Raw genomic sequence first — 143,864 nt, 5'->3', positions numbered from 1 at the left:
TCCAGGAGTAGGCCTGGACGTGACGGGCAGATCCAAGCCAGACACCCGCAGTGGCCCATCACCAAGCATCCCTGAGGACCGCTCACCACACAGAAAAGTCTGTGCGCTTTGTCTATCAATATCACGGAGATGGCCCATGGCTGGTAAGGAAAGTTGAGGAGTAGCTTTAAGATCAGGCAGACTTCGACAGCCACTCATCACCTCTGTGATTGTGGAGGACGTAACCTCTCTGAGCCTCCATTTCCTCTCCTGTAAAATGGAGAGAATTCAGTAGATGGACCCGTGAAGACCCAGTGGTACCCAACTCTACGGGCAGCCAGTGATCAGAAGTAGCTGCCAGTATAAAAGACGTTGAGCTATTTCTATGGCAAAGCAGTTTGCACCCAATATGGAAGGAAGGTTAGCGTCCTTAGCAGGTGTCCCGGGAGGCTGAGTTTGCACCTAGTTCTCCACTGTACAGCTTCCGGCTCCAGGCCAGGTCACTGCCCACTTTGGACCCCATCACTGCCTGCGACTCCTGGACTCCGCAGATTTACCAACCAAGAGGGCACTGCTCCCCAGGGCGCCAGCAAAGAGGAAAGCGGGCAGAAGTCCCACCTCTACTGGGCCGGGGTACGTGTCACATTTCCCCTAAAAGATGAGGACGCTGGGTGCAGGTGGCTCACGCCTGTAATCCTAGCTACTCCAGAGGCTGAGACCTGAGGATCAAAGTGCAAAGCCAGCCTGCGTCGGAAAGTCCATCTGACACTTAATCTCTAATTAAACACCAAAAAGCCAGACGGGGACCTGAGGCCTTCGAGGTGGAGCTCAAGCCTTGAGCACAATAAGCCCACAGACGAGCCCAGGCCCTGAGTTCAAGCCCCAAAATCAGCACCTTTAAAGTGAGGTCAGGAGAGCATTTACAGCATTGGCACCGTCAGCGCGCGCGCAGCCGCGTGTGGCACAGCGCGGGTCGCACAGCCGCGTGTGGCGCAGCCGCGTGTGGCACAGCGCGTGTGGCACAGCCGCGGGTGGCGCAGCCGCGTGTGGCGCAGCCGCGTGTGGCACAGCGCGGGTCGCACAGCCGCGTGTGGCGCAGCCGCGTGTGGCACAGCGCGTGTGGCACAGCCGCGTGTGGCGCAGCCACGGGTCGCACAGCCGCGGGTGGCGCAGCCGCGTGTGGCACAGCCGCGTGTGTCACAGCCGCGGGTCGCACAGCCGCGGGTGGCGCAGCCGCGTGTCACAGCCGCGGGTGGCACAGCGCGTGTGGCACAGCCGCGGGTGGCGCAGCCGCGTGTGGCACAGCGCGTGTGGCACAGCCGCGGGTGGCGCAGCCGCGTGTCGCAGCCGCGTGTCGCAGCCGCGTGTCACAGCCGCGTGTGGCGCAGCCGCGTGTCACAGCCGCGGGTGGCGCAGCCGCGTGTGGCACAGCGCGTGTGGCACAGCCGCGGGTGGCGCAGCCGCGGGTGGCGCAGCCGCGGGTGGCGCAGCCGCGTGTGTCATAGCCGCGTGTGGCACAGCGCGGGTCGCACAGCCGCGTGTGGCGCAGCCGCGTGTGGCACAGCCGCGTGTGGCACAGCCGCGTGTGGCGCAGCCGCGTGTGGCACAGCCGCGTGTGGCGCAGCCGCGTGTGGCACAGCCGCGGGTGGCGCAGCCGCGTGTCGCAGCCGCGGGTGGCGCAGCCGCGTGTGGCGCAGCCGCGTGTCACAGCCGCGGGTGGCGCAGCCGCGGGTGGCGCAGCCGCGGGTGGCACAGCGCGTGTGGCGCAGCCGCGGGTGGCGCAGCCGCGGGTGGCGCAGCCGCGTGTGTCATAGCCGCGTGTGGCACAGCGCGGGTCGCACAGCCGCGTGTGGCGCAGCCGCGGGTGGCGCAGCCGCGTGTCACAGCCGCGTGGCGCAGCCGTGGGACGCACACGCGTTGCTACAGGAGTGGAAGGCCCCACGGCCGTCCGCGAGCTGTGTGCCGCCGGAAGGGCAGCCCCCTGCTGTGCGGGAGCCACGGAGATTCTGGGGTGCGGTGGCACACAGTGGAGCGTTCATGACCACACGTGCGCACATGCGGCCTCGGACGCAGACGCTCCACCAGCCCTTCACACCAGGCCCAATTTTCTCCAAAATTGAGCTCCTTCTTCCCAGCGGAACATCTTACTAAGTCTGAATTATTCATCTTAAATAACCTTCCGAAGACAGACGCGAAACTCGAGCGAAATCCTAAGCCATGGCTTTGGCCCTTCAAGCTCCCCACGAGAGTCTGACAGGTCAAGGGAAGTATGGGCGTCCTGGCACCAAATTCTTTCCATTTTCCCTCACTGGAGGGATGGGGGAGTCCCTCTATTCTCCCAACATTCTCACAAACCTGCACACGTGTATGCACACACATGTGCATGCGCACACACGTGGGTTTCTACGGCTGTGACACATACCTGAGACAGACAACTTTAAGGGATTTATTTGGGCTCGTGGTACCAGAGGCTTCAGACCATGGCAGGCTGGCTCCATGGACACCATAGCTAGCAAGAGGGACAAGGGCTGGTGATGGGAGGGAGGGAGGGAGGGAGGGAGGGAGGGAGGGAGGAAGGGAGGGTGGAAACCTCTTCCTGCAGGCTCTTTGGACAGGCCCTCACAGACATGCCCAGGGATGAGCTTTCCTACCCAGATTCTCTCTCAATTCAATCAAGTCAAAAATGTAACTTAACCACCACACCCCAAAAGGATGGACCTTCTCAGCCCAGGGACACAAGTCATCCTGGTGACGAGACAGGACATAGGTAAAACTCGGTGTGAGGGAGGTCTACCATGGCAACAGGAAGCGGCTTCTCACCAGCGGACACCAGACGGTGGGTCTGTGTAGCCAGATCTTGCGATTGCCTAAAAGAGGACCTCAGGGTAGGTCCTTATGTAAAAGCTCCTATGTTTGATCATTTGGGAACTACTTCAAAATAAAAACAAACATTTGGGGTTGGGGGTGTAGCATACACAGAGCTCTGGGCTCTAGTCCCTAGCACTGCAAAAATAAGAAATAAAAACAAAAACAAACATTCCACCTGCCAAACAGAACGGGGCTTTCTGCAAACTGCCTCTGCAGTCAGGCTGGCCTGGCGCATCGCCTCTCTCCAAACCATGGGCTCATCCGTTTCCTCTGGTCACCTCACACAGTGAAGCAAAGACCACATGACTATGCACAGACACATCCCCTGAACCCCCAGTCCTCCTACCCCCCAAAGGGCCAGATGGAAATAAGAAATGTGTGTGTCTGAGTGTGTGCGCACATGCATGTCTCTCAGCCATACCGTAGTCATATGCAGAACTCTACCCAATTCTCTCTCTGTGTGTATCTGTCTCTCCCTTTTCCTTCTGTGTCTGTCTGTCTGTGCATCTATGTCTCCCTGTCTCCTCTCCTTACCCTCTCTCTCTCTTTCTCTATCTCGCTCTCGCTCTCTCCCTCCCCCCACACACACACAGACAAGAACCATCAGTAATGATGGCCACACACTGATTTGCCTCTCACTCATCCAGATACTCGGTGAGCAGCAGCCTACAAATGTGAAATAATGGTCAGAAATTAGAACCATTTTTGGTGCCTGTGTTACAATTTTTCTGAGAACAAGGCAAGCCAGCTTTTAGCAGGATCAAATAGAATTTGAAAATCACCCTGCTTTCTGTGGCCAGGGCTTTAGGAATATCAAAGATTTCTTACCATTCACAAGCAAATGGGTCGGAAGATTCTCTGTGCTTATGTCTTCCAAAAGGGGCCGTTTTGAACCAGAGGAAAGGGGGCTACCAAGAAAAAGTAATAATAATTTAAGGGAATGGGAAAGTCGGACCCTGAGATACTGAGGGATGGAGGCAGAGTAAGTTTCGTCTACCGCGTGCGCGAGCTCCGAGCCCAAGAGAAGTGTATTTCAAGCAGAAAGCTCTTTTCAAAGCACAAATACTGGAAAAATAGACCAAGACATCAGCACATTCTAAACACAGCTGTGTTTGCCCACAGCTCCTGCCTGCCAGGCTGTGTTTGATTTAACCTGGCAGCTCTGGGGGAGTGAAAGGCTCTCGCACCCAATTATCCGATCTCTGTGGTTTCTCTTCTCCCGCCATGGTGACTGTGAGTGCCAGATCCAGCATCCACACTGCAGCCAGCACACAGCGTCAGAGATCTGTGGAGTTCTACACTAGATGTGGTTTTTGAAGGCCCTAATTAGTATTCATTCCAGCACACTCCACCGGTGGGTGTGTAGCGGGCTGCATCATAGCAAGGCCAAGGCTGGGGAGTGACCTCCCCTTCACACACACACACACACACACACACACACATCTCCAGGATCATGTATTTACTAGTACTGAGCTAAGAGAAACCGACCGTAGCACTTGCCAGGTATGTGGAGTCGCAGAGTTCTACAAGTCACAGAGTCCCGCAGATTCTTTTTGAGCGCTCAGAGTCACCTAAGAGGAGGGGACACGGAAGTGGCTGGGGAAGTGTCAGACCCCCCGCTGGTCATGGGGATAATGAGCAGGTGTCCTGGCTGGGCCGGTGGCCTTCCCCTGCGTCCCCCAGGCTGGCGGGGCTGGCTAGGGCCGGAGGGGACGACGGATTGAGCAGCAGCCGCCAACAGATAACAACAAAAGCCATTATCTCTCTCCGGCTGGGCTGCCAAGTGCCCGGGCTAGGATTGCCTGGTGTTTGCAGTTTCCATAGCAGCGCTGTTTTGTTCTAGCTGGCAAAGTACACAGAGAGGAGAGGATCCTCGTTACAGCAAACGATGGGGCAGCCCGACTCCAGGGCCTGGGGCCTCGCAGCTGGCACTGCCCTTTGTGGGTTCGGGGTGAAGGTGCTCTTCCGGAGATGCCTGCAAGCCACAAGGCCTAGCTCTAGGCATGACCCTTGTGCCAGGGCTCTGGGCACCTCGACCCACTTCTCAGAGCATGGGCAGGATGCAGGACACTCAGGGTGGCACTCCATGCTGTGAGACCCCCCCCCATCCCCACCTCCAACAGGAGGAGTGAGGGAAGGGAGCTGGGCACTGAAGCTCTCCTGCCTGCCAGCAATCCACGCCGCATGCCCACGGGGTGGCCTCTGAACTCTGTCCTCCATGCACTCAACACACCTGTGCCAGGGCCTGAGGACTCAGAGGAGACCACCGGAGGGGCCAGAGATCTCAGATCACTATCGGCTGGATGTGTTCCAACCACCCACTGGGTGAGGGAAAGGAGCCTCAATCCACCACGGGTACTAACCACGGCTCTGCTTACGCCCTCCTCGCCACTGGAAGAAGCCGAATGAGCTGTCTCGTGGGAGGCAGAACTAAGGCCCATGGCTCGATAGTACCATAGCCAACACCTCAGCCGTATGTTCAGAGGTTGACGTCCTTTCCTTTCAAAATTATTGATGATGTAGGCCCTCCCTGTCATCGTCATCATCATCATCATCATCATCATCATCTCAAGCTGACAAGCAGGGCACATTAGAAGGGCCACTAGTCTCTGTGTCTGCTAAGTTCATAGATATTGGGCTAAGGGTGAGAAGTCAAGCCAGGCACTGGTGGTTCACATCTATAATCCTAGCTACTCAGGAGACTGAGATCTGGAAATCACAGTTCAAAGCCAGTCTGGCCAGGAAAGTCCATAAGACTCTTATGTCCAGTTAACCAACAAAACACTGGAAGTAAAAATAAGGCTCAAGTGGTAGAGCGCCAGGCACCTGCTTTGAGAAAAAAGAAAAAAAAAACAGCCAAGAGAAAGGATGAGGCCCTGAGTTCAAGCCCCAGCACCAACACTAAAGACCTGCTAGTTTGGTGACATTGTTCTCCCACCCTGAGTACAAATGGACTTAATGGAAATAACTTGGCACTCCTTCTCTCCCTGTTCTAGTATGCAGCCACTGAAATGTGCCTTCTCTGATATGTGGATCAAGCTAAACACATCCTGCCACCTAGTGCCTGTCTGGAGATATGTACGTGTCTACCTGCCACCTTAAATGTTTTCCATGCAGAATATATTGCAGATCCATCTAGATCTCAGTGTTGATGTTGAAAGGAATCAGAGGACAGATCTGAGACGGAAGGAGTTGTAGGAAACCCACACGTGGAAACCCGCACAGCAACTGCAGGTCAGCTGCGACAAGAACTGGGCTCAGCTTTGACCGAAAGTCAGCCTCTGTTAGTCTTTGTTTCTCTACAAGCATGGCCACCTCCAGGCACTTAGCAGGTATGCACTGTTTTGTATTAAATTAACAACGTTCCCTGGGCCCCAGCATCAGAATGAAAAGAAGAAGCTGGAACACAGCTAAAGTCCCTGAGGCCCAGCTGCTCTGCTTCCCTCCACTGAGGCCTGGTGGGGGGTCCTGCCACTGAGCGCTCCCTCCGCCCTCCTGCTCCCCCCCCCACCCCGATTTTACAGGTCACTGTCTGTTGCAACCCCAGGATGCTAGAAGCACAGCAGGTCAGGCCCTGAGAGTAAAGGCTGCAGCTCTGCCCTGGGATCCAAGACAGCGTGAAGACCTGTGTCCCTAATTGTTTCTGGAGAACAGAAGGCTTCTGTCCCCGCTCCCTGGGAGGTGACATGCCACTTCCCGTGTTATCTCGTGCTCCGCACAGCCCTCAGAGCTTGCACAACACCCTCTTCAAGGTTGCTTTGGTGGACGAAAATAAAACATGATAAAAAAGATCCCCAACATCAGGGCTCTTCGAGTTCCACATTAACCATCAGGGAGCAAGGATTTGCAGCACAGCACCATGCTCGGCATGTAATTAGCACCTCATTCTCTTTGTGCAGGTACTGGGGCTTGAACTCAGGGCCTCATGCTCTTGTTTGGTTTTTTTGCTCAAGGAGAGCACTCTACCACTTGAGCCACAGCTCCACTTCCAGGTTTTTGTATTGCTTTTTTTTTGGTGGTTCATTGAAAATAAGAGTGTCAGGCTTTCCTTCAGGCTGGCTTTGACCACAGTCCTCAGATCTCAGCTTCCTGAGTAGCTGGGATTGCAGGCGTGAGCCACCCAGCCCTGCAACTATCATCTCCTTTATTCTTCGCTCTTACAAATGGACAGAGCTCAGAGGAGATGCGGCTAGCCCTGGATTCCAGAGCTAGAATTCACAGCTAGAAAGTGAATGGAGCTTTTCCAGGCTCCAAGTCCCCGGCGGGCCCCTCCTGTTACAGTTAAGTTACCCCTCCAGCCCCAGGCAAGAGACAAGCTTGCTGCAGAAATGACAAATGAGACTACAGAAGGCTCTGGCTGTCACTTTCTGACAGGCAGGGGAAGGAAGCATTTGAAAGACTCAGAAGGTTTGGTGTGTGGGGGTTTTTTCCAAATCTTTTTTGAATCAGTAAAACATTTACAGGTTTTAAAACTCAAAACCATCTAAAAGGCTCAGAATGAAATATCTCATTCCAGCTTTCCCTTGATCGGCTGGCTAAGAAGCTAACCACTCTTTTGGATTTTAAAGTCTCTTCCAGCATTTCTTTATGCAAATAGGGCACACATGGGTGCATGTTTATCCTAGTTTTCACAAAAACAATGCACTGTACATAGTGTCTGTGTAGGGGGAGGGGGGTTTCAGTTGACACTTTATTTTATCAAGCACTGTCAGAATTTCCATACAGAGACTTTCTTTAAAGTCCGCTGTCTGGTCTGAGATCAGGAGGATTGCAGCTTTAGGCCAGGCCAGGCAAAGAGCAAGACTGTATCTCAAAACTATCCAGAGCTGGCCGAGTGTGAGCGGCTCACACCTGTAATCCTAGATACGCAGGAGGCTGAAATCTGAGGATTGCAGTTTGAAGCCAGCCCAGGTAGGAAAGTCTGTGAAACTCTTTAAGGAACCACAAAAGGTCAGAAGTGGAGCTAAAAAGGACTAGAGCTATCACTCAAACAATAAAACACCTGCCTAGAAAATGTGAAGCCCTGACTTAACGCCAATACCATGAGAGACAGAGACACAGACAGACAGACAGACAGACAGGAACAGAGATAGAGGAGAGAGGGACATTCTTTCGGCTGCAGTATAGTCTGGCCAGGCCTGCGCCCAGTGACTCATCAGCACAGACCAGCAGCATTAGGGCGGGGCCAGGCCCTCAGCAGCTCCTCCCACAAAACAGGAATCGGTACCATCTTGAGTGCAAGCGCTGGGCAAAATGACTGTGCGTTGTGTGTGTGTAAGTGAACAGTCACCATTTGCCAGCACAACCCAGGAGGCAGGCGGATAAACCACTTATCTCCATGTTGAAAGATCACCACCTATGGACTTCAGCGCACTAAGTAAGGAGCGTGCCAGCATGTGAGTTATCGGCCCCACGCCAGGACAACTGGGGCCGTGAGCTGGCTGACCACACCGGACCCTGGGGCGTGACACCCGTGTCCTGTGACGGAGGACACCTAACTCCATCAGACCACATGAGCATGTGCACAGACTGACAGGTGACAGACTCCTGACTCCCCTCCGCACCCCTGGCTGGCAGATCCGACTGAAGTCCCTCTCCTTCCTTCCGGCCCAGGCACGGGCCCAGCCTGCCCTGAGCCTCACAGCACTGGGACTGGGTTCCTTATTAGAGATCAGCTCTTCTGCAGGGGTTGGTACCAGCTCTCTGGCCTCGTCCTCAGCGAGGCCTCTTTCAACCCTGCCTTAGCCGTCTGTAGCCCTTCTGCCATTGTTAAGTGTACTATGAGATCGGACAGCATCCATCATTAAGACTAGAATAAACCAGGCTCCCGGGGCTCCTGCCTGTCACCCTGGCTCCTTGGGAGGCTGAAATTGGGAGAATCATAGTTGGAGGCCAGCCTGGGCAGAAAAGTCAGACAAACCCATCCTCAGTGGAAAGCTGGACGGAGTGGTGCACACAGGTATCTGCGCTGCTTTGAGGAGCCTAACATAGGTGGACCATGTCCAGACACTGAAACTCTATTTCAAAAATAAGTAGCAAAGTAAGTAAACAAATCAACAACAATGACAAATAACTACCCATACCAAAGTCCCTGCGGTCTCTACAGCCACTAGGAGGCACCCTGTGCCGATAATCGGGGTGGGACTGAGAGGTGGATTCATCCTCAGTTGAGTCTCAGAGGGAGCCAAGTCCTGGCCCGCACAGTGGCTACGACCCAGCCATGCCATGCCACGTTCTGTGGGTCAGGAGACCCACAGAAACCGAGACACGTAGTGTACGGGTTTCTAGGCCAGGGGGTTGCAAGAATGCCACCCCTCAGCAGTGGACAACACAAAAAGCCATCCCCCCCACCCATTCCCATGTCCATCCTCTCGACCTCTTCCAAACTTCAACTTCCTGGGGAACACCAGCGGCTCAGGATGGCCATCCCCGCTGCCCAGGAAGCGGAGATCTGAGGATGGCGCTTCTGCTACTGCAGCTTTCACAGAGCCAAGCAGAGGCTGCTCTGCCTCCACCTCTGCGGGCCGGAATCCCCCAAAGAAGTCTCCCACCCCTAGCCACCACCGGAGGACGGCTCCCTGCAGCTATATTCCGTTGACTGGGCCTCTCGAGAATGCCTACTGACACCATCTTTTATGTCCAACTTACAAAAGCATACTCAGACACAACTGAATCCTTGGTTTGTTCTCTTTCTGAACAAACAACTCCATGAACAGTTTTCCTCTTCGAAACTAGTTGGAGCTGGATGTGGGGTGGCTTAGGTTGATAATCCTAGCTACTTGGAAGGCAGAGATGGAGACAATCATGGTTCAAGGCCAGCCTGGGAAAAAAGTTCAAACGATGTCATCTCAACCACCTGCCGAGTGTGGTGGTAGGAGGATCGTGATTCTAGGCTGGTTTGGGCAAAAATATTTGTGAGATTCCCCCTTCTCAAAAGGAAAAACAAGGTACAGTGCTATGTGCCTATCAATCATCCTAACTATGGCAAGAAGTGAACATAGGAGGATCTCAGTCCGCCTGTCATCCTAGCTACGGTGAAAATAGGAGGATCTCAGTCCAGGTCAGCCTGGGCAAAAGACCTTACCTAAAAAATAACCAGAGCAGCTGGGTGCAGTGACTCACACCTGTAATCCCAGCTAATCAGGGGGCTAACATCTGAGGATTGTGGTTCAAAGCCAGCCAGGCAGAAAAGTCCCTGTGAGACACTTAGCTCCAATTAAGCACTCAAAACCAGAAGTGATGCTGTGGCTCAATGGTAGAGCACTACCCTTGAGCACAAAGAAGCTCAGAGACAGCACCTAGCCCTGAGTTCAAGCCACTTGACCAAAAAAAAAAAAGAGCAAACCCAGTATCACCAAAAAGAAAAACAAAAGGAATATCAGCCACATTGATTAGAATATCACACCTACCACCTCGGTGAACCTTGATTATCTCCTTCAAGATCTTATGTAGGAGAAGGAAGAGGGGGGGGGGGTTGCTGAGCTTAGAACTCATGGCCTTGAAAGCCATCAGCCACCGAGTTGGAGCATGGACACACCCATCTGTGGCCACAGCCCGGCTAGCTGGCGGTGGGGCTTCGGGGGACCCGATACAGTCCACAACAGAAGAAACCTCCTCAAGTGTAGGGACGCTTCTCCACCCCCCAGTGGGGTCCCCGCTTCTCCCCAGCCTCGCCTTGCCCTCAGGAGGGGCAGGAAGAGGGCACCCCTCCCTTCCGGGTGGGCTCACACGAGGCGCTGGGCACAATCACGGGCCTGCGTGCGGGCCCCTGTGTGTGGCATGCAGCGCCGCGGCCCTGTCACACAGAAGATGTCTCCCACGGAAGAAAAATGGCAGTGAGGAGGAGAAGACGAAGCCTATTTGTCACTGCCTGCAAAGCCTGATGGTGCAGCAGCCTTCTCTGGGGATTAATGACAGCTCCGCGGGGCCCTCCCCCCCACCCCTTATTATACACAAACACGCTGCTGCAGCAGCTGCAGCCGGGGACAGATCACAGGGGGGGGGGGGGGTGGACGGAGGGTGGACAGGACATCCCGGGACCACGCTGGCCCGTGCTGGGGTGGACAGGACATCCTGGGACCATGCTGGCCCCGCGGGTGGACAGGACATCCTGGGACCATGCTGGCCCCGCGGGTGGACAGGACATCCTGGGACCACGCTGGTCCGTGCTGGGGTGGACGGGACATCCCGGGACCACGCTGGCCCTTCACAGCTCCAGCAGGGCTGCAACCCTGCCACACGCTCTCAGAAAGAGAAAGGCGGCCGCACAGCACCAGGGAACAGAAAATGAACCCCTGGACCCCTCCTCGGGACTCATCTCCACGAACGCTCAGCTCTGCGCGCCAGCCCAGCACTGGGAGCTTCTCCCTGGCCTCCCAGCTACACTGGCGGCTGAGGGCAGGAGGATGGCAAGTTCAAAGCCAGCCTGGGCTACACAGGGAGACTCAGCCTCTTTAAAACTAAAAATGAAGCTCCGTAAAAGTGGCTCATATGTGTAATCCTAGTTACTTGGGGGGGGTGGGGGGGAGGGCGCTAAGATCTGATGTTGGTGGTTCAAAGCCAGCCTGGGCAGGAAAGTCTAAGAGACTCATATCCAATTAAACACCAAGAAAAGCCGGAAGTGGAGCTGTGGCTCAAGTGGTAGAGGGCCAGCCTTGAGCTGAGGAGCTGAGGGACAGCGCCCAGGCCCAGAGTTCAAGCCCCAGGAGGTACACAGATAGATACAGAGATAGTAGGCGTAGATATTGATACTGATACTGATATTGATACTGATACTGATATAGTTATGAGGGGCCAGGCTGGATTTCCCCTCGGCCCGGTGCCTGAGTAGGATCAAGGATCAAGATGGAATGAAGGCTCGCCCTTCCCGGGGCCTGGCCCTGACCGGTTCAAGCTCTGTCAGGGAGGGCGGCCAGTGAAGAAGGACATCCAGAGTGGCTGCTTTCTATTTGTTTCCGTATGCCCTGCGTTGCTGCAAGACTGGATTTGATCTGCCTGCGGAAAGATCTATTTTTTCTTCATTTCCGCGCCTATTGGCTGGCTGTCTCCCGGAGCCTCCTCCCGCTCCATCTCCTCCACCTCCTCCATCTCCCTCCCGGCCATCTCCTTCATCTCCTCGGTCTCCCTCCCTGTAACCGGCCGGGAGGTTCGGCCTTCCCCGGTTCCGACGTGACGCGAGTGCCCTCTGCTGGTCGGAGTGGAGACCTGCCGGGGGCTGGGCCGGGGGCGGGGCCGGAGGCGGGGCCGGAGGCGGGGGGCGGGGCGGAGTCGGGGCGGAGCCAGGGGCGTGGCCGGGGCGGGCGGAGTCGGGGGCGGGGCCGCGCACGCGCTGGGAGCACTGTTACAATGAATAATTTATTGACCCGCTATTGTTTCTTGACCGCCCTTCCATTATTGACTCCCCAGTTACAAGCGCACTGGCGGGCGCCGGGGTGCCAGCCTCCCTCGCCCCCCGCCGGGACAGCCGCAGCCCCTCCGCCGGGGTCAGGAGTCAAACTGCGGGCCCGCGGCGCCGTCTCCCCCGTCCTCTGACTGAGGGAGGGAAATGGAACGCGCTGCCGCTGCGCGATTGGTGCGGAGCGCTGTCAATCAGTCCGGCAGTCTCCGGGCTTCCGGACGCCTCGGGAGGAAATGCCCGCCCTGCCGCCCGGAAGTCGGCGGGGCCTGCTTTGCATGGTTGAGCTAACGGTGCCGTTCACCTGGATGGGGGGCGGGGGGAGAAAATTCTGGAACTCCAGTCCACGGCCCTCCCAACCCCGCCGTGCATCCCGCACTGCAGGACTGCGGGGCTGCAGCGGTGCGTGTGATGTCTGCCCAAGAAGTAAACAGAGCAGGGGCGGCCCGACGCCGGGGAGGACGGACGCCGGGAGGACAGACGCTGGGGAGGACAGACGCCGGGGAGGACGGACGCCGGGAGGACGGACGCCGGGGAGGACGGACGCCGGGGAGGACGGACGCCGGGAGGACGGACGCCGGGGAGGACCGACGCCGGGGAGGACGGACGCCGGGAGGACGGACGCCGGGGAGGACGCCGGGAGGACGGACGCCGGGGAGGACGCCGGGAGGACGGACGCCGGGGAGGACGCCGGGAGGACGGACGCCGGGAGGACGGACGCCGGGGAGGACGCCGGGAGGACGGACGCCGGGAGGACGGACGCCGGGGAGGACGGACGCCGGGGAGGACGGACGCCGGGGAGGACGGACGCCGGGGAGGACGGACGCCGGGGAGGACGGACGCCGGGGAGGACGCCGGGGAGGACGGACGCCGGGGAGGACGCCGGGGAGGACCGACGCCGGGGAGGACGGACGCCGGGGAGGACGCCGGGGAGGACGGACGCCGGGGAGGACGCCGGGGAGGGCGGACGCCGGGGAGGCCACGGGGAAGACGCCAGGGAGGACGGACGCCGGGAGGACGCCGGGGAGGACGGACGCCGGGGAGGACGGACGCCGGGGAGGACCGACGCCGGGGAGGACCGACGCCGGGGAGGACACACACAGACAGAGAGACACACAGACACACACAGAGACACAGACACAGAGACACACACAGACACAGAGACACACACAGACAGACACACACACACAGAGACAGACACACACAGACGCACACAGAGACAGACACACACAGACGCACACAGAGACAGACACACACAGACGCACACAGAAACACACACACACACACTAATATAGTTTCCTTTCAAATAACTTATTAGGAATTTATGTCTGAAGGGGGGGGGGGGGAGAGGAAATCTATTACCAGATGTTGGAAGGAGGAGGGAAGCAAGGAGAGGGAAGAGGAGGAGGAGGAAAAAGGAGGAGAGAGGAGGAAGGAAGGAGGAAAAAGAAGGGGAAGCAGCAGCCAACCTACAGGAAAGTCCAAGAGACCCTTATCTCCAATAAACCAGCAAAACACCAGAAGTGACACGGTGGCTCAAGTGGTAGAGGCCAGGCCTTGAGCACAAAAGTTCAGGGACAGCACCCAGACCCTGAGTTTGAACACAAAAATAGATCAATAAATCAGAAGAAAAAAACTAACAGTAAATAAAGTTAGAAATGTCATAAACCCATCAAAGTCTTCTTCAAGCTAAGTATTACTTTGCACCCGCACTTTGCATCAGTGCTGGTGCGTGTCACACGCCCGCGAGGGGCCTGCTGCGGTCACTGCCGCGTGTAACGGCAAGGATGCTTTCGGGGAGGAAAGATATTTTGTAAGTGGACTTACAAATGGATGCTCTCCTCCTCCCTCGTTTTTAAGGGTCCCTCTGGGTGACCATGGAGATGACCCCACGCTCAGAATACCCGAGGAGCCAGCGGAGCACGCAGCATGATGCCACCTTCCCCAGGCAGAAGTCAAATCACGTGCCCCCCGGCTGGGTGTGTGCGTGGCCAAGGCCAGTGTCCCCCAGAGCACAAGACGATGTCAGGTGCTCATGTAACCGTCACAGGCCACGTTTCCTGTCTGTGGCAGGTGCAGAGGCCTTTCCTTCCCACCAGAGCCTGATCCTCAAGCCATGCCATGGCCCAGACGCCGACGCTGGAGACAATTAGCGTGGGGATGCCACGGGACTGACTTCACGCCGCGCAACTGACACAGACTCTCACGCACCCACTCAGAGGGGCCTCGGTCTCAATTTCATGCTCCATTATTGCCACCTTACAACCCCTAGCAATGTTATCTTTGAACTTGCCTTACGGAGCAAAGTCCTGAAGAATCACGAAGGAGGAGCATTAGTGGAGGGGAGGCCGGACGTACACGCAGGTGATCATCATCCACACACCGAGAGCCTCCGCGTTCTGCTGGGACAGCCATGCACGGGAGTTGAGCATGGCTCTGGTGAGCCCACGCTCCCGGCCTGGAGGCCAAAGTTCCCTTCCAAACCAGTGGGCTTAAAGGAGGCTCCCCATGTTGCAGGCAACAAGAATGGCCAGGGGTCTGGGAAGGTGGCTCCGTGGTAGAGTGTTTGCCTAGCATGCATGCAAGCCCTGGGTTCATTTCCTCAGTACCACATACACAGAAAGAGCCTGAAGTGGTGCTGTGGGTCAAGTGCTAGAGCACTAGCCTTGAGCACAGAGAAGCTCAGGGACAGAACCCAGGCCCTGAGTTCAAGCCCCAGGTCTCACACACACACACACACACACACACACAAACAAAACCACCAAGAGACCACTCTTTGCCATTCTTGCTCCAGAATCATCCCACGATCGGCCCGCTGCTCGGGTTTGGAGGCTTTGTGTGAAGGCTCACACATCAAAGGCTTGCTCCCAGGGCCGAGCCGGAGGTCTTTAGGTCATTGGTCACCAAAGGGGAGAATGGGGCCCCATCCCTCCTCTCTTTTGCTTCTTGACCACAAAGTGAGTGGTTTTGGTCTGCCATGATGTGTTGCTTCTCACAGGCCCAAAGCACCGGGGTGTCAGCGGACTGAAAATTCTAATACTGGAGGCCAAAAGAAATCTTTCTCTTTATTAGTTAGTTTAACTGAGGCATTTGTTTTTAGTTGACTTGCCTGGGGAAAGGTGACTAACACACAAGCCATCCTCAAACTGACCACATGAAGGGAAAAAAAGTAAAACCGGGAAACGCATGATTCCTTGTCTGAGTAGGCAGGAGGAGGACTACTGATAGAATGTCGAATATCCAGTCTGATTTCTCTTCCCTGAACCACAAAAGGCGACAATATTTATCACGTCCTTAAAGCAAAAATCTCACAAGTCAATGAGAAAAGGACAAACATCCCAATAAAATGGAATTCGAACACATGGAGGAACTTCAAAATGGCCAACAATGAACACTGTAAAATGTTCAGAAACTCAGTGCAACCAAACAGCAAGTTCATCCCTAATCTATTCAGGCATACATTTTTGAAGGTTAACTTAATACATCTTTTCTTAAACTTTTCTCTTTTGGGGGGGGGGGGGGCGGGGAGGGGTGCTGGTTATGGGACTTGAATTCAAGGCCTAAGTGCTGTCCCTAAGCTTGTTTTCAGACAAGGCTAATGCTCTGCCACTTGAGCCATACATAGCTCCATTTCTGACTTTTCTTGGTAGTTTCAGTTGAGATAAGAGCCAGCCCAGGCTGGCTTCGAACTGTGATCCTCAGATCTCAGCCTCCTGAGTAGCTAGGAGGACCGGCGTGAGCCACTGGCACTAGCTGTGTCCTGATAATAATTACTTCAAACCGGGCTGAGACCTCCCTCTACCCGTCTTCCCGCTCATTCTCCCCAGCTAGCCTGGCACTTTTGTCACTCTTTTCAATCGAGATTTAGAAGCCAAGAACAAGAGTGAATTCTCATCTGACAAAGAGTTTACCGCGTTTTTCCCAATATACTACAGGGCGTTTATTAGGAGACGATGAAGTATTTATAACCAGTAATTAAAAGTGAGCTGTTCCTATTCCAGTCAATGCAGGGTCGGAGAGGCAATCCAGACACTTTTTACTGTGGATCTGTTCCTCCTTTAGTCTGTTACAAAAGCTCCTTCACTAATGTGCTCAGGCTGGCACTAAACAAACCTGTTTGTTGTGAGAAGCATCTGAAGTCACTACACACAGGTTTCTAAGGCAATCATGGAAAGACCCAGAAATGTTCGTGGTCTGCTGACAGGAGTACATGTAAATTGTCTTTACAATCAAAAATAGAGGCGTGGCTCAAGTGGTAGAGTGCTTGCCTCACAAGCACAAAGCCCAGAGTTCAAACCCCAATACAATTAAACACACACACACACAGAGATGGCTATTTGCTGCTCCGGCAGCTCAAGCCTATAATCCTAGCTATCCAACAGGCTGAACCCGGAGGATTACAGCTCAGTTTCAGGCACAAACAGTTCTCAAGATCGATCTCAACCATTACTGAGTATGGTAGCATGAGCCAGGTACCTGAGCCACTGTGGAAAGTAGCAGTAGAGGGGGTCTGTCCAGGCTGGCCTGAATTAAAAGTTCCATCTCAAAAATAACCAGAGTGGACAGGCACCAGTGGTTCTTGCCTATAATCCTAGCTACTCAGGAGTCTGAGATCTAAAGATTGTGGTTTGAAGCCAGCTTGGGCAGGAAAGCATGTGAGACTTTTATCTCCAATAAGCTACTCAGAAAAAGCACAAAGTGGTGATGTGGCTCAAGTGGTAGACTGCTAGCCTTGCTCACAAAGAAGCTCAGGGATAGCACCCAGGCTCTGAGTTCAAGCCCCAGGACAGGCAAAACTTAATTAATTAACCAGAGTGTAAAGGACCAGAAATGTTGTTCAAGTTGCAGAGTACCTGCCTAGAAAGTGCAAAGCCCTGTAGTTGAAACCCCATTACCACCACCAAAAAGGAGTAGGAGGGGGAGGAAGAGAAGGAGGGAAGAAGGAGGAAGGAGGAGGGAAGAGGAGGAAACTGCCACATGGAGGAACATTTAAAAATACACATTTGAACCTAAAGACTCTCCTTGTAGTTTTCTATCAAACAAGTCAGCATGCAGTAATCATGATGTACAACATAAAGTGATAGCTACAAGATTGTGCATGGGGTGGGAGGGGTGAGTTTGTTGCAAAAATTATCCAAATCATAAAATGAACATGTGTTGTAGAGCCAGGCACAGCATGCCCACAACTACAACTACTCAAAAGACTGAAGCAGGAGCTTACACACCCACTTGCACACACACTCATACACAATTTAACTACAAGAGAAAACAACAAAGGCTTACAAAATAGTATACACAACATGCCTGAAGGCCCATTTGTATTATCCAAGTTCCTGCAATGTGCTTGTTCTATTATAATAATAATAAAAGTTCCTATTGAGAGATAGTAAGTATTGCCTAAAAGACTGTTGAATGACTGAACTCAAGTTTTCTTTGCTAATGTATTTCTCCTGCTTTGAAGACTCTTCATAGATGCAAAGTTGTAATCTGGGAAAGAAAGACTTCAGGTATAATTCGAACTCAATCTGAGACCTGAACAAACAAGTAAGAAATGGGCTCCGAATGTCTTCACACACAACACACAACATGGACACATGAACACGGAACCCAGCACATGTTCACATCCGTGGAATGAAATGATTCAAAAACAGTGGTTTAAGGGTGGTGGCTCATGCCTGGAAACTTAGTTACTCAGGAGACTGCAGACCAGTTTGAAATCAGACTAGGCAGAAAAGTCCATGAGACTCTTATCTCCAATTAGTCACAAAAAAGCCAGAAGTGGAGCTGTGGTTCAATGGGTAGAGCACCTGCGTTAAGTGACAAAGCTAAAGAACAGCATCCAGGCCCTGAGTTAAAGCTTCAGTACTGGCACAAAAGAAGAAGAAGCTGGGGGTGGGGGGAGGCGGGGGGGCGGAGAGGTAGGAAGTTGGCTCATTGGTAGAGCACTTGCCTCGCATTCATGAGGCCCTGGGTTCGATTCCTCAGCACCACATAAGCAGAAAAAAGCTGTTTCTCAAGTGGTAGGGCGCTAGCCTTGAGCTGAAGAGCTGAGGGACAGTGCCCAAGCCCAGAGTTCAGCCCCCATGACCAACAAAAAGGAGGAGGAGGAGGAGGGTGGGGGAGAGTAGGGGAGGGAGAAGGAGGAGAGGGTGGAGGAGAATGAGAAGGTTTAGAGTGAGGTGTTGCACACCTGTAATTCCAGCACTCTGGAGGCAGAAGCAGGAAGATGGAAATTTCATGACCAGCCTGAGCTACAGTGTGAGACCCTGCCCTCCCCCCCCCAAAAAAAAAACAAAGGGAGGGGAGGGGAGGGTCTTTGAACAGTCACAGATTAATCGACCTCCACTGAGACCAACACACATCTATCTGAGTGTTCTACATTCTAAGCACTTAATGATGGAAAATGTAGTAGACGTAATTTCCTGCACAGACTACATGTGTGGTGCGTTGACATAGGTGCCAAGCAGACTCGGTTCTCTGAACTCATCTTCGCTAGATGAATCTCTTTCCACCTGTAGTTGGAAGGAGGTGCAGTTCTGTCCAGACCCAACCTTTCCGGTCCACATTCTCACCCAGCACACTTGGGAAGAGTGATGCTTTGAGAGCACTAGTGAGAGAGGAATACTAAACACACTGGATGGCCCCGAAACGGGGCTTGTGCTGCGGCTTACGCCGCTGACAGCAACGCACATCTTTTCTGAGTGGCTTGCACACAGCTTACATGACGGAAAATGCACATTAAATCGAGATTGACTTCCGTTCAGGAGGTCTCCTTGCCTTCTCCTCGAGGACTGGGGGAAACCCTCATCTCTGGGGACAGATTCCAGTGCCAGCCCCTCCTGCGGCTCTGTCCTCCACTGAGAACATCTTCAGGCGGAACGTGGAACGTGCATTTCAGCCAGCCCCTGTCTCCAAACAGCCTGGGCTGGCAGGAGAAGAGGCTGCTGTCACCAACTCTACTCCTCTTTCCGGTAATGAGTTCTGAAGGGTTTCTTTTTATCAAAGAAATAATGAATGCCTCTTGCAAACTGTCGGGGAAAATGTCCTATTTGGAAGTAATTGAAAATATGTTTTGCAGCCACTCACAAACCCTTTTCCAAATAGCTTTCCTTTCTAATTAAGTCACAGGGCTTGGCGCTGCCGCTCCGTGGGTACACAGCGCCACCTTGTGTGTGCAAGCGGAAAGCGGGCCACGGGCTGGCACGGCATAATAACAATAGTGAGAAACACAGTAATAAATACTAAGGCTACAAAGCAACTCACTGCTAGATGGAAATGTGAATTTAGCGTCACGGGACTTTCACAAACACTTGAAATGATGAGTTTTTTTTCTCCTTAGGTATTTGGGAAATTTTGAATACATTTAAGACATGTTTTGTGTAAAGAAACATGGCCGCTGCCGGTGGAGGAGGTGGGGGCTTAAACCCCTGACAAATGGCTTTCTCCAGAGGTCAGAAAAAGGAAGGCGAACTTTAAATTTAAAATTGAAGGGATTTCCAGCTCTCAGGTGTAAGTTCTATTACAGTTCACGTCCCAACATCACACCCGTGAATCCTAGCAGGAGCTCAAGATCTGAGAAGCTCGGTTCAAAACCAGCCAGGGTGGAAAAGTAGCTTCATCCATATCAATTTAAATGTTCCAGAGTTTTCTTTTCAAATTCACTTCTTACGATATCTTACTATTAGAGTCTCCAGTTATGAAAGCAAAAGGGCAAACACACACACTGCTGAGATACCAAGAGTGCCTGTGGCCTAAGCTTTTGGCTTCACAGTAAATCCGTCTCTGCTGAAGTGACAGCGAGCTGGGATTTTGCGGATAATACAAGAAAATCCTCTGATCCCTGTCAAGTATGGGGTCCAGGGTTCTCTGAAGATTGGTCCAAATGCAGACATATTGAAGACACTGGCCAGCTTCTGAAATACCCTTACGTTTATCCCAGAGGTCAAAAGTGGACCACACCCTCCTAGAACCAGAAGGTCGCGGATGCCTTTGGAATCAGCCTGCCATTACATGTGACCAGCTGCCTGGGAGAACAAGGGGGGGGGGGGAGGTAATAGAGAGAGAGAGACAGAGACAGAGAGAGGACTTATATAACTGTGGGGACAGTTAAGCAAGTCCAAACTCCACAGGACAGGTGTGGGGCTGGAAACTGCAGCTCTTGTGGAAACTTTGGTGTGGCCCTGAAGACTGATTAGGCCAGGCCACCCACACGCCAGGACAGCCTGCTTCACATCCACTGACTATAGATGTTGCCTAGAAAATCCCTCCCCACAACACGTTCCTATTGGGATGAACAACTGTGTGCAGGTCTCACCAAGCTAACGCTAACACGGAGGCCACGCACCGACAAGCCGCCGCTCATCCCGAGTGCACTGCCCCAAGAGGGTCACAAGGACATAAAACAAGAACGGAGCACAGGGCCGGGGGGGAGGGGGTCTTCCAGTAACACAGCAGAGCTCAGCTCAGCTCAGACTGGCTTCCTGGTGCTAAAATGTGGATAATGGTAAAATACCTGCCTTGCACCTGCTGGGAAGACTTTAATACAAGTATTGACCTGGTAAGCACTTAGGACAGAGTCAGGCCCTGCAAGAGCTGAAGCGCGAGCTCCTCTCTGGCATCGCTCCATCGAAGCCTGAGAGGACGAGAAACCTAACCCAGGAGAGGATGTGCGTGTCCAGCATGGAAAACATACTTACCAAGGCACGGGGGTGTGAGAGCGCCCGTCACCCCTGGACAAGAGCAATTCACAGGGCACAGCCGGAGCATGGAGCCGTGGGGAAGAGCAGTCAGATCTGAACAGTTGGCTCCAGTTCATCCACAAGAGGCTGAGAATAGTACAGAAGAGCATCTGCTTTAGCCTGGCAACACAGCAAAAAGAAAGACCGGAAGAGCTGGAGGCACTGCTCCAGTAGTAGAGGGCTTACCTACCAAGCGAGGAGGTTCAATCTCCATCAGAAAGGAGGAGGAGGAAGAGGAGGGAGAAAAGAAGAGAAGGGAGAAGAGGAGAAGGATGAGGAGGAAGAAGATAGATGGACAGACAGACTGATAATAGAGATAGATGATAGATGGATGGACAGACAGGTAGGTAGATAGATAGATAGATAGATAGATAGATAGATAGATAGATAGATAGATAGATAGATAGATAGATAGATAGATAGATAGATAGATAGATAGACAGATAGATAAAATCTACAAGTCCCTATAACGTCCAGACTTCACTAGTCTGAGTCTAAATGAGGCCACAATTGAATAATTACCCCCCAGCCTTAATGCTCTTAGTATTCACTGCTTGAGCAACAGGAAGTCCAGCCTTTTCCTGGGCTTCCTCTTCCTGTGGTATCCAGGACAGGTTCCAGGGCCTCCCATAGGTGGAAAAAACCCTCAGGTGCTCAAGTCCCTTACATAAAATGGAGTAGAATTTGCATTGATCTACCCACATCCTCTTATGCCCTGTAATCATCTCCAGATTACCTCGAGCATGCACTAGGATGTAAATGCTATTCAAATAGCTGTTGTGTTCTATTGGCCCAGTGGCAACAGAAAAATTCTGTACACATTCAGTAGGTTTTGGGGGAGGGGAGTTGTTTTGTGGTTTTGGTGCCAGTTCTAGGTCTTACACTCAGATCTAGGCACTGTCCCTTAGCTGTTTTGGAGCCACAGCTCCATTTCTGGCTTTTATGTGCCTAACTGGAGATAAAAGTTTCCTGGACTTGCTGCCGGGGCTGGCTTTGCGCTGCCTCTGCATCCTCAGATCCCAGCCTCCCCAGTAAGTAGGATTTTAGATGTAAACTGTTAGTGCCACCTCAATACAGATACATTTTTAAAAAAATGTTTTCCAACCAGTTTGGTGAACCAATAGATAAGAAACCCTGCATCTATAGGTGAAGAGGCACACTGTATTTCCAAGAATTCCCTACGGGGATTTAGAGGTTTTTCCATCAATCCTGGAGGCAATTTATTGCTACCATCAAAGGTGGAGCAGAACTTCCAGAACAGACTCCATCCTTGCTAAGAGATATCTAAAATCCAGTTGTGGTGCCTTATGACCTCAATCCTAGCTACTTGAGGCACATCTGGAAGAAACAGGGAATGATGCTGGCTGCATTAAAAAGTGTGACACCCTGAAAAACAAGAACAGCAAAAATAGATGGGGACCTCACTCCAGTTTAGAGAAGGTGAGGCCCTGAATTCAAACCCCAGCACAACCAACATACAAAGGGACAAAGACAGGGGAAAAAAGAAAAAGAGAAAAGAGAGATCTAGCGTCGCCTCCTACTGAAGAGAGAGAGAGAGCTCGGTGCAAGACTGTCCAAAGTCACAATCATCTGGATCCCCAAGGATGCTAATCTGATTATACAAATATATTCAACAAACCAGAGAGCTGATTGCCCCCAAAGCCCATGCGCTCGATATATTGGCCACAGTGACAGTGTTTAACCTTGGGCATACAGCACCTAGCCAGGTAGCACCGGGGGCCCTGGGGGGACTTAGTGCCTCGGCCCTGCCCCGTCATGAGGAGGATCACAACCTATGAATTAGTCCAGTGGCCTTGGGGAAGGCAGGGCCCTATACAGGAGCTACCTGAGGAGAGGGCCCCGAGGTCATGCCACCATTCCAGTCCTTCTCCCCGCCCTCCCCTCCTGTACCACCATGGCCTCCCCACAAGGCTGAAGGCATTGCTCGCCCCATCCAACCCCTGAGACATGGCAAGTGGCCCTTAATGACGGAGCTCACGGGGGGGGGGGGGGGGGGGGGGGGGTGTCCACAGGACCTGCGCCCCGGGAGACAGCACATGGCCACAGTGGACATGAAGGGACACTTGCTGCGGGCCGGGGCCTTCTGGCTCTGATCTCCCCCTTAGGCCTCACGCAGCTCCCCCATACTACATAAACGATGACTGAGAGAAAAGATCAGGCATCTCATCTCACTGAGGACAAGGCCAAAGAAAGAATTCACCGCGGCTTCAACAGCATGAGAATGAAATGTGGAACACAGCATTCCAGCCCTGGCATGCAACGCTTCTACAAACCTGTAGGGGGCAGCAGCCGTCCCACTGTCCCTTAGGTTTTGGAACCAGGGTAGAGGCTCAGCTCCAGCCATTGCAATACTATTTCACTCAGGAGGAGTGAGAGAGAAAAAAATAAAGCTACTTCTCAGGAGCTGTGTCTATCTGCTTATATTTATTTATATGCTTTTGTTTCTCACAGGTCAAAATTAAGTCACGTCGGAACTTCCAAAGGAAGCTAGGAAGGCACGTGTCAGTTGAGGAAGAAGAATGTGCAACAGATGACGGAGGCTGAACACCGGTGGAACTCCGCTCTCGGCCTCCTGTCATCAAGTAGTAATCTCTTCCGGTAGAGGACGGCAAGACCGAGTCTAGCCAGGGCCTTGCCCAGCCGGGGTGTGGCTTACCAGGGTGCTCGGCACCAGCCGCGCATGGCAGGGTGCTCACAGACTGCCAGACACAGCCGCCGCTCTGAACAGCAACCCATGGACACAGAGGCCACCTGTTTAGTGCACCGGCTGCACGATCAGATTCCATATTTCATGCAAAAATGATCATTTGTGTGCCACACAAAGAAGGGAAATGTACTGTAGCATTCACCTAAAACTTCGGCAGAGATTATGTCTTAGGTAGTAGAATCTCTCCTGCTTTTCATTCCTTTCTCTAGATAACGTTCCTTCAAGGTATAGTAAGTCAGCCAGTAATTCCCCTGAAGAGGCTAGCCTTACCGTGCTAGCATTCATTCATTCTGTGATTCATTCATTCTGTGATTTCATTCATGGCCAATGCGCAGCAGGACAGCAGCGATAACGAGGAATCACACTTGGTTCTCCCCCTGCTGCTGAGTGAAATAGAGCACAGAAGTTACATCATGACCTTCCTTAACATTTCCAAACTGTGCTTTGTGGCCTGCACAGAACCCAAAAATAAATGTCACCCACAAACATCTTTGAAGACTAGCCAGTCAAGTGCAGACCCAACGGAGTGAGTCAGGGGAAAGGGAAGAGGGGAGCTCTACAGTTTGGCTTTATAAGGAAGAAGAAGAAGAAAAGGATGCTTTTTGTCCCTGAGGCTCCTGGTGAAATTCCCCGTCCGTGGGTGTGACTGTCACCCTGCACTTCCAACCCACAGGTCTGCTCTGCAGCCCAAACTCCATCCAACCCTTCACTGGCCAGGCTGGAGCTATAGGAAGGACGGTGGCCAGCATGGTTCAAAAAGGACAGCACAGTTCCTTGGCTCCCAGAGGGAGTTAATTACTTACCTCACTACTACTCCACACAGCTTTTGTCCATAAAGGGCAATTGCTGAAAAACTGAGAAGCAGTTGTTCTTGATTTTTCCTTTTATTCTTGTTTTTCCTACTTTAGAGCCAAAGACTGGCAAGCCAATTTAAACATATCAATTTTTCTAGTACAATACCTAAGGACACATGATACACACACACACACACACACACACACACACACATGCACACACACACACACACACTACTCACAAAGAGTAGCCCAGCTATAACCAGCTACATTTACTAAAGTCTTATATAGTGTTCCACAATGGATCTAGACTAGACCACAGACTAAATCACTAACCTCAGGAAAATAAAGGAAGGGCTGGTAATTACATGCACTTGGGTCTAATCTATACCTAGCCATTGATCAGCACAAGAACAATGGTGGATCCTATAAGCCCCTGTGTAAGAGAGCAATCTGTCACTGGTTTCAATAAAAAGGCCCTCAACTTCTGTAAGCTTCAGGCTCCACAAAGCCTGGATTCTCTCCAAGTAAGGCAATGGGTCACATGCGCTTCCATTTTCTATTTGGTTTTTTTCCCCTCGTCCTTTATTTTAGACTGTGATTAAACTACATAATCCAAGGAAGGCTTTATGACATACATCTGTCACTCCAGTCCTCAGGAGGCTGAGGCAGAAGGATCAGGAGTTTAAGATCAGCCTGGACTATGAAAAGAAAAAAAAAAAAAAACAGAGAGGGAGCGAGAGATAGAGATGGAGAGAGGAAAGGAAGGAAGGGAGGGAGGGAGGGAGGGAGGGAAAGAAGGGAGGGAGGGAGAAAAGAAGGGAGGGGGAGAAGGAAGGAAGGAAGGGAGGGAGGGAGGGAGGGAGAGATAGAGACGGAGAGAGGAAAGGAAGGAAGGAAGGAAGGAAGGAAGGGAGGGAGGGAGGGAGGGAGGGAGGGAGGGAAAGAAGGGAGGGAGGGAGGGAGAGAGAAAAGAAGGGAGGGGGAGAAGGAAGGGAGGGAGAAAAGAAGGGAGGGGGAGAAGGAAGGAAGGAAAGAAGGAAGGGAGGGAGGGAGGGAGGGAGGGAGGGAGGGAACACTGTGTAGTTTCTTGCCATTCCTAGTTCCCAGATGTATACATTTCATCGTGCTGTTCCTAGCTCCCAGATGTATACATTTCATCGTGCTGTAGCTGGAGAGAGGAGGAAAGAGCACGGGATGTGTCAGACCCAGCTCCAGGACTGTGTAGCTCAGTGGTGGAGAGCTTGCTTGCATGTGCCAAGCCCTGGGTCCATCCCTAGCACCACAAAAGAAAAAATAAGATTCATCCCAGAATAGTCCGGACAAATGGCATTAGAGCCCAGCCTTCTCCACAAGTGAGCTGGGCGGCAACGCCTCTGCATTCGCACAGAGAGTACACTCGCATTTGTGCACACAAGCAGGCATAGGTGTGCATATTGTTTAAAAAACAGAAGGTAAATGAGGCTGACCATGCAGAAGCCAGAAGCCAGAGAAGGGAAGCTTACTGGTGGGGCAGGGGTTTGTGCCAGCCTGTCTTTGATCATAGAAAAGGGACGGAAAGGAGACTAATATTTCTAAGCTGGCAGGAGGGTGCCAGCAAGCTTAAAAAGCAGAAGCAGGTTGGGCAGAAGATAAAGAGATCAGGAAACTTGGTACAAATAATTCATGTAAGAAGTCAGCTTGGAAAAGTGTTTTGAGACCAAAAATAAAGACAAGACTTTGGAAAGATGTGTTTGAGGACTGTGGGCAGACATTGCCCGGAATGAAGCGGGCGGGAGGTGCCTTGAGATCGCGAATCAACTCGGAACCTTAGGGAGATGGGTTTGAGGACAGACAGCAGACGTTGCGGGGAAGAAAATGGGGCTAGAGGCCCCGCTTCCTGGCTAGCACACACGAGGCTCCAAGTCTACCCTGCCTTCAACATCGTGTCCCCACTGATTCCTTCTAAACCTGCTCTCATTCTCTAAAATTAAAAATAACTTGGAGCCTAGGGGTGTAGCTCAGCAGTAGAATGCTTGCTGGGCATGCATGAGGGCCCGGGTTCAATCCTAATACTTCATCAAAAGAACAATAGAAAATGAAAACGGGTCTTCTGCTAGAACTCTCTTCCTTGTTGATTGGCACAGAATTCCTCCGGGAGGGGCCCCGGGATCTCAGAGGTGGTGACTGTCCAGCCAAAGTGGGAGCCCAATGCTTGACAATGTGGGGAAGATTGGAACTATCAAAGGGTGGCTGTTGTTCAGAGTCTGAGAAGCAAAACATCCGCAGAAGAGTAAAGAGTAAATGGAGAGGCTGAATGCCCATAGGAAATCAGAACCCCTGCTGGTGTTGTTTTAAGATGTGGGAATCGCCAGGGGTGATAGAGATGGAAGTGTGCTGGGACACATTGTATGCATGTATGGAAATCACAGTGAAACCTCCTCCTTTGACTAAAACAACATCTTTTAAAAGGGAAGGTGAGGATAAAGAGCAACACTTAGTAGCCCTAAGTTAAGGACTTATCTGAAACAAAGTAAACAAATGTCTTCAGCAGCTAGCGCTGAGGAAGTTATCTATCTTCAGATCCCAGAACACCTCCTTCCTAGGAGTCAAGGCAATGATGACCAAAGAGTCACAAACATACAAAAAATACCAGGTCAGCCAGAACCAACTGGTTGATCCATGATCAATTCCAAGAGCCATCAATATGTGGTTAAGCAAGAGCAAACGATTGACCCACACTGAAGCCTTGACAATCAGAAGGAACAAGATTTATACCTCAATATTGTTGTAACGATATTTCAACATCCCTGCCAGCCTTATGGGATGGTAAATAGATATTGCAAAGAGTAATAACCTGACTGCTAGAATCCTCTACGTGTGGGAAGGAGGAAGCCGGGCATGCCAACACCCTGGGAAAAAGGTGTTATGAAGCCGGAGTCCAGAAAGAGATTAATGCTACAGTGTTATAGAACAAAACACTCCAAGGATCACAAGCTGATGACCTGGCGCCCTGTTATTGGGAGCTTGTAACCTACAAAGAAACATAATAGGTAACAAGTAACTTGACATGAGAAGCTGTGAACTACCTGCCTTAAGAAAAGAAGGATTCGGAGTTAGGTGGGAGCATCTATTCTGACCCTTGGGAGATAGAGGTAGAAGAATGGAGAGTTCAAGGCCAGCCTGAGCTACGTAGTGAGACCCTATTTCAAAAAAGGGGAGGGAGGGCTGGGAAGGTGGTGGAGTGCTTGCCTGGCATGCATGAAGTCCTGGGTTCAGTTCCTCAGTACCACATACACAGAAAAAGCCAGAAGTGGTGCTGTGACTCAAGTGGTAAAGTGGAAGCCTTGAGCAAAAGAAGCTCAGGGACAGTGCTCAGACCCTAAGTTCAAGTCCCAGGTTTGGCAAAAAAAAAAAAAAGGAAGGGATCGAGAGAAATGGGTAGGGAAAGAGATAGATGATAGATAGATAGATAGATAGATAGATAGATAGATAGATAGATAGATAGATAGATAGATAGACCATCAATTGATCGATCTAGGGAAGAAGGGAGGAAGAGAAAGAGAGAAGAAGGAAAGAGAGAGGAAGGAAAGGAAAGAGGGAAAAAGGAAGGAAGGAAGGAAGGAAGGAAGGAAGGAAGGAAGGAAGGAAGGAAGGAAGGAAGGGAAGGAGGAAGGGAGGGAGGGAGGGAGGGAGGGAGGAGAAGGGAGGGAAGGGAAGGAAGGAAGGGAAGGGAAGGGAGGGGAGGGAGGAAGGAAGGAAGGAAGGAAGGAAGGAAGGAAGGAAGGAAGGAAGGAAGGGAGGGAGGGAGGGAGGGAGGGAGGGAGGGAGGGGGAAGGAAGGGGAAGGGAGGGAAGGGAGGGAAGGGAAGGGAAAGGGAGGGAAGGGAAGGGAAAGGGAGGGAGGGAGGAAGGAAGAAAGAAAGAAAGAGAGAGCCTAATGGGTAGGAATTCCATTTTTGTTCTTTTGTCTCATGGGAGCTATAGATGACACTTGAGCTGTTCACTAAGCTTTCCAAGCAAATTAATGCATATTGACCTGTTTCTGGTATGCTCAATGAAAGTCCTGGACATGAATGTCTGCTTCCACTTCCCCCAGTGCTTCCTCTGCCCACACAATGGGTGTCTAGGTAGCTAGTACCTTCCTCCATTCCCCCGAGAAACTCCAGGCCCTCTGTCTACCCCCCAGCTAGTCAGCTGAGGTCCTGATAGGCACCTGCCCTTAAATGTGTAGCCAGCCAATGAGCTTCTCCTCAGCGCTACATGCTTAGTCCACATCCCAGACCCGCAGCGCTCTGGGTATCATTTTTGCAGTCTCCCTTGCCACAAGCCAGCCTCACACACACACCCCAACCTTATCACTTCATCATCGGAACATTCTCAGTGGGCTCTTGTTCCAGCCAGATCCTTTCCTGTCCCTTGTCCCAGCATCCTGGCTGGCTGGCTGGAGACCAAGGTCATTAGAGCATACTTTGGGGTTCTAGAAAGGAAGGCATCTGCAAGGACACTGTAAGACTGGCCTCTGTCCTTTTATGGCTTGCTATGCACACCAGATTGTACTAAACTCATGGTTCTGAAATGTGTCTAGTAACGCATCGCCTAGTGTTAAATCAGAAACAAGTTGCAGCTAGCCTCCCCTGGCAGGAAGTGAGTGTTTACAGCCCCATCCCCACGTAGCGCCTCCCCAGTTGGGCTCTGGTCAACTTTCCATGGATGCTACTGATGCTGCAGAGTCTGCTTGTGCGCCACGCACAGGTAGAGGGAAGTGTGTGTGCACTGCTCTCCACGGAAGATTGCAACCACGAACACTTCCATGAGGCAAGTGTATTTTCATTTTTGTGGAATTTGAGCATAAGAGAAACACATTACTACTTTCTCTTGGGTTTGTTCTTGGTTTTGTTTGTGGTACTGGGGATTCAACTCCAGGCCTCACACTTGCCTGTGAGGTGCGATCACTCCAGCCACATCTCCAGCCCCTTTTTGCGTTGGCTATTTATGAAGTAGGATATTCCCAGACTGTGATCCTATCTGTGCTTCCCCCTCGCTGGGATACAGATATGCGCCGCTGTGTCCAACTGCTTGTGCCCGCCAATCATTGGCATCACAGAAACACACCCATTCCCAGCTGCATGGTTCTCATGAACCATGACCTCCCTTGTGCTTGGGGTGGCTTTGGACTGTAAGGCCCCATCCCCACCTCCTGAGTAGCCGGGTTTACAGGCTCAAGTCACCATGCCAGTTGCTTTTTCCTATGTTTGAGGGAAACCCCAGGGTCCCACCTTTCACCTGTAAGCAGAGAGAAGCCATGCTTCTGCTGCGTAGTGCACCAAAGGCGCAATGTCAGATACTTTAACAGCAGCCCAGATTCTGCTCATAAATAAGGAGCTCTCTTGGTATATTCCATACGCCTTATTATTTGTACAACTAATAAACTCTTTTTAAGGACAGCTGACAGGAAAGATAGTGTTAAAGAATAATAAGAATTGGCAGGCACAAATAACATTACACAAATCAATGGGCGGTCATATATGTACCTAAGTTTGTTACCTCTTCTTTGTACTCTTCTTAATGACGTTGAATGGTTTCGAAATATTCTCAATGGACTTTCACACTGGACTTAGTTCTTATGTTTATCATCAGAATCACATCATTTTTTTTCCTGCTAAGAAGTCAAATAATATTAACTGTTTCATTCTGACTTCATGAAAGTTGAGGCTGGAACTTCTATATTTGTTTCAAGTTTATCCCAATACTTTGTATTAATGCATAATTTACAGATCACAGAATTTGTTCAGGCTGAATTATTTGTGGAAGCTTTTGGTAATCTTTCAATTAGTATAAAGCAAAAGAGAAAGCAAAAGTAAATACATAAATCAAAGAGAAAAGTCTCTCACAAATCTTTTCTGGAAATCACTTGGAACTTAAATAAACAAAAACTGTAAAATGGTACTGAAGAAAAGCAAAGAAGCTAGAACTTTTAAGTTCTTGGATAAGTATTTGTTACCATGGACTCAAAGTGGAGGACTGCATTACTGCTTTCCAAAGGCAGACATTAAAACCAACACCTTCTATATGAAGATGAGCAGGCTTTGAGAAAAGAGACTTTGTTGAGAGATTCTGAAACTTGTTCAAAACATAATTGTAGAGAAAGAACTGAGAACCCAAGTATGGCAGTACAACCCTATAACCCCAGCACTTGGGAAGCTGGGACAAGAGGATCACAGATCTAGACCAGCCTAGGCTAGATAGCAAGACCCTGTCTCAAAAAAGGAAGGAAGGCAGGAAGGCAGGAAGGACAGAGAAAGAGAAAAGGAACATCTTTTTTGTGTCAATGGAAGCTCCACCATGTGACTAATACAAGCTAATTTTTTGTGTGTATCTTTCATAGGGCTTGAACTCAGGGCCTGGGTGCTATCCCTGAGCTCTTTTGCTCAAGGCTAACACTCTACCACTTTAAGCCACAGCTCCACTTCCGGTTTTCTGGTAGTTAATTGCAAATCAGAGCCTCAGGGACTTTCCTAGATTTGAACCACAATCCTCAGATCTTAGCCTCCTGAGTAGCTAGGATTACAGGAATGAGCCACCAGTGGCTGGCAAAAAGCCAATTTTTAAGTCAAATTTACAAAATAAATGTGTAATAAAATAAGAATATCCTCTTCTTCTCATTTGTTCCTATTCTCACTTCTCAAAGCTTCTTCTAATTACATTTTCACATGGATCCTTCCAGATCCTTTTCTAAACAGATACAAATAGATTCACATGTAAACATACCTCCAGTGCTTACTTTGAAGATTGTTCTACAACTTTTAATGCACCAAGTTCACACAGCTGAAAAGACCTGGGACAGAAACAGAGCTCCCAGTCTGGCTGGTTCTAGAACCTACTTTGTTGCCAGTGCACAAATAGGTGCCAAGGACACCACGCCAGTTTGGACAGCCTGTCTGGAGTTATATAATACCTACACCAGCTGATTTTTTCCCTCTTTCAGTGAGGAGAAGCCAGAGGCTCCTGAGCTCACCAGCAGGCTCTGCCCCTGAGATCCGCCCCCATCCTATCTGCTGAATTCAGAGTTCAGACCAGACAATCCTGACTACAGACTAGAAAAAACCACTTAGCCCTCCCAGTACAAGAGAGGTGCAAGAGCTGGCGCAGCTGTGCACATCCGTCGTGACATGGATTGGTGCAAGCAGAAGGATCGCTGCTCAGGCATAAAATGAGATCCAGCTCAAAACAAATAGACCAGGAAGGCGGGGGGGGGGGGGGGGGGGGGGGTGTTAACCATGTTAAACATGTGACTTAACAGTAGACTACAGTCTTGTAAGCAGGAAGCTCCTCATTCAAGCCCCAACTACCTGAACTCAAAACAAACATCTGCCACTTGTCTGCAAAAGAGCTTGGGAAGTGTTAAGACGTGTGTGTGTGTGTGTGTGTGTGTGTGTGTGTGTGTGTGTGTGTGTGTGTGTGTGTGTGTGTGTGTGTGTGTGTGTGTGTGTGTGTGTGTGTGTGTGTGTGTGTGTGTGTGTGTGTGTGTGTGTGTGTGTGTGTGTGTGTGTGTGTGTGTGTGTGTGTGTGTGCGCGCGCGCATTGAACTCAGGCCCTGGGCGCTGTCCCTGAGCTTCTGTGCTCAAGGCTAGAGCTCTACCACTTTCAGCCCCAGTGCCATTTCTGGCTTCTTTAGTAGTTAACTGGAAGAAAGCATCTTAAAGACTTCCTTGCCTGGCTGCCTTTGAACCTCAATCCTCAGATCTTAGCCTCCTGAGAACCTGGGATTCCAAGTGTGAGATACCAACACCGAGCAGCGGGAGATGTAGGCTGTTTAACCCCCCATCAAGGCCAGGATAAAGATAAGTCAAATCATCACCTTTGGAGTAAATTGAAAAGAGTACCAAAAATTCAATACTATCAAGATAAATTGTGTCTTGAGGCCATATTGGAACTTGAGGAAAGGGGAGAAAACTGATACTGCTGAACCTGAATTTATTTAAAATGTAATTTTGTTCATTGTGCTTTTTTAAATAAATGTTGATCCAGAAGAAAAAAATTAAAAAACTAATAAATAGACCAGCTGGGTATTGTAATCCTAGCTACTCAGGAAGCTAAGATCTGAGTGAAGATCACAGTTCAAAGCCAGCTGAGGCAGGGAAGGCCCAGAGATTCATATCTCCAATTAACCACCAGGTAACTGAAAGTGGAGCTGTGGCTCAAAGTGGTAGAGTGCTAGCCTTGAGCAAAAGAGCTCAGGGACAGTGCCCAAGCCCTGAGCTCAAGCCCCACAACCAAAAAAGAAAAGAAAAGAAAAGAAATATACCAATGGTAAAACCTACGAAAATGACATTTCAACTTGGGAAAGTGATTGTGGTAAACATCTTAGGTAGAAAAAGATGGAAACTTTCTAATATTTTTTCCTAAAACAAGAGCATTTTCCCTCAAACCCATTGGTCTCCTTTCTTTAATATAATCTTCACCTAGTTTTAATGGAATTTTCTCCCTTATAAAAAATATCAAGGCTTGTCTTCTTGGGCAGAGATAATAAAAGTCCCCTAGAAACTGAAGTCACTATATCTACCATGATTAACATTGTTATAGGTAGAATTGTGTCCCCCAGAATAGGCTGACGCCTTCACCCTTGGTACCTGGAAATCAGATCTTTGTGGCTGTCAGCGAGGTGACATGAAGTGATTAGGATGTCTTTGATTCGGTATGGCTGCTGTCCTCCAGGAGGGGACACTTGGTCAGGGACACACAGGAAGACCACCACGTGAAGGCATAGAAAGGAAAGCCAGCCACGTGCAGACCACAGCAAAGATGAGTCTCTACAACACAGAGAGGTTCACAAGAGACTGGAAGAGGCAGAAGAGGCCAAGAGCCAGACACCAGTGGCTCACGTCTGTAATCCTGGCTACTCAAAGGCTGAGATCTAAGGATTGGAGTTCAAAGCCAGCCCAGGCAGGGAAGTCCATGAGGCTCTTACCTAATTAACCACCAAAAGGCTGAATGAAAGTGGAGCTGTGGAGCTCAAGTGGTAGAGCACTAGCTCTGAACAAATAAGCTAAGAGACAGTGCTCAAGCCCTCAGTTTAAGCTCCAGTACCAACCCCCCAAAAGACACCGAGGAGCGGCCCCTCCCTGGATATCTCTGGAAGAATCATGACCCTACCAACACCTTACTTCTCAGCTTCCAGCTCTCAGAACCATGGCAGGACAACTTTCTGCGCTCTAGCCATCCAGTTGTTGAGGTCTGGGAAACTGATACAGAAATCTGCTTAAGATTTATGCTATTTACCGACAGCCCACCTTCCAGGCTCTGTGCTGTGTGCCTTACTTATTCTACTTAAGGCCAGCAGCCCACAGACAGACAGCACTGTACAGCTGAGGACAGGGAAGTCCAGGCTCCGAGACACAAGTTCCTGTAGCTGGGGAAGGCTGGAACCTCTCCCCCCCTCCCCCACACCACCCTCACCCTCACCCTCTGCAACCCAGGTTTCAAGGACACAGCAGTGGCCTGAGAACCTGATTCAGCAGAACAGTGTTCACAAATGTCACACTCCGGTCACCATGCAACCTTTAATCAGGTGAGCGAGTCCTTCACCCTCCCTGGCAGATACGTCAGCAGCCCCTAAGCCCTGAACATGTTGCTTAGCACCCGAGCACCACAGTCTACCAGCTGGCCATCAAACCCTATGGGGCTTGGGGTGGTTCTGTTTCTTTTAAGAATTACGTACACACATCACTGCCCAAAGGGAGTTTCACCATAAAATTTCCCTGCGTGCTTACCACGTACCCCACCCACCTCGCCCCCATTACTCTCCCTTATCCCACCGTACACCCTCCTCCACCATTTTTATGGTGTTGGTCCTAGGACTTGAACTCGGGGCCTGGGTCATATCCCTGAGCTTCTTTTGTTCAAGTCTAGTGCTTTCCCACTTGAGCCACAACACCTCTTCTGGCTTTTTTGGTAGCTTAGTGGAGACAAGAGTCTCACAGACTTTCCTGCCCAGGCTAGCTTTGAGCCTGAAACTCAGATCTCAGTCTCCTGAGTTGCTAGGATTGCAGGCATGAGCCACTGCGCCCAAACCTCTAGCCCCTTCGTAAAACGATGTCAACAGACGTCACTATCCCACCTTCACACAAGGCAGACAGAGGACTTTGACCACATTCACCTTCTCTCTCCCCCTCCCCACCACTGATCCCAACCTTCAAGAAGTCTGTTTAACTAGCCTGTCATTTTTTTAGTACATATTAATTGTACCAAAGGTGAACCCTGTGGGGGAGGAAGTTATCAGAAATTAACTTCTGAGCTGACGTTATGAATTTATCATCACATCTATTGCTGATAGACTTTCACACAGAGTGGCCTGCAGCAGTAAATGATCAGTCACCAACAATATTCCAACATATAACTTTGTTTTTAGTCTTAAAATAAGGTTTGCTTTTAACCTTCACAGCCTCCAAAGGCTTCAAGAACTGCTGGCTGGTAAGTGATAAAATTGCTGCCAGAAGATGGCAAGTTGGTATAGTGTCAGTATATATGGTATCAGTATAGCACAGTATATAGTATAGTGTGTGTATATATACATATATATACATGGTATATATAGTAAAGTATGTATAGTATCAGTATTGTATAGTATCAGTCAGTATGACATGCAATTAAGAATTCTGGAGCCAAATGGGCTGGGTTCTGGGGTGTGCTCACAGCAGAGAGTGACAGCACACACCTGTAATCTCAGCACTCGCCATGCTTAAACTTACATGTTGTTAAGTTTGTAGCCAACCTGGGCTCCATAATGAGACCCTGTGGCTGGACTGCAGGCCCTACTTGACTCTTCGATTGGGGGCAACCTAGTGCACCTCCCCCTGCACCCCTGCAGGAAAGCTGCCCCCTCCACCGTGCACTGTTGTCCATGCTGCACCAACGGACTAAAACTTCGTGCAAGCAAGACAATCTATGAGTTCAGAATCGTGTGGCCTATCTGACCCTTGCAACAAGGCTAAGCAAACTGGACATCTTCCAGAAGGGAAAGCCCAGCCTCCAGCTACCGCCCAGTCTCCATAACTGGGCCTCAAGTGCTCAGCAAGCAGCCATTAGGACTGGACACCGCAGGGTGGCTGGGCATGCGTGTCTGCAGAAGTAATTAGGAGTGCCTAGAGAAACACCTGCTCTGAGGCCCCACCCATTACAGCACTCAGGGCCCTGCTTGAACACCTCCACACAGAAAGGCCACATCCTGGAGCTGCTTGTCAGCCTGGGCGAAATCTTATCGGGGCTCGGGGTCATTCCTCAGTAATCACCCCCCAGAGGCTGGTCAGCTACCACCCGGAATATTTGAGTGTGCTAATTTGCAAGACTTATGGCAAACAGTTGTTCAGAAATGTGCTCTCAATTTTCATTGGGCAAATTCCTCTTTTCCCTGACAAGGGCTGGAGCCTATGGAGCAGGTATATGTTTTAATGGGCGGCTAAAAGTACCATTTTTTCCTCCTCAGGTGGATGCTTTGTACTGAAGAGCTCCCAAGCCCTTTTTTTTTTTTTTTTTTTAGCTACAGCAATTGCTCAGTGTGAATTAAAGAGAGGAAAACTCGCAGGCCCGGCCTTTCTCAGACTCATCCCATCCACTCCAGCAGCCTCATCCCTGGGGAGGGAGCTGTGATTGAATTTCTCTCCCCCTAGGTTTCCGTTTCCAACCTGTCTCTTCTGTTATATTGGACACGTTCCTTTCCAAGATTTAATACAATAAGATGAAAATGGCCAGAAGCAGTCTTTCTAGTCTCAGGAAGGAAAGATTAATGGCAGAAACAATCACTAATGAAAAGTTAGGGGGAAATAAAGTAGAGATAAACATCACCCGTGTGAATGTGAGCAGCGCCTGGCTGCTTTAGAATCAGAACAATTATAACTACTATTAATTGTTTTGTTTTTATGGCAAGAACAAAATAATCCACTTGAAGCCAGCCATCGGGCAATTTGAAGGTTACGGTAAGAGCAAAACCTTCGTTCAGCCATAGCCACTTACACCGTAGCTATGACGTTTCAAGCACTCACTTATCTGCACTCTGAGTGCAGCGGCTGCACCTGCACCTGAATCTGTCATCTGTGTTGCAATCGCCCAGCCCCATGTTTGCCTTCTAAACTGACCATGGGCCAGGGGAGTGGGGCACAGGCCTTGTTCTTTGGATGGTTCAGCACACAGCCTCGTTGTTGAGCAAACGAAGGTCAGCTGTGTTCAATAAAACAATGAGAACCTATGTGATGGGAAAATGAACTCTGTTCTCCTAAGGTCTGCTCTGAGCACCAAAAGATAGATTGGACACTGTAAGGAGTTACAAAGTTATAAGAAATTTGTCTTTTAAGAGGAAAATAACAGAAGACTCCTTTAAAACATGCTCTTAAAGGCCAGGATCATGGGTCATACCTGTAATCCCAGCTAATCAGAGGTGGAGACAGGAGGATCACCATCTGAGGCTAACCCAGGCAAGGTAAATGATTTTCTAAAGATTTATACCAGGTACTCAGGAAGCTGAGATCTGAGGATCACAGTTCAAAGACAAGCCAGGCAAGAAAGTCCATGAGACTCTTACCTCCAATAAAGCACCAAAGAAAGCCAAAAGTGGAGCTGTGGCTCAAGAATACTAGCCTGGAGCAAAAGAAGCTCAGGGACAGGGACAGGGACAGGCCCTGAGTTCAAGCCCCAAAATTGGCTCACATACACATGTTTACACACATACATACACACACACATACAAATTTAGACTTTATCTAAGACAAGAAACAAACAACAACAAAAATAAAGCAAAGGTACTGGAGGTGTGGCACTAGTAGTAGAACACCTATCTAGCAAGTGTGCGGCCCTGAGTTCAAATGGGCCTTAGTACAATGGGCTGCACCACAGAGAATGTTTCAGTGGAAAGGTGGCAGCAGACTATTCTTATAACCATATATGTTGGCTCGAGTCTGTAATCCCAGGAGACTCCCTCAAAACAAAATAAAAAGATCTAGGGATATAGCCTAAGTACAATCACCCTGGAAAGCAGGGTAGAGATTCCTCAAAAAAATAAACTCAGGGGCTGGGAAGGTGGCTCAGTGGTAGAGTGCTTGCCTTGACTTGCATGCCTGAGGCCCTGGGTTCGATTCCTCAGCACCACATAAGCAAAAAGAAAAAAGCCGGATGTGGCGCTGTGGCTCAAGTGGTAGAGTGCTAGCCTTGAGCTGAAGAGCTGAGGGACAGTGCCCAGGCCCAGAGTTCAGGCCCCACGACTGGACCCCCCCCCCAAAATAAAAAACTAAACTCAGAACTACCTTTTATCCAGCAATACCACTCTTGAACGTTAATCCTAAAGACTACAGATCTTGATACAGTAAAGCCACCAACACAAGCATGTTCATTGCTGCACTATTCACCACAGCCAAGGATCAGCCAAGAGTCAGACCAGATGCCCCTCAATGGATGAATGGATCAAGAAAATGTGGTATATCTATACAATGGAATTTTAATCTTCCATCAGGAAAAATAGTATCATGTCCTTTGCAGGGGAATGGATGGACCTAGAAATAATTATGTTAAGTAAGTCAGACACAGAGAGACAAAGGGTACATGTATTCTCTCATATGTGGGAGTTAGATCTAAATTACAAGCACACAGCGTCATATGAATATGTACACAAACAAACTGAATATAGTGTGCACTGGGAAGGATTCCAATGGTGTAACTCCTTTGAACAACTGTTTAATAAAATGAATGCCAGGGAGCTGGAACACGTATTCTCATGAAGGGGGGGAGGCCAATGGGGAAAGGAGACAGGAATGGAGACAGGAGGGGGGCAAATACGGTCGTGATATTCGATGTAGATATGTGAGAACGGGGGCAGGCAGCTTGAGGGATGGGCGGGATTGGAGAGAGGAGGGAGAATGATGAAGGGTAGCGTTGATCAGGCTGCGTGGTGCTTACTCACAACCTGATTTATAGACTCGTCACCTCTTTGTACAACTACTGATTAATTTTTAAGATGTGTTATACTCAGAAACTGACACGTCGAATTGAAACCCATTTGTACAAGTAAAGATCATTTTTAAAAGTTTAAATAAGGGAAAACACATATTTTACTAAGTACTAGCAGCACCAGGAATTTATGTTTGCATTATTAAATCTGTGAAATGATGCCAATTATTTATGACCTTTCTTCTGATGTGGGGTGACACTATGTCCCTACCTTTGGAAGTAGCGTTCAGGTCAACAAGCCTAGATCAGATAAAAAAGAAAATTAATATTTACCCACAGTGCCTAGGTTTAAATCCAGACCCTACTACTTAAGTAGCTTATGTAATCCTGAGCAAGTAATACATTCTTGGTATTGAGTTTTCAATCCACAATCTGATGGTGATTATACTACATCCTTGGATGGTTGTGGAAATTAAAAAGAAAACAATGTTGAGTCCATAGTACATGCTCAATAAACATTAGCTGTCCTACTTCCCCTGGTAGATAAGGCTTGACTCTTAAAGCTACTATGTACAAGCTATGTTTTTCGCTCTACGATCCCCCGAGCCTGAGCAGCAGCCCCACCCCACAGCTGATCAGCTGACAGACCTGAACTTCCTACTACAGCCTGCTCTCTGAGAAGCTGGAACTCACAATAAACAGAGCAGTAATTGTGAGGCGGCTTATCGATGTTGCAAATGAGTTTTAGAGCTACTTTTGCTCCAGATTCAATGATGGCCAAACGAATGTGACTGAACCCTGTGGGCACCTTTTGATCGGGAAACTCCATTGGCACTTCCTGGAGCAGGAGGGGAAAGCACTCTCTGGGGATAGAGGGCCAGCCTTTCCTGCTGGGCCTGGAACATTCATCACCACTTTCTCTCAGCCAGCCTGGTCCTACGGGCCCATTGTGCAGATGAGACGTTAGAGATCACACAGATTATCCAGCTCTTCTCAGATAAGAGCAGCAACACCACAGCACAGATTCGCCTGGTTTGAGACCCCTTAACACTTCCATGAATACGTGGTGTCTCTCCATGGCATGATCTCAAACCTCTGGCTGAGGTACTAGCAACATTTGGGTTTAGGTTTGTCTTACACCAAGTCTGTTCGTTCCCTCCCAAGCTCTGGGAAATATTGCTGAGAACCTGAACTTTCCTTCTCCGGAATTCTCCCCGGGGAATCCGGGTGACAATGCACTCACATCCCTGTTGGCAACTTGAACCACTTAAACTCACAGAGGAGCAGAGAAGGCCTTTAACACACTTAGAAGAGGCATCGGGGAAGGCCTGTCGCCTTCCCTTCCTGGGCCCAGAGGACAGAATCTCCCTCACACGCCGTCCAAGGAAAATTCCCAAGACAGGGAGGTCCAGAGGGGCCAAGCCTGGCAAGCGGCTCTGGGCCTCCTTTTTATTTTTTTGCTTAAATTTGTATTTTGAGACAGATCCTGTTTACCCTTCAACACAGTTTTCTCCAGAAGGGATTTTTTTCCCAACATTTATTTATTTGCTTCTTTATTGGAGGTGCTGGGAATTGAACTTAAGGCCTTGCTTTACATTTAAGGCCATTTGTACATCAAACTGTGTAATAATCAAGTCTTCTGGACATTTTAAATTCCACTTAGGTGTCTGTTCTAGTTCAAAACAGCTTACAGGACCTCTTCCTATTACCTAAAGTTTTTGTTTGTTTGATGCTGTTCATAATTTTTTTTTTTTTTTGGTCAGTCATGGGGCTTGAACTCTGGGCTTAGGCACTGTCCCTCAGCTCTTCAGCTCAAGGCTAGCGCTCTACCACTTGAGCCACAGTGCCACTTCCGGTTTTCTAGTGGTTTTTTGGAGATAAGAGTCTCATGGACTTTCCTGCCCGGGCTGGCTTTGAACTGCGATCCTCAGATCTCAGCCTCCTGAGTAGCTAGTATTACAGGCGTGAGCCACCAGTGCCCGGCTGTTCATAATCTTACCTGGTACTTTCCCTACACTTCATTAATCACTGTCCTTTTTTTTTTGAACATCTGTTCCTGCTAGAGACTCAGTTTCCCTATGGCCCCTCTGTTGCCTGCACCCTGTTCTCAGGGCTTCCCCAGGACTGGGGTCCCATGGCTATGAGGGGTCAAAGGTAGAGCCCCCCTCACTCCCCGACCTGCTGTTTGCTCAGCATCCTCCGTTCCCAGCATGGCGGAGAGCCAGCCAAGTCTGACTCCATTCTGACCACGTCCCTCCCTTCTCACCGTCCCTTGCCCGTGGCCACGTTTTCAATTCTTAGGTTGTGTTAGTAAGGGTTCACGTTTAAGAACACCCATGATATGCCATCACCCCTGTGTCACTTACCCTCCGGTGGCTTTCTATCGCTCTTAGAATAAGATCCACACTCCTTCTATACAGTGGGACTGACCCTGCCACACTGCCTCTCTCTGCCCCAAGGACACCGAATGCTGTGCCGTCTCCTCGTCATGCCCTGGCCCAACTCCTCCTCTAGGGACCTCGCTCCCCTTCCACAACTTCAGGTCAAATGTGACACACTCCTCTGCGTCCTGGTTCCTTCCTGCCCAGCACTGGCCTGGCAGTGATCTTGTTTTCCTGATTTCTCATCTCTCTCCTCCTTCAACTACAGCACGGGCTCCCGGGGCACCTGGTCCGTGCGAGCACTGCGCGACCCCAGCCAACAGCAACGCTGGCTGCAAGGCGACAGGACTCAGGGTGAAGATCTGTGGGATGAGCAAACGGGTGCCTGCGTAAACATCTCAATAACCTCTGCCCAAATCCGACTTAGTGGCCATGAACCTGAGCTCCCCAGGGCCTGCTGCCTGCAGAGACACCAAGTTCCCTGTCATCAACTAGTCCCCCAAACACCAAGAAGCAATCCTTCCCTCACCAGTAAGCCACGGGCCATGTGTGAAAGACCTCATCTCTAGCACCTGCTCACTCTCAGCCGCGCCCAGCATCGAAGCCTCCTCTTCCCCCAGGTGCTCTGGTTCACCTTAGTTTCCACAGAGCGTGTTTTCTGTCTTACATGGAAGCTAGATCTAAAATACAACCAGGCATGACAGCATACATGGGCACGACGCTGCGTTACACACAAACTGACTGAAGGAGGGTACACCGAAGGGAGGGACTGGAAGGCATGACTCCTCTGAACAACCAAAGTACTATTCACCAAAACAGATTCCAGGAAATGGAAGCATGGGGGCTTTGGGAGGGGACACAGGAACGAGGCAGGGTGAGCGAATGCAGTCATTGTAGTCAGTGTACATCCTGTAGAAAATGAACCATAACCTGTGGGTAGGGACAGGAGGGGAAAACAAGGGAAGGGTGGCATTGCCAAGAAGCACTGTCCTCACAGCTGACTTGTGGAATCGCAGCCCCTTTTTGTCACTCCTTAATAGTAACCATTTTTTAAGAAGGAGTTACGAGGAGGCAGATCCTAATTCTTCTTGAAAACGGTGAGGGTTTGACGTAGAGTGCTTGCTTAGCATGTGCAAGGCTCTGGATTTAATCTCCAGCTCCGCCCAAAAGAAAACTATTAAAAATAAAAACTTACCTTCTCAGAAGGAGGTTCTTTGTCTTCCTAGATGACGACCATGTGAAAGAGAGTTTGTTGTTAAAGTTGTTGCTGCCGCTGTCTTCCCTGTGTTTTCCTATTCGTTTGTTCTTTCTCTTTTTAAGACAGAGTAGTGTCTCTTGGTATAGTCCAGCCCAGCCTTGACTTCCTGACCCTCCTTCCTCAAATGCCTCTGGTGGTCGTGAAGATTTTTGCGCCATCGGGACATGGCTGACCGCCACCCTTCCTCTCCCCTGCGGGATAGTTCTGCGAAGAACCCACCTCCACAGGTGACCGTGACCAGCCTCATCATCACAGCTCCACAGCCGCACCTTGTGATGAAGCACAGCTGAGGGAGTGACGATTTGCTTTGCTTCAGTTTTGAGCTAAGCCAAAGGTGCCTTCTGGAACAACTATGCTGATAGTCTTTGAGCACCCTACATTCTTCTTGCATTGGGTGGTGCTTTGTCAAAGGTCTGCATTAAGTTCCGGACCCTGCCTGGGGCTGTACACTTCCTTCCTTTGACCAATCGCATGTAGGTAACATATTAGTCTTATATATCTCTATGACACAGATAGTTGTTATGGAACAAGTACGTTGTATATGTAAGGACTCAGCTGGATATACACAATCCTCCCTCTCACTGTATGCCTTAATAGAAGCCTCTTCTCTCTAATGTAGGAGACGGTCAAGCATTTCTAGCACACCATACCAAAATGTGACGTGTCCCAGGATCCAAGTTCCTTCCTACCTACAGAGTGTAATTCAAAATGAATCCAGACATCTAGTCCACGTTCATGAACCATTATAATTAGAAAGAAGGAGTGCACCTTTCTTGAGAGGGGGGTCTCAGAACTACCACAGAACACCAGCTCTTACATCTTGTCAGCTAGAACTGACATGTTCCACCGTCCCGAAACATCTAGAAACTGTACTCACTTAAGAAACTCAAGGGAGGAGAAAAATACATAACATGGCTCCCTCTGCCACAGGCACTGGTAACACCATCTTAGAGCTGCGGCAATTGAAGCTCTGCTGATGAATAAATTGCCCACATCCACGAGGCTGAGATGCAACTCAGCTGCGAGGAAACCTCTGCGCAGGTCCAGCAACTTCCCAGCAATCAGCAGTAAGCCTAGTTATTCCAAGGCTCTGGTTCTCAGGAACATGATGCGAAATACTTGGAAGCCACAAATAAACAGACAGTTGGAGAAAGAGAGACAGAGACAGAGGGAGATGGAGAGAGAGGAGAGAGAAACAGAGCAGGGCCCAGGTGGCTCATGCTTGTAATCCTAACTACTCAAGAGTCTGAGACCTGAGGACCATGGTTCAAAGTTAGCCCAGGCAGGAAAGTCTGTGAGACTTTTATCTGACAGAAAATGGAGCTGTGGTTCAAGTGATAGAGCACTAGCATTGAGCAAAAAAAACTTAGGGACAGGGCCCAGGCCTTGAGTTCAAGCCCCAGGACCAGCAATACTTATACATATACATATATGTGTGTGTGTATATATATATATATATATATATATATATATATATATATGGATTAAAGTCCTCATAACGTGCCACCTACAAACAGGTGCAAACTAATGTAGACAGAAGTAAAAGTTTATGTCAGGGCTGGGAATGTGGCTTAGTGGTACAGTGCTTGCCTAGCATGCATGAGGCTCTGGGTTTGATTCCTCAGTACTACATAGACAGAAAAGGCCAGGAGGGGTGCTGTGGCTCAATTGGTATAGTGCTAGCCTTGAGAAAAAAGAAGCTTAGGGACAGCACCCAGGCTCTGAGTTCAAGCCCCAGGACCAGCATACACACACACATACACACACACATACACATACACAGTTTGTGTGTGTATGTGTCTGTGTATTATCTTGCATTTTGAAGGCACTATGACAATAAATCTACCAGATGGAAACTCCTATTGGAAAGTAGCAACACTCTAGTAGTTTACTCAGTTGGTGGTTTTCTTTCTTTGTTTCTATTCGCTTTCTTTTTGCCTCCTTTGTCTATAATGAAATTGTTTTCATAGTTCCACCGCAGTACTGCTAAAGGAGAAGAGTTGACTTTCTCCTGTTCATGGACCTGCACTAGAGTTTGCATGTGTATTGCATGTATTATAGCCTGAACGTCCACAAGGACCAGCACTTGTTTCTTTTATACAGCAGCCTGTGTGAGTCTGTGTCATGCCAAGGACGAAATTGGCTGTGAAAACCGAAAGGCCCCGCCCCGCCCCTGCGTGCAGAGCCTGTGTGGGTGACTTATTAGTCTATGGCCTTCCTGATCAGGATTTTACGATCCCACAGGCTCCCTCCTGTGAATGCTTCCACAAGTCCGCAGCAGCTTTCCTGCCACGTCTGGACTCACGCCCTGGTCATTTTCCGCCTTGCTTTTTCTGTCAGTCTTTTTTATGACCCACGTCCTTTATTTGCATCGGTAGGTGTACTAGGGGGTTCCATTCTGACGTGTCCACAGAGGCGCATGGGGCGCCTTGATCAGACGCCTGCCCTCCATCCTTCTCCCTCATCTCTCCTCCCCTTCACACACCAACCCCAACAAGCCTCCGCGGCCCTTCCACGCCGGTCACCTTCACCTTGCTGTACACTGCGTGTTTCACTGGTCCAGGTTCACTTCCTTCACGGTGACGGCGACGGCACCTGCATGTGTCCTGGTCATCTATCAGCATATTCATCTACACAGGCCCTTCCTGAGACCCCGACTCCACCTGCGGTCCAGCGTCCCTGCCTGTCCTTCTCTCTTCCCTTGGCCCTGACATCCTCCCCTCTTTCTTCTCCTCCCCATTCTTCCCCTCCCTTACCCTCCCCTCTCCTCTCTTCTTCTCCCTCCTCTCTCTCCTTTCAATTCCATTCCCTTTTCCTTTTTATTCTTTTCAGACAGAGTCTCATCCAGGCTCTTCAAGCCTCCTGCCTCTGCTTTCCTGGCGCTGGGATTCCAGGCTGTGCCACCAGCTCTCCTTCTCAGAAGCAGGGAGGTGTGCATAAGTGCAATGCCCTGCCCCGCCTCCAGAGCTTCCCAACCCCGACACTCTTTCTGCCATGTGGTTCCTCTCCACCAGCCTCTGCTCCTTCTCCCACACAGCCCACACCATCCTTTGCAGCAGGACTGCGTGCAACCTCTGTGCTTTGTCTTTCCGTGGGTCTCCAGAACCTTCTATCTCTCACACACACACACACACACACACACACACACACACACTGCCACCTGCCAAGGTAGCCAGGGCCTTGAACATGCTAAATTGGTGCTCTTCCACTGAGCCCACACCAGCAGCCCCACAAGTCAGCCCAGTTTCCACCTGGAGCCCCGCCCCAGCTGACTGACGCCGGCCAGAGCCTTATCAACAGCCACGAGTACTTGATGTTCCCAGAACACCTTCTGTGGCTGCCAGCCCCTCTTCCGGAGAGCCTCCCATCCCTTGCCACTGCCAGCCACTTTATTCCGAAGCCTCTCCTGACTCCGCCACAGAAAGGATTTCCTCTTCTGCCTCCTCAGCACTTCATCCATATTGTGATTTTTGCATTTACTATCAGATAATTAAAAGTATACCTTCTAGACTGCCAACAAGCTTTGTTCAATTTTTAGTACAAATAGATACTCAACAATGTGTTTGTGAGGCAGGGGGTAAATTGAGGCAAGCTCTCTACCACTGAGTTTTAACCCCGGACCCTGAGTAATTTTTTTTTGAGACATTCTGTCTCCTTCCCTCTTTCTGTATGTGTGTATAGCTACGTGTATATATACATGTATACGTTCTATTACATGTATGCATTTTGTGTTACATAGACACATGAGTGTATACGTGTGTACGCCAATACACACACATTTGCACGGGTATTGCAGGCCGCCTGGGCTCAGCCTCAGCCTCTGCTGGGATTACAGGCAGCTGCTGTACCAGGGCTCATCTAGCTTTGGTTTCAGTGACTCAGGTAAGATGGTGTCATAGATAAGGAAGCAGGCTGACTCATTTAGTCCCCTGGGCATAAGATTTAAAACCCACATCTGAAAAAATATTTTGAATATCCTTGGTGACCAGAATCTTCCAAGTTCACAGACAATCAGCAAAATCACGAAAGGCATTTCTAATGCATGAGCATTCAGAGACGGATTGGCTGGTGTTTCCCCGCCCTTCCACGCATTTCCATTTCTTCTCCTATCCAGTCTGAGATATTTTCTCCACTCATCCTTTTCAGTGCCATGAACCTGATCTTCTTCTGCCTTTTCATTGGCCAGAGACACCACAGCAGGCTGGGACAAAGCCTCCCGAACAAGAACAATGAAGCCGGGAGTTCAAACTCTGTGCCACTAAAACAACACAAGAACGCAGCCCAAACCAGATGCTGGAGGTGATGGACCAAGTCACTCAGTCCAGAATAGCCTCTGCCATGCTCAACGAATCCAGGCTTCTGTCCTCTGACTGCTCAACTTGCATCTTACCTAACGAGCTGTCTGTCCAAAACACACCCAGGGTTTTCCTGCTTGTGTGCTTTCTTCGAGCGCAAGGCGGCAGCGCTGGGCTCCTGGGAACGCACAGGTGTAATCCCAGCATCTACACGGTGGCCTATCTCAAATGCCAAATCTAGGAAACTCTAAAGCTCTTCAGTCTGCAGCAACTTCTGCCACCAATCCTGTGAAATCAGTCATAACCTACCTTGTAAAGCTTTCTGGTCTAATTGTTCTCATCACTCTCCACTTCCTCTACAAGTTAGGGATGGCGCAGTAGCCACCATCATGCCCCACCGCACTTCCTGGAGGCCCAGATGAACTCAAGACACTCTGCCATGCGGTAGAGACAGTGCTACCTTTTCTGACACTGCCACAGACACACGCTCACAGACACGGATCCTGACACGGACACGTACTCACATGGATCCTGACAGATACACACTCCCACACACAGATCCTGACACAGACACATGGATCCTGACACACACGTGCACTCATACAGATCCTCACACACACATGGATCCTGACTCATTCACTCACACAGACATGTGCCTATACAGATTCTCACACACACAACACACATGGATCCTGACAAACACGTGCTCACACACATTCAGACACAGTTGTACACACACACATATGGATCCTGACACAGACATATATGCTTGCATCCATGGACATTCACACAGACATGCACTCACATACAGGGGGTCTCTCTCTCTCACACACACACCAAGAGATCCGGACATACATGCTGGCACATAGTTGCTAACAAGCTCACATAAAGGCTGACACAGACACATGCGCACACATACGGACACTCAGACATGTGCTTGCACACAGGGAGTCTCAAAGACACACACACAGACTGATGCACGGCCCCTCACACTGACGCACGGGTCCTCACACTGACGCACGGCCCCTCACACCGACGCACGGGTCCTCACACCGACGCACGGGTCCTCACACCGACGCACGGCCCCTCACACCGACGCACGGCCCCTCACACCGACGCACGGGCCCTCACACCGACGCACGGCCCCTCACACCGACGCACGGGCCCTCACACCGACGCACGGCCCCTCACACCGACGCACGGGCCCTCACACCGACGCACGGCCCCTCACACCGACGCACGGGTCCTCACACCGACGCACGGCCCCTCACACCGACGCACGGCCCCTCACACCGACGCACGGCCCCTCACACTGACGCACGGGTCCTCACACCGACGCACGGCCCCTCACACTGACGCACGGCCCCTCACACCGACGCACGGGTCCTCACACTGACGCACGGGTCCTCACACCGACGCACGGCCCCTCACACCGACGCACGGGCCCTCACACCGACGCACGGCCCCTCACACCGACGCACGGGTCCTCACACCGACGCACGGGCCCTCACACCGACGCACGGCCCCTCACACTGACTCAGGGCCCCTCACACTGACGCACGGCCCCTCACACTGACGCACGGGTCCTCACACTGACGCACGGCCCCTCACACTGACGCACGGGTCCTCACACTGACGCACGGCCCCTCACACTGACGCACGGGTCCTCACACTGACGCACGGGTCCTCACACTGACGCAGGCCCCTTCACACAGACGCACGGGTCCTCACACTGACGCACGGGTCCTCACACTGACGCACGGCCCCTCACACTGACGCACGGGTCCTCACACTGACGCACGGGTCCTCACACTGACGCACGGGTCCTCACACTGACGCACGGGTCCTCACACTGACGCTGGGCTCTCCCACGGACCCCGCGGGCGCCCGCACCCCGTACCCCGCGTCCCGCGCCCCCCCCCCCCCGCGCGCCTCCCCGCCCCACGTGCCGGCGCGGAACTGTGGGATCCCGGCCGCGGGCGCGCCCATCCCGGCGGCGGGGGACGCCGGCTCCCGCACGGGGCTTCGCGGGCGCTCCCGGCGCCCCGCCGGCCTCTGTTCGCTGGACCCGCGGCCCCCGCGTCCCAGGCCCGCCCAGCGCGGAGGGCCCGCGAGTCCCGGCCGAGGGCGCAGCCCCGCCCCGCCCCGCCCCGCCCGCCCCGCCCGCCGGCCCCGCCGCACTTGGTAGCGCCCGCCGCCCGCCGCCCGCGCGCTCAGTGCGCCGCCGCCTCAGCCGCCGCCGCCGCCGCCTCGCCGGCTCCGCGCCCGGGGTCCCCGCGTCCCCTCCCGGCGCCCTCCCGGGACGCGCGCCGAGGGGGCCGGAGCCCGGCCGCCGCCGCCCCGCCGTCCCCAGGCCGCGTCGGCCCCGGCATGTATCAGAGCCCGCGGCGGCTCTGCTCGGCCCTGCTGCGGAGGGACGGCGCGGGCCTGCGCCGCCTGCCCGGCCCCGGCCTGCCCGGCCCCGGCCCGCGCCGCCAGGCGCCGCCACCCCCGGCCCCGCGACTGCTGACGGCGGCCCCCGGCGCCGCGAGGCCCCGCTCCCCCACAGGTGAGCTGTCGGCCGGCCCGGCCTGGCCGCGTGAAGGAGAAGCCGGGGCCGCGGGGCCCGGACCCCGGTACCCCCGACCCCGGTCTCCCCCCCCCCCCCGTCCCCACCCCCGGCCCTCGGTCTCCCCCCCCCGGTCCCCACCCCCGGTCCCCTCCCCCGGTCCCCACCCCCGGTCCCCTCCCCCGGTCCCCACCCCCGGTCCCCTCCCCCGGTCCCCACCCCCGGTCCCCTCCCCCGGTCCCGGCCCCCGGCCCCCGGTCTTCCCCCCCCCGGCCCCACCCCCGGTCCCGGCCCCCGGCCCCCCTCCCCCGGTCCTGGCCCCCGGTCCCCTCTCCCGGTCCCGGCCCCCGGTCCCGGCCCCCGGTCCCCTCCCCCGGTCCCGGCCCCCGGCCCGGCTCGGCCGCCGCGCGGGCGGATTCGCTGTGCCTGGGTTCGGAGCTGCTCCGGTGGCGGTGAGCGGAGCTGGCCCCGCCGGCCGCGAGGAGCGCGCGCATCCGCCGCGGCTCTCACACCGGGCGACGCCGCCCGGAGCCCGCCGCGGCCCCGCGGCCCGGGGAGGAAGTCGGCGCGGGGCGCGCTGGGTTCCCGCTGCCTGCGGCGGGTGTGGAAATGCTGCTTCGCGAATGCCCCGGTGCCTGGGGGAGCTGGGTTCTAGAACACTCTGGGGTTTAGTCGTGGCCTTGTCAGGGAAGCGATCCCTGCGTGGGGCTGAGCCCGGCCTGGGGGCTCTGACCCCCGCGTCGGGGGCTTCTGCTCCGGGATGTGTTTGCAAATGGAGACGTTGGAACCAGAGGTGATGAGCGTGCGGTAACCCCGGCTCCTGGAAGCCGAGGGTCCCCCGTGGCGCTCCAGCTGGAGGTCCTCGGCTGCGCGGTGTCCAGCCGTCACCACAGTCCTGGCTCTGCTTTCTCTAAGAACAAGGAGCGTGACATTCACAGGGGTTTACTTTGGTGTGTGGTTTGGAGATCAGAGGGGCTAGCACGCGCATCGCGCCCTCTGTTCAGCCCGTAGGTATGTGTTGGGAAGACGCGAAGCTCGTGTGAATAACTAACTGTTGGTCCGCTCACACAGACAACTTACAGTGAAGCCTAATCAACTTCTAAAAAGTCGACATCCTGCGGTTTTGCAAATAAATGAAGGACTTGAGTGGGGACAGGGGAGCAGGGGACCAGGGGCTCAGTGCTGCAGCCCTGCAGTGAGCCCCCAGAGTCAGATGACTTTTATGGTACCTAATGATTATGGTAGACAGCTCGTTACTGTGGTTACCAGACAGCTTTCCTTTTCCCTGCTGCTCCCGGTGGGAGGGGGAAGAGGTGTGCGTTCACCAATTCATTGCTTCAGCCCCCTTCATGCGGGATCCTGACACATCTAATGCCGGCAGACGTGGGTGCCTGATAGGAAGTGCAAGACTCTGCACTTCAGTTTATCTGGAGCACGTTTGATTCTTCCTGATTAAAAAATGTGCAGTAGCATCGGGGTGGGGAGAGAGTGAGGCCTCTTTTGACCACAGTGAGTCTTTTTAGCATATGTGCTACAGAAGTGGCAGTGATGAGTCTCTGTAGACTTCAGGAACTGTTTGGAGGCCGGAGAGTGCCTGCACCCTGGATGACAAGTTGAAGGCCAGCCTGGGCTACGCAGCTAGACTCAGTCTCAAGGGGTTGTTTAGGATCCGAAGAGATTAGTATAAAGTATTTACTTAGGGAAAAGCAGGAGCAACATTGGAAGGGTCAAGGCGTGGCTGAGGAAGGGAAGAGAGGCACTTTGAGTAGTATTTCCCCACAAGTCTTAAACCAACCTTAGCGTGTTTAAAAGTGCAGGTACTTGGGCTGGGAAAGTGGCTCAGTGGTAGAGTGCTTGTCTTGCATGCATGAGGCCCTGGGTTCGATTCCTCAGTACCCACCATAAGCAGAAAAAAACAGAAGTGGTGCTATGGCCCAAGTGGTAGAGCACTAGCCTTGACCTGAAGAGCTGAGGGACAGTGCCCAGGCCCAGAGTTCAGGCCCCACAACTGACAAAAAGTGCATATCTTTCAGTGTATATCTTTCAGTGTGACTGATCCCCCCCCACCCCCGTTGATTCCATTAATGAAAAAAATAAACTCCAAATTTACTTTTATGTTACTTACATGTAACCCAGGTGCCCTTACATACCCGGCAGTGTTGTAGTTTGAACTCAGGACCTGTGCTTGCTAGTCAGGAACGTTGCCATTTGAGACACTTGTGAGATAGGGCTTGATGGAGCTGGCAGCTGCTCTGTACACACACACACACAGTCTACTGAAGGAGACAGTAGTGAGTCCCCACACCTGTCCCATTTGGTAATCTCTTCTTATCTAACGTAGGCCCTGTGGCCACTGGCAGTTCCAGGAAGCTGAGGACAGTCCCTCCAGGGAAGGCAACTGCAAGGTGAATAGAATCTGAAATTCCAGCAGAGATAGCAGCAGGTCCCTGTGGAGCCTCCAGGTACTGCACACAGGGCACTGGATGGACTGCAGGCAGGAGTCCTCCCAGCCCTCCTCCCCATTCCATCCTCCCAGCCCTCCTCCCCACTCCATCCTCCCAGCCCTCCTCCCCATTCCATCCTCCCAGCCCTCCTCACTCCATCCTCCCAGCCCTCCTCACTCCATCCTCCCAGCCCTCCTCCCCACTCCATCCTCCCAGCCCTCCTCCTCTTGCCATCATCAAGAGTTGGCTGAGTTGCTGCTGAGCACCACATGTTGCTTTTTCCCTGCACAGTTTTAGAGGCAAAGAGGAGGTGGCTTTATTTCGTAGGTCTCTTGACTATGTGAGTAAGCGACTTAGGAGAGAGAAGAAAGCTTGTAATTACCCAGCTTGTCGGGAACAAATGGCTTCTGTGGGCGGCTCGGGCATTAGGGTTTCATTGCCCCGAAGGATGTGGGGGAGCAGTGTAAGTGCAGAGCACACGGGCCTCGTGAGTCACTAAGCCTCCAGCACCCATACACTCGGCAAACCACTTAGCTTGGCCTGCCTTTGCTTCATGCCAGACATCACCAGGAAAGAGCAAGTCAGGTGACCTGGCAGTGCCCGTCTACAGCTTTCTACCGCTGACCACCATCCAGTGGTTTCAGGGCAGGAGTGCACCAGGAGTGAAGATAAAAAATCAGCCTGGGGCTGGATGTGCCAGGAATGGGGGGGAGCCGTGGAGAGCATCTTCTGACAGGAGAGATGGCGCTCAAGCCCCTGTCATGGGGATGTGTCCTGTGGAGAGCTTGTGCCATTCAGAGTGGGTGAGCACGTGGGCTGTTGGAGGCGGGGTGACGTGGAGGTGTGGAGGGCTGTCCAGGCTGAGCTGGGCCGGCAGAGGGACGGCAGGGCAGAGGGACCGGAGGGCGGGAGAGCTCTTCCCGGGTTGGAAGCAGCAGCTCAGGGGATGGGGATGTGGGACCTGTGGTGCTGTTGCACTCGGTATTGCACTTCATTTGTTGTTCGTTTTTGGTTGCTCCCAGCTCCTCCACGGTGCCTTCTCCTGGGATCAGGCCACAGGAGCCCGGGCGGGGCTGCAGGCGGGGGCTGGGAGGGGAGGAAGGCTAATTCTCATCACCTCCTGGTGTGAACGTCTCTATACATTTTGTTCTCCTTCCACTAGTGAAAGAGCTTGGGAATTTTAGAAGTCTTTCCTAAGTTTCTTACTCAGGCCTCCAGCGTTTAGGGTGTGGTGAACTGTGCAGAAAGGGAACACTGAAAACCACTTGTATTCCATCATTAGCAGTATGAGAATCCATGAAAATAAGTGCTTCGAGGCTGGTGGTAGCTGTACATTGTAAACCCCACATTTGGGAGGCAAAGCATGAGGCCAGCTCAGGCCCCACGGTGCGACTCAGAAAATGACTTTGGCTGTGGGTGTGGCTCCGTGTGGAGCCCTTGCCTGGTGCTCTCAGGCCCTGGGTTTGAATCCAGTAAAATCGTTTTAGTGAGACCTCTTGGGTGCAGCCTTCCTCACTGTGTTTAGTGCTGGGCACCAAGCCTAGGCCCACAGACAGGGAGACAGGTGCTCCGCCCCTGGGCCTGCGCCTCACTTGCACCCCCTGGAGCATGCTGGGGACAGGGGCCAGGGGACAGGAAGGTGAGCGCCAGTGAGCCCCTCCCCTCAGAGCTAGCTCTTGAACTGGTCTGCATCTCTTTTAGGCCCATTTGCCCTTGGGTGCCCTTCTAAGGCATACTGCCCACTGCCAGAACCTTCTCTTGACTAGCAGGCAGAAGCATGTGTCTGTGTGAAGGGCGGGCTGTGAGGATGATCTCTTTCCAGCTTCCTTGCTGAATGACTGCTCTAGAACTCCCTACTTGGCGGGCTAAAGCACCTTGGTAGAGCGGCGTTTTGCTTGGGTACTTGTCCTCTGCCCCCCAGCTCCTCGGCTAGTTCAGACTTATGCTGTCTTCCTGGAATTCCTCACAGATTCGCTTATTGCTGGCAGAAACCTTCTTGTTTGGGGTTTTCTTGAGATAGGCTCCCAAAAGCTCAGGTGGGCCTGGAACTCCCCATCCTGGGGACTCAGGCTCCAGGCTGCAATGGTTACAGGCATGTGCCACCATGCCCAGCTCTGTATTTTAAGAATGCAAATACTTTACTCCTAAAAGAGCTCAGGAAACAGGAAGAAAATGTATGTTCCCATTTACTAATATGATCAAGAACCAACAGACCTGATGAACTATTGATGATGTGTAAGATAATCAACTCCATTTTAAGAATGGGAATTGACACTTGGCATAGCGATTTTGAAACAATTGGCATTTCTACTTTAGGCAAAACTCTGGAAATCTGTATATAAAAACTTTCTCCCCTCCCTCCCTTTTTTTGGGACAGTCATGGGTCTTGAACTCAGGACCTGGGCGCTGCCCCTGAGCTCTTTTGGCTCAAAGCTAGCGCTCTACCACTTTGAGCCACAGCTCCATTCTGGTTTTCGGGTGGCTAACTGGAGATGAGAGTCTCACGGACTTTCCTACCTTGTAGACTAGCTTTGAACTGTGATCCTCAGCCTCCTCAGTGGCTTGGATTACAGGCGTGAGCCACCAGCACCCAGTTCTTCCCCCCCCCTTTTTTTGGGGGGGGGGGGCATCCTCAGGCTTGAACTCAGACCTGGGCACTGACCCTGAGCTTCTTTTTGCTCAAGGCTAGCACTCTACTACTTGAGCCACAGCACCACTTCTGGCTTTTTCTGTGTATATGGTGCTGAGGAATGGAACCCAGAGCTTCATGCATGCTAGGCAAACACTCTACCACTGAGCCACCTTGCCAGCCTCTCCCTGCATTTTTAAGTGACTGAGAAATCTTTTATTGACTTTTCTGATGCATATATAAACTAACCGTAATTTTGTTTTAATAAAAACTTACAGAACAGGTTGGTAAGCCGTCTATAAAAAGCCAGCTACAGGGGCTGGGAAGGTGGCTTAGTGGAAGAGTGCTTGCATCTCATGCATGAGGCCCTGGGTTCGATTCCTCAGCACCACAGAAAAAGCCAGAAGTGGCACCGTGGCTCAAGTAGTAGAGCACTAGCCTTGAGCTGAAGAGCTGAGCCCAGGCCCAGAGTTCAGGCCCCAGGACCGGCAAAAAAAAAAAAAAAAAAAAAGGCAGCCCCGTATGGGCTCTTGGGCCGTATGTTGTAGTCTGAGAGCAGCGTGGACGCACATGCCACACACGGAGGTTTTGTAGACACTGAGATTTCAACGGTGCTGTCCGCCTCCCGGTCACTCAAAAGTGTGCAAGAAAGTTCATGGTTCCCAGCTCGCCAGCCGCGCCAGGCGGGTGCTGGCGCCGGGTGTGGACCCGGCTGTGGCCCCCTGAGCCGGGGAACTGGGCTTCCGGCTTCCGTTCGTGGCTGTAAAAGCAGGGCGAAGCTCACGTCCTCACGTACGGATGAGGTGCCAACAGTTTTTTTTTTTCTTTACATCTCTGAGCATTATTCTGGAAAAGTCCAATTTGTGGGACAGCAGATGGGTGAAGGAGCATCTGAGCACCAATCAGATGTGTTCAATTAAGGGGGGCAGGGGGCTCACTCAGAGGTTTTCTAAGTAAGTCTCTTGACTGAAGGCACAGCTCAGCCTTTTCTGGAAAACAGTTTCGCATGCTTGGCTAGTGTGCCCGCCCTGGCAGGGACAGGTCGCCCGGCTCGCCGTCCTGTGTCTAGGTGCTTGTATTTTTAGACACAGCGATTGAGCGTTGACCTTCACTCAATATCTCTGCTAATGCCATATGACTGGCGACACTGATTTGAACACTGTGTGCTGCACCAGCGTGCTGTCAGGGCCGTGACGTGGACGGCCGAGGAGCTGGAACTTGACCTCTGTCTGGGCTGGCAGGAGGAGCGCACTGCGGCCGCGCCCGGCTGCTCCCTGCCTTGCTGTGCTGGTGCTGGGGTGGTGCTGTCCAAGGTGCACCTGGCTCCAGGCCTCAGGACCCTGTCCGCAGAGCCCTGAGACCATGCAGGACTGGAAAGTTCTGGTGAAAAGACACGGAATCAGTCTTCATGTTCTCTCACATGTGAACATTCTGCTCTGAAGCCCAGAAAGCTGTAGTGGCTCAGAAAACGTCAGAACAGCTAACAGAGCTGTTAGACCGTGTGGCCTGACCCAGACTCCCAGTGAGCAAGTGAGGAAGGGGACGTTTACCCCCTGGGGAAGGAAGGAGGTGACTGTTGTCTGGGCTCTATCCGCGGTGGAGCTGGGGCCTGTAGCCAGTCCATAACTCAACTGGCAGGAAAGCCCCGAAGACGCTTTATCTCCACTGAACTACCAAAAAAGCCAGACGTGCTCCTGTGGCTCAAATAGTAGAGCGCTATCCTTGAGCAAAAAACAAAATCTCGGAGACGGCACCCAGGTCCAGTGCACATACATGCACACGTGTGCACACACACACAAACAGCCCCTAGGATATGGGGATTCATATCCCATAAGTCCATCCTGTGTAAGGTGTAAAGATAGTGCCACTGCTTGCACCTTCAGCCCACTGAGTTGATTTTCTCACTCGTGTACACCAGTCTCACAGGAAGGTAGAGTTGTGTCTAGCCAGTGCCGCAGAACAAGTCAGAGCCTTATCTGTAAGCTTGCTTAAGCAGCCTGCAGGCTCTGAGAGAGCACGAGTCACAGACAAAGGCAGTCTTGTCAGCTCAACACAATTCCCCAGCACTTAGTAATCTACCCTTTGTATCTTTTTCTTCTTAACTTTAACTTTTATTTTGTCATGTGTAAGAAAGAAGAGCCAGACATGGAGGGCTTCAATATTTGACTCCTTCGATCTGTATGAACTAAATATGCATATGGTCTACATCCAAATTGTGTGTGTTACCAAGGTTTTTCTGACTTTCCACTCATTTGGCCACATTTATTAAGGACTAATGAGATTAACTTTCTGAGGCAGTTCAGCGCCTGGCCAGTAGGTGGCAGCATTGGACTGCCTTTTCATTGATGCTTTGCTGTGCTGCTTACCCTTGAGAATTCTGGACACACTGTCTCATTCTTCAGAGTTTCCTTGCCTCAGCGTTGGATTGGCTTCTTCAGCTTCCCATGTGCATACCCAAATTCTCTGGTCCCCAGCTCGGACTTGTGAGAAAGGTGACAGCAGGCATGGCGGGCAGAGCCAGAGGAGCACTGTGTGGAGAGCTGCTTCTGTGATCTCTAAGTGCCATCAGTTCGGGTCTCAGCTGCCGGAAGCATGGTCAGTGATCTCGCTAGTGAAGGTCTTCTGTTGAAGTCAGCATCGTTTCCCTCATAGCCAACATTGGAGAAGTTGTTCTGTGACCTGCAGGTGCTGTTAGGTGTAGACGGCGCTGCTGTAGAAGGTGGTGTAGGTGGCACTAAGATGCAGCCAAAGGCAGAGCTCTATGCAAGGCCCTGGCTTTCATTCCCCCAGCCCCAGATTCACGATCATCCTGGACAACAAAGCCAGACGCTAGGTCAAAAATGAGATGTTTTCTTCATGTTACATTTCAAATTAAAACTGAAGTGTTTCCTTTCCAGGAGATTGTCTGCTGTCTGTCAACCTTAACGAGGCTCCTTCTAGAATGGAAAGTCTCGCTTTATCCTCCGAGGGCCTTTATATATTCTTGCCTGTTAAGGGCTTTTGTGCACAAGTTCTCCATTCTGCCAGTTTCACAGCTTTTTAAGTTTAAAAATAACTAGAGCTTTCCTTTCATGGTAAGCAGAGTTACTGTGGAATTTTGCTGTCTTTAACTGCATGTCAGAATCACCTAGTTCCAGGAATGTAAGATACACATGCTACTAAAAGTATTTTTTTAACCCAAAAGGAAAACTTGCAGCATATACTTTTCAGTTCTAAGAAAGTAAGAAGAGTTTGCTTACCTCACTCTCCTGTTAAAGACTTAAACACGGATGAGGTGTGGCTCCGTGGAAGCCTGCCTAGTGTGTGCAAGGCCCTGGGTTCGGTGTTGAATCCCGAGCAGAAGGCCCAGGGGTGTGTGTGTGTGATAACTAGGGATTGAACTCAGGACCTGGTACTGTCTCAAGGCTGGCACTTAGCACTTGAGTCACATCTCCATCGGAGATAAGAGTCTTACGGACTTTCCTGCCTTGGCTGGCTTCACGCCGCCAGTCCTCAGACCTCAGCCTCCTGAGTGGCGAGGATCAGGTGTGGGCACCGGCGCCCGGCTGTGCGTCCATCTCTGGAACACTGTCTTGGTCACTGCAGTGCTCACAACCTGCTCTGGGCCTGCGGTTTCTGGGGGCTCGTGCTGGGCGGCGTGGGGGCTCGTGCTGGGGCTCGTGCTGGGGCTCGTGCTGGGGCTCGTGCTGGGCGGCGTGGGGGCTCGTGCTGGGCGGCGTGGGGGCTCGTGCTGGGGCTCGTGCTGGGCGGCGTGGGGGCTCGTGCTGGGCGGCGTGGGGGCTCGTGCTGGGGCTCGTGCTGGGCGGCGTGGGGGCTCGTGCTGGGCGGGGTGGGGGCTCGTGCTGGGCGGCGTGGGGGCTCGTGCTGGGCGGCGTGGGGGCTCGTGCTGGGCGGCGTGGGGGCTCGTGCTGGGGCTCGTGCTGGGCGGCGTGGGGGCTCGTGCTGGGGCTCGTGCTGGGCGGCGTCCGTGCACCGCGGCTCCGGCTCGTCAAAGCGCTCTCCCCACCGCTACTTCTCTTTCCTTTTTAGGCAAAAATCTTCCCAAAGTAACTTCTCTGTGTCTTATTTCTTCCTCTCCCCACAACTCCACCGAACACACCCAAGGAAACAATGAGGGAATTGCTGCTGCCGATGCGTTGGTGGTGCGGCTCGGTCTGTGTTCCTGGACAGCAGCGCGGTGACCCGGTGTCCGCCTTGGCCTGGAAGCGCGCAGCCCTCAGACCGCACGCCGCCCATGCTCGGGCCGCGCCGCCCATGCTCGGGCCGCACGCAGCTCGGGCCGCACGCCGCCCATGCTCAGGCCGCGCCAGCGCACACCGCCGCCGCCCACCTCCCCACCTCCCCTCCCCGCCTTGCGCACACCCACAGCGACAAGCGCTGGGCCTCGTCGCGCCCTGCTGCCTCCCGGAAGCCCCTCGGGAGTGGGCCGCGCACCCCGGCCGCTGCTGAGCCGGGAATCCTGGGACCTTCTGTCGGAGCCCACATTCAAGGCGCCACAAAACGTGGCTCCGTGCTGAGAGTTATCGATCATCCAACCACTTCCAACCCTCGTGCTGGCCACCGGTTGTGCATTGCGCGTGCGTGTGCACACGCGTGCGCTGTGCGAGTCCCGACTCAGGTCACATCTCGTTTGTCTGGTGTCCTGACGGGCGTGCGCGCTCCCGCAAGGCGGTTCGGTCCGCGCGGCTCACGGGTGCGTGGCACACCGCTCGTGTGCGCGCGCAGGGGTAGATGAGGGCGGCCCGGCGGGCAGGCCCCGTCCTCGCCTGCCACCTCTGCTTCTGCGGAAGCCTCTGGCGGTTCAGGCCCCCGGCCCGGCCCCCGGCGCCCTCCTGCCCTCCTCCCAAACTCCGGAGAGACCCCCCCAGAACCCGGCTCAGACTGGGCTAAGGAGATTAGCTCTGCCAGTGGCAGCACAGCGCCCTGCCTGACAGCGCCCTGAACCTGCGGCCCAAGCACGGATTCACCTCCCGACGCTCTCCACGCACAGCCCGCTGCGCAGCCGCTGCACCTGACGCACCCACGCACAACGCTGTGACCTCCTGACACCCCACGCACAACGCTGTGACCTCCTGACGCACCCACGCACAACGCTGTGACCTGACACCCCACGCACAGCTGCTGTGACCTCCTGACACACCCCACGCACAACTGCTGTGACCTCCTGACGCACCCCACGCACAACTGCTGTGACCTCCTGACACCCCACGCACAACGCTGTGACCTCCTGACACCCCACGCACAACGCTGTGACCTCCTGACGCACCCACGCACAACTGCTGTGACCTCCTGACACCCCACGCACAACGCTGTGACCTCCTGACGCACCCACGCACAACGCTGTGACCTCCTGACACACCCACGCACAACTGCTGTGACCTCCTGACACACCCACGCACAACGCTGTGACCTCCTGACACCCACGCACAGCTGCTGTGATCTGACACCCACGCACAGCTGCTGTGACCTCCTGACACACCCACGCACAGCTGCTGTGACCTGACACCCCACGCACAGCTGCTGTGACCTGACACACCCACGCACAACGCTGTGACCTGACGCACCCACGCACAACTGCTGTGACCTCCTGACACCCCACGCACAACGCTGTGACCTCCTGACACACCCCACGCACAACTGCTGTGACCTCCTGACACACCCCACGCACAGCTGCTGTGACCTCCTGACACACCCCACGCACAACTGCTGTGACCTCCTGACACACCCCACGCACAGCTGCTGTGACCTGACGCACCCACGCACAACTGCTGTGACCTCCTGACACCCCACGCACAGCTGCTGTGACCTGACACACCCACGCACAACGCTGTGACCTCCTGACACACCCACGCACAACTGCTGTGACCTCCTGACACACCCCACGCACAGCTGCTGTGACCTCCTGACACCCCACGCACAGCTGCTGTGACCTCCTGACACACCCCACGCACAGCTGCTGTGACCTGACGCACCCACGCACAACTGCTGTGACCTCCTGACACACCCACGCACAGCTGCTGTGACCTCCTGACACACCCCACGCACAGCTGCTGACCTACTTCCTGACACGCTCCACACACAGCCCCCTGTCCGGGGCTTGGCTGACCATGCCGGACCATGTGCTTGCATGCTGACACTCAGTTTTGCAGGGCCTCCTTGTTTTTTGTTGTGTTGTTTTGTTTTTGTCGGTCATGGGGTTTGAACTCTGGGCCTGGGCGCTGTCCCTCAGCTCTTCAGCTCAAGGCGAGCCCTCTACCACTTGAGCCACAGCGCCACTTCCAGTTTTTTCATGGTTTATTGGAGATAGGAGTCTCACAGACTTTCTTGCCTGGGCTGGCTTTGAACCATGATTCTCAGATCTCAGCGTCCCGAGTAGCTAGGATTACAGGCGTGAGCCACCGGCCCTCCTTGTTTTCTTGTTGTTTGTGGTCTAGACCAGGACTTGAGCGCCTTTGCCCCTGATGCTCTCCCTCGCTGCAGCCCTCCACCCCCGAGCGCGCCCCCAGCCCCTCCGCCTCAGCTCGCCTCTGTAGACTCTTCTCAAGCACTGTCTTCGGGTGAGATCTGGGAGGTGAGGAAGGGGGTGGCAAAGGCGGGGTCAGCTCATTGGTTGATGACTGTTCTTGATGAGTTAATAATAAAGGGGTGAAAAGGCAGCTCTGGAAGGCACTTGTGGACCTTCCTTCCCTCCCGCCCTCCCTCCTCAGCCCCCACCCCCCAGACCCCACCCCAGAGTTCCAGGGACTCTGGGAAAGTCAGGACATTTTTCCTGGATGGAAAACAGCTGAACTTCCTCCCTGTACCAGCCCATTTTCTAGACTTTCTTGTGCTGGGATTTGAACTTTGCACCTCATACTTGCTCAGCTGGTGTTTACCACTTGAGCCCACCTCCAGCCCTACTTTTACTATGTTGGAGATATAATCTAGCAAGCTTTCTGCACAGGCTGGCCTTGAACCACCTATCACCGCGCAGCTCATTTTCTAGATTTTTCAAGGTCTAGCACTTGGTGTAATTACACTGCTCAGAAATGCTCACGCATCGCACAGAGAGCCCAGTCCTGAAGTACCAGACAACTGGGGTGCAGGTTTCAATCGTGTATCACCCCACAAAGGCGGTCAGGACTGAAGACATGACAGCCTGCCGCCGCCTCATGTTGTACTCTGCAAACGAATCAGGTTCCTGTGAAGACGGGAGGGAGAGGCTGTGGCTTTGGCAGGCCAGGTTTACAGAATATAAAATGCAGATACAAGGTGGCAGGAGGAGCGCATTCTCCCTCGGAGGAATCGGGGTTTGTTCGAGGTGCGCTGTGGGAAGTTTACCTGGTGGTAGGCGGTAGAAGGCCGGAGCCTGGCCGGCGCGCAGGCTGGCTGCGCAGGCGGGTGGGCGGCCGGGGCGGAGCTGGGGACGGGCGGCGGGGAGCTGACTGGCGGGGAGTGACCGGCGGGGAGTGACCGGCGGGGAGTGACCGGGCCTCTGCCTCCCCAGCCTCTCCCATGGGACACGGCACGAGCCGGCTCTACAGCGCTCTCGCCAAGACGCTGACCAGCGGCGCCGCCGCCCCGCACCCCGAGTACCTGCTGTCCCCCGACCCTGAGCACCTGGAGCCCATCGATCCCAAGGAGCTTCTGGAGGAATGCCGCGCCGTCCTGCACACCCGGCCGCCCCGGTTCCAGCGGGACTTCGTGAGCGTGAGCAGCGTGAGCAGCGAGTGCCCCAGCAGCCACCCGCCCATCAGGGTCATGCAGTGGAACATCCTCGCCCAAGGTACGCGGCCCCGGGGACAGGGGACGGAGAGCAGCCGGGCACGGACAGCCGGGCGGCAGCGGGGTGGGCAGCTCAGAGGATCGGCCTTCCACCTCCAGCTGCCAGCCCCGGCTCACGGCCCGAGGCGCGTTTTCAAGGGAGGTGGGGGCCTGTTTTGAGGCCAGACCCTCTGCGGATCCGTGTGCACACGCGGCGGCGGCTGCTGCGCTGCTCCGTCCACCACAGCACTGTCAGGTTTAAACACCATGCGCCCGTCTGCGGCGCTGCTTCGAGGAGCAGTTGAAATTTTAGGGAAAAATTTAAAAGGCAAGGACCTCTTTTATGTGTTCATGTGCCAGTTTCCTGGGAAAGGAGGGAACATGCCAACTTGCTGATCGCTTCCGTTCTTCCAGGCAGGTGTGCATGCATTAAGTAGGAAAGGCCGCCCTTGTATCCTGAGCAGGGTCTAGTTACGTCGTCCGTTCCCACACATTTAGCTGACACACATTTAGCTGACACAGTCTTCCAGCACACGAATAGTTGTAACATAAAGGAGGCTCGTCCCTGACCCCACGCAGGTCGTGGATGTGCCCCGGCTGAAGGCTGACCGGCTTTTTCTTTTCAGCCCTTGGAGAAGGCAAGGACAACTTCGTGCAGTGTCCGGCGGAGGCGCTCAGGTGGGAAGAAAGGAAGTGTCTTATTCTGGAGGAGATCCTGGCCTACCAGCCCGACATCCTGTGCCTGCAAGAGGTGGACCACTACTTTGACACCTTCCAGCCGCTGCTCAGCCGACTGGGCTACCAGTGCACCTTTCTCCCCAAGCCCTGGTCGCCCTGTCTGGATGTGGAGCACAACAATGGGCCCGATGGCTGTGCCTTGTTCTTCCTCCAGAACCGGTTCAAGCTCATCAACAGCGCCAACATTAGGCTGACAGCCATGACACTGAAAACCAACCAGGTGGCCATCGCGCAGACGCTGGAGTGCAGGGAGTCTGGGCGGCAGCTGTGCGTGGCGGTCACGCACTTGAAAGCGCGCACCGGCTGGGAGCGGTTCCGGTCGGCTCAGGGCTGTGACCTTCTCCAGAACCTGCAGAGCATCACGCAGGGGGCCAGGACCCCCCTCATCGTGTGCGGGGACTTCAACGCGGAGCCCACCGAGGAGGTGTACAGGCACTTCGCTTCCTCCAGCCTCAACCTGAGCAGCGCCTATAAGCTGCTCAGCGCCGACGGGCAGTCGGAGCCGCCCTACACCACCTGGAAGATCCGGACTTCAGGGGAGTGCCGCCACACCCTGGACTACATCTGGTACTCCCAGCACGCGCTCAGCGTGCGCTCCGCTCTGGACTTGCTCACCGAGGAACAGATCGGACCCAACCGGCTCCCGTCCTTCAATTACCCCTCAGACCACCTGTCCCTCGTGTGTGACTTCAGCTTTAAGGAGCCGCCTCATGGACTTCTGTAAACCGGCTGTGCACCGTTTTAACCACTCCAGTCTTTCACTGGGGTGCTGCGGGGAACCAGACAAGAAGGGCCGGGGAGGCTCGCCGCACTCCGCCGGGCTGCCTCCCCTTCCCTGCCCTCCCCCTCGCAGGCAGCCGCTGGAGGGCATTCGGGCCCATTTGGAAGCTTTTTCAGTTTGAGGATGCTGCAAAACTCAGAAGTTGCTCGAGCCCTTCATCATTAACAATGAGTATGCAGGAACAAGTTCTAGAGAGAGCGTTTCCATTATTTATTCATTTTCTTAATGTCAATAAGATATGCATGGCAATATTTATTTTTTTATATCTTCTTGTAAAACTTAAGTAAATCATAGCATTGTGCAAAAACATAAGACACAGACAGTGATTTTCTTAAATCTTGGCGATGCTGTCATTTGCTGGTTTAACAGTGTACGCAGCCCTGTCTCCATGAGAGCAGGCTCGGCTCCCCGATCACACACAGCCCTGGTTCCTACACGGTTTCAGATTGTTTCTTAAACAGATTCCAGTTCTCCATTATTTAGTGACTGCTGTGTATTTATACTTCGTTAGGATAATTTTGGTGTACATCTGTCAATTACTTGATCCCCCTGTTTGTATATGGCTTCTTTCACAGTAGGGGCTGTTGACCACTTACGGCAGTGCCTAAGAAAGCAGTAAGAGACTACAGATGAAGCCTCTTCTAGACAAAGCCTACTGGCGATTCACTGTAAATAGTGAAGAGGAATAAATACGTCTTCTAAAGCTAGTGCTCTGAATGGCTTGGGTTTGGGGTTTGGGGTTTTTTCTAATGGCACCAGGTTGGAAACATTCTCGGATGATGATTTCCTCCCCTTGCCTTGCCTGACACCAAGACAAACGTGCTGCTCCTGAGCATTTGGAAACTTACAGGACTACCTCAGTCATCTGATCCTTCTCTTTGTCAAGACACTGGAAACCAAAGCTTATTAATTATTGTGAAACATTACAGCATATTCTGTGTATAAATTTACTAGATGGTAACCTAGCTTTTATCTTTGCCTACATGTTTTATACTGCAACACAAATCCTAAGGGACTCGTAATGTGGCTGCCATCTGATTCTGGTTCCCATCAATTGGTAAACCTTACAAAGCACCCAGTCAGTTGTCCATCATTTTAAAATTGCATTTGTGAGAGCGTAAGGACCGCCGCGCGGCAGAGTAGGCTGCCTGGGACATTAGCCTTCACAGACCGCCCCTACCTTTGCTGGGAGGGAAGGCGGAAGGGGCATGGTCTAAAACTAATCTGGGAGCCAGAAGATTAATTCAACTTGTAGGTCGGATCTTCCAACAACAGCGAGCTGAACTGAGTGCAGTTACTCTAAAACTGAAACCCTAATTCTGTTTTCTTAAATAGGATTTCAACTTCAAACTCATTGCTGCACTGCTGATAGATGATAGTCTTTTTCCCATTAACAGTAAAACTATTTTTAATAGTTTGGGAACTGTCTTGATCCTCCCAAAACAAGGGTTGACTTCATTATAGCCCTACCATTTTGAACCAAGTATGGCTTTTTCTAGGTTATTCAACTACTGTGGCTCTATTTTAAATGGCAATCTTTGTAACAGGAAATTGGTCTCTGTTAAATGTATTTTCAATTTAAATTCTGCTCTCTAACAATCAGCATGCTCCTGTGACTAGCAGCACCGCTGGCATTGGAATCTTGCTTTCTGAAGCAGTGTCTTTGAAGGGGAAAAGTCTCGCTGTGCTGTGCTGTGCTGTGAACCACGGGCTCAAGCCACCGGGCTCCCAGAGATGGTGGAGGAGCAGGAGCAAGAGCCACAGTACACAGGATGAGGTTTGGGGTCTCTCAGACAGAGTCTCAAGATTTGCCCAAACTGGCCTGTCTCCACAGTCCTGGCACCCGTGAGAGGTTTGGGGTTTTTTGCTTTGTTTTGTTTTGAGAGAAGAGGGTCCTGAGGTTTGAATTCAGCCTCATGATTGCTAGGCGGGTATTTTACCACTGGAGCCACTGCACCAGCAGGCATAGCCATTTGCAATACTTAATTATCTCAGAATACACTTTCCCGATGAACATTTCACAAACACGCAAGTTCAGATACAAGTCCCTAAATACTTAGGCTCTCCTGTGGCTTCGTGGCGGTGGTTCTCAACACGGCTGTTCAGTAGCGCTGTGGATGCCTGGTCCCTGCCCCAGACATTGTCATTTGAGCACAGCGAGTGACGGGACGCGGCGACACTGATGTATGGCAGTTCGTTCCTCATGGCCTAGAACTCACACCATCTGCCTGTTGTGTGCTCTTGGGACAACGATGGGATCCATTCATTAAGATGATGTTGATAAAGCCAATTTTCTCCACGTTAAACATGCTGTAGTAGGGAACAGAATCTCAGAAGGTAACTTTGCTGTCAGGTTTCAGACTACTAAGCAGCAGTCAGGTTTTTTGTTTTTTTCCGCCCTTGGTCAGCCATGGGGGCTTGAACTCAGGGTCTGGGCACTGTCCCTGAGCCTCTTTGTGTTCAAGGGTAGCACTCTACCACTGTGAGCCACAGCACCACCTCGAGTAGTCAAATGGTGATGGGTTTCATGGGGCCTGTGCGCTGTCCCTCAGCTTTTAAGCTCAAGGCAAGCGCTCTGTCACTTGAGCCACAGCACCACTTCCAGTTTTCTGGTGATTTACAGGAGATAAGAGTCTCACAGACTTTCCTGCCTAGGCTGGCTTTGAACCACGATCCTCAGATCTCAGCCTCCTGAGTAACTAGGATGACAGGTATGAACCACCAGGCCCAGCCTGGGCTGGCTGCGTCCAGAAAGACTGCGCTTGAATGTTCGGAAAGGTAGCCAGCAGTGATTGTCTGTTTACGGCTGTACTGAGCCTTTCAAAGGCCTGCACTCTCAACACAGGAGCAAATCCAATGTACTGACTCTAGCACAGGGCAGACAATCTCACCTCACCATCAGGGCTGCCTTCACGGTGTTCTCAGTCCCTACAGCCTAGAATCGATTTTAATTTGGGGGGACAGAGTAGATAAAGTACATGAGTCCTGATTCCAGAGGACTTGCAGTTCTGTGAACAGAAAAGCTGTTAGGTGCAGGGAAAGAGAAGCTGCTCTGATAACTAGTTCCACTTGCAGTGTGCAGTGCCGAGAGAGAACAAGACACTAAAACAAAAGGGTTGTGGCACGCTTTGTAAGCAACCCCAGAGGCAAGATTTTGTCTAGAAAGTTGACCTGATCATTAACCTGGCTTGTTTCTAGCGATCAGAAATGTGTGTCTCTCCCAAGTGCAGTAGGCAGTGGGGTTAGCCCCTAGCAGGGGACCAGGTCTTCAATACTCATCACTTACCACGCTCCCGCCAGCGCACGCCCTCTCACATCGCCATCAGCAATCTCATAGGATTATGGGAGCATGGCCACATGTCCTTCTTGCTTGTTCCCTACCAATAGTGCTGCTCTGGTGGACTGTGCGTTCTCTTCCCCAGTGTCTGTGTACTTACTCCTCCCAGTCTTCATATTCAGAGTTCACTCCACTCCGAGTGGTTTTGAAGCCCATCTCAGGAACTTGTTTCAATGTCTCAGTACATTGAAATGGAACTCATATCTAGACGGAGGAAAGAGGCGTCCACGAGAGGCTGTCAATGGAATGGCATAATGAGGAATGGGTACCTGGAATAGTGGGGAAAATTACCTATTACCTTATGTCTGAAGCCCAGAAATGTCTGGAAGAGAAAATAACTTCAGAGTGATGAGCACAGTCCAGGATTTGTATGCCGCAGCCTTGTCTTCACCAAAATGCCACTGCATTTGAAGTGGCCACAGTGCTGTGGTAGTCTGTGGTTTAGAAAGCTCATGGTACAGAAGATACACTGGCAGCGGGCATCGTGAGAACCGTAAGGGCCAGGGAGGAGGGAGGCTAGAGAGGACACAACTGCCAGGACCTGCTGGCCAAGAGAGAAGCCCCACCCCTCACCCCAGGCGTCCTCCTGCAGTGCTTGGATTGCTGAGCTTAGATCAACAGATTTTGGAGGGAAAAGTCTAATTGGACACAGTAGTTAACAGTAAGTTAGCAGTTAGATAAACCTATCTAAGACTGGAGAGTCAAAATCTAGCCTGGAATACCAATAGATTTAGTAGTAAAAACTGTATGTATAGCAAAAACTAACTACATTAAAATGCAATCATCTTGGTAAGTGTTTGTGCCAGCCATGTGTCCCTAATCCCTAACCGTCTGTCTGCATCTGTGCCTGTGTGCTGGGATGAGTTTCAGCTCTGCATCTGTGCCTGTGTGCTGGGATGAGTTTCAGCTCTGCATCTGTGCCTGTGTGCTGGGATGAGTTTCAGCTCTGCATCTGTGCCTGTGTGCTGGGGTAAGAGTTTCAGCTCTGCATCTGTGCCTGTGTGCTGGGGTAAGAGTTTCAGCTCTGCATCTGTGCCTGTGTGCTGGGCTAAGAGTTTCAGCTCTGCATCTGTGCCTGTGTGCTGGGGTAAGAGTTTCAGCTCTGCATCTGTGCCTGTGTGCTGGGGTAAGAGTTTCAGCTCTGCATCTGTGCCTGTGTGCTGGGGTAAGTTTCAGCTCTGCATCTGTGCCTGTGTGCTGGGATGAGTTTCAGCTCTGCATCTGTGCCTGTGTGCTGGGATGAGTTTCAGCTCTGCATCTGTGCCTGTGTGCTGGGATGAGTTTCAGCTCTGCATCTGTGCCTGTGTGCTGGGGTAAGAGTTTCAGCTCTGCATCTGTGCCTGTGTGCTGGGATGAGTTTCAGCTCTGCATCTGTGCCTGTGTGCTGGGATGAGTTTCAGCTCTGCATCTGTGCCTGTGTGCTGGGATGAGTTTCAGCTCTGCATCTGTGCCTGTGTGCTGGGATGAGTTTCAGCTCTGCATCTGTGCCTGTGTGCTGGGATGAGTTTCAGCTCTGCATCTGTGCCTGTGTGCTGGGGTAAGAGTTTCAGCTCTGCATCTGTGCCTGTGTGCTGGGATGAGTTTCAGCTCTGCATCTGTGCCTGTGTGCTGGGGTAAGAGTTTCAGCTCTGCATCTGTGCCTGTGTGCTGGGATGAGTTTCGGCTCTGCATCTGTGCCTGTGTGCTGGGTAAGAATTTCAGCTCTGGGCCTTGAGCTTTTGCTAAGCTTTTTTTTGTCGGTCGTGGGGCTTGAGCACTGTCCCTGCGCTCATCAACTCAAGGCGAGCGCTCTACCGCTTGAGCCACAACGCCACTTCCAGTTTTCTAGTGGTTTATTGGAGATAAGAGTCCCACGGACTTTCCTGCCTGGGCTGGCTTTGAACTGTGATCCTCAGATCTCAGCCTCCTGAGTAGCTAGGATTACAGGTGTGAGCCACCAGCTTTCTTGCACCTGGCTAGCATTCTACTGCTTGAGCCATACCTCTAGTACAGCACTTTGCTGGCTAACGGGTCTCAAAGACTTCCTCCAACGTCTCAGCCTCCTAAGTAGCTAGGATGTGACTACAGGAATGAGTTCTAGTGCCCAGCTTACTCCTTTAGTTCTTACAACTCCAATGAAATAAGCCTCATAGACAAAAACCTTTCTTAGGAAACCAAAAAACAGTAGATGAGTTACTTAGGCATAAAGTAAAGCAAAGAAGGGTATCATGGACAATGAAATGAATTTTTAAAAGTAGAGTGAAGATGATATGAAAACAATGGAACTATTTTACAATGGAAACAAAGCCAAGGCCCTGAATTCTACATACAATACACCCCCCATGTGTCTCAAGTGGTAGAGTGCTTGACTTCATGCATGACACCCTGGGTTCAATTCCTCAGCACCACATAAGCAGAAAACACCAGAAGTGGTGCTGTGGCTCAAGTGGTAGAGCTCTAGCCTTGAGCTGAAGAGCTGAGGGACAGCGCCCAGGCCCAGAGTTCAGGCCCCACAACCAACAAACAAAAAAAAAAAGTTGCCCAGCAAATGGGCAACTTTAGGTCCTAAAGACCTAATGAGGCAGGAAAAAGCAGCGCTTTAAGCCATGTTCACGTGGCTTTTCTCCAATATGTTAAGAGTGATGATAGTTTGGAGGGGCTGAATACTAATCAGAGAGGGCACACACTGAGACATTAGCCGTCATCAGTACATACTGTCAACATGTATGCTGCCAAATGTACGCTTTAAATGTACTTGTTCTTTTAGAGCAAGAATACAACATAAAAAAGGATTTACTTAAGTGTTAATTTTTTTATTTTGAAAAAAATCTGATTTTCTGAATCAAAAAGAAGTCTACCAGAGTTAAATTTTGAATATTTTGTTTTTCACTGATCTTTCTAGATACAGTGCTCAGAACTGTGCAGTTAGCATCCAATACCACATTTTCTAAGAACTCCTTCATGGCATTGGTGATACTGATTTAAACCAAAGAATTTAATCATCACAGAAAATCTAAGCAACAATGGGTTTCAAGAGTTAAAAACCAGATCTCTTTTAAAAACAGATTTTTTTTTAATTTCTGGGTGACTCCTGTGTGACAATTCCAACTGAATACAATACCTCCCAAATCCAAGTCACATTATTTCACTTTTGATTAAAATTTATCTATAGCTGTCTTCTACATATAAAGAGTCTTAGCAAGTGTTAAAAAAATCTACAAGTGCCTGTCTTTGCTTAAGAAGTATGGTCTAACAATCTTTGGGGCTAGGAATGGGGCTTAGTGGTAGACTGCTTGCCTGGTATGCATGAAGCTCTGGGTTGATGCCTCAGCACCAGAAAAACAAAAAGCCAGAAGTGGCATTGTGGCTCAAGTGATAGCGTGGTAGCCTTAAGCAAAAGCTCAGGGACAGTGCCCAAGCCCTGAGGTCAAGCCCCAGGTCTGGCCAAAAAAAAAAGTCTTTACCCTAAAGGAATATTGGAAAAGACAAGACTAAAACAAAACCAATTTTGAAAGCTAGGAGATTTATTTAGGAAATGTTTCTAAAAGGTGATAGAATAAGATGAATGCCCAAATGGGACAAAAATCAGTGATTTTCTTGAGGTATTTATTTTTAAAATACCATGAAGCATGTTTATGGAAAAATAAACGATTAGAAATGCAACTTTTGTAAAAAGTATTTGTCAGCCTAAGTAGAATATTAAATGCACACTTACAGCCCCCAAACAATAACAGTTCATCCAAATTTCTAATAAAGACTTCTCTTTAGAGCAAAAACCCATTAAAATTTAGAATGCTGACATAATTGGAAGTATGACATTAGGTAATGCCATGTAACACTTCTGATACTTTTTCTTAATCTGAAAAGGTCTAGAATGTTCTTTTTACCCTGAAAGGTCTGATTGGGGCCGGGGGAGGGGGGAGGGGAGGTCTCATCTGAAAGGTTTTTGTCTGTGCTATGACTCAAACTCAGGGTCTTGTGCAATGTGAGGTAAGTACTGTTCTGCTACTAAACTACTCTGAATTCACACTCTTCAAGTATGCCCAACTAAAATAAACTCATTTTGGTAGGGAGACCATTATAGTTAATAAAAAGTAGAAGAAAACAGCAACATGCAGATATCAGTCAATGTTAACAAAATGGAAGAATAAGATATGTAACTAAAGCAGCGTTGTCTATTTTGGCTTTGGAATATTGCTAAAAATGTCACCAAACAGAGCACTAGCCTCAGGGACAGCACGCTGGCCTTGAGTTCAAGCCCCAGACTGCAGACACACAGACACACCACACACACACACACACACAGAAATCACCAGAGACCAAAACTCAAGATAAATTTCATATCTATATTTCAGAAAACCTACTTGAATACACTTTGAAACAAGAGTACAACAAAATAGAATATACTTCAAATGTTGAATATACAAACTATTATAGTTCAAATCTGAACACTGGTACTTTCCCTCTTAAACATCAACTAAAAAAGAAAGAAAGGAGGAGGAAGGAAAGGCAGAAAAAAGAATGAGAAAGAAAACAAACACCAGGTATTAGGACTACCTGACCAAAATTCATGCTGAGCCTGAACTTGCAAGGGACCGGAGACCTGAAGCTGGCAGCGTGGCCGGGGCTGAGGAGGGGCACAGCCAGGCTACAGCAAAGGCCGGCGCCAGCGGTTAATTTGTCCACAATTAAGAAACTGACAGAATTAAACTACCATATAAAATGTTACATGTAAATTCTATAACAATACTGTGCTAGGTACAAGATTTTTAAAATTTTTCTTTTAATAAAAAAGCTTTACACAAACAAGCCATTAGCTTATTTCAAGGAAAAAAAAAAAACAAAAATTAGTCTAAGGCCTTTGTTTTAAATCAGCTTAAGCTATATGATATATATATATGTATAGATATATATATATATAATATATATATATATAAATCGCACTAGATCTTTTTTGCTACCCTCTTTCTTAAGCTTTTGGATCCATTCTTCGATTCACATTCTATAATACCTATTATTAAGCAGAGTCTTCACATAGCACCAGTTAAGTGAGTACTGTGCGAACACAGTAATAAATGCTGGTATGCATATGAAATGCATCAAGAATTGCTCTATGTAACAAGATCACCCATCCCAACCCCTCCCACTGAAAACCATACAACCTCTTACAGATGTTAGTGTTCCAAGTCTTAGTGTAACTGGACAGTGTAGTGAGCTGCTTGGTCCCTTTCAGTCCTTTTTCTTATTGGCGGGTTCAGTTGTTTCCTACTGTAAGAGGCAGTTTTCTGTCAGCATCTTAATTCCCCACTGAAACATGGGACAGGGAATTTACTTCCAGGAAGTCTGATTGTTTCTCATACATACTGAACATGTTTTAAAGTCTTCCCTTGACTTCTTGGCGCCCGCCCTGCCACTGTTCGCATCCGAGCTAGCACTGACGTCACCCTCCGAGGCCAGCGGCACTCATTTCTCACACGTCACCAGTCCTTCAGTTTTCATCGTCACAGGAAGGGCGATGGCCGAGGGCGTACTGACCACCACTACGTGCGTCACTGTCTTATTTCCATCCGCTGGTTTTTCTTCTACCAACTGCAAAGTTTTCACATCATGTTCTTGCTTTTTCGTCCCTGCTTCTGATTTAACCTCTGGCCCTTTTATGACAGCACTGATCACTCGAGGAGGAGTCTGGCCGGAAGCCTGTTGGGCAGGCACTGAGAGTCGCATGACAGGGGTGCCGTGGGCTATTGAAACAGGGGTCAGGGCTCTCACGGCCAGGGGGGTTCCGACAATGTTAATGCTCCCTGAGCCAGTCAGATTTGACTTTGTCTGTAGTTGACACTGTGCAAGTTGTGTAGCTGGGATGGTGATGATTTTGGCAGGCTGCATGGTGATTTTATCTCCGCTTTCAGCAGAGGTTGGCATCACGGCAGGGATTGTCTGAATGACTACCTTGGAAGGGGCTGACTGTGTGGGACTAGTGCTGGTTATTAATGGTGCGCCTGCATTCACAGACTGCACTGCTACCGTTGAAATCTTCTGACCCAGTGACGTCATTACAACAGGTACTTGCATTGCCACACGAACTGTCCTAGTAGATGAAAAAGAAAAAAAGTTCATTACATTTAATGCTGAATTAGAATCTCTCTTGTGCAAAAAAAGACCCAATAAAAACTCTAAAATGGAGCCAGGCACCAGTGGCTCAGAGCTTGTAATCCTAGCTATGACAATTGCAGTTCAAAGCCACCCTGGGCAGGAAAGTTCATAAGACTCTTCTCTCCAATGAGATAAACTGAAAGTGAGCTGTGCTTCAAAGGGGTAGAGCATTAGCCTTGAGCAAAAAAGCTCCGAGACTGCACCCAGGCCCTGAGTTCAAGCCCTACAACTGACCAAACCCAAAATAATAATAATAGTAGTAATAATAATATGGGCTGGGAAGGTGGCTCAGTGGTAGAGCGCTTGCCTTGCATGCCTGAGGCCCTGGGTTCGCTTCCTCAGCACCACATAAGCAGAAAAAAAAAAAGCCAGAAGTGGCGCTGTGGCTTAAGTGGTAGAGCGCTAGCCTTGAGCTGAAGAGCTGAGGGACAGCGCCCAGGCCCAGAGTTCAGGCTCCACGACCGGACCAAAATAATAATAACCTAAAATGCATAAAACTAGTGCTCACAAACTTGTATAGATGTACGAATAACGACTGAAACTTACAATATAAAATACCATGAAGCAAACATTGAAAACCTCACATTAAGTTGGGTCCTGATGGCTCACACCTGTAATCCTAACGACTCAGGAGACCAAAATCCGACAATCGTGATTGGAAGTCAGCCTGGGCAGAAAATTACCTAAAACTTTTATCTCCAATTAACCAGTAGCAAGCAGGAAGTTCAGGTGTAGCTCAAGTGGCAGAATGACAGCCTTGAGCAAAAAAGCCAAATCAAAGTTTGAACCCCAGTACCAGCACATACAAAACACATTGAAGTCAACCTTTAAAAACATAAAAACCAAATTCAGCTTAGTCATAACATCTACTTCAACAGCACAATATACATTGAAAAGATCAAGCACTTTTCCAAGTCCTGACAATGGTGGATTCTTAAAATGTGTGTATTTAGGGGGGGAAAAAACATTTCAGCTTTACTACCAAGCTATTTTGAAACACAAACGAAAACTCAAAAGTCAACACGCTCTGCTGAACGGTTTGCCCCGGTTACCTTGGAGCTGCGGCTGCTGGTAGGGATGCAGTGGTGGTGGGGGACCTGGATGAAGCATCGGGCGCGGGAGAAGTGAGGTTCACCACTCTAGCCACGCCCTTCTCTGCCCGGGAGCAGTTTATAGAAGAGGAGCTTTTTCCACCTCGAACAGAAGTCGCCGCTTTCAGGAGACTTTCTGCCGACAGCGACACTCGTTCTAACGACTTCTCATCCGCAGCAGCTGCTAACTCTTCACTGCAGGGCTCATTCTTGTCATCATCTATGACCACTATGTTTTTGGGCATGTCTTTGAACTGATACACAAGTCTCTGTCCTTCCACTTTTGCAAGAATTCCCCTTTGGTAGTAGTATCTGGAAAGGAAAACATTATTAAATGAATCCAGTGTATTATGCCTCCCTCTCCCCCACCAAAACAAAAGCCCACACAAAGCAAAAACTAACAGAAGCATTGACTCACATTTGAGATTAGGAAAGAGCTCTTACTGCTCTGAGTCTGTTGAAAGGCAATGCATCTGGAATGCAGTGCCAAAGGCTTTCATGACTCAGGAATATATAAAAGTCACGTAGCTCCTGTTAATTCTCTTCATTGCTTTGGCTTTTAACAGTCTCACAAGGTAGCCCAGGCCACCCTCCAATTTTTTATTTGTTTGTTTATTTATTTATTTATTTTGCCAGACTTGTGCCTTGAACTCAAGGCCTGGGCACTGTCCCTGAGTTTCTTTTGCTCAAAACTAGCACTCATCATTTGAGCCATAGCAACATTTTCGGCTTTTTCTGTGTATGTGGAACTGAGGAACTGAACCCATGGGCTTCATGCATGCTAGGCAAGCACTCTCCCACCGAGCCACATTCCCAGCCCCTGACAGACTCCAATTTTAAATCCTCCTGCTCTACATCCCAAGTGCTGGGATTATAGGTATGCACCACTATACATAGCTTATTCCCGTTCTTACAGAAAACAATGTACAGACAGAATGTTTTACTGAAACCTGTGGAATACGTGAATACTGCCACATGAAACGCAGTGTGCAAACCCCGTTAGCATGGTCCACTACAACCAAAGCTACAGATTTTTCCAACTGACAAAACTTGGAAGACTTTTTCATATCAAGACAAATCCATTCATAACATTCACAGGAATCAAAAACAGAAATAATTTTAAGAACTATTTCATTTGAGTTTGATTTTTTTAAGGCATACAATTTAATAATTTCTCAGGAAGAATCCTAAGAACCAAAATCACATTTTGTAAAAAATTTTAAAAAAATTTTTAAAGCACTTTTCAATAATGCTGAACTGCAGTCAAGCTCTCTCACTGTCGACCAGGCAACCTGAAGAGCCGCGTGCACTGTATTTGAGATCTCACCTCAAAGCCCGTCCCATGGTCTCGTAGTTCATGTCTGGCTTGTTCTTATGTTTCCCCCAGAGCTTAGACACAGCTTTCGAGTCCACAAGCTTAAAGATACCTTTCTCTCTTTGAGTCCACTTAATATACCGGGGACAAGTATTTTTATCTTGAAGTAGATCTAAAAGAAACTCCCATAGATAGGTCGTGTTTCCTTTAAAAACAACATTAGACATGTATCATTTTAAAATCTGTTGACAATTTTTTTGGGGGGGTCCGGTCATGGGGCCTGAATTCTGGGCCTGGGCACCATCCCTCAGCTCTTCAGCTCAAGGCTAGCGCTCTACCACTTGAGCCACAGCGCCACTTCCGGCTTTTTTCTTTTTGCTTATGCGGTGCTGAGGAATTGAACCCAGGGCATCATGCATGCAAGGCAAGCGCTCTATCACTGAGCCACCTTCCCAGCCCCAATTTATTGACAATTTAAGAGCAAATCTTTTTATAACAAAAATGCTCATTATACTTATATGCTGGCTTTTACAGTTTCCAGTTAACACACTAGGAGAGGTCTTGGGTTTAGTAGAAGGTACTGCCACCTTCTAGATTGTGAGTTCTTTCAAGGCAAAGGCACAAGACTTAATTCAGTTAAATACAATCACGTTTATTATCACAGATCTGAACTAAGTTAAATTACTTTGGACCTTTATTATACTTTAAGCCCAAATTCAACATGAAGCTTATTGTAAGGTACTGAGTTGTAATAATACAGTACAGCAATGTCCAATGCAATGTGTGAAACATTCTGGCATATACTTTTCTTTAATTCCCTAGGGTCACACTCTGAGGTCTATGCCTTCGTTCTAACTGCTCTCCATCCTTGAAGCAATCTTACCATCTTCCTTTGGACTGCTAGTAAATATACATAAATATATCAATAAAATGTATGGCCTCTATAAACAGATTTTTCTCTAAATTCTTAATCTCTTTCTACTTTGTATGCAGTAAAGTAAGATAAGTAGGAATGGGAAGGTGGCTCAATGGTAGAGTGCTTGCCTCACATGCATGAGGCCCTGGGTTCCATTCCTCAGCACTATATAAGCAGAAAAAGCCAGAAGTGGCGCTGTAACTCAAGAGGTAGAGCGCTAGCCTTGAGCTGAAGAGCTGAGGGACAGCACCCAGACACAGAGTTCAAGCCCATGACCCGACAAAAAAGAGAGTATCACTGTCTATTTAAAAAACAACAACAACAACAAAAAAAAACAAACACTTGTTGGGTGCTTGTAGCCCACACCTGCAATCCTAGCTACTTAGGAGGCTGAGATCTGAAGACTCCAAGGAAGCCTATCTCCAGTTAACCTGCAAAAAGCTAGAAGTGAAGCTGTGGCTCAGGTGATAGAGTGCCAGGGTAAATGTAACCATGAAATCCTGCCCACCCCCACCCCCACCCCCCCATCTACAACTAATGTAAGCTAATTAAAAAAAAAAAAAAGTCCATCTGTATGTATATAAGCTTCAGGCCAGAGTGGTGGCTTATGCATGTAATCCCAGCTACTTGGGAAGTAGAGGCAAGAGGATCAAGAATTTGAGGCCAGTCCTGGCAAAGACAGAGAAAGTTTGTCTCAAAAACAAAATGCAAACTGGCTACTGGTGGCTTACTCTTATAATCCTGTCTACTTGAAAAATTGAGGATGGAAAGACCAAAGTTCAAGGTCAGCCCAGGTAGAAAATTTTAGAAGATTCCTTCTCAGTGACAAGTTGTACACGATGGCAAACACCTGTTATTCTAGCTGTAGGGAAACCTAACTGGGATCAAGCCTGGCTCTTGTGTCCAGGCAAAATGCATTTGAGACCCCATCTCAAAAATAACCAACAGCTAGCATCAAGTAGCTCAGGCCTATAATCCTAGCCACTCAGGAAGCTGAGATCTAAGAATCACAGTTGCAAACCAGCCCAGGCAGGAAAGTCTGGGAGACTCTTATTTCTAAAATAAACTATTTAAAAAGCCAAAAGTAGAGCTGTGGCTCAAGAGGTAGAGCAGTACCCTTGAGCAAAAGCAACCCCAGGTACAGTGCCCAGGCCTTGAGTTCAAGCCCCAGGACTGGCATACATACAAAACAAACAGAAACCCAAGGGCTGTAGCATAGCAAGCACAAAGCCCTGAGTTCAAATCCCAGGACTGGCAAAAAAAAAAAGAAAGAAAGAAAAAGAAAAACTCAGAAAAGGAAGCTTTCTTTTTCAAGTAAGGATTATGCCTCATCATTATTTTGCAACAGAAATAACATGTCTAGATTTTGAATCCAGGCTTAACTAGCAGTAACTTGAATCTTCACTTTACAACAATTTGGCTTTCTAGCATTTGCTAGTACTACACTAAAGTTTCCAACAAAAGTTAAAAGACAAAGCCGGGCGCTGGTGGCTCACGCCTGTAATCCTAGCTACTCAGGAGGCTGAGATCTGAAGATCGCGGTTCAAAGCCAGCCGGGGCAGGAGAGACCGTGAGACTCCTATCTCTAATAAACCACCAGAAAACCGGAAGTGGCGCTGTAGCTCAAGTGGTAGAGCGCTCGCCTTGAGCTGAAGAGCTGAGGGACAGCGCCCAGGCCCAGAGTTTAAGTCCCACGACCGACCAAAAAAAAAAAAAAAAAAAAGTTAAAAGACAAAATCTAAGATATTGGAAATGAGAAATGTCCAAAGAGAGACAAGTATATAAAAATATCTGGGGGCTGAGAAGGTGGCTCAGTAGTAGAGTGCTTGCCTTGCATACGTGAAGCCCTGGGTTCAATTCCTCAGCACCACATAAGCAGGGACAGCGCCCAGGCCCAGAGTTCAGGCCCACGACCAATAAGACAAAAAAAAAAAAAAAAAAATCTGCAGTCTGTGTCAAATGCAATCATCTGTCCCTAGAAAAGTACTCGATGCGAAGTAGAGCTTTCTGGCCTAACTAAACACTCAATTTATTGGGCTTTAAGAAAGCACAGAATGGAAGAGCCCGTTGCAGTTTTTATTTTTACTGAGAATATACATAATTAAGCAAAAATGTAAGTTTTGACTCTGAAACTTTTATACTAGATAGTTAAATTTGCCTCAATTCCCATACGGATTCAAGCATGTTAAAACAATTATGTATCAGAAAGCAAATCTCCTCCTTTAATTTAAGTGGCTCTATGGGCGGATGTCACTAAATACAGGGCATGGTACAACTGTAGCTGCAGACTCTGAACACATTCTGATAAAACTCCTCACATGTGCCTGCACTAGAAATAATTTCTTTTTTTTTTTTTGGTCGGTCATGGGCCTGAATTCTGGGCCTAGGCACTGTCCCTCAGCTCTTCAGCTCAAGGCTAGCGCTCTACCACTTGAGCCATAGCACCACTTCCAGCTTTTTTGGCTTACGTGATCCTGAGGAATCGAACCCAGGGCCTCATACATGCAAGGCAAGCACTCTACCACCTGAGATACCTTCCTAGCCCTAGAAATAATTTCTTTACAAATATAAAAAGGCCCCCAATTAGAAAATACTATTTCATATCCAAAATAACCTTTAATTACCTTTTCCTTCTCTGGGTTTCTTCTTGATTCCTAACTCAGGAGACCCATTGGGAATTGGTGATTGCTGGGTCTTTGGTTTACGGCCAACTGAAAAAGATATTAGAAAAACAAAACAAAGCAAAACAAAACATCAGCACTCTGATAACACATTACTCATTAAAGTAGACAGTAATATGTGAACTAAAATACTCAGTGTAGATATGAAAAGTTGCTCTTAAAAGGAGCCAACACATGTGCAATTTTAAAATAAGGCAATTCTAATCCCAACGTACATAGCAAGTCAGTTACTACTAACCTTAGGTCCATGTTCAGAACTTCCATTTGCTAACGTTACATTAGTACAATAAAAACAACTCCTGTTAGCAAAGTTTTCTGTAGTACCGCAGAGCAAGATACAGCTTTTCCTATTTATTGCAGATTGGATAACCTGTGAAGCCCTTTCAGTCCACAGGAAGTAAAAAAATATTAAACAGTATCACTCTAAGCTAGTTAATTCAGAATTCAAGTGTTTAAATGTCCCCACTTTAATTTGTAAGGGGAAAAAAAAAACCTTCCAAGTGATTAGATGTCTCATAAATGCTTGCCATTCTCTTCTGTTTGTCCTCATTTCTGTCACATCATCAACCACAGTAAAGGGAAAAGCAAAGGCTCTACTCTGTATGACGGAGGGCCTAAATCTGAAAAGGTCAGATGGATGAACACTGGCAGGTGAGAGCCTCACAAAAGGAGTTGGAGTGTTCATGCCTATCACAGTCTCAGGTTAACTCTATTATTACTGACTCGGGATTATCTCATATGTCCTACATTAAAACCTCAATTTAGAGTATGTTTTTGCTAGACTCTCACTTTGGAACCAAAGGGAGCCTTAAACACAGTGAGTTGATTATGCTTAGCATTAAACTCCTGATCTTCCTACCTCAGCCTTTAGAGGGCTGGAATGGTGAGATTATAGGCATGAGCTACCACGCTCACTGAAATGTCTTAGGTTTTTATTACAAGATATATAATCAAGGATTTCATTCTGCTACTTCTGACCAGTAAAATCTGCTTGGCAAAAATTAAAACATCAAGTTTACTGGTTTCCCTGTTAGAATTGACCTTAATTTCTCAGATTCAATAATATTTATATGTATGAAATAAGTCAGTAACAAAATTAACATCACCACTATCACCTAATAATTCATGAACAAAGGCCCAACAACCAAACATTTAAAAAAAGAAAAAGAGCTAAGCAAGCATGGTAGTTTCTGCTTGTAGTACAGCCTCTGGGGAGGCTGAGGTTGGAAGGATCATTTAAGATCAGCACACTCCCTATTAGGAAAAAAACAGAAGGCCAGGAGCTGGTGGCTCACGCCTGTAATCCTAGCTACTCAGGAGGCTGAGATCTGAGGATCACGGTCCAAAGCCAGCAGGAAAGCCCGGGCAGGAAAGTCCGTGAGACTCTTATCTCCAATTAACCACTAGAAAACCAGAAGTGGCACTGACTGAGGCAAAAAGAGAGCACTGGCCATGAAGAGCACAGGGACAGTGCCCAAGCCCAGAGTTCAAGACCCATGATCTACCAAAAAAAAAAAAAAAAAACGAGAGAGAGAGAATAAGGAAGATTAGCCTAAAACGTCTTAATTTTCTTAGAAAATAGCCTTTCTTTCTTGAAAAATTCAGAACATTATTCTTCAGTAGAAAAAAGGGTTTCTATAGTCAAATAGATTTTTAAAATACTGAATGCTAGCCAGGTATTGGTGGCTCACAACTGGAATCCTAACTACTAGGGAGGCTGAGATCTGAGGATTGCAGTTTGAAGCCACCCCAGGCAGCGAAGTCCACAAGACTCTTATCTGTAATTAAGTACTAAAAGTCTATAGTGTTGCTCAAATGGTAAGGGTGGTAACTTTGAGCAACAAAGCTCAAAGACAGCTCAACCAAGCTCCAAGTTCAAGTTCAAGGACCAAGACCAAAACAAAAGTACTGTATGCTATCTAAATCTAGAGTCATAACACACATCAGTGTATTAAAGGTTATAGAAATAAAAGAGCAGCTCTGCTATTAAAAATAACAATAATCTATTTCTGCTTCTTCAGGGATCCCTGACACTGGAAAGAGGTCCGTGGGCAGGGGTGAACAGCCCTGACTGTAGGTGGTGGGCTAGCGTAGCCCTTACAATGCTGCTTCTGTCCCCACTGTTGCCAACACCTGTAAAAGACATCCACATCCGAGTCCAGACCCAAATGTTAGTTCACCTGGGGTTTTTAAAAGCATGGCTCAAATGGTAGGGTGCCTGCCAATGAGCATGAAGCATCAGATAATGAATTTGAGTCCGTCTCCCACAAAAAAAAAAAAAAAATTAAAATTAAAATTAAAAAAAGGCAGAAAGAACCAAATGTTACTCTGTCCACAATCAACAACTAACCAAAATCTTCAAGATTAAAGCTGGGACTGGACTGAAGTTCAAAAAAGTCAGCTGAGCAATAAATAAAAACACTTATCTCCAATTAATCAGCAACAGGCCAGAACTGGAGTTGTGGCCAGATGGTATAGCTCCAGCCTTGGGGGAGGTAGGGAGAGGGGTGAGAAAAAGGTGAGGAAAACCCAAAAGCTCTGAATTCAAGCTCCACTAGTTTATAATGTAGTGACTGGCCATGTAAACTGTCCAGTTCTTTTACCCATTTATTAACTGTATTCTTTATCCTTTCAGTGATTAATTTTTTAAGTTTTTACTTTGTTTGTTTTGGTTTTGGCCAGTCTTGGGGATTAAACTCAAGGCCTGGGCACTGTCCCAGAACTTCATTTGCTCAAGGCTAGCACTCTATCACTTGAGCCACAGCATCACTTTTGGCTTTTTCTGCTTATGTGCTACTGAGGAATCAAACCCAGGGCTTCATGCGTGCTAGGCAAGCACTCTACCAATAAGCCACATTCTCAGCCCTTTTTAAAGTTCTTTATGACAAAGATTTCAAGGGACGGTAGGTAAATAAGACTATTTATATGTATCTCTTTGTTTTCAAACCTTTACAACAGGAAACTACATATAATCCCTGTGTTATATGGAAGAAGGCACTCTGTGCTTTCACTTTTTCTTTTTAATGGTGCTAGAGACTGAACTGAGCCTTGCACAATGCCAGGCAAGCTCTGTACCACTGAGCTATGCTTTGCTGCCTTGATGATTTTCACGCTAAAATGCAATGAAAGAGATTAGTAAAGACTGGAATGAACGGACTGGAGGCTCATGCCTGTAATCCTGGCTTCTCAGGAGGCTGAAATCAGGTGTCACTCAGAAGCTAGATGTCACTACTGGCATTCTGAGAAGGGAAGAGTATTCGCTTTTTTTAAATGTCCCCTAAAGAGGGGAATCTAAGACTACGAAAGATAGAGAGTAAAATTTCTTTCAAGCAGTCAAGCTGGCTTCCGAGGTACAAGCCTGTAACATCAGCTCTCAGGAGCTGAGGCAGAGAAAGAGCAAGGCCAGAGGAGGTCTAGGCCACGCCATACCTACCGAGAGGAAATCCACGCCTCATGAAACAAAATCAAGTCCAAACAGAACAGCTTAAGAGTTACCAACTACAGAGGTGTAGCTCAGAAATTAGGAGGCAGAGTGTAACAAATGTGCAGGGACTCTCTACAGTCTGCTACATGACCAGTACCTGTACCTGTTCCAAAAGGGTCACTGTTAGGGAAGAAACTACAGGGCTTAAATACAATCTTCTTCAAACGGTATTAACATATTACAGCACTAAATAAAAAACACCGTAATTTGTTATTTCTTGGAGACTAGCTAACACCAATGTTACATCGACAGCTCATTATTTCCTATGTCCCTTGATGGGGACCAAAAACAAAGACATCAGAAAAACATTTGTCTGCCCTCTCAGAAATTCATGAATATACTCCACCTTTTTTCTTTTTCATTGGTTCATGGCTGTCTGGAGATGTGGGGATAGGAGAGGTATCCATTGGCTCAGACTCTTCAGTTGACACCTCCACTACAGTTTCTGTAATGACATCTGGCCTCATAGCAGCATGGATAAACTCTGGAGTTGATACACAAGGAGGAACAAACACTTCCACTATAAAAAAAAGTTGAAAAATTAACATTTCCCACCCCATTAATGTCTCTAATATGGTAGTTCAATATTTAGAAGATATAAGGCTTACTATGTACTAATTAAATTAGGCTAAGAACTTAATACTACAGAAACCAACTTGTAATACTAAAAGAGCTGAATATGATCTAAAGTAAACAAGAAAACAGATAATAAAGGAAACCATCTTGGCTGGGCATTGGTGGCTCATGCCTATAATCCTAACTACTCAGGAGACTAAGATCCAAGGATCACGGTTCAAAGCTAGGTGGACAGAAAAGTCCATGATATTTTTCTCCAATTAACCACCAAAAAGCCAAAAGTGGAGCTGTGGCTCAAATGGTAGAACACTACCCTTGAGGAAAAATAAGTTCAGGAGCGGCACCCAGGCCCAGGTTCAAGCCCTAGGACAAGAAAATCATCTTGAAGGCCGTGAGTGTTCCCCCTGCCCTTCATACTATTAAGTGGATTGTAGGGAAACTAAATTGACAGCTGGGAAAACATTTGAAAATAATTATAAAATAGCTTTTGAATGATTTTCAACATATGTATCATTATTATTTAAGTTGGTTACAGATGTATGATACAAAATGGAAAATTCACAAATATTCAACAAAAAGTATGCACCTTTAGCTTATTTTCAAATATGAAAAAAAAAATTTCCTTCAAGATTTTCTTGCACTGAATCTTGTAAAACTGCTTTCAATTGGGGGGAAAATACTCAGTTCTGATTTTTTTTTTAATTGTGATTGTTAAGAAGTTTTACAAAGGGGTTACAATCTTAAGTCACTAAAGCAGTAAATACACTGCTAATATTCACATTGTATAATATTGTCCCTCGGGCTTCTTTCTAACATGTATGAATCATCAGGATATGACATTTCTACTTCAAATTAGATAGTTAATATACACTAACATGGATATACTAACAATAATGCCGTAATTTCTGAATGCATGGGATCCCTATTCCAATTAAGAAATTTGAATGTTCTTGGCCTTTACTGCAAATTCATGTAAGAAAGGCCAACCAATAAAGCAAGACAACTAATATTTGAACATTAAAATAAAATTAAGGCAAACTACAATTAGTATAAATTAACTGAAGTCAGTCAAAAAAGGGACAAAAGGGTAACCCACAGACTAAAAAGATCATGAAGAAAATGGTATATGCATGGTATATATCTAACATGAAGTTACTGCCTATCCTACTTTTAAGAACTGCAAAAACTTACAAGTTAGCCAGCATTAAGGAAATAGGACAACACAAATAGCTATTTAATAAAAATTGTATGAGTATAGTGGGTCCTTCTGTATCGTTTATTATAAAAATTAAATACAATACTTAAAGTTGTGATGAGATCTTAACAAATAAAGAGTAATACATAATATACTCAATAGTAACATTCTTACACTAAGAAAAAAGGTACTCTAATCCCTGGATGAAGCAAGAGGACCTAAATTCTAGGCCAGCCTGAGCTACAGAGGGAGTTTCAGGCTACCTTAGGCTGAACTGCCTAACCCTGTCTTAAACAAAATAAAGGAAGTCTTCATACTAATATGAAGCAATGTGATGTGTTTAATATAACAATGGATAGTTCACATACCAGGACTTCTCGAATCTCTCAAGCAGGTAGGAGATTCCATATGAAGCAGCGCTTCAGCAGCTTCAATTGTCTTATCTGTACAGTGTGCATTACTGCTGTGGACTGATGCTTCCACTGGGGAGAAAATAATTTCTACTCAATTAAAAATGAATGAAGCACAATACGATAACCAAAACATCACTGAAATATAAATTAACTTCCATGTGAATCACTCTGTAATATTTATTGAAATAATTTAAAATTTATTAAAATAACAAAAATCATTTGTAAACTAATTGTTGATTTAAAAACAACCAATAAGACACATGTAGTGGTATCTCCTGTAATCCTGGCACTGGAGGATTTAGTTTGAGACCAGCCTAGACTATCTACAGAAACCCTCAACAAAACAAAACATGGTAAAGTTAATTAGAAACTAATGAGAAGTTTCTAGATCATATTCAAAGGAAAACTAAAGACCCTTGAAATTCAAACCCTGCAACAATTTTAGACCAAAACTAACTGGGGCTAGCGGGGGGAGGGGGGAGAGGATGGGGGGGCAAGGAAGAGGATGGTTATAGATTAACAATCCTGGGAGCTCAATTATGTATTCTGATGTTTTACCACTAAGTAAAAATAGGGATGAGATATCTAGCAGAATTAGCCACCATTAACATATTAAATAGTTCAAATCTCCAGGTTCTTCTGGATGAGTAAACAAACTCTAGGCAGGGCATTAGCAGCAGAATTCAGGAACTTTCTTCACAATAACCTTGGTCTTGTTAGAACCTCATTAGCTTTCATTCGGATTTTACCTATACTATTTTTACTGGAATATTTTTCATTCCATTAGGCCCTTGCTAATTCTACTGTCCTTGTATCTTTCTCTTTGCATTTCCTTTCTGCTTTGCTGTAAGTGCAACTGACAGAAAAGCATGCAAGCAGCGGTTTGTACTTTCAGGTCCCACAGCTTGGTTTCTGGTCTCTGCTACTTAGACAAGCCTTTCACTAAACAGGATACTAATAATACTCATCTCAAATTAGCTGTGGAAATAAAGTGATTCCCAAAAGAAACTTATTAGCATAAATGGTGAGTTCCTTAATCCAACCTTCTATGGCTACAGTTCCTAAGGAAGGTGAAGGTGTGTGTGTTTATTTGCTTGGGGGTGGGGGTGGGGGGAACTCTGCTGTGGACCCAGGGCCTCAATCTAAGCAAATACTCTACCCCAACCATTCACACTGTTCATATTGGTAAGGCACACAGATATTTATTTCATGTATTTTGGATAACCCACTGGTCTTAGAGGAAAAGTGGCAAGTCAAAAACATACTGATTAATTTTACATTGTGACTTAAGTTACTGATTATTTCAGAAGTCCTAACTCATTAAATTCATAAAGTTCTAATTTAGTAGATTTTTCTCAAGATGGGCCCTTAAGGAATTAAATGTAAATGTTTATAAAATTTCATAAAATCATACTATAAATTTACAAAAGCTGCACTGAATCTTCCAAAATAGTTCTTTGAACTGGAGAAAAATAATGCCCACATAAGTCTTAAAATTCACCAAATGCTAAAGCCTCAGCCTTCACACTATTCATTTGGAAAGCATTTAAAACTCCAGGGACTGTTTTACCACCTGCTGCATATCATCCACAGTCTTAACCAAGGTACTAGTCTCTCCAGTTGCTCTTTCCATTTATGGAAATCTGCTCAAAGCTAACTGGTTCCCGACAGGCAGCCAAACCTCTAAGTCAATCTATCTTTAGGTGACCCTGGTTACTCTTATCTGCAGCTACACTGGAGCTTCAGAGATCAGCCCTTCTGGGTCTACATTCAAAACTTAGTATTGAGTAAAATGTATTACTACCATCCTCAAGTATCATTTTCACAGTACCTCCCTACAATACTCACATGCAGGTGGAAATCATTCTCTGGTCTTGAAAGTTTAAAATACAACGTAAGAACCATTCTCTCTAAAGTTTGCTTGGTGTTGCAATTCAGTTGCTGTCTTAGGTGCTATTAATAAACCATACGGGATAAAGTAATTCCTTACGTAACTGTAGTAAGATATACCCTAACAACTCTACTACAAAATAACCGAGTTTCATGTATTTGGTATCTGCGTAGAAATAGAACTTTACCAGACTTCTGAATATTTAAGTTAAAAAAAGAATAAAAACTGCCCAGTTACATATTAAATGTCCTAAATTCTTAAGTAGCTTGAGGTATGTCTTCAAACGCATGATTTTATGTTAGTACCAATTTTCTTTCTTTCTTTTTTGTTTGGTTGTGGGGCCTAAACTCTGGGCCTGGGTGCTGTACCTCTGCTCTTCAGCTCAAGGCTAGCGCTCTACCACTGGAGCCACGGCACCACTTCCGGCTTTTCCTGCTTATGTAGTAATGAGGAATCGAACCCAGGGCCTCATGCATGCAAGGCAAGCACTCTACCACTGAGCCACCTTCCCAGCCCCAAGTACCAATTATTTTTAAATGTATTTTTTCTGACCTCAACTTTCCCTCCCTGTTAAATTCAACATTATATCTTCTAAATATTTTATTTATACTTGTTCATGCCTTAAAATTAGGATGGGAAAATATCTAAAAATCCCTCATGAATTATCAACTAACGATCAAATATGAATGCAATCAATGGGTGGCTGCTGAGTATTGGGCCCTGTGCTATAAATTTTGATACCAGCATGAGTGGGTTCTGGGCCTGCAGAGAGCAGCAGGGAGACACAGACTAGAGGAAGGAAGGTGAGCAAATGCAGTAACTATAGTCAATGTACAAATCAGGGACTGCAGAGAGCAGCAGAGAGGGAGGAAGGTGAGCAGTCACTGTAGTTAATGTATGTGTATTATATAAAAAAAAAAACAAAAAACAAAAAAAAACACGTAATTTCAGGGGAGGGATGGGAAAGGAAAGATGGGGGACCACAAAGGAAGGGATGACATTGAACAAGTCGCATGGTACTCATAACCTGACTTATGGAACTATAACCCCTCTGTACAGCTACTTAATCATAATAAATAATAATAATATTCTAAAAAGAATTCAGAGAGCATCAAAAAGTTAAGTGCAAGTAAGGCATAAAATAAGTGAACTTGCTATATGAGAGCAGTGAGTTCTTCCCTTTTGGGGATGTGTACTACACCTCTGTGAACTGGTGCTTTTATTTACCAAGTCTGGGCTAAGCATAAACAAAAATCTAAGTGTCAACCTCAGGTCACTTTTACAATAATGCAACAATGACAGTGTAAAATGGTGTAAAAATGAATAATGTATCTCCTTATACTTTTATTTTAACTTAAGCAGAATTGGAGAAGGGGGAATGATACTGAGGAACTCAGCAGGGCCTTCTTTTTTGCCATTTGAGCTATGACCCAACCAACAAGTAACTTCCGATAATGGAAATTTTTCTTCCAAAGTGGTTCAAAGTGGTCGAGCACTAGCTTTGAGCAAAAGAGCCTAGGGACAGCGCCTAGGCCCTGAGTTCAGCCCCACAACCAACAACAACAAAAACAAATGCTTTAAAGCTGGGCACCAGGGGCTCATGCCTGTAATCCTAGCTATTCAGGAGGTTGAAATCTGAGGATGGAGATTTGAAGCCAGCCCGGGCAGGAAAGTCCTTGAGACTCTTGTCTCCAATTAATCTCCAGGAAAATGGAAGTGGCATTGTGGCTCAAAGTGGTAAAGCGCTGTATAGACTTGAGCGCATAAAGCCCAGCGATGGTGTCTGGGCCCTAAGTTCAAGCCCCATGACCAACCTCCTCCCCCCGCTATATCTTCTATTCATTGATAATTTTCAAAAATTTCAAAATTACTCATTCTATTTAATTAACAATTCAAACAAAAATTTAAAGCTGCACATTATAAAATGTAAACAATTTAACGGTGCTGTACAAAGTAGCTGAAAAGTAAAATCTGTTCCTCTTAAAATTTGATTAACAAGTACTCTATGCAGACTTGTGTAAAAACTTTTTTCGTGGGGCTGGGAAGGTGGCTCAGTGGTAAAGCGCTTGCCTTGCATGCCTGAGGCCCTGGGTTCAATTCCTCAGCACCACATAAGCAAAAAGAAAAAAGCCGGAAGTGGCACTGTGGCTCAAGTGGTAGAGCATTAGCCTTGAGCTGAAGAGCTGAGGGACAGCGCCCAGGCCCAGAGTTCAAGCCCTACAACCGGACCCCAAAAAAAAAAAACTTTTTTCGTGCCTATCCTGGGGCTTAAACTCGGAAGCCTGGGTGCTCCAAGCTAGCGCTCTACCACTTGAGCCACAGTTCCACTTCCAGTTTTTTTGGTAGTTAATGGGAGACACAAGTGTTGTTAACTTTCCTGCCCAGAGTAGCTTTGGAACATGATTCTCAGATCTCAGCTGCCTAAGTAGCTAGGATTACAGGTATAAGTCACCAGTCCACAGCTTTGTGTATAAAAATTTATAAGACAAATATATGAGCAAATTATTTTAGGGGAAAAAAAAACAAGTTACAAGTAGTTAGTTGGCAGTGCTAGTCAATGCTCCTTGAAACAGGGGATGCATCAATAAATTCTACAACTATTTCAATTTTAATCATAGGGCCAAAGGTAGGATTTGCTTATGTCTTCATTTACTATTGGTAAAAATAAGCTTGTTCCATTTCTATCTTTCTCATCAGCTAATGTTTGTATGGTAGACTATTCTTGATTCACTTAACAGCTGTTACAAAATACCAAACTTGGTAATTAAGTCTGACAAGAGGCATACCTCTCAGCTTTGCCTAAGAGACTGCTGGCAACAGATCTAGTCCTTAACAATGTTCTCAAGTCAAAAATAAAATTTAATAGCAACTTAGTTTGAAAGCAATGGGGGACAGAGGGGAGGGGTGGAGGGGGGGAAGACCAGAAAACACTTCATTGGGCGATACATCATACACCAAGATTACAAATCCACCATTCAATCTCTGTACTCATTCACCTCAGTTTATCCTCTAGAGATGAGCCTCAAGACTACAGCAGAAATAACAAACAATACACATGAACAACAACAAAAATTAAAGTCTGAGGTACTCTTTCTTTTCCCTTAATTTTCAATTAATACAGCTATATTTTAAAGTGTAAAATGGAAAAAGAACAAAATTATTTTCTAAATCAATAAACTTCAAAGGGTTATATTTCTTAGTAGATACATTTTTAAAAGTCCAAAAGTTAAATGAACACCTTTTCTTTAACCCAGTATCCAAAATTTTGCCATCTCAACATGTAACCAATGGAAGAAGGTGGCTCACGCCTATAATTCTAGCTACTCAGGAGGCAGAGATTTGAGAAGCCAGCCAGGCAGGTAAGTCCATGAGATTCTTATCTCCAATTGACTACCAAAAAATCTGGAAGCAGAACTATGGCTCAAGAGGTAGAGTGGTAGCCTAAGCAAACAGTGCCCAAACCCCGAGTTCAAGCCCCAGGACTAGCACACACATATAACCCCCCAAAAAAATTCCACTTTGCATGCTACACTTCAAGTATTGAAAAGTCACTTGGGACAAGAGGCAATCATACACGTGACCTTTGCAACATTTAATTCAACCTTTCTCAAACTTTTTCTGGACAGAAAACTCCTTTGCCATCAAATTAAGGAGAGATTCAAAAAGATTTTTGAGACTATTAAGTGCTTAGATATTTATTTAAACCAAGAAAGCTGTAAAACACTAATACATTTAAAAAATAAATCTAATACTTATGTAAATATTTTATAAAAATAGCTTTTTAGGAAAAAATTTAAAGAATAGCTTTTTGTTTTCCATTTTTGCACATTTTTTTGATGGTGCTGGGTTTGAATATGGGGCCAAGTACTGGCTAAGCAGGTGTTCTACCACCGAGCTACATCTGAAACCCTGTGACTCTCCTTGATATTTGATTTAATAGAAGGTAGATGGAGCCAGTAGCTGGTGGCTCACACCTGTAATCCTAGCTATTCAGGAGGCTGGGACCTGAGGATCTCGGTTAGCCAGACCAAACAGTAAAGTTCACGAGACTATCTCCAATCAACCAGCAGAAAATTGGAATGAAGCTGTGGCTCAAAGTGGTACAACACTAGCCTTGAGCGAAAGAGCTCAGGGACAGCACCCATTCCCAGAGTTCAAGCCCCATGACCACCCAACAGAAACAAAAACAAAACAAGAAGGTAGATGAAGTTATTTATCTCCTCTTTTATTCAGTATGGTGGTGGAAAATCATGATTTAGCCTCTAAAAAACTCATTCTGAGCAGGGCACTGGTGGCTCACAGCTGTAATCCTAGCTACTCAGGAGGCTTAGATCTGAGAATCATGGTTTGAAGCCAGCCGAACAGGAAAGTCTGTGAGATTCTTATCTCCAATTGAACACCAAAAAAGCCAGAGTGGAAGTATAGCACAGGGATAGCATCCAAGCCCTGTGTTCAAGACTCAGGACCATGGGGCAGGGAAGGTGGCTCAGTGTTAGAGTGCTTGCCTTGCATGCATGAGACCCTGGGTTCGATTCCTCAGCACCACATAAGCAGAAAAAGCCAGAAGTGGCGCTGTGGCTCAAGTGGTAGAGTGCTAGCCTTGAGCTGAAGAGCTGAGGGACAGTGCCCAGGCCCAGAGTTCAGGCCCCACAACCAACAACAAAAAAAAAAGACTCAGGACCAGCACGTGCACCCACATCCACACACAAGTCTGTGTCGGTGCTGGTGACTCTCACCTATAATTCTAGCTTCTGTGGAGGCTGAAATCTAAGGTCTGCGACTCAAAGCCAGTCCAGCAGATAAAGGCAAGGAACTCTTATCTCCAACTAACCAGCAAATAGCAGAAGAAGCAGTGTGACTAACGTGGTAGGATCCAGTTCAAAGCCCATTGCCAGAACTCACACACACACAAAGGGGAAAGACAAGCAATGCCTTAATACTGTATTATTTAATTAGTTATTCTGAAGATCCTCCCAAAGCCTGTGAAAGACTCTCAACTTCCAGAATCCCTAGAAGCTGGTGTTTGAGAAGGATAGCTGTAATTCATCATCAAATGTGATCATTGGTTGAATGCCGGTAGCTCACACCTGTAATCCAAGCTACTCAGAAGGCTGAGATCTGAGGATGGCAGTTTGAAGCTAGCCCTGACAGAAAATTCCCCAACAAGGCTAAGATTTGAGGATGGCAGTTCAAAGCCAGCCCAGTCAGAAAACTCCCCATGAGACTCTTATCTCCAATTAATCACTCAAAAACTAGAAGTGGTGCTGTGGGGCTCAAAAGGTAGAGCGCTAGCCTTGAGCACAAAGGTTCAGAGACAGTACCCATGCCCCGTGCGTTCAAGACCCACAACTGACAACAACAACAAAAAATAATAATTACTAAGTTATTTACTTATGTTTAAGTTTTAGCTTCTTAATATAAACATAAGTATGCAGACGAAAAACTATATGATTATGTTCCTAAAGTACAGTTATTTGTCTACTTACATATAAGGGAATTTTTTTTAATAGTATTGGGCTTCAACTCAGGGCCTTGTATATAGCACTAGAATTTTTTTAAGCTTTTGTAAATATTTGTTTGTTTGTTTGGTGTCTTTTCAAACAGTATCTCTATACAATCTAGGTTGGCCTGGAACTCACAATCCAGCCAAGACTTGAAGTATTTACCACCACACATGGCTTCTTTGAATTTTTGAACATTTAAACTATAGATTTACATGAAAAATTATTTTAAATGAAGTATGACAACATTCTGCTACTTGCTCTTCTCTACCAATCAAGTGTTCTGTATTGGAATTGTGCTGATTTTTTTATACTTTGCTATTTCTTTCTAACTCATTTTGTGTGTGTGTGTGTGTGTGTGTGTGCGTGCGCGCGCGCGCATGTGCCAGTACTAGGACTTGAACTCAGGACTATACACTCTCACTCAGTTTCTTCTTATGACTGCCACCCTACCACCTCACAGCCACTCTTCCCAGCCAACTTATTTGTGGATTAACTAGAATTATTATCTCAGACTTTTCTGCCCAGGCTGCCTCTGAACCTTAGAGCTCAGCCTTCTGAGTAGTTAGGATAACAAGCATTAGCCACCAGCACTCAACTTTGCAACTCAAAATTTTATATAAACTTTAATGCTGCAATGAATTTTGAAGGGTAATTTCTTCAATACATTTTCAAATAAAAATTCCTTCCAATATTTGAGATAGAATCCAGAGCTTCACATGTGCAAGACAAACAATCTACTACTAAACTATCACCAATTTTATTCAGAATAAAAAAACTAGTATCACTCCTGTTTGTATTTCAACACATTTCCTATTTTTTTTCACTAATCTATTTTTCACTGCTTTTTTTGGTCGTGGTAGTGGTGTTTAAATCGATGGGCCTTTTCAAAATTGATACAAATTGAGCACCCCAAATCAGAGAATGTGAAGTCTGAAATCCTCTGGAGGTTATGAAAATATTACAAAATCTAAAAAATCTCTGAAATCCAAAATACCTTTGTTTCAAGTACTGTGGATAAAGGATGCCAAATCTTACTAGATATTCCAGAAACAAGATTTTCACTTGCAAATTTCATGATAAACTTTGACAAACTTACAAAAATACTGTGAAAGTCAATGAAAACTTTTAGGGTAAATTTCCAGAAAAATTACCTCCTCCTTTAATAACTGTACTTGGTACAAAATTTTTTCAAATTTCTAAAGAAAAATAAAACGAAAAGGTGAAGGACTGTGCATTTGGAGATAAAATTCTTCTGTATGAGCTGGTGCTGGGACTTGAACTCAAGACCAAGGGGCTCTCAATTAAGGCTTGCACTCTACCATTTAAACCACATCTTCACTTCTGGCTTGTTGCTGGTTAACTGGAGGCAAGAGTCTCATGGACTTTTCTGCTTGGGGTAGCTTTGAATTAAGACATTCAGGTCTTGGATTCCTGAATAGCTAGGATTACAGGCGTGAGCCACTGGCACTTAGCGCAAAATATTTTAACTGAAAATTCTCCAGAAACTCCAGATCATACATATAGAATACTTTCACAAGAAATAGAACTGAATCTAAATTATTAAAATTGTATCATACAGCTGGGAATGTGGCTCAGTGGTAGAGTGCTTGCCTAGCATACATGAAGCCCTGTGTTCCATTCCTCAGTACCATATAAACAAAAAACGCTGCAAGTGACACTGTGGCTCAAGTGGTAGAGTGCTAGCCTTGAGAAAGAGAGTGAATGAGAGAGAGAGAGAGAGAGAGAGAGAGAGAGAGAGAGAGAGAGAGAGAGAAGAAAAAAGTTCAGGGATGTGCCCAGGCCCTGAGTTCAAGCCCAGGACTGCAATATTAATAGTAATAAAAATAAATAAAATTGTATCATGGACTTACTCAACATGTGCACATAAGCCTCAAGTTTCAATATGGCACGCATTTGTATTTTAAGACTGAAAATCCAGGTGTTCCCAGATCAGGCCTGTAATCGCAGCTACACAGGAAGCTAAGATCTGAGGATCACTGTTGAAAGCCAGCCCGAGTAGGAGAGTCCAAGAAACTTTTCTCTCCAGTTAACTACCAAGCGGAACCGTGGCTCAAGTGGTAGAGCAGAAGAGCTCAGTTCAAGCCCCTGGACCAGCACACACGCATGCACTCGCACACACATTCAAATATACATATGACCGGACTTGTAAAAAATAGTTTTATTGTTAAAGGTTAAGGAATTCATAAGCAGTGTAGACCAAGATAATGATGGCTATCATTGTAAAGATTAAAAAGTGTTTGTAACTTAAAAAAATAACAAGCAAAAAAATTAACAGGTTTCATTTTTATTTTCATATTCATTTCTCCCTGAAGTCTCAACCACAAATTATTTTTAAATGAAAATGACTTACAACAAATAACCGTTTTTTACTTGAAACTTTAATGGCAGCATTAATATTGGCAACTAAGGAAATACAAATACATAATACTTACATTTTTAAAGGCGGAAAATAAAGCAGTATGTTCTTTGGCGCCTTAATATATCCAATATCAGTGATATTAAGTGACTTCTACCTGGCTTGAAAAAGTTAAATGAGCCACATTCAACTGAAAGCACATCTCCTCTACAGATTTCCATGAATATCACTCATTCTATGCTAATCATCGACACATTACTGCCATTACTATAGCTATTTTTACATTAGATTTCTGTCTGTCTCCACACACTTAATGACTTCCCTTAAGGAGATAAACGAGTTCACTGTGTCGATCTTACAAACAAAATTTTCAAATATTACTCTGCTCATATTGGTGGAAATTGGCAGCAATAAAATTTTAGCGCCATGAATCCTACTTTTTGGATCACCTTTCCTCTCTCGGCTTTTTAAATTCACTGAATAAAACCAGTCTCGAATTTCCTTTTCTACAATCAAGCCTGCATAGGCGCTTCAGATTACATGAGCATGAGTGAAAAAACAATCTGAAAAGAATTATATGCAAAATGTTTACAGTATTATAATCAAATGAGAAACCTTAACTTGTGTATTCAGCAGTGCATTGGGCAGGGCGAGGAAATGGATTCATTTTAGAAAACCATTTTCAGAGCCTGGCCACGTACAGCTTACTGTAAGGAGAGCACTTGCGTACAGCATGCAGGCGAGATCCGGGGTGCAGATCCCAAGCACCTCAAAAACTAATTCAGAACCCTTATAAAAAGACAAAACTTTGTATCTTGAAACTAAAAGGTGTCTTTATAATATCCATTCCAAGCAAAGTATCTACAGGTTACATTTGATCTGTTTCAAGAGCTGGTTTAAAAAAAAAAGACATTCGCAAAAACTAAGCTCTCAACTTGACAGCGTTTCTTTAAGAGTTCTGTCTTCAGGGGCTATGTTAGGACTGTGTCAGAAGTACACCTAACCACTGGAAAACAACACCTTTTGAAAAATACACGTTCAGGCCTCACCAACATCACGGACCCTGCAGTCGTAAGCATGGAGAACCAATACTACAAAGCCAAATAATACACTAATTCATGCCACAGCATTCCGGAGTAGTACAAAGGAGCCAAGTCCTCACTGGGCGGCTCACGCAGCAGCTCAGCTCTGTGCGGATCCAGAGCCGGTCTGCGCGCTGCAGCGGCCGTGACTGCTAACTTGGGGCTGTGGCAGCGAGTGCCAGGTGCCAAGCGCCACCGAGTGCGGAGCCGTTCGCCATTACTGTCGGGCAGGACAGCTGGCAGTGCCCGAAGCTCGGGGGTGGTTTTAGGAAGCACGTGTCGTGGCTCCCCGCAGCCTCGGGGCCGCGGCCCGGCCGGCCGGCTGGTCATTCCCAGACCCCGGCGTGGGGACAATGGTGGGGGAGCGCGAGGTCCTCCACGGCACTACTGCCGGGGGACTCCTCGGCTCCCCGGTCCCGCGGGGGGCGGCGCGGAGAGGGACGCGGACGCCGACTTCGGTCGGACCGAGGGCCCCGGAGCCCCGCCGCCTGCCGCTAACTCCCGTCCGTGCCCTTCCGCCGCGGCAGGGGCGCCGCACATCCCCCACCGCGGCCACTTCCGTGTTTACACTCCCTCTTCCCTCCAATTCCATGCGTACATTGTCAGCCCCACTCCCGCCCAGCCCTCATTGGCCGTCGCGGGCCGCTAGTCCCGCCCCCGCAAGTCAACGTTCTTATTTGGAACCTCTCTGCCAGCAGATTGGAACCCCGGGCTGTCAATCCGGCGCCTCTGTCCTCTCCCAGGCGCTTCCGCTATGGTGGGAGGTTTGGGGGAGGGGAAGGGGCTACTCGGAGCAGAGGCGAACCTGGGGCCGGGACGCCCTCAGCCCGCTCCTTGACGTCCACCCATGTTTACAAAGATGAGCGCCCGCGGCCCGGGACGCAGGCACAAAGCATGCTCCGCACCCTCCCGCTCCCCTGGGCGACAGCCCGCTCGGGAAGGGCAGACCCCGGTCCTCCCCACGCCGGCGGCGCCGAGGGAGGCGGGCCCGGACCGCGGCGCGGAGGTTCCACGCCGGCCCTTCCCGGGACCGTTACTCGGGACCGCGTCCTGCGCCGGGTGGCGGGTCGGGTCGCCGGCCCCGTCCACGCGGAAGTGCCGGGGCGGCCGCGTCGGGGCGGCCTCCCCGCAGACAGCGTGGCAGGCGCCGCCGGCCGCTCACTTCCTGGTTCCTGGCGGCGCCACCGCGCGCGCCGTCCCCGTCCCCAACTTCGCCGCGCCCCGCGGCGGCGCCGGGCCCGGGCGCGCGGTCCCCAAGGTGATCACTTCCTGACTCGCCGCCTCCATTACGCCCCCCCCCCCCGCGGCGGCCCGGCCCGGACGCGGCCCGGCCTGACCGCCGCCGCGGGGACGCCGCCCTCGTGCGCCCGCCCGCTGCACCGCTGCACCGCGGGAAGTTGCCCGTCCTTACCGGCCCGGATGAGCAGATCCAGCTGGTTCGTGGGCCCCTCATGCAGAGACGTCGCCATGTTTACCCCGGGGCTGCAGCTGCTGCTTCACATTGACTTCCACGGCGGGCGGGGAGCGGGCGCGGGCAGCGGGCGCGGGAGGAGGCGGGACCGCGGCCGGAGACACACGCCGAGGGTCCGCACCACTCACGCCCTCGCACACGCCCCGACGCCCGGATCCTTGCGCGTCCTCCGACAGGAAGCGGCGGCCGGCCCGCCTCCCGCCGCCGGGCTGGAAACCCCACCACCTAACGGCAGGGCCGGGCGACGGCAGGGCCGGGCGGCGGCGGCTCCGCTGGCGACGCGATCCTTCCGCCCCGCGCCCAGACAGGAAGTGCCGAGGGCGCCGCGCCGACACCTGGGGCCGCGGCCGTGCGGGGAGGGCGCCGGAGGCCCGCGGACGTCCGCGCGCCGCCCGGGACCGGGACCCGCCGCCCGGCCCGCGCCCGAGGACGGGGCTCGGTAACGGCGGCGCCGGACCCGGAGAACACTGCCTGGCGCCGACTCCTCCCGGGAACAGCCGCCAGCCAGCCCGGGGTGGCTGGCCCGGGAGACACCCCGGGAAGACGCCGAGCGGCACGTCGGGAAGGGACGGCGGGACCGGCCCCGAGCACGGAGACCCCGCCAGCAAGATGAGGACCGGCGCCGTGGAGCAGGAAAGCGCCTCCGGTGTCTCCGCTTCCGTACGCACAGATTGCGGGGATCAAAGTTACCGCAAACCGGGCGCCGGTGGCTGCTCGGGAGGCTGAGACCTGAGCGTCGGGGTTCGAGGCCGGCCCGGGCCGGGGAGCGCGGGAGCCTCTCGCCGCCGATAAACCACCCAAAAAGCCCACGCGGAGCCGCGGCCCGAGCGGTGGGGCGCGAGCCCGGGGCGCACCCTACCTGAGCGCGCTGGCACACGCACGGAGGCCCGGCCACCACGCGGCGGCGGCGCGGCGCGGCGCGGGCGCCCGAGCGGACTGGGGCTTGTAACTCAGAGCGGGCTCCGCGGTAACGAGGATGCCGATGCCGCAGCGGTGCGCGCGCGGCCCGGCCGCCGCCGCTCAGCCCGGTTCTCCCTCACCTGCCTGCGGCCCCCCTCACACCCACACCAAGCAAGGGCCCTTCCCCGATGCATGATTCATAAACCCCCGTCACGAGGCACAAGAGCCCACGGCGGGCAGCCTTTTACCGCGACTAACTGGAGGTAAAGATCGGTCCCTGACTGGCAGGTTTGCCAGGTCTCCGTGTGCGACCCAGGACTAACCGCGAGCGCCGAGCAGACAACAACTCTGAATTTCCTCTTCGGTACAGTTTTTCGCGTTCTGTTGACTGGGAAAAAGCAATTAGGCCACAGGTGTGCTTTCTGTGGGGCCACACCAGCGGGCCTCGCTCTTCAGGCACAGGAAAGACCCTCTGACGCGGGATGGGCAGCCCTGCTCAGACTCTGCCTTGAACAGTGTCTTCGGCCGCGCGCGCGCGTGTGTAGATGTGTTCGTCCCGAGTGTGCCCACCCGCGCTGTCTTAGGTTTTAAGCTCCACGAGAACAGAGCGGCACACTTTTCTCCATTATCCCTATTGATACACACAACACCTCTACACAAAGAGAAATTAGTACGGAAAGTCTGGGAAACATTCCCATCTACTTACAATCCTTCTAAACCCACCTTCCCCGGCGTAAGGTTAGCCTTGCTACCATAAGCAATCTACAGAAGCAGACACATTCTAAGTATGAAAACGCCGAGGATAACGAGGCTGCTGGTGGTGTCGCTCGGCACAGACCTCCAGGAAAGCAAGGGGCAGACATGGGAACTAAAAGAAGTTCATGTTTTCTGACATACAAATTTCCTTCTTGAGGACTAGCGTGAAGAAAGTAAGAAAGATTATCAGTGGACTTTTCTTACCTTTTCTTTTTTTAAGCTAGGCTCAGTAGTACACCCTGAAGTCCAGACCCAGGAGTTCGTAGGCACGCGGAACACAGTAGACCCCACGCTCGCACCTCCTACCTACCTGCCCGTCTGGTCTACCACCTGTCTATGTGTCACTTCACAGTTCAACTTGCTAGATAGGCATGGGGGAAATGCCTTTCTGATTTTACTTAATTTTCAAATAGGGTCTCCCATTTATGCCTGGACCACAATCCTATTTGTTTCCCGTATTTCTGGGATAACACACACACCTCCACCTTCAGCTTTTTATTAGTGGAGATAGGGTCTTTTTTTGTGCAGGCTAACTTTGAATCATGACCCTCCTAATCTTCTCCCAAGTAGTTAGAATCACAAGCATGCCACAACCAGCTAAGACCTCATTTCTTTAAAGAATATATCTGAAGTTTCCAGAGTTGGTCTGCAGATCAAACCCAGAGCCACACTTACACAAGCTAGACATGCACTCTACCACAAAGCACCATCCCAGTCCCTAGAATTTTTTGACAATGTTAAAAAATATAGATGCAGGATTTTTTGTTGCTAAAGCTGGTCTCAAATTCCTGCACTCAAGTGAGCCTCCCACTTAGCCTCCAGCCTAGGTGCTGGAATTACAGGCATTCACCACTGCACCTGGCCAAGGCATGGATTATCAGAGGTTGGTAATGGCAAATTTTTGTTAGTGAAACGTGCAAAATGGCTATTATTAGATTCTCAATGAGGGCCAACACTCTAGAAATTATGTTACCTTGTTCTATACATCACAACATTCATTTTAGGACATTGACCATGCAACTCTTTTTATACGTAAGGGGGAGAGTATACCATTCTGGATGCATACCTAGCTTAGGTATAATTTAACTTTGATTTTTTTTTTTTTCTGTCCTGGGGCTTGTACTCAGGGTCTGCCCACTGTCCCTGAGCTGCTTTTGCTCAACGCTAGCACTCTACTACTTGAGCCACAACACTATTTTTGATATTTTATCGGATAGAAGAGTCTCAAATAGAAGCCTGCCTGGGCTGGCTTCAAACCGCAATCCTCAGATCTCAGCCTCCTGAGTACAGGATTACAGATATAAGCCACTAGCACCCAGCTTAACTTTGATTTTTTTTCTTTCTTTCCTTCTTTTTTCCTGACCTGGGGCTTGAACTCAAGGCCTGGGCACTGTCTCTAAGCTTCTCTGTGCTCAAGGCTAGCTCTCCAACACTTGAGCCACAGCACCACTTCTGGCTTTTTCTGAGTAGTTTATTGGAGATAAGAGTCTCATGGACTTTCCTGCCCTGGCTGGCTTCAAACTGTTATTCTCAACAATCAGCCTCCTGAGTAGCTAAGATCACACACATGAGCCACTGGCACACAGCTTAACTTTGGGTCTTGTTCTCAGCATTTGACTGGACTCTCTCTCAGTCTGTTGGTTCTTTGCTTTATGTTTTATGCTAAGGAGGTACAACCTCAAAAATTCTCACCTCCACTCTTAGATTGCCAACTAAATATTACAATTAGTGTTTTCTCGTGGTGTTAGACAAATGATTGTGAAAATCACATTGATGAAGTACTCATATGTACAAAACACTCTGCAAAGGATTAAAATAGTGTCCCCTATATTTTAAGTAAAATTTTAGCAACTGACTTCAAGGGTTAATTATCATTAAGAGAATATATGTAGTAACAAGTACAGTGGAATTTTTTAATTCTGAAATTTTACATGAACATGTAAAATTCTAATTTGGCATTTTTATAGAAAAATGGAGAGAGAGAGTATTCTGGAAAAATGACCAAACTTGTTTAATTCTAAAAGTGATATTTAGGTTGCATAATTTCTTGCTTCTGCTCTTACAATAATGCCTGTGCATTAGGATGCCTAATGCATCCTACTCACCAAAAATTTCTGTAACATTACTGACCATGCCTTATGGAAATCCTTCTCTTCATTTGATTTTTGTGATGGCAAATTGGCTATGTGTTTTTCCTATTATTTTCTTCTCAGCTATCTTTATTTGTGTCTACAAGACCCTTAAGTGTGGGCTGGGAATGTGGCTCAGTGGTTGAGTGCTTGCCTAGCATGCATGAAACCCTGAGTTCAATTCCTCAGTACCACTTACACAGCACCAGATGGTGCTGTGGCTCAAGTGGTAGAGTACCTTTAGCAAAAGCAGCTCAGGAACAATGCCCAGACCCTGAGTTCAAGCCCCAGGACTGATCCCCCCCCCCCAAAAAAAAGACCCTTAAGTGTATCTGTTCATTCAAAGTACACTCCTCAGCCATCTTCTCATCTTCTCGCTTCATTCCTTCATTCTCCACTCTTTGTACTGCCCACCCAGAGCTTTTAGTGTTATTTCTGTGTTGACTCAAAACTCTACATGGCCAGTCTTGACTTTAAAAAAAAGAAGAAGAAGAAGCAGCTATACATCTTAATTTCCGCCGTGTGGTATCTTTATATGGATAACTCACTTAAATCTAGCACTTTTCATCTACACAAATGTCCTTTGTTTCTGCTTTCAATAATACCACCTCTGCAGCCTTACTCCTAACTTCAGGAACCCATACCGTTTTTTAGAGATTCTAAACATATAGGAAAGACTGAAAGTAATATTCTGAACAGACATATTGTCCCTTCTGAAAGGCTGTAACTCTTTTAGCATTTTCTCATTTATTTGTCTCTTATTTCCCTAAGAAATAACACACCTATAGATAAAAATATTATACTGGAATACTAATTCTGAGCCCTCTACTCAGCATTGCATCTATAGAGTTCAGTGTATATACTTCCAATCTATTCTTTATGTTTTTGAATGTTTGTGCACTTACATAGGATTCATGTATTTGTATTATGTACATCATTGAATAATATAAAGTAGTAATTTCCATGTTTTAGATAAATGTCATTATACTATATATGCCATTCTTAATTGTATCTTTATTCAAACTCTATTCAACCCATATTCATACACAGAGATATTAGCTATTACTTTACAAATTCTACAAAGCATTCGAGTGTATGAACCCTGTTTAATTCATCAAATTTACACTGGAGGTAAATAAAGTTGTTTCTAGCTTTTACACTTATAAATTATGCTAAAATTTTTCTTATCTGTGTTTAGTCAAGTGGCACTGTGGCTCAAGTAGTAGAGTGCTAGCCTTGAGCAAAAGGAGCTCAGGGACAGTACCCAGGCCCTGAGTTCAAATCCCAAGACTGGCAAAAAAAAATATGGCTATGAAGACACACATTCTTGTCAAACAAGATCTAATCTAAAATTTCTGCCTCTTGCCAGGCACTGGTAGTCCATGCCTGTAATCTCAGGAGGCTGAGATCTGATGATTAAGGTTCAAAGATAGCCCAGGCAGGCAAGTCCAAGAGACTCTTATCTCAAATGGTAGAGTGCTACTTTTGAGCAAAAAACAAAAAAGACTCAGGGACAGTGCCCAGGCCTTCAGTTCAAGCCTAGGATTGGCACCCCCCCAAAAAAAAAATAACCCTAGCATGGCTCAAAGCCAGCTCAGACAGGAAAATCTGAGACTCATCTCTAACTAACCACTGAAAAGAAATAAATGAAGCTGTGGCTCAAGTGGTAGAGAAGTAGTCTTGAGTAAAAAGCTCAGGGACAACACCCAGTCTGAGTTCAAGCCCCAGGATTGACACCAAAAAAAAAAATTTTTTTAATATGGATTGAATGTATATATATAGAGAGAGAATATAGAGTATTGAAAGGGAGAGATAACCCCAGATATGATAAAAAAACAAAAATAATAAAATAGCATTACAATGGCCAACAAAAAAGATGAAGCATTACAAATAATTATATACTAATAAAGTTGACCCAGGTGTTGGAGGCATGACTTAGTTGGTAGAGTGCTAGCCAATGAGCGAAAGCATCAGGTACAGAATTCTTGTCCTTATCTTGGACAAGAAAAAAAAAGAAAAGTTGATACACATGGAATGTACAAGTTTCTAGAGAATATGAAATTTCCTATACTACACACACAAATAGAAAATAAGTACTGGGGCAGGGAAGTTGGCTCAGTGGTAGAGCGCTTGCCTTGCATGCTCGAGGCCCTGGGTTCGATTCCTCAGCACCACATAAGCAAAAAGAAAAAAGCCGGAAGTGGCGCTGTGGCTCAAGTGGTAGAGTGCTAGCCTTGAGCTGAAGAGCTGAGGGACAGCGCCCAGGCCCAGAGTTCAGGCCCCATGACCGGACCCAGAGAAAATAAGTACTGGATGGAAATGTGGCTTAGTGGTAGAGTAGTAGAGTACTTGCCTGGTATGCATGAAGCCCTGGGTTGGATTCTTCAGTACCAAATAAACAGAAAAGGCCAGAAGTGGTGCTGTGGTTTGTGGTCGAGTGCTACCCTTGAGCACAGAGAGGCTCAGGGACAGTGCTCAGGCCCTGAGTTCAAGCCCAGGACTGGCAAAAAAAAAAAAAAAAGCTCAAATAAATAAATAAATAAATACAGTCTAAACCATCCTTTCCAATAAAAAAAGTTAAATAAATTTTTAGAAAAGTTCTAGTGGGCTGGGAAGGTGGCTCAGTGGTAGAGCACTTGCCTTGCATGCTCAAGGCCCTGGGTTCGATTCCTCAGCACCACGTAAGAAAAAAGGCCGGAAGTGGTGCTGTGGCTCAAGTGGTAGAGCGCTAGCCTTGAGCTGAAGAGCTGAGGGACAGTGCCCAGGCTGAGTTCAGGCCCCACTACTGGACCCCCCCAAAAAAAAAAATTCTAGCAAATGTTTATAATTTTTTTCTTTTTCTTTCTTTCTTTTTTTTTTTTTGCCAGTTCTGGGGTTTAAACTCAGGGCCTGGGCACTGTTCCGGGGCTGCTTTTTTTGGCTCTACCACTTGAGCCACAGCACCACTTCCAGCTTTTTCTGTGTATGTGGTACTGAGGAATCGAACTCAAGGCTTCATGCATATTATGCAAGCACTTTACCAGTAAGCCACATTCTCAGCCCTAAAATCAATTTTTTTTTTTTTTTGGGGGGGGGGGTCGGTCGTGGGGCTTGAAGTCTGGGCCTGGGCGCTGTCCCTCAGCTCTTCAGCTCAAGGCGAGCGCTCTACCACTTGAGCTACAGCGCCACTTCCGGTTTTCTGGTGGTTTATTGGAGATAGGAGTCTCACGGTCTCTCCTGCCCGGGCTGGCTTTGAACCGCGATTCTCAGATCTCAGCCTCCTGAGTAGCTAGGATTACAGGCGTGAGCCACCAGCGCCCGGCTTTCAATTTTTTTTTTTTAATTTAAACTTTTTTTTGGGGGAGGGAGTCCGGTTGTGAGGCCTGAACTCTGGATCTGGGCGCTGTCCCTCAGCTCTTCAGCTCAAGGCTGGCGCTCTACCAATTGAGCCACAGCACCACTTCCGGCCTTTTTCTTTTTGCTTATGTGGTGCTAAGGAATCGAACCCAGGGCCTCATGCCTGCAAGGCAAGTGCTCTACCACTGAGCCACCTTCCCAGCCCCCTAAAATCAATTATTATACAAGAATTAATGACAGAAAAATAGAAGAGAAAAATAAATGGAAGGCACCGGGATTATTTTATGAATTGCATAATATTTTGTTTCTAAAACGACATAAGGATAATGCAAATAGTAAGATTATAGTTTCATTTCATTTATGAATGTACATGTGAAGGCCTTTTTATTTAAAAGAAGCAAAATGACAAACATTCTCAAACTACAAGGGGAGATCAACATCTGAGAATGTTTTACTAATCACATTAACAGACTGAAGGGGAATGTATTGAAGAATGCTCCAAAAACATTTCATAAGACTCAATGAACACAAAAACAAAACAAAACAAAAAACAGAGGAATAGGAAATAATCCCTTAAATAAGAGGACATTACTAAAACCTGTAACAAACACTAAATTTAAAATGGAAATTTCAGATACTTCCTTCAGCGTTAGAAACAAACCTAGGAAGTCCAGAGGTAACACCACTCCTAACAAAATACTGGAGTTCTTCACCAACAGCATAAGAAATAGGGGGGAAAAAGACAACTGGAAAGAAGAAATAGGAGGGCAGTTGTTCCAGCTGAGCTGGTCTTAGACCAGCGAGCTCCCAGCTGACCCACAGATGATCACAGATAGTAGAACAGGCCATGTCCAACTCAGCATAACCACATAACCAAAGGCCCAAGAGAAAAAAAATAACTGGTTCTTGTTTGAAACCAATACATTAATATTTCTTATTTTCCAAGATGTACATTTAGAGCAATGATTTTTTTGTTTTTTGTTTTCCGGTCCTGGGGCTTGAACTCTGGGCCTGGGTGCTGTCCCTGAGCTTCTTCCACAGTGTAACTTCCAGATTCTTGAGTAATTTATTGGAGATATGAGTCTCAAAGACTTTCCTGACTATCTCAGCCTCCTGAGTAGCTAGGATTACAGGCATGAGCCAAGCAATTGTACTTGAACTTCCCAGTGACTTCTGCTTAAATCAAATCCCAAGTTTTTATATGCAATAATTTCATATTGTTCATAGCTGAAAATATTTTATAACTTTCATTTTTCCTAAATTGTAATGTGTTTTTGTTTCCAATTTGATAAAGCAGGAAGTGGCGCTGTGGCTCAAGCAGTAGAGCGCTCACCTTGAGCTGAAGAGCACAGGGACAGCACCCAAGCCCAGAGTTCAAGGCTCTCGACCGACCAAAAAAACCCCAATTTGATAAAGCATTCTGATTTTTTTTCACTGTTTTCTAATTTTATGCATCATAATGAACTATTTTTATACATGATACTGATTTTCTGGGCATTGCTAAAGGGGAGATCACAGCAAAGAACTGACCTGTAAACAACAGAAACATTATATGGTCCTACTTTAATAGGTCAGACTCAACGTTCTATAGATCTCCAATTTATGAAGTTTGTGAATTCTATGGCTCACTCCTTTGAAGTTATTTTAAATTTTCTGTCTTTTTTCAATTTATAGAAGTGTTTGAGTCCAACTTTTGCTTTAAATGGTAGTCAAAGATGCAAATATGCTGATGACAATTATACTTTCTGAGCTGTTTACCAGTTTGAAGAGTCTACCTTCATTCACCCTATTCAGAGATGTTCACTGTAAACTCTGTTTCAGTCCTCCAGGTTCTTTTTGTCAGTATCATTTTTAGTAAACTTACTTTCCAGTATTTCAACTTAGCTTTGTTTTGTCTGTTACTATGTTATCCGCTTCCACTAATTTGATTTGCTTTTGCTTTTTGAATTGTTAAAAATAGAAGATCATTTTAAGAATACAACAGATAACTGTAAAATGGTTTCTGACATGCTCTGGACTTATTTTTACTCTGCCAATTTATGATTTGTTTCTTTTCTTCTTGTTTGTTTGTTTGTGGGTCCTGGTACTTGAGCTCCGGGCCTGGGCATTGTCCTTGAGCTCCATTTGCTCAAGGTTAGTGCTCTACCACTAGAACCACAGCCACTACTTCCAGCTTTTTTTTCTTTGTCCATCATGGAGCTTGAACTCTGGGCCTGGGCCCTGTCCCTGGGCTCTTCAGTTCAATGCTAGCACTCTACCTCTTGAGCCACAGTGCTACTTCTGCCCGGGATGGCTTTGAACTGCCTCCTGAGTGGCTAGGATTACAAGCATGAGCCATGTGTGCCAGACTTAGTTCATGATTTCTATTTCCATCACTTTTTTTTTTTTTATTTATCACTTTTTACTCCTTTGTTATCTTTTATTAAGTTGAGTCAAGTTCAGTTGGATTTACTATCTAACCTGCACCCTAGCACAGCATTTTGGAAGCCAGACCTCTTTCTGTTTTCTTTTTCACATTTTTCAGACAAGTTCCTGAGTAGCCCAGTTGCTCAAACTCAATACTCATCCAGCCTCAGTCTAAGTGCTCAGAAAATAGGTGTGGGACAACATACTTAGCTTGGAAGTTTTGCCTTGTATTTATTTCTTTTTTTGTTAAGCTTACATTCATTACAGGGATAGGAGTGTTTCTCACTCCATTTTTATTATTTTTATTTACATAACATTATTATGCACATTGTGTCTCCTGTTTCTATCTTTCAGATGTTTAAATCAATGTTCTTCCTTCCCATCTCCACATTATGTTTCTATTTTGTTGACATTACTTTATTTAAAGGCCAACACAGTCTAGCACCACTGCAGTTTCTATTCTTACCTCCTCAACCACACCTATTGTCTCTAGAAAACTTAAACAATTCTGGTTAAACTACACTGCTACTCAGTCTTTAAATAAAATGCAAAAATATCTGCTCTCTGGTCTCATTCATGTTGTCTTCTCATTCTCTATTTAACTAATACTTTTCTGAAAACGTATCAGGTTCTTGATTCAGCAATTCCAGTAAACGACCTATTTTTAGAGCACACTGGAAATATTAATAGATACAAATATAAATACAGTAAGGCAAAATATTGTGAATACATAAATTGAGAAAAATCCAGTGGTACTGCTGGCCCTCTGTGACAGGGAGTTCCACCTTCTTGGATTAAACCACCCATGGATTAAAAGTTTTGGGAAAACAATTGCACCTGTTCTGAACATGTACAGATTTTTTTCCCTTTTTTCCTCACCAGTACTCTCTAAACACTGCAACACAACATTTTTTTTTTTTTTTGGTGAACTCTGGGCCTGGGTGCTGTCCCTGACTCTTCGGCTAAAGGCAAGTGCTCTACCACTTGACCCAGTGCCATTTGGGGTTTTTTCTGGTGGTTAATTGGAGATGAGTCTCACCGACTTTCCTGACCAGCCTGGCTTTGAACCACAATCCTCAGAACTCAGCCTCCTGAGTAGCTAGGATTACAGATGTGAGCTACCGATGCCCAACTCAATGCAACAACTATTTACAGAACTTTTTGTGTGTACGGGTGTGCCTGTTGTGGGGCTTGAACTCAGGGCCTGGGCTCTGTCCCTAAGCTTCTTTTGCTCAAGGTTAGTGCTCTAGCACATGAGTCACAGCTCCCCTTTCAGCTTTTCTGGTAGTTTGTTGGACACAAGAGTCTCACAGACTTTCCTATCTGGCTCCAAACTACAATCTTTAGATCTCAGCATCCTGAATAGCTAAGATTGCAGGTGTAAGCCATCAGCTTCCTGCTTATTTACAGAACATTTATATCAAAGATGTTATAAGTAGTTATCTAGACACAGTTTAAAGCATGCAAGAGGATGACAGGCATAGTTTACATGAAAACACAATGGCATTTTATATAAGGAACTTGAGCATTCACAGATTTGGGTATAGAACAATGGTCCTAGAACCAACAAGAAGACAACTCAAAAGTATCTCCTACTTTCTACCCAGTCCTCAAACTGCAGTTACAGAAACATCTAACTGCCACCAGGTGGCACCAAACTACAGCCAGAGTTTTTGTACAAACTGGGATACCTTAAGAGTGAATGCTGGTACCAACTGTACACACACCTTTTACTCCTCATCTATGCAGAATGACTCAGGTCACTTCATTAAATTTATAATAATGCCACATTCTGTGTGATTAAAATTCTTGGAATGTACTTACTACCTCATTTAGAAATCTAGTGTATGGGGCTGGGAAGGTGGCTCAGTGGTACAGCACTTGCCTTGCATGCATGAGGCCCTGGGTTTGATTCCTCAGCACCACATAAGCAAAAAAGAAAAAAGCCGGAAGTGGTGCTATGGCTCAAGTGGCCATAGCACTCCAGGCGCTAGCCTGGAGCTGAAGAGCTGAGGGACAGTGCCCAGGCCCAGAGTTCAGGCCTTACGACCAGACCCAAAAATAAATAAATAAAAGAAACCTAGTGTATCACAAGTTGTAGGCACAAAAAGAAAGAAGGGAAGGGGAAGAGAGAAGAAGAGGTTGTTGGTATAATGGAATAAAAAGCTCCCAAGATCAACAGTAACAATAAAGCTCTTCAGGTGTCAAAATAAGATGAAGCTACTAGCTATCAGTAGAGCACAAGTTTTACAGTACCAATCCTTCCCTCAAAGGTAGGCTTATGCCGTATTTTCCTACCCAGTTCCTGTGTATATGGGGTAGGGGTGGGGGGTAATCTAGCTATCTAGAGACAAAACATTTGCATGCATCATGAAATAAAGCTAACTGTAGATTAAGCCTGGTTACTGAAAAAAACAAAAAACAAAAACTGCTCATCTATTTTATAGAACACCTTCCTAATTAGGAGAATGAATTAGACGTGTATCAAAATTAATTCATGAATTTACACTTATTATAAAATCTAGTCTGCATACTTATCTTTTTATCCCCACTAACCAATATGTTAGTTCAAGATACTCACTCCACTTTGGAACAAATGCTTGCTCCAGGGGTATAATCTGAACCACTATCCATTTAAATGTCTATAAAAATGAGAATAACACATAATAGATTATGTCCAAAAAAATTGTTAAGCTCAAAGATCACTTCCTTTTTGATAACTAAAAAGCATTCTTTTATTATAAAGATTGTATTATGTGATTAAAATAAAAAACCAGAATAGTAGGTACCTTAAGGAAGAAGAGTAGGAGAATATCTTAGAATTAAATACACAAAAAGGTCAAATACTGGCCAATGTTTTGTTAATTTTTTTGGAAGTAAGTACATGCATATTTGTTGTGTCATTTGTATTTTTTATATGCTATAATATTTTATGACCTATTTTTAAGTATTTTTCATATTTTTACATGCTTTAACTATTTTGTTGTATTTTTAAGATACACTCTTCATAAACCCTCTTACATATATTCATTTGTACAGGCTGAAAGTATAGCAATTCCATATATAATTATGCTTATGGTATCCACCGTGGTGCTCAAGGCCCCGACCCTGACTGTTTGTGATAGCATTATATTGTAAGTAAACCAGCAACTGTATGCAGTGATGAAGAATACAAAAGGGTTTCATGATAATTTTTCCTTAACAGTTAGTTCTCAAAGACATCAGAACCAAAAGAAATACTTTAATTTGTGCTTCATAGTCCAAATGATCAAAACAGCATTCCCACTATAAAGTTAGAGGCCATCACCTTAAATACCTAACAAAGTCAACTAACATGCATTATGTTCAATCAAAACTGGCTATTGTGAGTCTCATGTAGGTCTTTAAGACCCACACGTTACACAGATGGGAATGAAGAATGGATAGGGACAATGATTCCTCCTCCACTTGAAACAGCATTGCACCAAAGAACCCAACTTTTTAAGTCTAAAAAGAAATCATGGCTGGCCAATTATCTATCTAAATCTCTATCACTTTTAGCTTATTGTAGCTATACATTAAGAACACCTATAGCCACTAATTTAGTGGAATAAAAATAGTAACTATTATGAAGTTGTGAATGAGGTGCTAAGGAGTTCAGTTGGTTTTAGGTAATTTTATTTACTGAACCCAAAGCCTTGGGCACACAAGGAAAGCTCTTTGTCACTTGAGCCATCCCTCCAACTCTTTTGTTACTATTTTATTTTTGAGACAGGGTTGCATTAAGCTTACTAGGCTGCTTTTGAACTTGCCAACCTCCTGCCTCTATGCTCCAGATAGCTAGGATTATTAACATAAACCACCATAACTGACTTAGATAATTATTTGAATGTCTTCTGTTTTCAAATATTTTGAAAACAAGTAAGTTTTTATTTTTACTTCTTATTGCTATTATAAAGATGATGTACAGAGGGGTTACAGTTACATACGCCACCTAATGAGTACTTTTTTTTTTGGGGGGGGGGGGGACAGTCATAGGGCTTAAATTCAGGACCTAGGCACTGTCCGAGACCTTTTGCTCAAGGCTAATTAGGTTTACCACTTTGAGCCACATCTCCACTTCTGGCTTTCTGGTGGTTAATTAGAGGTAAGAGTCTCAAAGACTTGCTGGACGCCAGTGTCTCACGCCTGTATAATCCTAGCTACTCAGGAGGCTGAGATCTGAGGATTGTAGTTCAAAGCCAGACCAGGCAGGAAAATCTGTGAGACTCTTATCTCCAACAAACCACCAGAAAACCAGAAGTGGCGCTGTGGCTCAAGTGGTAGAGCACTTGCCTTGAGCTGAAGAGCTGAGGGACAGCGCCCAGGCCCAGAGTTCAAGCCCCACAAACAACAATAACAAAAAAAAAAAAACTCTCACACTTTCCTGCCCAGGCTTGCTTTGAACCAGGATCCTCAGATCTCTGCTTCCTGTATAGCCAGGATTACAGGCATGAGTGCCCAGCATGAATACACTTCTTTTTGGACAATGTCACTCCTTCTCTCACAGTTTAAATTTGTATTTTATGTTTTTAAGTTTGCTTAAAACTCCATTTTTTGTTTTTTCTTCTTCAGTATGATCAATTGGACACAGGACCTTACAAATGAGAGGTAAGTACTCTACTACTAAGTTGTATCCCAACCTTTGGGGTTTTTTGTTATCATTTTAAAAAATTTTAATTGTAATTATAAGGAAGATGTACAGCGGGGTTAAGTTAAATAAATCAGGTAGTGTACATTTCTTTTTTCTGTTTTTTGGCTGGTCGTGGGGCTTACTTAACCTTTGGGCCTGGGTGCTGTCCCTGATCTCTTTGGTCAAGATTAGTGCTCCACCACTGTGACCACAATTCCACTTCCAGTTTTTGAGTGGTTATTTGGAATTAAGAGTCCTACAGGAACTTTCCTGCCCAGCCTGGTTTTGAACTGAGATCCTTGGATCTCAGCCTTCTGAGTAGCTAGGATTACAGGCGTGAGCCCAAGGACGACTGGCATCTCTCAAGTCCTGGGGTCCCAGACAAGGGCGGCCATCTCAAGCTTGCTTCAAACTCTTTTGCTGCTGGGTTTTTTGTTTTTTTGCTAGTCCCAGGGCTTGAACTCAGGGCCTGAGTTTTGTCCGTGAGCCACTTTGTTCAAGGCTAGCAGTCTACCACTTGAGCCATGGGGCCACTTCCAGCATTTTTTCCTGTTTATGTGGTACTTACTGAGGAATCGAACCCAGGGCTTCATGCATGCTAGGCAAGTACTCTACCACTGAGCCACATTGTCAGCCCTCTTTCAAACTCTTAAAAGCCCAACACACTGAGACAATACTTGAAAAGACCACAGCAGTAAGATTTTTCTTGCCAGGTGCTAGTGGCTCATATTTGTGCTTCTATCTACTCAAGAGGCTGAGATCTGAGGATCACAGTTCAAAGCTAGCCTGAGTAAGAGAACCTATGAGGCTCTTATTCCCAATGAACCACCAGAAAACCAGAAGTGGAGCTGTGGCTCAAAGTGGTAGAACAGTAGCCTTGAGCACAAAAGCTCAGGGACAGTGGCCAGGCCCAGAGTTCAAGCCTCTTGACTTCCTTAATCTTCCTACTCTCCTTTTCCCTCTCTTCCTCATACTCCAAATTCTAGCCATACTGAATCTCTTTTGGCAACTTAAATAACCCATTTTGACCTGCCAAATGCTTCAAACCCCTTCCCTTCCTATGTCACGCTCTTGGGGAGGCATTCTGTGACCTCCCTGCCATTCCTATGCCACTTCCTCCCATAAAACTTAGCTAATCTTATCATCATAATCATTCCTTTTCATTGTAATAACTTGTTATCTTCTCCACAAAACAGAAAGCCCACTGAAGAAAAATAGTGGCTCTTGTCTAACACATGAAAAACCACTTCTACACATGGCACAAGGCAAATCCTCAGAAGTACTAACAGATGGCTGGCTGAAAAAATGGGATGGATCTGCCTAGGATGTGTTTTAAGTAAACATCCAGAGTTGCACTATTCACATATGTGACCTATCCTTACCTGAGAACACTTGTAAGACTAGCAAACCAAACAGTGGGTTAGAGTGATGAATGAGTAGGGAAGAGGTTGACATCAAAGAATGTGAGAAGTAATCTGGGCGCCAGTGGCTCATGCCTATAATCCTAGCTACTCAGGAGGCTGAGATCTGAGGATCGTGGTTCAAAGCCAGCCCAAGCAGGAAAGTCCGAGAGACTCTTATCTCCAACAAACCACTCAGAAAACCTGAAGTGACACAGTGGCTCAAGTGGTAGAGTGCTAGCCTTGAGTTGAAGAGCTGAGGGACAGCATTCAGGTCCAGTGTTCAAGCCCAATGACCAAAAAAAAAAAGAATGTGAGACGTTAATAAAACTACACTATATTAGAAATTTTTGCTAAGTAAGTTTGTTTTACCTGCTGTTTCCATAAAAAAGTAAGTATCAGTGGGGCACCAGTGGCTCACACCTTTAATCCTAGCTACTCAGGAGGCTAAGATATAAGGATTGCAGTTCAAAGACAGCCTGAGCCAGTAAGTCTATGAGATTCTTATCTCCAACTAATCACCAAAAAGACAGAAGTGAGCTGTGACCAAGCCCTGAGCTCAAGTCCCAGAACCAGCGCGCGCGCCCGCACACACACACACACAATATCTAAGATGACAGGTAAGTTAATCTGTTTCATCAAAGTAACATTTTACTATTTGTAGCATATATATCCCATAACATCATGTTGTAAAACTCAAAAATACACAGCAAAAAAATTTCTTAATTCTTTTTTCTGTGTATCGGTCTTGGGGCTTGAACTCTGGGCCTGGGTGCTGTCCCTCAGCTCTTCAGCTCAAGGTGAGCGCTCTACCACTTGAGCCACACGCCACTTCTGGTTTTCTAGAGGTTTATTGGAGTTAAGAGTCTCACGGAGTTTCCTACCCAGGCTAGCTTTGAACCGCGATCCTCAGATCCCAGCCTCCTGAGTAGCTAGGATTACAGGTGTGAGCCACCAGCACCCGTCTATTTTTTTAATTCTACACAATTCACATTTAGTTTCTCCTCAGTCTGAATTAATAAAAATTATATTAGACAAATTGTTGGATAGCAAAATTTAAATTAACTACTGCTAAAAGTCTAAATAATAAAGGAATGAATGCTACTAGTTTTCAAAACTAAACAAAAATCTTTTAATGATCTAACCTAGATATACTTTTTCCCCTTTATGTAAAGTATATTTTGTAAATGGTATAAAAAAGTATTTAAAAGGGAGGGAGGGAGGGGATGGTAGGGGGAAAACAATGGAGGGGGTAACAATGTTCAAGAGGAAGTGTACTCATTACCTCACTCATGTAACTGTAACCCTCTGTATAGTAGCTTTACAATAAAAAAAAAAAAAGAAAGAAAGAAAAAAACAAAACAAAAAAAAAAAGTATTTAAAATAATTTCTGCTTTATTAATTCAAAGAGCCACTCCTTACTTTTGGCCACTGTTTTCTCCTTTATATAATCAGTCAGTGAGACACATAGTTGAGAGCAATAAAAATCAGTGGCCTTTTTTTTTCAGTAGTGGAGCTTGAACTCTGGGCCTGGGTGCTGTCCCTGAGCTCTTCAGCTCAAAGCAAGTGCTCTAACATTTGAGCCACAATGCCACTTCTGGTTTTCTGGTGGTTTATTAGAGAATAAGAGTCTCACGACTTTACTACTCCAGCTGGCTTTGAACTGTGATCCTCAGATCTCAGCCTCCTGAGTAGCTAGGATGACAGGTGTGAGCCACCGACACCTGGCTCAGTAGCTATTTTAAAGAGAGAGATGTTGGTTGGTTGGCTGGTTGGTTTTCACCATACTGAGGACTGATCCCACAAGGGCTCTAAACTTGCTAGGCAAACACTTTACCATATAAGCTAATTCCCAAGCCTCTGATTTAAAATGATAGCTTGAAAAGCAGGAGCTTTGTTTTGTTTTCTTTTTAGAGCATAGGATGCATTAAAAAAAGACATTCTACTAAATAAAACTCTATTCATTAAATGTCATGTTAAATTTACACTCTTCTATTTCTCCATAATCAAATACCACATGGTTTATTTGAACACTCTTTTAATATGATCTAATGGGTTTTTTTTGTTTGTTTTGTCAGTTGTGGGGCCTGAACTCAGAGCCTGGGCACTGTCCCTGAGCTGGTTTTGTTTTGTTTCTTCTTTGGGGGTTTTTTTTGGTTTTTGGTTTTTGTTTTGTTTTGTTACCAGTCCTAGAGCTTAAACTCAGGGCACTGACCCTGAGCTTCTTTTGCTCAAGGCTAGCACTCTACCCTTTGAGCCACAGCGCCACTTCTGACTATTTCTGTGTATGTGGTACTGAGGAATTAAACCCAGGGCTTCATGTATGATAGGCAAGCACTCTACCACTAAAGCACATTCCCAGCCTTGTTTTTTGCTTTTTAAACTCAAGATTTGTGCTCCACCACTCTGAGCCACAGCTCCACTTCTACTTTTATAATGGTTCATTGGAGATAAGAGTCTCATGGCCTTTGCTGCCTAGACTGGCTTCAAACAGGGATTCTCAGTTCTCAGCCTTATGAGTAGCTAGGATTACAAGTGTTTGCCTCTAGTGCCCAGCTTTGGCCTAATGATTTTTAAATGACAGTTAAGAATTTAGAGAGCTTAGTAACCAAAAGGACTTCCATACTATAACTCACCCATACTTTTCCCTATGTTAGTACCTAAAGTCTATAGATATATTTTAATATCTAAGTCCAAGTAAACAGAGATGTTGAAGAAGATTCTAATCATTGAATCGATTTTTTCACACTTGAATTATCTAAAACGAGGCTGTATCTTAAAATTTACAGTGTTTTAAAATGTTAAATAGGGCCATCATTTTCCCCTACTGGTATAAAAGTAATGTTTCTTATGAACATTAAGATACTAAAACATCCTTCCAATAGTGTTTTCTGATTTGAGTCACAGTACAATTAAAATTCAAATTATTCTAGAATAAAAACTAGAATAACTATAAAGTTAATATTTTGCCATTTTAGAAAACCTACAACTAATGGAATAAAATAGATAACTGGGAAAAATCATTCTTTAAAACTTTAAGAAAATGCCTATATTTTAGAAGAGGAAATAAAAGGAAGGACAATGGGGGGGGGGAGTGGGGAAAGACTTGATAATGTGCAGTCAGCAGTAGCTTGAAGGAGTTAGATCTAGAGCTTTATCTAAGAAAACAAATGTCAGGAGCAAGGATAACTCAAATGGCGAACTATTTAGGAGGAAAAATACTATTTTATATTTCTTTTCTTTTTTAAGGAGGAATCATTGTCACCCTTCAGACAAAATTATGATAATACGTAGATGAAATAATTGTTACGAAATACAAAACTGCAAACATTCTTAATGAATTAAAAACCAACCTACCAGTATTGTCTTCCTTCTGGCTCAATCTGTTTCACCTGCAGGGATCCTAGGATAGGGGCTCCTTTTCAGGTCCCCAGTTTTTCATGTCGATCTTCTACCTCCCTGTGGCAACAATATTTTATAATTAAGAGTCCTTTTGTGCCACAGGGAGGATTTCTGAAGGTATAACAAATACAAAAGTTATCACAGCTCAGCATGAAGTCAAATTAGTCTTGACATTTTTCAAGAAAGAAATTTGGCTTCTTATTTTTCAAAAGAAAACCTGATTGGATTTTCTTAAACTGCATTTCAAAACCTAAACTTTCACTTTTTTACAGTGCTACATTTTTATTGAATCATATGGAAAATCCCTGCATTTATCTATCCTGTATCTTTAAATACAATTCTGTTGTTCACTAAGAGGTTTTTTAAAGTTTACCTCATAAGTTAACTATAAGAACAACACTGTAGAGTATGTATGCACACGCACATGCATGAACACACGTGTACTTGCTTTGTTTTGGGAGTTTCACTTGGAAAATTTTTTGGTAGAACTGGGGTTTGAACTCAGGACCTTGAGCTTGCTAAGCAGTCCCAACCCACTTTTAATGATGCCTCATTAAGAGTCAAAGTCCTGCCAATACTGATCAGAACAGATATAGGCAGCTTAAAAGATTACTTCACAGCCAATGTTTATTAATAAAAATTAGTAAGTCTACTTGTATAACATGAGGTAGTAATCCTTAAAATATATCTTTAATGGGACTGGGAATGTGACTTAATGGTAGACTGCTTGCCTTGTATGCATGAAGCCCTAGGTTTGATTCCTCAGTACCACATAAACAGAAAAAGCCGGAAGTGGTGCTGTGGCTCACGTGGTAGAATGCTAACCTTGAGCAAAAGAAGTACAGGGACAGTGCCCTGAGTTCAAGCCCCAAGACTGGCAAAAAAAAAAAAAAAAGAGGGAGGGGGGAGGGAGAAAATGTAAAGAAAAAAAAAACAGCAGTCGTCTGGGCATGGCGGTACATGCCTGTCATCTCAGTCACAGCCAGGGCAACATAGAGAGACAAATCTCTAAAAAACAAAAGGAGGAAGAGGAGGAAGAGGGAGGAAGAGGGAGGAGGGAGGAGGGAGGAGGGAGGAGGGAGGAGAGGGAGGGGGAGGGGGAGGGGGAGGGGGAGGGGGAGGGGGAGGGGGAGGAGGAGGGGGAGGAGGAGGGGGAGGAGGAGGGGGAGGAGGAGGAGGAGGAGGAGGAGGAGGAGGAGGAGGAGGAGGAGGAGGAGGAGGAAAAGATGATCAAATGTTTCCTTGCTAGTAAGATTTCGTTTTGCCAAGTGCTGGTGGCTCAGGCCTATAATTCTAACTACTCAGGAAGCTAAGATCTGAGGATTGCAGTTTGAAGCCAGCCTGGGCAGTAAAATCTATCTGATTTTTATCTTCAAAAACCTACCAAAAAGACAAATGTGGAGCTGTAGTTCAAGTAGTAGAGCACTATGGAGCCAAAAGCTAATGCCCAGGCCCTGATGTTTAAGCCCCAGGACTGATACACACAAGTGCACATGTGCAGGCACACACACACACACACACACACACACACACACACACACACACACACACACACACACACACACACACACACACACACACACACACACACACACACACACACAGCCTGGGCACTGTTCCTCAGCTCTTCAGCTCAAGGCTAGCGCTCTACCACTTGAGCTACAGTGCCACTTCTGGCTTTTTCCTGCTTATGTGGTGCTGAGGAATCGAACCCAGCAACTAATGTATGCAAGGCAAGCATTCTACCACTGAGCCACCTTCCTAGCCCTAATTAAAAATTTTAAGACCCAATTATGACTTTGAGGCAAAACTCATCTCTAAGTATGACATCAGTATGGGTCTGACATAACACTTTAGATAGCCGTATTTATTTTGGATAATTACTTTTTTAATTTAAATAATATTAAGGCATATAACACTTAGCATATAACGAAAGAAAATATACTGGAAATTTTACATAAATTGTTTCTTCTCTCTCTCAGGGTCTATGTAACCCAGGCTGACCTTAAACTGGAAATCCTCCTGCCTCAGCCTCTCAAGTGCGAGAATTACAAGCAAGGGCCACCACAACTAGCCAGTATTTCCTAACTGCAATGAACTTAACACTGCATTCCACAAAAGAAAACAATACAGCTGTGTTCCAGGGTGATCACATGCTAAGTGGAAATACAAAGAAAAATAAGCTCCATAACAGGAGATTGGAAAAGAGAGTGTTTTAATGCAGCAGCAGCTGTGGAAAGTTTGAGGTAGTTGGGCCTAATGAGTAATACCTGAGCACACTGTGGATCCAAGAAATTGAGGGGAAGCTCAGAAACATCAACAGCCAGCCCATGCCTGGCAAAAGGGCAGCAGGCAAAGAGCTAAGAGAACGCAGTGCTTGAGTAGACTGGGCCACATTATGAAAGGTATACTTCTGGATGATTCAATGAGTAAATCCCACTGCTTTTAGCAAAAGAATGGCTTTTGAAATCTAACAAACAGTCCAACTGGATGAAAATGTACATGCCAGAGCACATTGAGTTTAGAAGGAATAACAAGAAAAAGAGTACATACTGAGGGTATGAAGCATTTGATTTTTTTTAAGTAAAAGTAAAATAAAGGAGGAAAATGTAACAGAGATGTAAACAAAATTAAACAAATGTTCTGCTTAAATGTATAAAAGACCAGTCCAAATTTGAATGTACACAGAAGGTGCTAATGAAGTCAAGGAAAACCGTGTAACAAGAACTGTGCTTTAACTTTTATTTTATGGAATCCTCACAATATTGAATTTCTATTTAGGACACTAGAATGTGAAATAAATCTGCCAAGTGATAAAAAGTGAAATTTGAAACCAGAACTAACACATGACAATATTTTTTCCTTTGCTACTCAAGAAAGTCACTTAAAAACTAAAAAGAATATGTAAATCAAAAAGTAACCAAGGAATTCCCTAACACATTTGACTACTCAGACTCTTTTCTGTTTTTCAAAATACAAGTATTCCCGAAGGTTCATTGCTTAACTCTATGTCCTTTTGTTCTCTAACACAGGGAAACAAATATAAAATTTCAGTATCTTCCATCATAGGAAAATCTCTCAAATCCCTTTGCCCTTGGAGATCTGATTTGTTTCCATGGCTTCAAATGAAGATGAGTCCCACATCACCCTCACATCATCCAATCTCCCTGGCTTCAATCACCGGGCTTTAGTTAGATATCTGGACATCTTCCATTTGCCCCTCTACATCTATTCTCCACCCGTTTCACCCTTCTCTCTGTCCCAAGAGACTGACTTCATCAACAGGGCTCATTTGGCTTCAGACTGGGCTTGGTTAATGGAGTGTTTTAGCCAGGGGTTAGAGAGAGGGAGGAGAATAAAGCCAGGGAACTTAGCCCCTGGACCAATTTCTGTGAAATGCCTGCCAACTATCTGTGTCCATTTTTGGCATTTTAAGTAGCCCTCCCCTCTTCCTGGACCTGGAGGCAATAGAGAGAAACAGGTCTGTCACTGTCAGCAGTGATCCCTCTCCTATGGGATCACTGTGCTCACCCACAAGTTCCTAACAAGCCCTTGATCACAAATTGCCCTCATCTGGGCATGCCTCCTCTTCTGTAATAGGATTCAGACTGTACCTTTACGTATCTTTAAATACTTAAAACATTCCTTCTTAGATGCTTTGACTCAACTCAAAATGAACCGATTACCAAACTTATCAGCTTCCCTCCTTCAAATCCCTAAGATAACATCATCACTTGTGGCCTAAACAACAAGGAAAACTTCCTGTATATGCCTCCCTCCCTTGTTATACCCTGGCCTGCTAGACCTTACATAGCAGTACGCTCCTCTGTGCCTGTTTCTACTACTTTGTTTTAATATTTCTCAAATCATCCTTCAATGCCTACAACAGCTAGTCTTGCTGTCTCATCTTTTCCCTACAACTTAACCTATATCCACAGATAGTAATTCCACAGTACTTCCTACCCATAACCTTCTAAGTCGTTCTGCTTATTTCTATGCTTAATTACCAACTCTTGAGATCTAATCAAGTTTGTGTCCTTTGTTGTTATTGTTGCTGGTTTTGTTGTTGAACTCAGGGTCTGGGCTCTATCCCTTAGCTTTTCTGTTCAAGGTTAGTGCTCTACCAATTTGAGCCACAGCTCTGCTTCTGGTTTTCTGGTGGTTAACTGGAGACCTTCCTGCCCTGTCTGGCTTTGAACCACAATCCTCAGTAGCTAGGATTACAGGCATGAGCCAGCAGCAGCCAGCTATTTATAAAATGTTTATGTTCAAATCTCTAGCGAATCTAAGATGTACTCTCACCACACCACTCTCCACACTCATCTATAGCAGGTTCCCAAGCTGGAGGGTCTCCGCAGGCACTGGGAAGATGTGGCAAGATCACTATCGTTCACTACCACTCCTCAGTTACTAAGGCTGACGTTCCCGTCACAAGCAACTCAGCACAGGTTTACATGAATTTGCCTGCTTTTAAACTTTCAAAGTATTTGTTTTCTCCTACAAAATGTAAGCCACAGCTGTGAAAAGAAATGTAGACTTTTAGTCTACAAAGAGGTAAATAAAGCAAAATAGCTGTAATTCCTTTAACAAAGTGAGACTCCCTTTTATACATGAAATAATGAAGATGACTAGATGCAAATCACTGTGTGATTTTAGGACTGCCAGCTGGATAAAATAAGAAATGTTTTTGGTGTGGACACATACATGCAGAATGAAAGAAGAAATATTTCACTGGAAACTCAACAATGATGTAACAAATTAGTAAATTTAACACGGAACACTTTTTATAGTGATATAATCTAAATTATAATGTAGGAGCATTCCAGGAAGTGTTTCCAAGATGTATTCAAGAAAATCTTTTTCTATATGAGCATTTGTTATTTGTTTTGTTTTTTGAGACTGGGTCTCGCTGTGTAGCTCAGACTGGTCTTCAAACTGGACTTAGCCTCTCAAGTGCTTGGATTACAGGCATTTACTATCATGTTTGGCTCTAACCAGAACTTAATTGCCCTAGTTCACTTTGCTTTTCTTCGCAGTCACTCTCTTTTCCAAAATCTATGCACATTTGGTATTTGGTTACATATGTTCATCACCACACTGACCCAATTACCTAACAGGAAATACCCATCGGCTAAGTCAAGGTAACCTTTATTCTTGGTACATGTTCTAGAAATCTGACACATGAAAACTGATTCAGAGTTGAATTCATTCAAAAGTGTACAATTCTTTAAGATAGAAACAGAAGTTCATATTTCCTGATTTAAAATCTAATCTATGACTATTATCAATCCTTGTAAAATAACATTAACTTACAAGCCAGAATGGAACTAAACACGTAAGATAATCTTTTGAGGTATTTTAATATAATCTTAGAGTAGCATATATGATTTGCTAACATTTCCTTTTATGGTTTAAGAAAAACAAATAAAGCACATTACCAATTTTTTTTAAATCACAAAGTTCGTTGACCCAAATTGCCCATATCCCCTTTGATGGAAATAACAATCACTCTCATCTCTGCCCTGCAAATTATGTATGTCCTTCCAAGTCTAAAATGACTGAGAAAATTAAAGTACTTCAGTAGATTATATCCACTGTCCTTTGGCAAAAAAAAAAATGTTCTTAACCTAATTAGTTTAATAAAAGAAACACTGTAAATTATAAAACATTTGGTCACTCTGCTCTGGCATTTTAATATGCTAAACATTCCAATTTTCCTACTATGCAAAAATGCTATTGTAATTGGTTGTTGTTGTTGTTTGGGGGGGGGAGAGGGGAGGGTCAGTCCTGGGGCTTGAACTCAGGGCCTGGCCACTGTCCCTGAGCTTCTTTGTGCTCAAGGCTAGCATTCTACCACTTGAGCCACAGCACCACTTCTGGCTTTTTCTGAGTAGTTTATTGGAGATAAAAGTATCACTGACTTTTGTGCCCAGGCTGGTTTCTAACTGAGATTCTCAGATCTCAACCTCCTGAATAGCTAGGCCTGAGCCACCAGTGCCCAATGGTATTATAATTTTTTTTTTTTTGGTATTATAATTTTTTTGTTTTGTTTTGTTTTTTTGTCGGTCGTGGGGCTTGAACTCTGGGCCTGGGCACTGTCCCTCAGTTCTTCAGCTCAAGCCGAGCGCTCTACCACTTGAGCTACAGCGCCACTTCCGGTTTTCTGGTGGTTTATTGGAGATAGGAGTCTCATGGTCTCTCCTGCCCGGGCTGGCTTTGAACCGCGATCCTCAGATCTCAGCCTCCTGAGTAGCTAGGATTACAGGCATGAGCCACCAGCGCCCGGCTTTGGTATTATAATTTTTTAAGTTTCCAATTTGCTACCTAAATTGTTCGTGTGTGTGTGTGTGTGTGTGTGTGTGTGTGTGTGTCTCTGTGTGTGTGTCTGTGTGTGTGTGTCTGTGTGTGTGTCTGAGTGTGTCTCTGTGTCCTGGAGCTTGAACTCAAGAGCCTGGGTGCTCTCCCTGGGCTTTTTTGCTAAAGGCTAGTGCTCTACCACTTGAGCTACCAGCTTTTTGGTGGTTCATTAGAGATGAGAGTCTCATGGGCTTTACTGCCCAAGCTGGCTTTGAACCGTGATCCTCACAGATCTCAACCTCCATGTAGCTAGGACTGCAGGTGCCAGTCACTGACACTTAGCTGGTCTTTTTTGTTTTTCATCAAAACATCAAAGAAAATTCAAAAACCTCAAAACTTAAGCCTCAACTTAAGCTTTTCCATTTTTTTGTGAGTCATGATTGTTTCCTTTGCAATAACATGAACTCCAACAAACTACTCTATGTAATAATACAAGTAGCTGTTCTACCTACCTTTTTCCTCTAGAAGAAAATTAATCTCCAAATTGACACTTCTATCTTCAGAGTAGGAAACTTTCCAAACCCCAAGAAAGTATATATAATAACTACTGGGAATCAAGCATTAGTCAAGACTGTATAGTCATGGAGCCTACATGAAGTGACTAGCTTCCATGTGGTAAAAATGAGCTGATCACTGAGTACTTCACCTGGTGTCTGGCACAGTCATCATCACTGCTCAGACAAGAAAGGTAACTCTTTTTATCTCTCAACTCAACAAAGAAAAGTTAGGGAAAAACCAGTTTAAGGTGAAGAGGCCAGCACCTCAGGTCATGCCAAGATGGCAAATACTCAAAACTTGTCATTATAATAGTTTGATACACTTATAGAAATGTATTGAAATATTTAAGAACGTTCTTTCTAGTTGTAAAGCAATTTTAATGGTTCTTGTTTTAACATTTACACAGCTTAAGATAAATTTTTGTATTCATTGTTTATATAAATCACTATGGCTCTTCTGTGAAGATATTCGCATTTTCTTTATGGTCATGGCAAAACTTTATAAAGATTTTCCAGAGAATTATGCATGTTAATCCCAAATTAAACATACCACCATCTCACCACAGATGGAAACACCAAGATGTCTAAGATGACAGAAAAGGAAGAGGAATCTTACTGATCTCTACAAAGAACTTCTCACCTAAGTAACAAAATTCATACTGCTGCACCAGGATTAATTCAAAGAAAATGTTATAAAATGAGAAGACCATATTTATTTTTTTAATTAAAACGTTAACTTATAAACTAACATACTGACTTCTTAAAGTAAATGACAACTAGGATTTGTACTAAAAAAATAGCAGCTGAGCACCGGTAGCTCACACCTGTAATCCTAGCTACTTAGGAAGCTGATATCTAAGGATCACGGTTCAAAGCTAGCCCAGGCAGGAAAGTCCATGAGACTCTTGTCTCCAATTAATCACCAGAAAACCAGAAATGGCACTGTGCTCAAAGTGGTAGAGTGCTAGCCTTGAGCAAAATTTGCTCAGGGACAGTGCCCAGTCCTTGAGTTCAAGCCCTACAACCAACAACAACAAAAAAAAAATTATGTAACTTTTTGTTATCTACAGCAATTCACTTAAACAGAGATGGTTCACTGGCTTCCAACTACACATTATATACATACATATATATGCATATTATACATATACAACTATACATTAAAAAGAAGTTCTTCAATGCAAGGTTCACCTAGCATAGCAACACTGAAGCTTAAAAAATAAGGGCTTAAAATAATCGATGCTTTGAGATGTCTACCTGGCTCCACGTTCTCGGTCTCAACTTCTTGCTCTTCTGCCACATCTTGCATCATGTAAGTCTCATCATCATAAACCAGAACCTGGGCCGCATAGCCCTGTTCCAATCTGGCACTTGGAACTGGTTCCACAATCACTGCTGGATATTGAGAAACTTTTTCATTTTCCTACAAGAGCACATTTTAAAAACAATCAATTGTTTTACTCAAAAATTCTGGATTCATGTATAAATTCTTAAGTTCATACAGTCCCAAGCAACCCACAGTTTCATGTACTATACATATTTTTAAAAAAGAGATAGACAGGACTAACTTTAATAGACTAAACATTTTAAATATTCAGGACTAACAAATTAAGACAGCTGATTAAAATCATGCATATAATTATACTACTGCCCACTGAAGCAGTAGTAAAAAAAACTTTATTTTATGTGTAATTCCAGAGGGAGAAAGATAAGGACAACAAATAAGTGGTAAGAGTGGTAGTAGATAGTTCAGCAAGCTTAGTAAAGCCAAACCATAGCCTGACAGCAAAAAGAAAAAGCTGTAAGGACACATTGTGCAGTGGAGAATCCACTGAAAACACCACCAATTGCTTCTGGAAATGGCATAGCAAGTAGAAGGGAAAGAGGAAGAATTATAAGAAAGTCCATGTAAAACTGTTAGGACCAACTCTTTACTGCCATGATACAATCATCTGCTTTTACTTTATAGAGAGGAAAAAACAAAATATTCGAAGTATAATAGGAACATTTGCTATTATTAATACCAGTTTCTAACATCAAAAAGTTTCCAGTCAACTTTTTCATCCCCTACTTCAATAAGCAGTCAAATGTTACTAGACATCAAAGGAAAGTCATTTCATAAAATACATATATATATATTGGGGGGGGGACAGTCCTGGGGCTTCAACTCAGGGCACTGTCCCTGAGCTTCTTTTGCTCAAGGCTAGCACTATACCACTTGAGCCACAGTGCTATTTCTGGCTTTTTCTGCTTATATGGTACTGAGGAATCGAACCCAGGGCCTCATGCATGCAAGGCAAGCGCTCTACCACTGAGCCACCTTCCCAGCCCCATAAGATATATATTTTAATGTTTATATTCCTAACCGAAATATAATGTCTACAAAGCAATTTAGTAAAGAATATCCAAAAATAAACACAAAATCACCCTTAGAAATTATGACAAAACAGGGCTGGGAAGGTGGCTCAGTGGTAGAGCGCTTGCCTTGCATGCATGAGGCCCTGGGTTCGATTCCTCAGCACCACATAAGCAAAAAGAAAAAAGCCAGAAGTGGCGCTCTGGCTCAAGTGGTAGAGCACTAGCCTTGAACTGAAGAGCTGAGGGACAGCGCCCAGGCCCAGAGTTCAGGCCCAACGACCAGACCCCCAAAAAAGAAAGAAATTATGACAAAACAGCTAAAATGAAGAAGGCAAAGAGGTAGCTCAATATTAAGGCACCTGCCTAGAATGCATGAGTCCCTAGTTTCAACCTAAGAGGAAGAAGAGGAGGAGGAAGAGGAGGAGGAGGAGGAGAAAAAGGAGGATATAGTACAATGTAAGACAAAACTGAGGTAATCATCTGATGAAAAAAGGAGAAAAAAAAATTTTAGAAAAATAGAAAATAGGGCTGGGAAGGTGGCTCAGTGGTAGAGTGCTTGCCTTGAATGCATGAGGCCCTGGGTTCCATTCCTCAGCACCACATAAGCAGAAAAAAAGCCGGAAGTGGCTCAAGTGGTAGGATGCTAGCCTTGAGATGAAGAGCTAAGAGACAACGCCCAGGCCCAGAGTTCAGGCCCCATGACTGATGGGGGAAAAAAAATTCATTTCATGCATTTCTTGCATTGATTTCTATGAATGAAACTGAAATGTAAGATACTGAATGCCTAACCTCTTGATTTTCTACTCCATCGCTGGAAAGATCCAAAACAGAACCCCCACCGTCAGCCACTGCTGATGACATTGTTCCCTGAGGAAACTTCAAATGCTATGCATCAGTGTCATTAAAGCTTCATAAATAATGACCGGGCAAAGAGATCTGCATCATTATGTGCGAAGAGTCAGTAGTGATGGAGTATAGTAGAGATCCAGAAATCCAGTCTTCTAAAGATGATTAATTCAAGAGCCTAAAAAAAGGAAGAGTTTGAACAGTTATCAAGAATACAAAGGAATGGTATATAAACCATAATATATTTTGCAGTCAAATAATTTATTAATAGTTTAGCTATGAAAAATAATGGATTTTACATCTCTAACTCAAAAGAGGGCTGTAGTGAGTATTCTAATTCTTAAAATACTAATATGTTAAAGACTAGTAAGAATTTAATATTCAAGCTCATTTACTAACTGAACAAGTCCTTATCATGTAAAAGTGAAATTATTAGAGGAGATAAATTGTTACAACTTCCTTTATGAACATACAAATTTTATATAACAAAGAGCCAAGGGCCAGTAGCTCATGCCTATAATACTAGCTATTAAGAAGGCTGAGAGTTGAGGTTCAAAGCCATCCAGGGCAAAAAAGCCTGTGAGGGCTAAAAAGGTGCCTTAGTGGTAAATTGCTAGCCTAGCATACATGAAGCCCTGGGTTTGATTCCTTAGTACCACATAAACAGAAAAAGCTGAAAGTGGCACTGAGACTCAAGTGGTAGAACACTAGCCTTGAACAAAGAAGCTCAGAGACAGTGCTCAGATCCTGAGTTCAAGCCTCAACATCATTACAAAACAAAAACAAGGATAAAACAAAAAAATACAACAATAATCCCATAATTCTACTCCATGAAAGCTCCTTGTTACCATATCAGATAGAATTTCTAAAATTTCGGGCTGGGAAGGTGGCTCAGTGGTAGAGCGCTTGCCTTGCTAGCCTGAGGCCCTGGGTTCAATTCCTCAGCACCACATAAGCAAAGAGAAAAAAGCCGGAAGTGGCATTGTGGCTCAAGCGCTAGAGCGCTAGCCTTGAGCTGAAGAGCTGAGGGACAGCGCCCAGGCCCAGAGTCAGGCGCCACGACAGGACCCAAAAAAAAAAAAAAAGAATTTCTAAAATTTCTTCTCTAAACATACAAACAGTAATAGTAAAATAAACTTTACTTACAATTTGAATATTAACTGGTCTAAGCATCCTTCACGATTTTCACAAGTTGCCAAGAGCCAAAACCTGAACTAGCAGTTCTCTGGAACTACTATAGGATGAGAAAAGAGTATTAATATAATTCTATTAAAAAGCATTTTGTCCCAAATAGGGATGACGCAAGATAATAAATGCTAATTAAAGCAAATCATCACTAAAGCCTCATGACACACACTTACATGAGTATGGAAAAAAAATCTTTCTAGGCTGGGCACTGGTAGCTCACACCTGTAGTCCTAACTACTCAGAAGGCTGAGTTCTGAGGATCACAGTTCAAAGCCAGCCCAGGCAGGATAGTCTGTCAGATTCTTATCGCCGATTAACTAGCAAAGTGAAGTGGTGACATTGTCCAAAAAGAAATGTACTTTTGGGCTGGGAAGGTGGCTAAGTGGTAGAGCGCTTACCTTGCATGCCTGAGGTCCTGGGTTCAATTCCTCAGCACCACATAAGCAAAAAAAAGAAAAAAGCTGGAAGTGGTGCTGTGGCTCAAGTGGTAGAGCGCTAGCCTTGAGCTGAAGAGCTGAGGGACAGCTCCCAGGCCCAGAGTTCAGACCCCACGACCAGACCCCCCCCAAAAAAAAAAAATGTACTTTTTACTGACTTATGTAACTGTAACACCTCTGTACATCTTTATAAGAACAAAAAAAAAATGTAAGTGGGAAATGGAGCCTTGGCCCAAGTAGTAGAGCACAAGCCTTGAACAAAAAAGCTCAGGGACAGAGCCCAAGCCCTGAGTTCAAGCCCATGACTGACACAAAATAATACTAATAATAATTCTTTCTAGATAACTTGAGGAGTCAGAAATTTTTGTCACCACTAAATAGCTATTACCAAGTAAGGATACATCCAATATATATAGCCTATGACCAATATTATGAGCTATACTTCAATCAACTGACAGATTTTTAGTAAGTAGTTACATGGATAGCTCCTTCTCCCCAGAAGTATGAAATTTAAGTTTAAAAAAGGAAAAGAAACACAAAACCCAACCATAAAACAATGGTAGTGATATGTGATTGTCCATTTAGTCATCTTGCTACTTTGTCACTCACAAGCTTAGCATTAATGACAACAATATCTGCCTCCTCAAATATCCTTCCTCCTTTTTTTTTTTTTGTCGGTCGTGGGGCCTGAACTCTTGAGTCTGGGTGCTGTCCCTCAGCTCTTTCCGTTTATGTGGTGCTGAGGAATGGAACCCAGGGCCTCAAGCATGCAAGGCAAGTACTCTACCACTGAGCCACCTTCCCAGACCTCCTTCCTCCTTTCTAAAACTAGTGTACTGTTGGTTACTGGTGACTCATGCCTGTAATCCTAGCTACTCAGGAGGCTGAGATCTAAGGATCACGGTTCAAAACCAGCCCAGGCAGGAATGTAAATGAGACTCTTATCTCCAATTAACCACTAGAAAACCAGAAGTGGCACTGTGGCTCAAGTGGTAGAGCACTAGCTTTGAGCTGAAAAGTTCAGGGCCAGTACCGAGGCTTAGAGTTTTCAAGCCCCACAACCAACCAAAAAAAAAAAAAAAACCTAATCTCCTGAAACATGCACTGGATCCTAGAACTTGCTCCAAAATCTAAAAATAGAAATGTTTATTTGTAAGATCCTCATCTTAAATGGAAAAACACTTCCATGGTCCAGTTACTACTCCAATTCCTCCCACTTTCAGATAGAGTCTTAGAAAAGAAGCCTTCCATACGGTCTCCACTTCCTCATTTCTCAGCAACTCTTCCTGCTACAGAAGTTTGACATCTATCCTTGAACAAATGAAATTTTTACTAAATTCTACTTTTCCAGTTCAATGGATACTTTATTCTTCAAAGAACTTGCTACCTCTGAAACACTTGACAGTTTATCATCCTTTTCTTAATTTTGAATTTCCTCCTTCTTCTCTACTCCACCTTGCAGGTCCTACCCTTAATTTTCAAGGTTTTGAGAAAAGAGTTCAAATGGAAGCCTATATTCCATTTTTCTAGATATTTTCAAGGTACAAATCAAGCGAAAAAATTGTTAGTACTTTTTTTCTTTTTTCCTATGTACCTTATAACAACTTGACTGAGCAAGTTCTGGCTTTGAATTCTCAAGGTTCCCTGGAGTTCTGTAGGGGCACTGAAGCCATCCCCCTCCCCTGGCCTATACCCAACCCCTCTACCTTAGGCTCCACCTCAGACTCCACCTTTGGCTCCAGTGAATTCTCTCATGCTGTGGGCACCCAGCCCATGCATCCCAGCTCCAGCAACATGCCCGCAAACAACTCCTCCTTAAGCCATCCTTTAGACAGAGAAGAACCCATGCAGAAGCTATGGTCAAGGGAGGGAAAATTGGGGAAGATACTCATGAAGGAGTACATGGGCAGAGAATTCTGGGATCCAAATACTGATTAAGGAAAAGACCACGTGAACTTGTCACCTTAACTCCTCCACATCCTAAATACTCTGTAAGGTATGACATCTATTCTCATAGCTTCATCCAACTCTCTCATCCAGACAAGTGCTGGTGACTCATGTGGGCAATCGTAGCTACTTCAGAGAAGGACACTGGGAGGGCTGTGGTTCAAGATCAATCCAGGTATACACCTAAGACTCATTTCTCAACCAAAAGCCTGACAGTGCCCATATGTCATCTTGGCTACAGAGAAGGAAGAAGTAGCCAGGTGTCAGTGACTCGTGCCTATAATCCTAGCTACTCAGGAGGCTGAGATCTGAGACTCACAGTTCAAAGCCAGCCCGGACAGGAAAGTCCCTGAGATTCTTATCTCCAATAAACCACTAAAAAACTGAAAGTAGCTCAAGTAGTAGAGTGCTAGTCTTGAGCTGAAAAGCTGAGGGACGGCGCCCAAGCCTGGAGTTCAAGCCCCACAACCAAAACAAAAAACAAAAAGAAGGAAGAAGTACAATTCCATGGCAGCTTGGGCAGAAAAATCCACAAGACTCAATCTCAATGGAAGAAGCTGGGTACAGTGGCACATGTATGTCATCCCAGCTACTGTGGGAAGCCTAAATTAGGAAGACCTCAGTCCACATCTGGGCAGGAAGCAAGACCTCATCTCAGAAGTAACCAGCACAAAAAATGGGGTGCTAGATGTGTTGCTTGGTTGAACATTGCCTAGCAAGTATGAGGCCCAGAGTTCAAACCTCAGTATCAATGAAAATATATTTTCCAGTTTAAACCATTTTCATGGGCTCTAAAATTTGCCTAACAAAATGATAAATAAATTAAATTAAACAGGGAGCACTGAGCAGAGAGGAAGGTATAATTTCAAGTTCGGAAGAGAAAGATTCACTGAAAAAGTAACCTGAGTAAAAGTGTGAAAGTACTTTGCAGAATTAGCAAAATATTAGATTCAAATGTCCAATTTTCAAAAAAAAAATCATGAAATAAAGAAGTACCATATGAAGGTTTAAAAAAAAATTTTTTTTGTCCGTCTTTTACCTCACTTAATTAACACTTCTTTGTGCTGGTAGCAGTCAAAGTCACTTTAAACACTGTCAGGCATACAGTTAATTATTGTCCATCAGTTACCCTACTGTGCCACAGAATATCAGAATTCATTCTTCCTGTCAAACTGCATTCCTGTACCTGTGAGCCATCCTTTCTCCACTCCCTTTCCTCCTTCCACCCTTCACAGCCCCTGATAATACTTATTTTATTCCCTAATTCTATGAAGTACGCCTTCTTAGCTTCCACATGTGAATGAGAGCATGACAAAGACCGAATGCTAATCAATAACTCTCAATGTGTTATCAACAATCATTCTAGACTCACTCCAGGAACTCTTTCCAGACACATGAAGTTCTGCAAACAACTTACTTTAACATTCTCTGATTAAGCAAATTTTCAAATGAAGAACTAGACAAAAGACACAGATGGGGAGGTTCAGAGATTAGAGAAAAACTAAAAATGAAACTCAAGGTTTATGTCCTGACCATTATCAGATGATCAGAAAGTCTAGAATCGGCTCACAATAACCTTTAATTCATTAAAACACACACACAGGGATGGGAATGTGGCTTAGTGGTACAGTGCTTGCCTAGTATGCATAAAGTGCTGGGTTCGATTCCTCAGTTCCACATACACAGAATAAGCTGGAAGTGGCGTTGTGGCTCAAATGGTAGAGTACTAGCCTTGAGCAAAAGAAGCTCAGGGAGCCGGGAGCTGGTGGCTCACACCTGTAATCCTATCTACTCAGGAGGCTGAGATCTGAGAATCTAGGTTCAAAGCCAGCTGGGGCAAGAAAGTCCATGTGACTCATCTCCAATAAACTACTAGAAAACCGGAAGTGGCGCTGTGGCTCAAGCAGTAGAGCACTCGCCTTGAGCTGAAGAGTGCAGGGACAGCGCCCAAGTCCAGAGTTCAAGCCCCATGACCAACAAAAAAAAAAAGAAGCAGCAGCAGCAGCAACTCAGGGACAGTGTCCAGGCCCTGAGTTCAAGCCCCAGGACCAGCAACATACACGCGCGCGCGCACACACACACACACACACACACACACACACACACACACACACGCCTTAAAGACAGCTTGAACAGGACATGGAGGCTCATGCCTGTAATACCACCTACTCAGAAGGTGGATTCAAGAAGACTGCCCAGAAGCCCAGGCAAAAAAATCCTGCAGACCCATTTCAAATAATGGGTAGGCATGATGCTACACACCTGTTATTCCTGCTACATGGGAAGAATAAATACGAGGATCATGGCTTGGGCCAGCCCAGGCAAAAAAAATTATACCCTATTGAAAAAATAAGCTCAAATGGTAGAGTACCTGCCTAGTAAGTGTAAGGCCCTGAGTGTGAACCCGAATACCATCAAAAAAAAAAAAACTTTGTTTCAACTCACACAATTCTTTTACTAAAGGTGATCAGAATTAGATTCTGCCAGTTATTAAGAAAACCGAAAATCCAGTTAAGTTCTGTTCAACAAAGCAAACCAAGAATCTCTGCTGAGAAATTTCCAGACCATAACTGCTATTCTAGAAACTCTAGTGCAGAGAAGTTTTGCAGCTTTTCTTTCACATTTTAAAAAGGACACAGGAGGGCTGGGAAGGTGGCTCAGTGATAGAGTGCTTGCCTTGCATGCCTGGAGGCCCTGGGTTCGATTCCTCAGCACTACATAAGCAAAAAGAAAAAAAGCTGGAAGTGGCACTGTGGCTCAACTGGTAGAGCGCTAGCCTTGAGCTGAAGAGCTGAGGGACAGTGCCCAGGCCCAGAGTTCAGGCCACACGACTGGACCCAAAAAAAAAAGGACACAGGAAACAACATCCTCTTAATATTCTAATATCTGAAGGGGAGGCTGCAGTCACAATGATAAATATGTATATCCTATGAAAGTAGGAAAATTGAGGAACCAAGAGGGGTCGGGTGGGCTAACACAGATCAAGATACATTGTACTCAAACTGACATGGCATATTGTAACCCTTTTGTTACAGTTACTTAGATAATAAAAAGATAATTTAAAAATTATGAAAAAAAATTCCGGTGTGATAAGGCATTTGGAGTGAATTTATCCTACAGAAAGGTCAACAAGTACCTTAGTTAAGAGAATTAGCTCATCTTGAGAACGAGCTCATAAGAGAATTAGCTCAAACAATGAAGAGATAATAATAGCTAACCTTCATAGACCACTTACTCTGTGCCTGGGGTTAGAGATTTAGTTACAAGAGCCTCAATTCTGCAAAAAAACTCATACGTACTTAACCTACATAATCCCACAAAACAAACAGTATTGCTCTCATTTTACATGTGGGGAAACAGAAGTACAGGATATCTGAAGTAGCTTGCACAAGGTCAACTTGCTCCAAAAACAGTGAAAGTGAATTTCAGCCCCAGTAGTCTGACTCCACAGTCTACAAAGTTCTTCTGCCTCGTGATTATGCAAGTTACCTGTGTTGTTTTAACGTGGAAACAATGCACTTAGAATTAGCCAGCTGGTCTGTTAAGATTATCTCAACTTTGTTGGCAACATCCAAAGTATCATCAAGAGTGTCTTCTTCTCCACCAGGGTATTAATTGTCCTTGGCCCACCGACGCCACAGAGCTTCTTCAGTCTGTCTGACCCTGTTTGTTGGCTCAAACCCACAAGACACACAGTATGTGCTATCTTCTCTCTTCCTGGCCAGCTTGGGTGGGCAGGGGAACCTGACTGACTGTACAGTGGTTAAGCCTGTTTCAACTGAGGCCCTCTTCCTTGGGGATTCCTATTCGTGGCCAAGCAAGCACTTTAGCATGGCCCTCTTCCAAGAAGAAACTGGCCCGGTGAGTACACACTTCACCCCTGCCCTCTAGGCATTTGCTTTGGCTTGAACTCTGGAAGGGGCAAAAGCTTCCTTTGATTTTGGTGCTATTCTGGTGAAACTTTTTTTCCTGCAATGCTGAGGATCAAAATTTTAAGACTTCACACATGCTAGGCAAGCCTCTACCATCTAGTCCTACAAATAGATTTTTTTTCTTTTTAAAATTAAAACTGTAAAAGAATCACACAAGACTTCTCCCACTCAAGCATGAGATTTTTCTACCTACTTACTTATTGGCTTACAACTCAGTCTGATTAAAAATCTTAAGTAATAACTACATATATCTTTATCTATGTAACTATATAGATTTTTCTTCCTTCTCCCCCCCAAAATGAGGAGAGGGGCCATATGTGACTTATGTAAATCAATAAATTCTCTCATACAAATTCTAATGGCTTTAGGGAAAAAGTGGCATTACTAACAATACCATTCTCATTTGCTGGTTTGCAGAAAGAAATATTGGCCTGAGATTCTGGTGTTATTTTTGTTTGTTTGTTTGTTATTGTTTTTCTGCCAGTCCTGGGGCTTGAACTCAGGACATGGGCACTGTCCCTGAGCTTCTTTTGCTCAAGGCTAGCACTCTATCACTTTAGTCACAGCACCACTTCTGGCTTTCTCTGCCTATGTGGGACCAAGGAATTGAACCCAGACCTTCATGCATGCTAGGTGCGCACCCTATCACTAAGCCACATTCCCAGCCCCCTGAAATTCTGTATTACCAAAAAATGAGCCTTTAGGCTTATGCTCGTAATCCTACTGACTCAGGAAACTGAGATCTGAGGATTGTAGTTCAAAGCCAGTCACTGACTCTTTTTTTTTTTTTTTTCATTTTTGCCAGTCCTGGGGCTTGACACTGTCCCTGAGGTTCTTTCACTCAAGGCTAGCACTCTTACCACTTGAGCCACAGCACCACTTCTGGCTTCTTCTGTGTATGTGGTACAGAGGAATGGAACCCAAGGTTTCATGCATGCTAGGCAAGCACTCAACCACTGAGCCACATTCCCAGCCCTCAGTGAGACTCTTATCTCCAATTAACCACACATACACATACACACACACACACACACACACACACACACACACACACACCAGTTGTACAACTATGGCTCAAGTGGTAAAGCACTAGCCTTGAGTACAAAAGCTCAGGGACAGCATCCATGCCCTGAGTTCAAGCCCCAGGAGTGGTACCAAAAAAGAAGAAAAAGGAAGCAAAAGCAGAAAAAAATTTCCCTGTAGAAAGTACTAAGGAAAATACACCTAGTTTCCCAGTTGTGGGCCTGAACTATTTACAAGATTACCTCCCTTTACCAAGGTTTCTCCACAAGGCCCTGAACATAGACCAATTATGGGTGTGTAGACTGTATGAGGAATGAATGAATGAATGCTTATTTTCATCTGAAGGACTAAGTATCACTCTCTCTATTACATCGGGGACTCCAAATTACTAGGCAAAGAGACATTAACTTCTTTCATAGAAGTTAAAGTAAATCTTCAGCCTTAGCAGAGATGACTCTTTTTCCACTGGGGATGGGGGAGAGGGGTCTTCAACATCACCGGTTCACCTGGAGATTTTGTAGGAGTCAGAGAATTAAGCACAGAATTATATCATGGCTAGAAACTTCTGTGTCCATCCTGAGGAGAAAAAAGGAAGCAGAGTATGGAAGCTCCCTCTGTGGACGCAGCTCCTTGCCAGGGGACGGGGGAGCCGGCTCCCAACCTTGTTCCCACGACCCCACACACCTACACACCTGCAGGGATGCAGACTCTCGTGTGCTGCGTTTCTACACAGGAACGCTCCACAGTCAGTGCTTAACCTTCCGTTTGGATGTTTGGATGTTTTAGGCGGGCCAGAGGGCTGGTCACAAAAGCATTCTGCCTCCTGTGTGCCAAAATTCCAGGGCTCCAGGAGGAAACCAGGTGTTCACCATAAACCATATTGTTTGCACAAAATTGTAGGCACAATTACTGGAAACACTATGAGAGCCAAGGACAAATCTTGAAAACTACCCTTTCTTTTTTTCTGTTTTTTCTTTGTAGTACTGGAAACTGAACTCAGAGCCTTGGGCTTGTACCACCTGGGACATGACCCTGGCCCTTTTACTTTCTTAAGCTTCTTTTCTAGATAGGTCTCACACTTTGCCAGGACCAGCCTCAAACCATGATCCTCCAACCCAGCCTCCAAAGTACTGGGATTACAGGTGTGTACCACTATACCTGACCTTACTAAACATAGCCATCTCAGATCAACCATGTTATCTCCCAACCTCACTCACTGGTAAACAGGACAAACAGTAAAACCAATTTCATAGCTACAATTGTCATCGTATATGAGCAGTCATTATTGTTACCCAATATAACAAGACATCATACCTAAAGATCAACTGATGGCAGTGATGAAGAACTCTATCAGAAATTGTAGACAAGGTCTACATCATCACAGAATTGTTATAACTTCAAAATCCCTTCCAAATTATGGTGTATCTACTTTATTTCAAACATATCTGGCTTCCTTACAGAAAAGTAAACTTTGAATACAATATATATATAAAATATTAAAATGACATAAAAGTCAAGTTTTCTTAATAGTCAAATTTGTACTTTGAAAAAGTAGTTTATCTCCAAAAATTTTATTTGCATGTAAAGTTTTCAAGGACAATATTCCACACTATCTAATCTGAAATAATTAAGTTTTACCACATAAAAACAACATTGTTCACTAGTGAGATCATGAAAGGAAAAAAAACACTCATATGGCAATTCTTTGGAAAGTCAACCTTCCTCAGGTTCTCAGGAGGGACAAGTGGAGGATCATGAATTAAAGGCCAGCCCAGGCAAAATTATCAGGATCATTCCTCTAGAGCAAAACACAAACATAAGAGTATGCGTGCTGGGCACCCTACCATTGCACCACACTCCCAGGCTTTTTCGCTTTAGTTACTGTTTAGTCTTGTGGCTTTTACATTTGACCTCTTACCCAAGCTTCTCACATAGCTAATATTACAGAAGCACACCACCATTCAAAGCTTGTAGGTAGAGATGGAGGCTTGCTAACTTTTTGCTGGGGTGACTCTAAACATTGATCCTCCTGATATGTGCCTCTCAAAAATTGGGATTACAGGTGTGTGCCACCACACCCAGCTTCTTGGGAAATATCTATTAACTCCAAAAGAGTCAAGGGAGAACAAACAAAAACAAAATTTCTTTTACAAATTGAAACATGGAAAATAACCAGCAGAATTGCACTCATAAATCTATCAATTGCTATATTAAATATGAACAGACAACGCTCTAACCAAAAGCAGGTTATAGCATCCGAGGAAAACAAAAGCTTTACCTAAACTGGGTGCTGGTGGCCTACACCTATAACCCTAGTTACTCAGGAAGAGAGCTGAGGATCATGCTCATCATAGCTCATGAGCTAGCCTGAGCAGGAAGCTCTGTGAGACATTCCTCTCCACTAGTCCTAGGGCTTGAACTCAGGAACTGGGCACTGTCCCTGAGTTTCTTTTTTGCTCAAGGCTAGCATTTTACCACTTGAGCCACAGCACCATTTCCAGCTTTTTCTACTTACATGTTACTGAGGAATGGAACCCAGGGCATCATGCGTGCTAGGTGAGCACTCTGCCACTAAGCCACCTTCCCAGCCCAATTCTTTTTTATTATTTTCTTATTGTTATTATAAAGGTGAGGTACAGAGGGGTTACAGTTATATAAATCAGGTAATGAGTACATTTCCTTTTGGACAATGTCACCCCTTCCCTCATTGTCTCCCAGTTTTTCCCTCCCATCCCCACTCACAAGTTATATAGTTCAATTTCAACATAGGTCTAGTGAGTACCACTGCTGCATTTGTTCACCCTTTATCCCTCCATTTGTGAGACATTCTTTTTTCCAATTAACCACCAAAAACAGAAGTGGAGCTGTGGCTCCAGTGGTAGTCTTAAGCAAAAGAAAAAAATAAGAAGTTCAAGGACAGCACTTAGGCCCTAAGTTCATGTGTTCCCCCCACCCCCAACAACAAAAAAAAGAACATTTATCTACATGTTGTCTGCAGACACACTTCAGATTAATAAATTTGGCTAGAGTGGGGGAATGGTAGTTTAGAAAATAAGCCATGCATGCATGGAGAGCTGATGGCCTAGCTGGTACCTGACAAGATAGCACTAGGGAGAGACCATATATGATAACAAGGCCAACTTCTCAGGAGACACAATAACTATGTAACTGTACATACCTACCAACAGAAAACAAAAACAAAACAATGGAAAATTTAAAAAATTGGTATTCACTGGGGGAAAGTAAAGGAGAGCTAACATTGTCCAAAAGAGAAATGTAAGCATTACCTGAATTGTGAAATGGTAACCCATCTGTACAGCACGTGAGTAATAACAACAAAGTTGTGTTTTTAAAAATATACTTCAGGGGCTGGGAAGATAGCTCAGCGGTAGAGTGCATGCCTTGCAAGCATGAGGCCCTGAGTTCCATTCCTCAGCACCACATAAGCAGAAAAAGCCGGAAGTGGCACTGTGGCTCCAGTGGTAGAGCACTAGCCTTGAGCTGAAGAGCTGAGGGACAGCGCCCAGGCCCAGAGTTCAGGTCCCATGACCAGCAAAAAAAAAAAAAAAAAATATATATATATATATATATATATATATATATACACACACATATACACATATACTTCAATGAAGACTGATATAATGGCTTGATAGGAAATCATCACAAATAAAAAGTTAACAGTGGCGGTACATACCTAAAATCGAAGCACTCAGGAAACTGAGGCCAAAAAATAAATTAGACCCTATTTTATCTCATGTACAAAAAATTCAAAATAGATCTGAATGAGCTCAAACTGTAAAACTTTTACAAGGAGAAAATCTTAAGATTTTTGATTATACAGAGTTCTTACAGATTGCAACAAAAACATGATCTATGGAAACAATACTAAAGAAATTGGACTTTACCAAAATTCAAAATACCAAGTAGGCCAGGTGCCAGTGGCTTCCACCTGTAATCCTAGCTACTCAGGAGGCTGAGATCTGAGGATCAAGGTTCAAAGGCAGCCCTGGCAGGAAAGTCCATGAGACTCTTATCTCCAATAAACCACCAGAAAACTAGAAGTGGCACTGTGGCTCAAGTAGCAAAGTGCTAGCTTTGAACTGAAGAGCTGAGGGACAGCACCCAGGCCTAGAGTTCAAGTCCCACGACAGACAAAAAAATATATAGATATAGATAGATAGATAGATAGATAGATAGATAGATAGATAGATAGATAGATAGATAGATAGATAGATAGATAGATAGACCAAGTAGAAAAATAAGATATCCATCCAGACTAGGAGGAAATATTTGCAAATCATGTATTTAGTAAAGGATTTACATCCAGAATATGCTATGGGGCTGGGAAGGTGGCTCAGAGGTAGAATACTTGCCTAGCATGCATGAAGCCCTGAGTTCAATTCCTCAGTACCACATAAAAAGAAAAGGCCAGAAGTAGCACTGTGGCTCAAGTGGTATAGTACTAGCCTTGAGCAAAAAGAAGCATTAGGGCCAGTGCTCAGGCCCTGAGTTCAAGCGCCAGGAATGGAAAAAAAAAAAAAAAAAAACTGGAAGTGGCACTGTGGCTCAAGTGGTGAGTACTAGCCTTGAGCTGAAGAGCTGAGGGACAGTGCCCAGGCCCAAGCCCCTCCCCCCAAAAAAACAGAATATACTACAAACTCTTTACAATTAAGTAAGTCAAACCACCAGTTTTTAAATAGGGAAAGACTGGAATAGCTATGTTAACAAAAAAGGTATATGAGGGTTGGGAATGTGGCTTAGTAGTAGAGTGCTTGTCTAGCATACATGAAACCCTGAGTTCAATTCCTCAGTACCCCATAAACAGAAAAAGCCAGAAGTGGCCCTGTGGCACAAGTGGTAGAGTGCTTGCTTTGAGCAAAAGAAGCTCAGGGACAGTGAGTGCCCAAGCCCTGAATTCAAGCCTCAGGACTGGCCAGAAGAAAGAAAAAAAAGAGAAGGGGTGTGTAAAAAGATATGTGAAGGTCAACACAGTAAGGCAGAAAATTTCAAATTAAAACTACAATGACCCAGGCGCCAATGGCTCACGCCTGTAATCCTTGCTGCTCAGGAGGCTGAGATCTGAGGATCAAGGTTCAAAGCCAGCCCAGGGAAGGAAACTCCGTGAAACTCTTATCTCCAATAAACTACTAGAAAACGGGAAGTGGTGCTGTGGCTGAAGTGGTGGAGAGCTCACTTTGAGCTGAAGCGGGCAGGAATAGCACCCAAGCCCTGAGTTCAAGCCCCATGACCAACAACAACAACCTACAATGAGTTTGTCATTTCAACTCCACTAGAATGGTTATAATTTTTAAAAACAGACCATAACAAGGAATGATAAGGACATGAAAAAACAGAATTAATTCTGATACATTAGTGTTAGGGAAAGAAAATGGTACAGCCCCTTTGAGAAATAGTTTCTCAGAGGTTAAGCATATGAGGTACTAATTCTACTCCCAAGTATTTGTCCAAAGAGAAATGAAACCATCTTTTCCTAAAAGACTTTCCCTCAAAGATCTAAGAGTATCATTACAAATAGTGCAAAACAATCCACATAACTTCCAACTGTTCAACAGATAAACAAAATGTGGTATATCTACAGAAAGGATTACTGCTAACAATAACAAGGAACAAAATCCTGGTACACGTTACAATAGGGCTGCATTTAAAAAATTAGGCCAAATGAAAGAAGACCAGATGCAAAAAAGACTATAAGATTCTACTTATGTGTAATATCAGAGAGACAGACAAAGACAGACAGGCAGACAGAGAGAGACATAAACCTGTGAAGACAAATTGGAAGCCAGCCAGTACTCCTGTAATCCTAGCTACTCAAGAGACCGAGATCTGAGGATCAAAGTTCAGAAGCCTGCCTGGGCAGAAAGTCCATCAGACTCATCTCAAATAAGCCAGAAGTGAAGCTGTGGCTCAAATGGTGAAGGATCACTCTTGAACAAAAAGCTTAAGGCAAGGTGCCCTGGGCTCAGAGCTCAAGCCCCGCACCCACCCACCACCACCATTACCACCACCCCACACAAACACACAAAATGGTGATTACCTAGCTCTGGGATGTGAGGAGAATGGAGATTTGGAGGCAGGAAAATGTTCTACAGTTATGACAGCTTCACAACTCTATTGTCTGAAAATTACTGAATCACAAACTTAAAATCGAGCAATTCTTAGTATTATGACAAGAAGCTAGCTCTTTAAAACTGCACACTCTCACAAGAAATGACAAGCCCACCACGCCTCACACATCCTCCAAGCATTCCTCCTAAGAGCCCCCAAGTGGACACTCAATGTCCATCAACTGGTGAACGAATGATAAACCCAAGGAAGTACATCCACACAAGGGAGCATTACTCGGCAGTAAAAATTAAAGTTTAAAGCATAAAGGGGAACATGCTGCTAGACCATGCACACATTTTGGAAAGGTACTACTTTCTGCAAGAGGCCAGCCACGGAAGCCCACAACAGGCAAATCTAAACGAGAAAGTGGATACGTGGCTGGTTACCCGGCCAAGGAGTGCTGGGGGGCACCCAGCGCTAAAGGGTCTGATGGGTGTGGAAGGGGTTCTTTTCCTGCGGCATATGCTGAAGCTGATCACGGTGAGTTCTTGTATCAGTACTGCTGTTTCCCCCTCTCTTCAAAAACAACGCACACAACTTGTGAGCAGATAAAACTCAACCACTGAACAGAGAAATCACAGTCTGAGTCTTTCCCACCACACTCAAAACTCCTTGGCAAATGGGTGTGGAGATGCGAAGGGAGGCACAGTAACTAGCCGGTGAGGAAGTTCTGTGCGCGTGACGCCCAACATTCAAATCTCAAAGGCCCAGCCAGTCGGGGCGGCTCGGCACGTGTGTGCGGGGATGCTCCCGACTGCGTTCCAATGGCTCCACGCGGTACACGCAGCCTCCGCGCGTCCCCGGTCCCGGGGAGTTGTTCCACCTCTGGAAGGAACCAAAACACTCCCGCTCCCCCCCCCCCGCCCCGCCCCGGCCTCGGAACGGCGGACGTCGTTCCGGTTTCGGCACCGGGGGAGGGGGGGGGGACGAGGAGGGGGGGACACTGCACCAATTTGCCCGGTCGCCAGAGGCTCGGACGGGGAGAAAGCACATCGGATCACCGAGCCCAGGGTCGCGGCCGCCCCGCGGCGCGGGGAAGCGAGCCCGAGTTCGCGCGCACGGGAGAGGGGAGCGACCTCCCCGCGCTCCTCGGCCCGAGTCCCGTAGAACTTCCAGAGAGGCTGCGGCGGGCGCCGGCGGGGAGGGACCGGCCCGGGCCGAGCTCCCTCCGCAGGGGACGCGGACGGCGGGCGCCCGACGGGCGCGGGGCGAAGCCCGTTTTGTTTCACAAGCGGATTCCCGTCGCCGCCCGGCCTCCCGGTGCCCGCGGGGATCGGGGCGGGGGGGGGGGGGTGCGGCCCGGCGGGGGCCGCGTGCGGAGAGCGAGGAGGATAAAAGGGCAGAGCGCAACCTGCCGTGCGGGCTGGCGGCCGCGAGAGGCCCGCCGGGGCGCGGCGCCGGCCGCAGCCCCTCCCGGGAGCCGGACCCCGCCGGGCCCCGCACGAGCCCGGGCGAGCCGGCGCGGGGCGCTCCCGCTGAGGTGACTCGCGCCGGGAGGTAAACACGGCGGGGCCGGCGGGCGGGAGGACGCGCCCCGCCGCGCGGCCCATCCCCCGCGGGCCGGCCCCGCGCCCCGCCGCCCCGCCGTGTTTACCTCTGCCTTCCTGCACGTCCCGCTCCCCGACCGTTGCCCGGGCCGCTCGGCGCCCCTGCCCCCCAGCGCCCGGCCCGTGTCACCGCCGCAGCCTCCGGAAAACCCCTCGCGAAGCCCGGAGCACACAAGGCGGGCGCGGGGCGGGGGCGCGGAGGCGGCGGCGACACTCGGGACGGGCCGGGTCCCGCCGCGCCCCCGGCGGCCGCCGCGCTCTTACCTGCGCTCCGCGTCGGCGGGAAGACCGCGGCGTCCCCGGGCCTCCCCGCAGGCCCGCAGGCCGGCCCAGGCGCCGCCGCCGCTCCGCCGGCGCGGAGTCCGGAGGGAGCCGGGGCCTCCGGCAGCCCGAGCCGCTCCACAGGGAGAGGAGGAGACAAAACAGAGGCGCGCCGCCCCGCGCAGCGCCGCCCCGCGCAGCGCCCCCACCGCACCGCCCCGCCGACCCCCCAACCGCCGCGGCGACGGCGGCGACACAGAGCCCGGCGCGGGGAGCGCGGCGGCCCCCGCCCCGCGGCCGGCCCCCTCCCGCCGCCGCCCGCCTCGGCTCCGCCCCCTCGGCCGCCGCCGCCGCCGCCCGGGCCCCGGAGCCCGCCCCGCCCGTCCCCGCGCCCCGCCCCCGGGGCGGCCCCGCCTCGCCGGTCACGCCGGGCGGGCTATTTATACCCCGCGGGGCCCGCCGCCCGCGGCCCGACCTGCCTCCGGCGCCCTCGAGTCCCGCTCCCCCTCGGCGCCCAACTTCTCAGGTAGACGCTCGCCCCGGGGCCGGCGCCCGCCCGGCTCCCGCGAGCCTGTCCGGCCGCGGCGGGCTCTGCTCGGCCGCGCGGGGGCCGCGGGGCCGCGCGTGCACCTGCCGCGCCCGCCCGCCGCTCCTGCAGCCGGCCGGGGCGCTCGCCCTCGCCGCCGACCCTCCGTGAGCCCCGCGGCCCCCGCGGTCACCTGGTCCTCCACTTGGCACGCCCGCCCTCCCCCGAAGGTGCGGCTCTGACAGCTGAGGGACGGGCGGCAAAAACTCTGAGACCCGGTCCGGGCGGACCCCGGCTCCGCTGGGGCTGAGTGAAAGCCGGGAGCCGGAGGTGGGGGCGCGCCGGCGAGCGGCCAGGGGGCGGGGCGAGCGGCCGGGGGCGGGGCGAGCGGCCGGGGGCGGGGCGAGCGGCCGGGGGCGGGGCTGGCCGGGGGAGCGGGAGCGGACGCCCGCCCCGCCCACCGGTGACGCACGTGGTGCTCGTCCCGCCCCGCCCCGCCCGCCGGCCTCGCGCCCCTCGGCGCCGCCCGCTCCGCCTCCCCGCTCGCCGAGTCCCGGGCCTTGTGCACCCGCGGGCCCGCCCCGTTCCCAGAAATTGCCGCCCGCCCAACGGCCCCGCGGCGCGGCAGTTGGCGCCCGCGTTGGCTGGCGGCCCGGCGGCGCGGCCCGCACGGAGCCTTCGCGGCTCCTCGTGGGTCGGCGACAAGAGGTGGCCGGGGTCCCCGCGGCGCCGGTGCGGGAGCCGGGGTCCTGCGGGTGCGTGTTCGGACACGGGGTGGGGGGGGGGAGAGCGCGGCGTGGCCGCCGCCCCGCCCTCCGCACAAAGGGGCCGGGCGGAGCGGGCGTCTGCGGGGCGGGGGACCGGGGGCCGCTGCGGGACGCCCCGCGGCCGGCCCGCCCGGGCGGGCTTCGCGGGCGCGGACGTGCCGGCCCCGCCGCGTGTCCGGTGTCGGTGTCCTTAACAAAGAGCTGCGGCCGGCCCGGGGCCCCTGCGGGAGACCGTCACCGGCCGCCGGGACGGCCCCGCGCGGGACCGCGAGCCGTCCGCGCCCTGTGGTCGCGGTGCGTGGGGGGGCGCCCTCCGGGGGCTGGGGAGACCCGATCGCGTCGTGGGTGCGGGGCGATCCCGCGCCTGAGGGGG

General features: G+C 47.4%; 2 protein-coding genes across 11 annotated transcripts; one reads left to right on the top strand and one right to left on the bottom strand.

Moving 5' to 3' along the window:
• The first annotated feature begins 48,680 nt into the window (after positions 1–48,680).
• Positions 48,681–64,300, top strand: Noct (nocturnin). Of its 3 annotated transcripts, XM_042701747.1 has the most exons (4): positions 48,862–48,896; positions 51,238–51,301; positions 61,456–61,734; positions 62,339–64,300. In XM_042701747.1, the coding sequence occupies exons 3-4, from the start codon at positions 61,464–61,466 to the stop codon at positions 63,172–63,174; spliced, it is 1,107 nt and encodes a 368-aa protein (XP_042557681.1). In that variant the 5' UTR covers positions 48,862–48,896; positions 51,238–51,301; positions 61,456–61,463; the 3' UTR covers positions 63,175–64,300. The 3 variants fall into 3 exon arrangements, with proteins under 3 accessions (XP_042557677.1, XP_042557681.1, XP_042557678.1); XM_042701743.1 differs by lacking the exon at positions 51,238–51,301 and having other exon boundaries at positions 48,681–48,896; XM_042701744.1 differs by lacking the exon at positions 48,862–48,896 and having other exon boundaries at positions 51,230–51,358.
• Positions 64,301–70,873: 6,573 nt separating this feature from the next.
• On the bottom strand, positions 70,874–142,688 carry Elf2 (E74 like ETS transcription factor 2). Of its 8 annotated transcripts, none has more exons than XM_042701612.1 (10): positions 142,674–142,688; positions 126,881–126,968; positions 125,678–125,912; positions 123,788–123,953; positions 84,327–84,440; positions 82,534–82,707; positions 78,647–78,733; positions 75,119–75,311; positions 73,753–74,103; positions 70,874–72,635 (listed from the first exon to the last, which is right to left on the bottom strand). In XM_042701612.1, exons 3-10 carry the CDS (start codon positions 125,747–125,749, stop codon positions 72,011–72,013), a joined length of 1,782 nt encoding a protein of 593 aa, XP_042557546.1. In that variant the 5' UTR covers positions 125,750–125,912; positions 126,881–126,968; positions 142,674–142,688; the 3' UTR covers positions 70,874–72,010. The 8 variants fall into 8 exon arrangements, with proteins under 8 accessions (XP_042557546.1, XP_042557544.1, XP_042557547.1 ...); XM_042701610.1 differs by lacking the exon at positions 142,674–142,688 and adding an exon at positions 142,202–142,290; XM_042701613.1 differs by lacking the exon at positions 142,674–142,688 and adding an exon at positions 142,202–142,290 and having other exon boundaries at positions 82,534–82,671.
• Positions 142,689–143,864: the final 1,176 nt, after the last annotated feature.

This window comes from Dipodomys spectabilis, unplaced genomic scaffold (assembly GCF_019054845.1).
Source record: "Dipodomys spectabilis isolate Male_0828 unplaced genomic scaffold, ASM1905484v1 ptg000297l, whole genome shotgun sequence".
NCBI classification, from domain to species: domain Eukaryota; kingdom Metazoa; phylum Chordata; class Mammalia; order Rodentia; family Heteromyidae; genus Dipodomys; species Dipodomys spectabilis.
The sequence above is the reverse complement of the archived record's forward strand: the minus strand, read 5'-3'. Positions and strand labels throughout refer to the sequence as shown.

Excerpts from the sequence above, each read along its gene's own strand:
- Elf2 (XM_042701612.1), bottom strand. The coding sequence starts at position 125,749 with ATGTCATCAGCAGTGGCTGACGGTGGGGGTTCTGTTTTGGATCTTTCC. Across the intron at positions 84,441-123,787 it reads GACCGAGAACGTGGAGCCAG|TGGAAGCATCAGTCCACAGC; the intron begins GTAGACATCTCA and ends TTTTCTCCCCAG. Across the intron at positions 72,636-73,752 it reads CCAGCAGCCGCAGCTCCAAG|GACAGTTCGTGTGGCAATGC; the intron begins GTAACCGGGGCA and ends TTCATCTACTAG.
- Noct (XM_042701743.1), top strand. The coding sequence starts at position 48,719 with ATGTATCAGAGCCCGCGGCGGCTCTGCTCGGCCCTGCTGCGGAGGGAC. Across the intron at positions 48,897-61,455 it reads GAGGCCCCGCTCCCCCACAG|CCTCTCCCATGGGACACGGC; the intron begins GTGAGCTGTCGG and ends CTGCCTCCCCAG. Across the intron at positions 61,735-62,338 it reads GTGGAACATCCTCGCCCAAG|CCCTTGGAGAAGGCAAGGAC; the intron begins GTACGCGGCCCC and ends TTTTCTTTTCAG.